The sequence below is a fragment of the Ambystoma mexicanum genome, chromosome 1p, assembly GCF_040938575.1.
Source record: "Ambystoma mexicanum isolate Mex_15411 chromosome 1p, UKY_AmexF1_1, whole genome shotgun sequence".
NCBI lineage: Eukaryota > Metazoa > Chordata > Amphibia > Caudata > Ambystomatidae > Ambystoma > Ambystoma mexicanum.
The window spans coordinates 370,330,957-370,475,135 of record NC_090921.1 but is presented as its reverse complement, the minus strand read 5'-3'; positions in this window follow the sequence as shown (position 1 = coordinate 370,475,135).

Below are 144,179 nucleotides of genomic sequence, written 5' to 3'. Positions count from 1 at the left end.
ACGTGAGTATTAAAGTTCCCCAATGTCTTTAAACGCACCTTGTTTTGTCTTTCAGATGCGGGATGCAGCGCCGAAGGCCTCTGGAGCGTGCGAAGAGTTGGTAAGCTTTTGTCTTTCAGATGCCGGAATGCAGTGTGAAGACTTCCGGAGCGCACGAAGAGTAGGTAAGCCTTTGTCTTTCAGATGCCGGAATGCAGCGCGAGGCGTTGGTGACAGCCGATGGACCAGGTAAGTGAAGAGCTGTCACTGAAGACCGTAATGCTAACCTGTTCTTTCTTGTCTTTATAGGTGTTGCTGAAGACTGGATTCAGAATGGTAAGCCTTTTTCCTTAGGCCCAGGATCAGATGCAGAAGACACGATGAGCATTCTGCTGCTGAGGATGCAGAATAACGCAAAGCAAGATTCATCCATCGGGTGTGGTTTAAATAGCCTCCTGTAGTGCTTAGGTGTCTCCTTCCACAGCCACGCCTAGGTAAGAAAAGAGTTCCTGCTTTCCAGAAGAGTTCCAGTGTTCTGAATCTAGGGAGTGGCTCCTGCCCCACCCAACAGGAAAAGTAGTTCCAAACAGAAGAGGATCAGAGACTCAACTGGCAGGCAAGTAAGCAGCATGGTCTGCTGCAGGTAAGTCCACCCAAGCATTATGAGCCCGGCGCTTCCAGCGCTGGGACTGGGCATATTTATGAGCCTGGTGCCACTGGCGCCAGGACTGGGTCCAAAAGGTCCCAATTGGGACTGGTTGGCACTCGGAACCTGGGTTATGGATCTGCTTCCAAGGGCATTGGGAAAACCCTGACCTTTTGGAAGCAGAGATCATGACAGTACCCCCCGTCAAGGCCCCTCCGAAACCGGGCTTCTCCGGGGGTTTTGGCTTGTCAGGAAATGTTCGGTGAAATCTTTTGATTAGGCGAGGAGCATGGACATATTCAGCAGGTTCCCAGGATCTCTCTTGGGGGCCGTAGCCTTTCCAGTCAATTAGGTAGAATAGTTTAGATTTGGAGATCTTGGAGTCCAGAATGCTTTTGACTTCAAACTCGAGTTCTCCATCAACTAGGATAGGTTTTGGAGATTTGGTTAGTCGGGTTTGAGGTTGCACGGGTTTTAATAGAGAGACGTGGAAGACCGGATGTATCTTCATGTGCGGGGGCAAGTCCAACTTGACCGCTACTGGGTTTACTATGGTAGTGATGGAATAGGGACCAAGGTATCTTGGGTTGAATGTGCGTGGCCCTTTTAGAGGTAGATATTTGGTGGATAACCAGACTTGATCCCCTACTTGATATTGAGGGGCTTCCTTCCGATGTTGATCTGCTCCTTTCTTGTATTGTTCTTTAGCCCTTTGAAGGTGAGAAACAGCTTCCTTAAAGGCTTGGGTGATTGTAGAATGCAGGTAGTCTACTGCTGGTGTTTCAAGATCTTGGAGGGGATCCAACTCCGAGGTTCGAGGGTGAATGCCGTACAAAAGAAAAAACAGGGTTTTCCCAGTTCCCGAATGGACAGAGTTATTTCCAAGTTTTTTCAGTTTGTTGCAGCATGCAGCGTAAATATTGTTCCAGAGTTTGATTGGTCCTCTCGGTTTGTCCGTCGGTCTGAGGGTGGTGACTGGTCGATAGTCTCACATCAATTTGAGCCGACCGACAGCAACTTCGCCAAAAATGAGAAATAAATTGACTACCTCGATCCGAAATTAGAACCGAAGGAAAACCGTGCAGTCGGACGATGTTTTCGAGAAATTCTCGGGCCAGAGTTGCTGCTGTTGGCAAGCCTTTGAGCGGAATGAAATGCGCCATCTTGGAGAATAAGTCCACGATTACTAGAATCGTATTGTATCCGGAGCATGGAGGTAGATCGGTGATTAAGTCCATAGAAAGCGTATGCCAAGGGCGAGGTGGGATGTCAATAGGGCGTAAGAGGCCTGCTGGTCTTTCCTTTTGACTCTTGTTTTGGGCGCATACTCCACAGGACATTATAAAGTCTCTGATATCTTTTTTTCCAAGACGGCCACCAGAAGGAGCGCTTGATCTTTTCTGAGGTCTTGGCCATACCAGGATGTCCTTCCATTAAAGAATCGTGATAACAAGAGATTACTTTTTTCTGTAAATCTGTGCTGGGCAGGTATAATCGTTCTTGGAAATAAAATAAGTTGTCCTTTACTGCAAAGTCCTTTCCCTGCAGATGCCAATTCTGTATGTCTGCTGGAGTTACAAGTTGCCTGGCTTTATCCTTAACTTCCTCTATGGATTCTGTGGCGATTACACCCAGAATTCTTTGTTCGGGAATGATTGGTACAGGTTTAGGGTTGATCAAGTGTTCTTCCACTCCCATCCGAGAAAGGGCATCAGCTTTACCGTTTTTTGTACCAGGTCGATAGGTAATTATGAAGTCAAACTCGGCAAAGAATAATGCCCAACGGAGTTGTCTAGAGGATTGGGCTTTTGCGGTTTTCAAATATTGCAGGCTTCGGTGATCCGTAATCACAGTAACGGTGTGTTGGGCCCCCAGCAGATAATGCCGCCAAGCCTTAATGGCAGACTTGATAGCCAGAAGTTCCTTGTCAGTAATCGTGTAATTGATTTCAGGAGGCGAGAATTTGCGGGACCAAAATGCCACGGGATGCAACTGATTGGTTACCGGGTCCTTTTGTGATAGAACTGCCCCCATGGCAAGGCTTGAAGCATCAGTTTCCACGATGTAGGGGAGTTCGGGGCGAGGGTGTTTTAAGATTGGTGCAGAGATAAATTTAGTCTTCAAATCCTGGAAAGCTTGTTCCGCCTCGGTAGACCATTCAAAACGTTTGTTTTTCTTTAACAAGGCAGTGATGGGCTGGACTATTCGAGAGAATTCGGGGATAAACCTGCAGTAAAAGTTAGCGAAGCCTAACATGCTTTGCACACCTTTTACGGAGGATGGTGATGGCCATTTGAGAACTGCATCGACCTTCTTTGAATCCATACGCACTCCGCCAGGTGATAATATGAATCCCAAGAATTCAGCTTCAGTCACGTTGAAAACACATTTTTCCAACTTAGCGAAAAGTTTGTGTTGACGCAATCTTTCGAGGACCATTTTCACGTGTTTCCGATGTTCAGATTCCGATGAAGAATAAACGAGGATGTCGTCAATGTAAACAACAACACACACATCTATGAGCTCTCTGAGGACATCGTTCATAAAATATTGAAAGGCGGCCGGGGCATTACAAAGTCCGAAGGGCATGACCTGATATTCAAATAGCCCATACTTGGTGCGGAAGGCCGTCTTCCATTCATCGCCCTCTTTTACTCGTACCAAGTGGTAAGCTCCTCTAAGATCCAGCTTTGTATATATGCATGCTTTTCTGACTTGGTCCAGGAGTTCAGGGATCAAAGGTAACGGATATCTATTCTTAACGGTGATCTGGTTCAGGGAGCGATAATCTATACAAGTTCTAAGGTCTCCTTCCTTTTTTGGAATGAAGAACAAAGCTGAAGAAGCAGGGGACTTGGAAGGACGAATAAACCCATTTGCCAGGTATTGATCCAGGTATTGTCGAAGGTGAAGGTTCTCAGGCTCGGTGAGGGCATAAATTCTACTACAAGGAGGAGTAGATCCAGGTATCAGGTCGATCTGGCAGTCATAAGACCTATGAGGAGGTAGAGAGTTAGCCTGATCCTTCCGGAAAACATCTTGGTATTCTAGGTATTCGGGAGGTAACTGGGGAGTCTCTGAAGAAATTGCTGCCAGTGCAACACCAGGTGGAGGGTGACAAGTAGAGACACATTCTGGAAACTGGACCGTTCTTGCTCGCCAATCGATCAGAGGATTGTGTTTCTCTAACCAAGGTATTCCTAGAATAATCTGAAACTGAGGGGCCTTGATCACATCGAACACGATCTTCTCATGGTGTCCATCTTGACTTACTAGCGTCACTTCTTGAGTGGTATGCGTTACTGGCCCGGAGGCTATCTCCGCACCATCCACCGTAGTAATGACGTCCTTTACAGCCTTGGGACAAAGAGTTAGATTCATCCTCAAAACCATTTCATGATCCACATAATTGCCGATGGCACCGCTGTCGACGTAAGCTTCAATTGCATGTAATCGATCCGGATTATCAGGGCTAATGAGAACCATAGGTATCACGAAATGCGAGGTCACAGAACTGGTTTTCACGCTCGGCATGAGGACCTCTATTCTTGTTGGGCGAGGTCGTTTCCCTGCTCAGAGTTTGTAACTTTGGTAACTGCAGCTCCTACTGCCTTCTTGGCAGGTTTCACCGGACAGTCTCGAAGAAAGTGCCCTGAGTTTCCGCAATAGAGGCATAATTGCAACTGTTTTCTCCTTTCCCGCTCCTTTTGTGTTAGAGGACCTTTCAGACCCCCTATTTGCATGGGTTCCCCGGAGTCTACTCCTTTGGAAGGAGTTGGCGGTTTGGAAAATACTCGAGCATCAAACTTGGAACGATCGGCCTTCCTGTTCTGCAGTCTGTGATCTATTTGAACGACTAAGTCTATATAGTCCGAACAATCTTGTGGGGGATTCACTACTTGGGCTAACACATCTTTGAGCTCTCCGCGTAGACCTCTATAAAACAGCGTAATCCTTTTGTCCTCAGGCCAGTGAGTTTCCACTATCAGTCTGTTGAAAGACGCAATATAAGCCAAAAGGTCTTGATTACCTTGTCGCAACGAAAGAAGCTCATTGTCCAAGGCCTGCCCCTGTGAATGTCTTGCGAACAGTTTTTCCATACTGAGCTGAAAAGCTTGAAAATCATGGAGGACCGGATCATCTTGATTTACTAGAGGGATCGACCAGTCTGCCGCATTGCCACTAAGGTGCGAAAGCACGAAAGCTACTTTAGCTTGATCAGTTGGAAAGGCTGCTGGCCGGCATAAGAAATGCAACCGGCACTGATTGATAAATACTGCAAACCTCTTTGGGTCACCAGAAAATCGTTCGGGCGGAGCCAGAGGTACATTCCCAGGTAGGTTGATCTGCACTGGATTCATAGAGGATGTAGAAGGAAGATTTCCCCCAAATGCGGGTAACGGGGTCTGTCCGGCTTGTGACTGTAGCAATTGTCTAGCGAGATCATCTGTTCGCTCCTTGGAAATAATCAGTTCCCTTCTTAGAGCGTTCGTTTCCTGACGGGCTGCATGCACTTCTGCCCTTAGTTCCCCAAGTAACCGGGCTAGCTGGTCGGTATCCGAGGTTTCCATAGCGCCTGGACGGGAGTTTTGTGGTAGGCTTTGCGTTCTGTAACGCTCACCTGATTCCCATAGAGGCGCCGGTCTTGACTGGGCGTATACCGTATCTTCAAAGGTGATGTGTAACACACGGCTGGCTCTTTGGGCTGGACCTCTGATCACTGTATGTCTGGCTCGAAGGGTAAGATGTCTGCAGATAGAAAATGTGGGATTAATGAACTGGGTTATTGAATGTCTCTCTCTTCTTCCCTTTCTCTTCTCCTGTAGAACCCCAAAGGTTAACGCTCTCACCTTAGGTAAGTGAACGCCGTGCTCTCCATCTGCCTCGAGGCAGGGTGCTGTAACCAGTTTCTTCACTGGATAAGGGGAGCAGGCCTCTTGACTTCAGAGGACTGCTGTCCGTCGTTTACTGCACGAGCGGTAAGTTTCGAGTAATTCTAATGACTTTAAAGTCTTTAGTAATGATGTCTCTTGTTTTGCAGGGTTCCGGCGATGGCGGATGGCGGGCTGAAGTGAGTTGAAGATGGAGCCGTGTGATGAATAGAAGCGCCTGGAAGCACGTAAGTAAGCGCTTGTTGCCTGCTTCACGATGCGCTCTAACTGTCTTTTTATTTTGCAGGTACAAGTTCGGGGCGGCTGCAGGGTGCCGGAATACCCACTGGGTTAGATGTGGAAAGGAGTAATGGCACGTGAGTATTAAAGTTCCCCAATGTCTTTAAACGCACCTTGTTTTGTCTTTCAGATGCGGGATGCAGCGCCGAAGGCCTCCGGAGCGTGCGAAGAGTTGGTAAGCTTTTGTCTTTCAGATGCCGGAATGCAGTGTGAAGACTTCCGGAGCGCACGAAGAGTAGGTAAGCCTTTGTCTTTCAGATGCCGGAATGCAGCGCGAGGCGTTGGTGACAGCCGATGGACCAGGTAAGTGAAGAGCTGTCACTGAAGACCGTAATGCTAACCTGTTCTTTCTTGTCTTTATAGTTGTTGCTGAAGACTGGATTCAGAATGGTAAGCCTTTTTCCTTAGGCCCAGGATCAGATGCAGAAGACACGATGAGCGTTCTGCTGCTGAGGATGCAGAATAACGCAAAGCAAGATTCATCCATCGGGTGTGGTTTAAATAGCCTCCTGTAGTGCTTAGGTGTCTCCTTCCACAGCCACGCCTAGGTCAGAAAAGAGTTCCTGCTTTCCAGAAGAGTTCCAGTGTTCTGAATCTAGGGAGTGGCTCCTGCCCCACCCAACAGGAAAAGTAGTTCCAAACAGAAGAGGATCAGAGACTCAACTGGCAGGCAAGTAAGCAGCATGGTCTGCTGCAGGTAAGTCCACCCAAGCATTATGAGCCCGGCGCTTCCAGCGCTGGGCCTGGGCATATTTATGAGCCTGGTGCCACTGGCGCCAGGACTGGGTCCAAAAGGTCCCAATTGGGACTGGTTGGCACTCGGAACCTGGGTTATGGATCTGCTTCCAAGGGCGTTGGGAAAACCCTGACCTTTTGGAAGCACAGATCATGACAGTATGTGCTTGACATGATCACAGCAATGGATGGAGGTGTCTGTGCAAAAATCGGAGAATCATGTTGCACATTTGTACCATTGCACGATGAAGAAAACGGAACCTTAACAGAAGCCATAAGTATGTTGACAAACTTGAAAAACCAGATGATCGATGAAAGTGATGAAGTGGATGATGATAGCTGGTTTGGAGACCTATTCTCGTGGGTCCCACAATGGATAGCAGATATATTCAAGTTTCTGGGAGCTTTACTAGCAATGGTACTGCTAGGCTTCTATGTCATCAAGATAATCATTACACAGTGCCAGAAAACTGCAAAGAAAGCCATAGGGATGAAAATAATGGTTGATGTCAAACCAGGATGGAAGCCCACATACCTGACTGATGAAGAAATAAGACAGCAAATTTGTGCCAGAAGGAACGAAGTTCACATATCCTACGAAACGAAGAAGGTATGAAGGAAAATGGATCTACTGCAGCCCAAATGGACAATGTCGGCTAATGACCTGGAACAAAGATAAGCATGTGAAAACAGCAGGGAGTTTGAAAGCGGTCATCAAAATATGGGCTCCAAAGACTCACACATTCACACCATCATGTACACACCCTGAAGATGATGAACATAACATCGAAGAATCAAAGGAAATAAATGCAAAGGAGATTGCAGAAGTGGTCGATGAACCGACCAGAGGGGGGAGTGTAGAGGAGGTCCCAGACATGGCCTACACCCCTGCCCCCCATTTCGAGGTACCAGAAGAGTACTCACCAAGGTATGAGGAACAAATGAACCAACAAAGAGCTGCACTGGGGCTCTGCCCAGTGTACATCAGAAGATCCATACCTGTTGAAGCGCCCCTATCAGACAGCCGTACCAGCCGCTAATACGAATTGAAGAGTACATGCAGATGGTCCACGAAGAGACCCAAAGAGCCTTAATGGAAGGCCAGTGGAAATGACACAAGGGCCTGGATAGACTCGCAAATTAACGAAAACAGCCATCGAAGACAGCACGCCAGTGCGAGTAGCTACGAAAATAAATGTAATGGACACAGAGAAGAGACGATGTTAAAATGTAAGGAAATGTTGCTACGAGACAAGATGGAAGCAACCGACCAGTTAAACGTGTGTAAATAGTCTTGGAACGCAAGAAGCTAAAGAAAACGATACAGCTGGCAATGCGCAGATTAGAGCGGCAAGCGCCAACCATATATCTACCTCAATAAGACACATTATACAAATGAGACTCCATGTTGCAAAAGCAGAAATGTACCCAGGCTGCCAGAGGCCTGACAGGCCAAGTTTTGTAACCCAGCCAGAGGCAAGAGAAGGAGCGGAATCAAAACTCAACAGAGAGCGGCTTATGTCTAGGAAATCGAGGTCATCCAGAGAAGGGGAGGAGAGCGTCAGCTAACGAGAATCAGACTTCATAGCGTACCAGCCTGCCCCATGAAGGTCAAGATAAGGGCGGCCCATGCAGGTGGCGAGGCGAAAGCTAATTAAATACACTAAAAGCTGACAACTGAAGCAGATTCATGGTGAACTAGCACGTGATCAGCCAGGCGCGAGCAGGTACCACCGCCTGATGTCACCCAGAACCCGAGGATGCCATAACTATTCCTGATAAGAGGCTGCAGTTTTGAGGCCATACCCAGCCAACTAATTGACACATAGCCCAAGATACTGATTGATGGAAGGGAGGCAGGATGAAACTTGGGACACCAGGCACCTGGGTGTCCATTCTGCATGCTGCTAATTAAAAGTTGAAATTTATGTCTAGGGGTGTAACCTGCCCAATCACAATGGACCAAATTATCTGGGGTCCTATATATCGTAGAACCAATGAGACGTCGTACTTGCAGTGACGTCTATCACGTGTGATGTAGAGGGGAGGGGCGTAGACGCCCACCCGATAAGAATTATCCAATCTGCATGCTCTATTATCATATACAGATATAGCACCTATACTTAAGTTATCTTTCCTAACCAATTATATTGGATGACGAGTTTTGTAGAATTAGACATCAATGATGACGAATATTGCCTATAAGAATTGCTGTTCCACTGAAGTTCGTGGAAGTTGGAGCGAGACAGGTGATCGCAACGATGCTGATTACCATTTGTTTCCCTGTTTGATGTACTTGTCATTAAACAGACTACCCTTTGCCAAACTACTAAGTCCTCATTATTGAGTCATGTTGGAGTAAGTGAGTCCTGCACCCCATCCCTCACATGGTGCAGCTATCCTGTCTTACAAGTACTAGAGGGTGAGCACTAACCTATGGGCCTGTCGGTGAATTTCCCACTCTCCTGTACACTTGATAGCGCGAGGATGGTTACGGCCATTGATTATCGATTATGGATTATTGATTAATATAGTTATAAGACATCTATAGACTAACGGCACAAAGTAACGCTAGGCCTTCGGCAATATCACGAGTCCTTTCGCCATTCCGGCTCAGTAGGCTGAGAAGCTTCCCGTGGGCAATGATAGAGTAAGTCCATAAAAATCTGCAGTGGGTCTGAAGGAACCCGCCTTTCCAAGCATAACCATTCTCATTCCCACAGGCAGCCAATCGGACGGATAAAAAAAAACGTAAGAGGCTAAAGAGGACAGGGCGGTGATTCCGAAGCTCCAGAGAGAAAGAGATGCGATCGGAGAGTGAAACAATTAACTTGTTACTTTGGCAAAGGTCTTGTAGGCATTAGAACAAGTAAGGGAAAGGTAACGGAGGGTGGCAGAGAAAAAATTAAAATAGTCAGAAGTAGAGAAGACTGTAGGTATGTATATATATATATATATATATATATATATATATATATATATATATGGTAATGACTCGAGCATAAGAGATAAAGAGTGGATACTGGGGATACACCCCAGATAAAAACAAGGGATACCAGGGGGACACCTGAGATAAAAAATGAAGGATTACCAGGGGGGCCCTGAGATAAAAATGTAAGGATTTGCGTTGTTCCTGCGCTTTAATACAGCGGTCAGAAGAAACGTGAACTCATAGCCCATATAATAAGGGACAGTTAGACTACGGTGATGTTTAAAGAGGCATCAAAGGAGTTTGTTTAAACTCCATGACAAGGTATTGATTAGAAGGCAGGTATGACCAGCTGGTGTCTGTCTAGTCTTTCCAGTGTCTGTCATATGTGTTCTGTTGTACGTCAAATGTAATAGAACTGTATCGTTGATTGTCCAAAATGAAATTTGGTTTTACGCGATTCTGTAACTGAGAGGGAATCGCCAATGAATTGATGGTTTTGAGTTAATTGATTGTATAAAAAAAAAAATAATATTTTTTTGTGGGAAAAGATTGGATTGTAGCTTGCGTATCTGGTGCTCGCTCATACTAGTAGAAAGATAACAAACTGTATAAATATTGTTGGTATCGGAATTGGAAATGGAGGAGGTCACCCCACTTGCGCATCTGTGCATGCAACTACCTAAGCATGCTCCTAAACTAAAAAAGTATAGCACAAAGTGGGTTAAGGGTACTGCCTACAGGTTTAAGCCGTGGCCACAGAATGGGTCCCTATCTAAAGCCGTCTTACAACATATGACGACTTTTCTACATGCCACATATACAGGCAAGAAGCTAGAGAAACGTCTTGCTATTCTAGAATTGTGGAAGATGTTTGAAGAGACGAAGGTGGAAGAACCACCCACAGACTGGATACTAAATGTATGTACGGAGGGGGGTGAGACACCTACCGCGCCACCAGCCCCGCCTGAGCCAGTCATTGAAGGGAGTAAGACAGAAGGGCTTTACCCGCTAAGAGAACTTAAGGCAGCCACGGGGTATAGCAACCCCACATATGAGTCACCTATGTACAGTAGTGACGACAATATTGAGTCGTGTTGGAGTAAGTGAGTCCTGCACCCCCATCCCTCACATGGTGGAGCTATCCTGTCTTACAAGTACTAGAGGGTGAGCAGTGACCTATGGGCCCATCAGTGAATTTCCCGCTCTCCTGTACACTGCCTCAACCCGAGGTCGAGCAACCAGCGGAGTGGGTCCTCGCAGAATTCCTCACGCAGCGCCCCTCTGCTAAAACAGGAATTCCACTGCAGACTGATGTAGTCACCCTGGCCAAGAAGGGTTGGCTCAAGCCCCACTCTTTCCAGCCGGTCAATCGACGCATGGATGCCAAGTACAAGCAGATGGAGGGGGATACACTCTTGCTATCGGCCCACCCTCAGCCCACTCCTCGGTGATCGCTGAGGCATCACTATACTCCTAGCCTCAGTCGTCCTCAGCCGCCTCCTCTCTGGTGCTGTTAAGCAAGGAGGAGATGATCTTGGAGGCGTACGGGAAGAAGCTGTATTCCAACGCGTCCTTGCATCTTCGTCAGGCCAATGCTGATGCCAGGCCGGCAGCCACTAACCAGAGGTTGTGGCCGGAAATTGCTGATTTCCTCCCAGAACTTCCTACACAGAGACAATCACGTTTCAAGGCAGGACTGGCTGAGGCCAAGCTGGTGGTGCAGAACATCATAGAGTCCACTGTGGCCCACATTGACACTTCTGTCCGAGTGTGATGCTGGAAATGCACCGGAGGGACAGGCCCTCCGAATCCTTGTCCTTTATTGCTTTTTATCATGTGTTCTGCCTTGTTTTCCGCACAGGAGTTCATGTGGGACTCCTGACGGTGCGACTCTTCCTGTATTTGGTTCGGTGAACAGACTCTTGGGATACCCTTATGGCGCCCACGGGTGGGAGTACGACCCTCTACTCCTAGTGTATGTTTTTGGGCACCTCCGTGTGGCCCACAGAGCAGGGTATGGGCTGGTGGCAGCTCCGTGCTGAATTGACAGGTGTCCTGAGCGTCCTCCATTTTGTGATGCCCAGGCCTTGTCATTGGAATCGGTTGATTCCTGATGCAGACAAGATGGCCCCCGTGGCGTCTTGCTTTCTATCGCCTGTTACCTTACTTTTCCCGATGTCTGAGAAGCCCTGACTCTGTCCCTTCCCCCTGACTGGCTGTTGAGTGGAAATACCATATATGGTATTGTGGGGAAGTTCCAGGCCAGACTGGCTGGAGCCTTCCCAATGGCTGTATGTTGTGGATACAACCATGGGGTGGGACCTGGGTGAATGGACTGTGTGACGAATACGCATTCTATGTTATGGGTGTCTAGTATCTAGTGTTTGACACAATGACTGAGACAGCCCTGCCCGAAACTGGTATGAATGCAGTGTGTAGTGCTGAATGGCAGAGTGCTTGTCCGAATCCACATTCTGTGTTGAGTGTCTGGATGGAGAAGAATGGCCTGAATGCACTGTGCGCCTGATTGGCTGCCTGACTGCCTTTTTGTGACCCAGCAGAGTGAATGGGAGATCAACAGTATATCTGGGGGCCTTTCACTGCTAGAAATCATTCAGAAGCTGAAGTAGAAACTGACATCGAAACTGACGCTGTTCAGAAGTTGAAGTTGAAACTGATGCTTAACTTTGAAGCCCACTGGAAGAAGAACTGCTGCTGCTGTCCTTTGCTAATCTGAAATCTGCTGTGCCATCAAGGAACTGATCCAAGAGAGGACCTGGCTAGAAGACCTTTTCCCGAGCTACGAGGGACCATCGTGCACCAGCTGATCTTTGCCAAATCTCCCTGTTAGACAGACCTACGAAAGGCTGCCCACCGGAGAAGGGGACCGCCGAGGAGAACGAAGAGAAGCACCAGATAGCCGTCCACCGTCGCCGACCGGAGCCGCAGTGTTCCCTTTGCCTAAGAACATTTGATCCAAAGACTCCCTTGTTCACTCTCGTCGACTGCTTTCGTCCTGCCGGAGAAACTCAAGGCTGCTGACGACCGTTAAGAATCCTTTGGTGGGTTTCCCGCCACCTGAAGACCTCATAGACGAAGCTATTGAGGCCAGCCGTGGTCAGATCCCGTTCTCTGACGCCAGACACCGACGACCCCCCGCCATCAATAGAATTGAGTATAGTAAACGTAAGGGTAACCCTATCTATTGGGAAGGCCTAAAAGGGCATCATAAACTGGTAAACAAGAGGGGCTGGCCTTCCCATAACGTTTTAGAGGCACACTTCTAATTCTGGTGCGTTTTCATGAAGACAAGGAAGAGGCATTCCTCAGATTAGCCTCAAAGGAAGAATAACTTGGAACCCTATGGGCTCCCCTGGGTGTATAAATTAATGAACCGTGGTGAGCTATATTAGCGTAACGAGCACCAACAAAAGGATACATTTATATCCGGCTACTGTTTGACTTGGTAGCCGTTATTTATTAAAGAGATTTAGTGTTTCTTTTCAAGAAAGGCAAATTTCATACAAAAATACAAACAACAAAGTTCATACAATCATGAAAAGAGCATAAAACATACAAATTGAATGCATAAGTCACAAGTGTAAAATACATTTGTGAACAAAATCTGACACAACAGTACAGAAAAATCGAATGTAAAGCAACGGTTGTGTTCAAAAGCATGGTTCAATACAAATAGAGTTGTATGTTTTACTGGATTCTGTCTCCTCCCCTATAACTATTAACACATCACAAGCAGAATCTATTTTATTTGAACAAATTATGCCTACAACTTTAGTCCTTAACACTACTTACATGTCCCTAGAAAGAGAGTCTCTCTATCCCTGGAATTAGCTGTCCCTAGTTGGGAGCTGGTGCGTCGCCTGTCAAGGTGAGGGGACAGTAGAGAAGTCACCCTATCCTGGCTCACTACTTTCCTAATAATCTAAAATGGTGCACATCATGTGGGAGTCAACAGTCCTCTTTAATTGTGTTGCTGCCACTTGGTGTGACTTATCATAAAATAGCTCATATACTTATTACTGTGAGACAGGTGGATCAGGTCATCACCCTGAGCCAATCTATGTCAACCGGTTTCAGCGGGGAAAAACAGTTTGCCGCTTTCTTCAGGACTACAGATAGGGTCTACTGGGGCACTCTATATATACATAAAAAAGACAGCTGCATCATTCCGCTGTCTTTCAATTGCTTTGACTAGAGCGGGCATCTTTCATATTGATGAGATATCTCATCAGTACATCAGCTCCCTACAACGGAAAATACATATATCAGGACCTCAAAGACATATGACCACTATTATCTGTATGCTCTTTTTCTTAGTCAGTCTTACCGAATTCCATTGCTGTAGATCATCGGTTCGGTCTCTGTACCTTTCTGCAGGGGGTCTTGGGTATCTGTTAAGCAAGTGATTTACGCTCAGGTTTTGTTCTGCATCCTATATTTTTATATCATTATATTCAGGGTGCCTAGTATGTAGTATAGCACTTAACCTTTTATCCACTTGATTGTATCAATACTGGATATTCATGTATCCTATTTTCTCGTCATATTCCCCTGTTCATAAGCATGTTGCCCAAAGTTGTTCCGTGAAGACTGTCGTGCCTAGAGAATGTAAAGGGCAAGTGTGTCAACAATGGCTTCCAATATTCGTAATGCGCCTCATTATTACCAGTATTGGCAGTAGCGTTTTTCAAAATTCTTTAATCCTTTTAATTCGTCCTGGGGATCTCGTTTATAACATTCTTGAGCGTGTGTGTGACTTCACTGGGCTCTTTGAGCTCTGCGCGAGACGTTTACCATTTTATTTAAATGGTACTGCGGGTTTGTTAAGCGCGCATGTAATTTAACCGGGCTCGGCATTTCCAATGTTGTTTACATGGTACAACAAATTTCTTAAGTGCGCGTGTAACTTAACTAAGCACTTTGGGCATTGTGCGGGGCATTTCCACTGTTATCTACATGGTCCAGTGGGTTTCGCAAACTCGGCGTTCGCCGTCCAACTATTCAGCTTATTCGATTTGGACTCATTAATCTAGTCCACATATATTAAGTAAATAAACCTTGATTACATCTTGGCAGTGCCGTTGCACATCATATTTCGCTTACCTGCACTGTTACGAGCACACCGCGCGGATCGGTCTCCTTACTTCTATTTGTTTTGGTATCGTCCGCCATCTTGGGAGGACCTTCTTTTTATATTCACCTGTTACTCGTAGTGCGTGTTTAGTCCTCTTTCCATGTTTAATAGTGCCTATTAGCTATGTTTCCTCTATATCTCATTGGCACCTTGCGTTCTATGTCTACTGATGGGACCTATGATCATTTGTTCCTACATAAATTATTTTTTCAAATACTTCCATCCTGCCGGGTGTTTTCTTATAACGCTGTGCTCGATGTTCAGAATATTCTGCCTTTGTCTATTACAGGTCATGTTCACATCTTTTTCGTGTATTCACTCCATCGTTTCAGTTCTGTTTGATTTGTAGTCACTCACTGCTAGTGTATAATTCAATATATTTCCCATAGCTAAATGATCCCGCAATATTTCGCGTCCTGATAGATGTTTATAATAGCTTTGCCCTGGATGTTAGGGACATTCACCCTTTCTTTTGTGTTCTTATCTGGGTGATAACGGTCATGCTTACATGTTTTTATGTTCTTCAACTAAGTTTTTCACATCCATTATTCATTTATGTTTGATCTATAGTCGCTCACTTCTGGACTGCCAGTGTTTGCCAGCATATGCCTTCATTCAGGCCAATAATGTGGCTCCTTAATCTAAATATCCACAATTGTTCTCGTTTCAACAGCATTGCGGCTAGGTTCCCACCTCTTTTTGGTACTTTCACCTTCTCTAGGATAGTCCAACTCATCTCGTTTTCAGAGTGTTTTTGCTGTAGATGGTGTTCTACTAGTGGAGCAGTGGTTATCTTCATTCTGATATTGGATCTATGTTCCACAATTCTTGTTTTTATTTTTCTGGTTGGCATCCCAATATAGATCATGTCACAGAGGCACTTTATCAGGTATACCACATTTGTGGTGTTGCAGTTTGTCAGCGTCCTTTGTTCCCATGGTGTGTTCCAGCCAATTTCTATTGTTGTTGACCATTTGGTAAATGGGCACGCTGCACAGGCGCCACACAGTGTATGCCCCGTGGCATTTGCTACATTCCACATTGTGGGTTGGTTTTCATTCTCTTCTTTGTAAGTGTGTATCAGAATATGCCTTATATTCTGCCTTCTCTTGATAGCAAATGTGGGGGTATTCAAAGTTCCCTCACCCACGTTAAGGATAGGCCATCATTTTGTGCCCTACTTTTTGATGCGGTTCACTATAGGAGAATGACTAAAGACCGCCGTAATCTGGTTATCATCTCTTTTTCTCTTTGAGTGTTGTTCCAGTTTTACTTCGCTTGGGGTGTTGCATGTCCTTTTCTTGGTGTGCCTTATAATTCTTGGGGGATAATTTCTTTCTCGTAGTTTCCTCGCCACGTTGTCTGCTTGGATGTCATATTCAGTTCTCGTGGAACAGTTTCGCCTGAATTGGAGAAACTGTCTAAAAGGTAAATTTTCTCTGTGGGATCTTTGTTGGAAACAGTTAAATTCTAGTAATGGATTGCGATCTTTTGTTTTTTGTAGACTGTTGTTTCAATTTTAGCTCCCTTTCTTAGGAGTTTCAAGTCTAGAAAAGTCGCTGTTTCTTTACTGAATTCAAAAGAACATTTTAGGAAGGGATTCCGTGTGTTCAACAATTCTCTAAATTCTTGTTGCATGTTCTCATTCCCCCCGAATAGCATCAGGACATCATCAATATAACACAGCCAACTCAGGATGTTATTTAGAAATGGATTGGTTTGATGGTATATGGTGCGTTCCTCAAAATCTGCTACATATAAGTTTGCTATGGACATGGCAAAGGTTGCCCCCCATGGCCGTCCTGAGATTTGTTCAAAGAATCTGTCTATCATAAAATAGTTCTTAGTTAGGGCAATTTCTGCCAGCGGCATAATAAAGCAGATTGGTATTTCTATTTCGGGTCTCTTAGCGCGTAATGTTTTTTCCTATGATTTTGAGGGTTTCCCCTTGTGGTATTCTAGAATATAGTGACTCTATGTCCATTGTCACAATGTATATGTTGTCATTAGGTAATACCAGATCTTCCAGGTATGTCAGTACAGCAGTGGTATCTTTCGTGTATGATTTCATATAGGTTACTTTGGCCTTCAGAAAGAAATCTGTGAATTTAGACAGAGGTTCTACTATAGAGCCTATACCCAACACAATCGGGCATCCTGGAGTTGGAATGACGCTCTTATGTATTTTTGGTAGTGCGTAGAACGCTGGACACTTGGTATATTTAGGGCAGGGAAACTCTGCCTCTTTCTGACTGATATATCCCTCCAAGAGGCCTTCAATAATAGGATTGATCAATCTTCTTAATGTTTCCGTTGGGTCACTTCCCAATCCTCTATAGGTTGTCCTGTCATTCACCAGAGTATTTACCATAACCTGATAGTCTTTTTTGTCCATAAGCACAATGGCTCTCCCTTTATCTGCTGGCTTAATTACGATGAGGTCATTATTCAGTAATTCTCTGAGTGCTTAGCTCTCTGTTTTTCTGAGGTTGAAGAATGGTTGACTCTCTTCTGCCTCAATGGTTTCAATTCTTTTCAGTAAAGCTTTCTCAAAAGTTATTGACTCTGGGGTGATCGAGTGAGGAGGAGGATAGAATTGTGACTTGTTGTGGAGGTTGGTGGCAACTAGACTCGTAGGGGATATATTGTTCGCATAAAATTGTTTAAGGCGAATCTTCCTCATCAATTGTGTCATTTCTATCCGCAGTTCGAAGAGGTCATGTTTGCTTGTTGGAACAAAGGACAGTCCCTTTTGTAATACCCCCAATTGTTCTTGACTCAGTGTTATGTTGGATAAATTCACCACTAAAGATTGGGTCATGGGTACACTGTGATTTGTTCTGCATTGGTTCCAATTCATGGTCTTGGGGGGGGGGTTTTGTTCGTACCACCCTCTCCCTCTGTTGCGGGTGACACGAGGTGACTGGTCTTGCCGCCATCCTCTTGATCTCCCAATGCCTCTCGCCTGTTGAAAACCCTGAGCATTTCCATGCTGGTTCTCTTGTTGATCTTCAAATCTGAGGGTTCTTGCCGGTCTTGTGGTTTCTTATCCGAGCTCCCACTGGAAAAATTATAGTTATTTGGTCGTGGTCTGTTATTCCGTTGGTATGGTCGTCCCCTCGGTTGTCCACTGGTATGGTTCTGGTTGCTGTTCTTTTCCATTTCCTCATAATATTCATCTGCGATGTAGGGGTATTTTTTCTCATGGGTGAATACTGCAATGTTTGTTTGTTTATTGTTTTTCAAGAGCGCGCTGCACCCAAAGGTATCCAAGCGCTATACAAGACAGCTTAAGCATATACATCCAATGGTACAGTGTCAGCAGCCATTATCACAGAATCGACAGATATAAATACTGAGCAGATCAAGTGAAAAAAAACATATCAATACAATGCATATCTCGCTAGGTGTGTGCCGGTCCAGAGGGGTAGGGGTAGGGTGGGACAGGACAGCCTAGTAAGTTACTTGTAGGCAATCGGATGGTGCATTTAATTTAATCCTTCTTTAATTTGATCATTTTCTTATTCAGGTTGAATTCTTGAATTCTAAAAGCATGATCATCAAGAGAAACTCCTTTGTACCCAATGTCATGCAGAGTTCATGTTGAGAAATGAATCAACAACACACGAAGCTAGAGCCTAATGTTATCAGGTAAGGGGAGTGTGTCATCCTGACACCTAGGAGTTGTCTTTTAGGGCTCTGGACCAGTTTGAGAGGAATTATGTCCTGGCTGTAGGACCAGTATATGGTTGCTGTGGGTTTTTAGAGACCAATCCCAGGTCAACGTCGGACAATGGTTTCCTGATGCTTTAGAGCAGACTGCTAGAAGAATGCTGGTCCACGGATGTTTCGGCGGGCAGTGAAGGCTACCTTTATCTGGACCTACGGATGTCGTTCTACAAAAGAAAGATAGTGTAGCATTAAAAACATGGGGTTGTCTTTGAGAAGAAGCACACTTGCCAACCCTACCGATTTTTTGAAACTTTAAGATTCCTACAGATTTTTGGTCACAGAATGTTGGCATGTATGGAAGAAGACAAAACCCGGGGCTGGCAGGGAATCAGGAAGGGTTCATGAACACAGTGGTAAATAAAATGTGAAGGCCAATTGAAGCCTAGGCGAACACCACCCACCTGAAAAGAGGCACTTCTGGAAACTATGGAGCTATTTAGTCAATTGCTAGCAACTGGGCCATGTAGATTGCTGTGGCGCAGGACCCAATATTGAGTGCAGTGTGCCCCAGCAGGGGGCTCGAATCAAGTGGGCACGTCCCAGCCAAGTGATCACCGGGGACATCTGCAGAAAAAAGAGAGATGCAGAATGCCCAGGTTATTGCATAGTATTTGATGTATGCCGTCTAGCCTGGATAGGATAGTGGTCAATCAAATAGGAGGTGCAGGGTAGAGGATGCAAAAGGCCTGGGTGGGTCCAGAGGGGAACACAGTAACAGGGACTTACTTGTATCATGGAGTAGCTGTCGATAGAAAAAGCTGGGTCGGGCTCATGTGCCCTTGAATATTCGAAGCGGCTCGTGAGGTGCTAGTCTTAGATCAACCTGTAGGTAAGCCGTATAAGCGAAATGTTAATGAGAGGAACATGGCGCATATCGCAGAAGCTCGCATAGAGGAAAGCATGTGAATGCGGACAGGAGCTCATCCATGGGAGAGCCCAGTAGAAGCGTTGGTCAGCCCCCTGCCTGAAAAATAAGTAAGGCATGGTGGGGAGGAACGTCAACTAGACAGTGGCCAGAGAGAGTGCTCAAAGCACTGATCACTTACCAGCGCGTGTACTGGTGCTCTGGAACCAGAATACAGCGAGCTGTGGCGTTCAGGATGCTCAAAGGAGGCAAACTGTATATGTAACCAAGACGACCAAGAGGTAATTTCATTGGTGTGCAGCTGCAGGGGCAGGAACGTTCTATCATGGTCATGCAGTCAGGGGCACAGGCATGCAGGGGTCACATGCACAGGAGACCGGGGTGGACACAGCTCATGAACAAAAGTAAACAAGAACATCCATTTAACACCAAAAGACTTTTATTATGGACATAGCACTTCAGATGCATTAACCTTGAACATTCCATCCATTAAGCAGGATGCATCAACCTTGAACATTCCATCCATTAAGCAGCCCGAAGTGTATTCTTGGGTGTGGCTGCTAATGGATTTCCTTCACACATGCTCACTCTCTAGGAGTGGCAGGGTGTGACTGGTAAGCCGTCCCTAGTGGGCGTGCCCACGATCTCAGCTATATAAACTGCCCCGATCCTCAAGACAGACGCTTCACGTTATTCTGCACTTGCAGGCAGCGTAACGCTCACCGTCACCTGAGGTCAGACTTACCTTTGAAGATCCTGCTTCCTGGACATCCTGCTTCCTGCAGCATACTTACCAACTGGGGGAAGCTGTTCTTACCTGTACATCTCTTCGATGAACCAAGTATTCATCTTTACACTTTCCGGAACGCCAAAATCGTCATCTTGGCACCGCAGCACGACACGCTCCATCATTGACAGAAGCGCATGCAAGGAAAAACAGAAGACAAGGTTAGACATTGAAAAAACAGTTTAAGGTTGCGCTTCACCATACTTCACGCTTTCCCTTAAACCATCAATTACCTGTCGTCGAGCATTGCAGTTGCATCCATCTCCCATCGGCCGCTTCTCGCGTCTCACAGCTGCATTGAGGCCGCATTTCCATCTAAGGGAAGAAAACAGAAGAGAGACATTATTGCGGGCATAAATAGGAGCAACATATACAGACATTAAAGAGAACAAACAGCATCACAAGAGCTCAAGAAAGACTTTCTAACCATAAGGAGAACCATAGTCGCAGCTGGACTGGACTAATCCTTATCAGGGATCAGTGAAGGAACTAGAACCCATTCGACGCGCCCCTGCCAGAAGTAGCAGGACGGAGAACTTATCTTCCATAATTCACAGGTGAGCTTTATGAGCCGGCATATGCTCACAGAAACCGTACTTTGGGGTGAAGGGTTCAAGAGGTACAACAATCACAGATTGGCGCACTCACACACTCTTATCTCCACGCAGGAGCAGTATCACCATGTACCACCGCTCACAGCTTTTCTACTGGGGGAGAGGCCTGACGGGGGGGATTCAAGTTCAGGGAGGCCTGCAACCGTGCCACAACACCTCCGCAGAGACAAGGTGAGCTAACATTACACAAAGCCTCTAATACCCTCTGCCTGGGCGTTATGAAAACTTCAGAAACAGATCATTTAGCCCTCTTACTAGGGGAATTATGGGCTGAAGTACATGCTTCGACAGGAAACCAATGCATTACGGAGGGATCTTATTGTAACTCGAGAAAGAACTGACGAATTGGCAAGACAAATACTACAAGCACAAGCAGGACAGGTTCCACTGCCTGGAGTGACCCATTCTTCTCATTCTTCCACACCACAACAATGAACACTGGTTCAGGTGGTTCTTCCAGGAGCAGTGCCTGTAGCCCCTCCCGAACGCTTCACCGGCGACCCAAACAAGTTTGCTGTATTTATGAACCAATGTCGCCTTCATTTCTTGTGCAGACCAGGAGCCTTTCCTAATGACCAGGCCAAAGTGGCGTTTGTACTCTTGTATTTAGGAGGTAGTGCGGCAGACTGTTCTATACCTTTGGTACATCAAGATGACCCTTTACTCTGGAACTTTGGGAATTTCCAACATGAGATGGAGAAATTGTTTGCCCGTCATACTCATGGACAAGCTCTGGACAACAAGTTGTTGTCACACAGACAAGGGAGTCACGATCTATTAACGTATGTTTCAAACTTCAATCGTATCATAGCCCAGACCAACTGGCCAGAAGAGAAGCGGACTACACTCTTTTACCAAGGGTTACGTGGAGAACTTAAGGATGTGTTGGCGCAAGTGGTGAATCCCCCTGAGAGGTGTGCGGACTGCATAGACCTGACGGTGCAACTCGATCATAGGTTGCAGAATCGGAAAAGGATCGAGCTAGATTAGAGGGACGGTCAGTTTACGTACGACCTCGTGAGAATCAGACTAAACCACATGAACAGTCTGAGCCAATGCAAATTGGTGTATTACGATGTCCCCTTACCAAAGCAGAAAGGAAAAAAGGAGACAACAGCTTTGCTTACATTGTGGACAAGCAGGTACTTTCCTCCGTGACTACCCGGTAAAACCACCCAAGAAAACGGTTGGGGCAACAGACAAAACTGATGAAGAAGAAGAACAGAACTCGGGAAACGCCAATGCCCGGCAAGTGTAGGGGTCCGCTTGTTGAGCATGAAAAAGGGATCCGTACAGACCTCACATCTAGTCCTTCCAGTGCTTTTGGTGAATCACAAGCAACCATCAAAAATACATGCCTTTGAGGCATATATTGATTGTGGAGCTGTGGGTAACTACATTGACCAGGATTTTGCTCTTCGAATAGGCCTTCCTCTCTGACAGAAGCAGAAATCGGAAAACATCACTGCTGTGGATGGTTTTCAGCTATCATCCGGCCCGGTGACACAAATGTCAAGCTTCTGTGTCAGGACGGGCATCAAGAGGACATTACTTTCGATCTCATCAGTGCTCCTCAGTTCCAGATGATATTGGGAATGCCCTGGCTGGAGAACTACAATCTTAGGATCGACTGGCGAAAACAAGTTCTGACATTGCCTCATGATTGTGCCGACACATGTTACAAAAAAGATGACACCATCTGAAACCGAAGAAATGAATCGTGTTGGGTCTCATCAGCTCCTTACCGCTTGAATACCAAGATTACCAGGATGTCTTCAAAAAAGAGCAAGCCAACGTTCTGCCCCCGCACAGACCCTATGATTGTCAAATAGATCTTGTACCCGGAGCCCAGATCCCTTGCAGCCGAATTTACACTCTGACAGAACAGGAAAATCAGCATCTTAGAACTTACCTGGATCAGTACCTGGCGAACGGTTTCATTTGCCTGTCCAAGTCACTTGCCTCCTCGCCCTTATTCGTTGCACCTAAAAAGGAGTGGGACTTAAGACCTTGCATCGACTATAGAGCCAGCAATCAGATCGCAGTAAGAAATCGATATCCTTTAACACTTATACCAGAACTCCTGGACCAAGTGAAACATGCTCAAATCTACACAAAACTGGATTTAAGAGGAGCATACCATCTTGTAAGAGTAAAAGAGGGAGACGAGTGGAAAACGTCCTTCCGCACAAAGTACGGCCTCTTTGAATACCTATTCCAATTCTTTATGAATGATGTACTCCGTGAACTACTGGACCTTTGCGCTCTTGTTTACATTGACGACATTCTTATCTACTCAAATTCCATGGAAGACCATGTAGGCCATGTCCGGGCAGTCTTAGAGAAGCTTCAACAACACCAATTGTATGCCAAGTTGGAAAAATGTTTTTTTACATGTAACCGAGGTTGAGTTTCTCGGTTTCATGCTCCCACCAAAAGGCGTACATATCGATACACGAAAGGTGGATACAATCCTCCAATGGCCCTCACCAACATCCACAAAAGGAGTGCAAAGCATGCTTGGATTCGCCAACTTTTATCATCGGCTTATACCTGGGTTTTCACAAATTGTACATCCAATTACCTCCTTGTTAAAGAAAAATCAAAAGTTCCATTGGTCGACAGAAGCTGGAGAAGCCTTCCAGAAGTTGAAACTAGCATTCACTACAGCACCAGTCCTTCGACACCCACGACCAGACCTACCTTACATAGTTGACAGATGCTTCAAAAATAGCCATGGGAGCAGTATTGTCACAACGAGACCCTGAAACAGGACAACTACACCCAGTCGCATTCTGGTTCTGCAAATTTTCAGACCCCGAGTTCAACTACGCCATCACAGATAAGGAATTACTGCCGATTAAAGCAGCATTCAAGGCCTGGAGATATTACCTTCTTGGGGCGAGACATACGCTCACTGTCATTACCGACCACCGTAACTTGCAATACTTGAAAACCGCCGAAGCACAATCCTTGCATCAACTTCGTTGGGCTCTCTTTTTCGTGCAATATGATTTTATTATCACTTATAGACCTGGAGTACGCAATGGGAAAGAGGATGCTCTGTCACGCATGAGTGAAGAAAATGAGGCTTTTACAGCATCCGACCCCGTGGCCATAATTCCTGAGGAAAGGATTCAAACCAGAATAGCTGCCACCACGTGTGTGGATGACCAAAGAACCAGTTTGCAATCCCTGATGGATCAATCAACACAACAGGAATGGCTGTTAAAAGGTAACCAGTACACCATCGAAGACAATCTACCGTATTTCCAAGGACGATTATATGTCCAAGACCAAGAACTGCAAACGCAAATCATCACAAATGACCATGATTCATTAGTGGAAGGACACCCAGGAATAGCCAAAACTCAGGCTAAGGTAAAACAAAACTACTGGTGGCCAACCTGGCGAAAAGACATTGCCCAATTTATTGAAACCTACGGTGTCTGTGCACAACACAAGTCTCAGAAACAGAACCCCGCTGGCTTACTACATCCCCTAACAGTACCGGCAGCACCTTGGCATACCTTTTCGATGGACTTCATCACAGATCTTCCACCCTGCAATGGCTACAACACCATATTAGTCGTTGTGGATTTATTCACCAAAATGGCCCATTTCATCCCTCTGAAGGGACTCCCAACTGCGTCATCTCTCGCTTCTGTGTTCTAGAGCAAATCGTTTGATTGCATTGATTTCCATCAATATTAGTATCTGATCGCGGAACTCAATTTGTTTCTGCCTTTTCGGGTTGTCCACAAGCCATCACCCTCAAACTGATGGGCAAACTGAACGAACCAACTAAACTTTAGAGCAATATCACAGGTGTATGTTGCAACAGTCCGAGGATTCTTGGAAAAATATACTCTGGATAGCTGAGCATGCATACAATAAATCAGTTCACACAAGCACAGGGCAAACTCCATTCTACACTGTGCACGGAAGACATCCGAGGACATCAGTATTTGATCCACCCAATACCCTGGAAATGCCAGCCATAAAAAAACTTGCATAAAACCATCACTCAGGTTCATAAGGAGGCGACAGAGCATCTGACCAAGGCTAAGGAAAGACAAAAACTGTTTGCTGATTGACATCGGAAGGAAGCTCCCGCCTACCAGATTGGAGAAAAGGTGTGGTTAGCATCCAAATATATTCCCCTGAAGGAGCCAAGAGCTTTCCGCCCAAGATACCTGGGCCCCTATACTATAAAGTCCATAATCAATCCTGTCGCCATGAAATTGGAGTTACCATCTCACATGAAAATTCACCTTGTATTTCATGTCTCTCTCCTCAAACCAATGAAATCCAATACACGGCTTAGTTCTCTGCAAGAGCCTGAAGTAATAGATGGAGAACCAGAATATGAAGTCAAATCCATCCTGGACTCCAAGGTGGTTCGATCAAAATTGTATTACCTAATTGACTGGAAAGGTTACGGACCTCAATACCGAACTTGGTAACACAGTGAACACGTCCATGCTCTGCGTTTAATCAGACAGTTCCATCGCAATAATCCCACCAAACCAAGAACAGGAGGAGAACCACCCTTGAGAGGGGCCTTTAGGGGGAGTGCTGTCATGGTCATGAAGTCAGGGGCACAGGCATGCAGGGGTTGCATGCACAGGAGACCTGGGTGGACACTGTCCTGGCGTCTTTGGCACCAGGCTCATGAACAAAAGCAAACAAGAACATCCATTTAACACCAAAAGACTTTTATTATGGACATAGCACTTGACATGCATTAACCTTGAACATTGATATGATATGGCATTTGTAACGCGCCTATACACAAGTGTTTCAAGGCGCGACGAGGCGGGGGGGTGGAAACAAGGGGAGACAGACAACGATCCTACTAGGCCAGGTGTCATTCAGATCGCGCAAGTGCAAGGGTAGAGGGGAAGGGAAAGTGCAAAAGGGAGGTGGAGAGGGGAGAGTGCAGTACAGGGTTAAGAGCATACAGGATAAATAAGGGCCAGCTAGTGGCAAGTGCGAGATAAGTGCAGAAAAGTGCTGGGAAGGGGGGCTGTAGGGATACAGACGCAGTCCCGCGGTGCAGGGGGATGCCAGGGAGGCAGTGCAGGGGAGAGTGGCTGGGCCAAGGACCGAGAGCGGTGAGTGGCCCAGTTGCAGATTCAGTGCAGTTTCAGTAAGTTTAGCAGGGGAGAGAGGGAGAGAAGGTGGAGGCAAAGAGGAAGGTTTTGAGGTGCTTCCGGAACCGGAGATGGTTCTCCTCGAGTTTCAGGGAGGCAGGAAGGCTGTTCCAGAGGGAGGCCCCTGCAGCGGAGAGAGATCTGCCCCCAACTCGTTGTTTGGAGAAGCGGCTGACCCTGAGGGAGTTGGAGGCGGATGAGCGAAGAGCTCGAGAAGGAAGATATTTAGGAAGAGAGAGTTGAAGGTATTTTGGCCCAAGGCCCCAGAAGGCCTTGTGGACAATGCAGAGGGTTTTGAACTTGATCCTCGCAGTCACTGGGAGCCAGTGTAGTCCTGGAGAGATACAGTCCCTGGGCTTGAGGCCAAAGACAAGTCTCGCAGTCCTGTTCTGGATGAGTTGCAAAGGGCGGAGAGTAGAGGCAGGCAGATTTGGATAGAGGCTGTTACAGTAGTCCAGCTTCGAGAGAACTAGGGCTCTAGAGACAGTGAGCTTCTGGGGGAAGGAGAGGAAAGGAAGGATACCATGGAGGAGCTGGAGCTGGTAGTGTGACTTCTTAGAGACGTCGGATATGTGAGGAGAGAAGGAGAGTGTGGAGTCAAAGATGACCCCGAGATTTTTTGCCTTGCAGGTAGGAACAGTAAGAGGGCCAAGAGAGGCCGGCCAGAGAGCTGCAGGGAAGGAGGGAGTGGGTGTGCCGATGAGTAGAATCTGTCTTACTGGCATTAAGGCAGAGGTCGTTGGCAGCACACCATTCCTGGATAGCAGAAAGATAGTCAGAGATGAGGGAAGGAGAAGAGGAGGCCGAGGGTAGCCTGAAAATGAGCTGGGTGTCATCCGCATAGCACTGAAAGTTGGGGCAGAGAGCGGCGATGCGGTGGGCGAGGAGTGCCAGATACTGGTTAAACAGCCAAGGAGAGAGGTTAGATCCCTGGGGGACACCACAGGTAGAGAAAAAGATGTCAGAGAGGAAAGACCCCAGTTGGACCTGGCAGGGTCAATTGGAGAGGAAAGAGGAAAGCCACGCCAGAGCCTGACCAGTGATACCCAGGTTATCACGGAGACGGTTGAGCAGGATGGTATGGTTGACGGTGTCAAAGGCAGAAGAGAGTTCAAGCAAAATGAGAACACATGGAGTGTTAGAGTCAAGATCTGAGAGCAGGTCCTCATGGTTGTTCAGGAGAGCAGTTTCCGTGCTTCTGGCGGCTCTGAAGCCAGACTGATGGTCATGAAGACTACCAACAGATTCAACATGGAGATTAAGCTGGGAGATGGCCAGTTTCTCCAGGAGCTTGCCCAGGAAGGGAGTGATAGAGATTGGGTGATAGTTAGCAGGGCAGGAGGAGTCAGAAGAGGGTTTCTTAAGAAGCGGGTGCACAAGGGAGTGCTTGAGAGGGGATGGGAAGACTCCAGAGGTGAAGGATTGATTGCAGAAGTCAGCAAGGGCAGGAGCCAAGGAGTCGATGTGGTCCTTGATAGTTTTGGAGGAACAGGGGTGGACTTGATTTGACGAGACTTTCATAGATCGGACTTGTCTCGAAACCTTGTCAGCAGAAAACAGGGGAAAGGCAGAGAAGGAGAGAGGAGGGGTGGCTGCAGAGGGGCCAGAGGTAAAGCAGGGAATAGAGGGGGGGAGGTGATAGGAGGAGAGTGAGGACAGGATGTCGTGAGTTTTTGAAATGAAGTGAGCGGCCAGTGCCGTACAGAGGGCCTGGGAGGGGACAGGAGAGGTAGAGACTGCAGCAGGGTTGGCCAGCTCCTTGCAGATTTTAAAGAGTTCGGCCCATTAAGCAGGATGCATTAACTTTGAACATTCCAGGGGGGCGTGGCTAGAGGGCCATGGAGTAGGACGTGTCTTCCGAACTGCTCCCGACGATCCGATATGATCCTGCATGAAAATAAGTAAAAAAAGGCATATTCGTGCTCAAAATGATACTATTGGATGTGTAAAGGCGAGGGGCAAGTTTGATGGAGAGCTGAGTCATCGATGACTGCAGGAGGATTGCCAAGATCAATGGAAAGTTTGTGGCCGCGGTGCGACACCCCAGACAAAATGGCCTGCGCGCTAGAACAAAGGAGGCCGAGGTAGGCCCAACAGCCCAACGGCAGACGGAGGTTTGCAAGGAGAGCGCAGTGGGTGGAAAGTTAGGCGGGAAGCAACTGTGGCTAAGAGAACTGCACTGGCGCTATAGAATGGGTTCGCTGAAAGCGGTCCGCAACATAGTGCACGAGCCGCTAACGGTGCGCGTGAGCTGCAACGGATTGCCTACGAGAGCTAGAGGTGTAGCCCTCAAAAAGTGGACTGGGATAAGGCACAAGAGACACACATGTCTGGCGGTGCCACAGCGTGCTATAACCACGGAGGAGGAGGACCGGGGAATCAGGGCCCGCACGTTACAGAAAAGCTGGGCCTCGGCACAAAGGCAGGAGGGTGAGAGGAGGCAAGACCAAGAGTAAGCAACCCACTATGGACATCTTTGCCAAACCACAACACGCAACAGACTCCGACCACCCCGGTACAAGGTGCAGCAGCCACGCCTGCAGAGATATCCCCTACAAAAGAGGATCATTTGATTCTAACAGCCATTACGGAGTTGAAGGCCTCGTGGGGTACAGCGATGGCGGACTTAAGAACTGCTTTGGAAACCAAAATAGATGCGGTTGGGCTAGAAGTCAACCTGTTGCAACAAGATGTAAGAGCGCTGGCTGAAAGAACAAGCGGCCTAGAAAGTACGACGAAAATCAATACGGAAACCAGCACAAGTAACGCAAAGGAAGTCCACATTCTGAAGCAACAGGTTGCCAACTTAGAGAACCGCGTGGAGGAGGCGGAAGGGAGAGCGAGACGGAGCAACAGGGAGAGGAAGGTTAGGACCCCACAGACTACGTGGAGAATTTGATCCTCCAAGAAATAGGAGCTGACAAACTTTCCCAAGGATTTGCCGTTGAATGGGCGCACAGGGCCCTAATAAGGAAACCACGGCCTGGAGCCCCCCTTCGTGAGATAATAGCAAAGATCTTGAACTACAAAGATACAGAGAAGATCCTGGACTACTTTCGCAAAGGTGGAATGATCAAAAGGGCATCTACAACCATTACTGCATACCCTAACTACACCATGTTGGTACAGAGACAGCGTTATAACTATGTGGCAATCAAAAGGAGAATGCGTATGGCCGGAATCAAGTACATGCTTTTGTATCCTGCAAAGCTCAAGGACCTGCACACGAGTAAGCCATACTTTTTCGATACCCCGGAAGACGCAGCGGCATGGCTGGATATGCAGGGTTATCTGGAACAAGGCGAGTAGAAAGACCACGAGGATCATGATAAGTGACGGAGTCATATTATGTAGAATGCAAGGATGGAGAAGGAGGGGGGCCCTGGTGAAAAATGAAGGGATTGTCGCATGGGTAACAAGGGCGGGGCGAGAACAGATAACATTGAAAACTGCAATAAGAGACATTTGGACTTGTTGGACTAGAATATTAAATGTGAATGTAAATTGGGCAGCATTAAGCGCTTACATGGAAGCAAATGGGAGTGGCAAGATGGAGACGACCTTCCCCCAACAGTTAGAGTAGTAGGGCCGCCATTAGGGCGACCTCACCCTGCTGAGCCGTGAGTAAAGGCAATTGCCAGAAAAGGGCTAGATGCGGGAGTGCCTGAGATCCAGGGATGGAGCTGGGTGACAGTTGGGTAGGGTGTTGGGGCGGGAGGAAATGGAGGGGAGTGAGTTGGGGCAGGGAAGGGAGGCGGGAGGGAGGGAGGTGGGGAAGTTTGGGGTGTTTGTTGTTTGGGGAAGTTCATGTTGGGAGACAAGCCTGCATAGAATGGGAATGTATTTGGTCATGGACTGCACTTGTGGGGGGAGAAGAGGGACCCTGATATGCCATGGGGGATCTTAAAATAATTACCTGGAACGTCAGAGGGCTCAATAGTTATCTAAAGAGGAATAAGTTCGGGATATACCTGCGCAGATCGAAAGTAGACATAGCCCTGCTGAAGGAGACCCATCTTACACAAGACAAGATGGAGATGATCCGGAAAAAATGGAAGGGGACTGTGGCGGGAGCATCATATTCGGCCTATGCCAGGGGGGGTGATCATTTGGGTGGTGCCACATGTCCCGTTCCAACTGTTACAGTCCGCGGTGGAGGCAGACGGGAAGATGGTCATGATGAGAGGGCTGGTGGAAAACAGGGAGATAAGCATTATAAACATGTACGCCCCGAATCAAAACACGGCGGCATATTTCAGAAACTTATGCAACAAACTTAGTATGTGTTTGGGAGGGGCGGTGATCTGGGGAGGAGACTTCAACTGTGTGTTAAACCCTATGGTAGATAGGTCAGAAAAATTGACAGACCCACCCCAGCCGCCAGTGCGCTGCATAGGCTGTTAGATGATTTCGGGTTTGTGGATGTATGGAGGGCACATCACCCCCAGGAGGGGCAGTATTCGCACTACTCGGCTCCACAAAATTTGCACACAAGATTGGTGTAACGCTCACCTGATTCTCGCAGAGGCGCCGGTCTTGACTGGGCGACTATCGTATCTTCAAAGGTGATGTGTAGCACCCGGTTGGCTCTTTGGGCTGGACCTCTGTGCACTGTATGCCTGACTTCAAGAGTAAGATGTCTGCAGACAGAAAATATGGGATTAATGAAATGGGGTTATTGGGGTGTCCCTATCTCTTCCCTTTTTTGCTCTCCTGTAGACCCCCAAAGGTTAACGCTCTCACCTTAGGTAAGTGAATGCCGAGCTCTCCATCTGCCTCGGGGCAGGGTGCTGTAACCAGTTTCTTCACTGGATCGGTAGCGCAGGCCTCTTGACTTCAGAGGACTGCTGTCCGTCGTTTACTGCACGAACGGTAAGTTTCGAGTAATTCTATTGTCTTTAAAGTCTTTAGCAATGATGTATCTTGTTTTGCAGGTTCCGGCGATGGCGGATGACGGGCTGAAGTGAGTTGAAGATGGAGTCCGTATGATGAATAGAAGCGCCTGGAAGCACGTAAGTAAGCGCTTGTTGCCTGCTTCACGATGCGCTCTAACTGTCTTTTATTTTGCAGGTACGAGTTCGGAGCGGCTGCAGGGTGCCGGAATACCCACTGGGGTTGATGTGGAAAGGAGTAATGGCACGTGAGTATTAAAGTTCCCCAATGTCTTTAAACGCACCTTGTTTTGTCTTTCAGATGCAGGATGCAGCGCCGAAGACCTCCGGAGCGCACGAAGAGTAGGTAAGCCTTTGTCTTTCAGATGCCGGAATGCTAACCTGTTCTTTCTTGTCTTTATAGGTGTTGCTGAAGACTGGATTCAGGATGGTAAGCCTTTGTCTTTCAGATGCCGGAATGCTAACCTGTTCTTTCTTGTCTTTATAGGTGTTGCTGAAGACTGGATTCAGGATGGTAAGCCTTTTTCCTTAGGCCCAGGATCCGATGCAGAAGACACGATGAGCGTTCTGCTGCAGAGGATGCAGAATAACGCAAAGCAAGATTCATCCACCGGGTGTGGTTTAAATAGCCTCCTGTAGTGCTTAGGTGTCTCCTTCCACAGCCACGCCTAGGTAAGAAAAGAGTTCCTGCTTTCCAGAAGAGTTCCAGTGTTCTGAATCTAGGGAGTGGCTCCTGCCCCACCCAACAGGAAAAGTAGTTCCAAACAGAAGAGGATCAGAGGCTCAGCTGGCAGGCAAGTAAGCAGCATGGTCTGCTGCAGGTAAGTCCACCCAAGCATTATGAGCCCGGCGCTTCCAGCGCTGGGACTGGGCACATTTATGAGCCTGGTGCCACTGGCGCCAGGACTGGGTCCAAAAGGTCCCAATTGGGACTGGTTGGCCCTCGGAACCTGGGTTATGGATCTGCTTCCAAGGGAGTTGGGAAAACCCTGACCTTTTGGAAGCAGAGATCATGACAGTACCCCCCCTCAAGGCCCCTCCCAAACCGGGCTTCTCCGGGGGTTTTGGCTTGTCAGGAAATGTTCGGTGAAATCTTTTGATTAGGCGCGGAGCGTGGACATATTCAGCAGGTTCCCAGGATCTCTCTTGGGGGCCGTAGCCTTTCCAGTCAATTAGGTAAAATAGTTTAGATTTGGAGATCTTGGAGTCCAGAATGCTTTTGACTTCAAACTCGAGTTCTCCATCAACTAGGATGGGTTTTGGAGATTTAGTTAGTCGGGTTTGAGGTTGCACGGGTTTTAATAGAGAGACGTGGAAGACCGGATGTATCTTCATGTGAGGGGGCAAGTCCAACTTGACCGCTACTGGGTTTACTATGGTAGTGATGGAATAGGGACCAAGGTATCTTGGGTTGAATGAGCGTGGCCCTTTTAGAGGTAGATATTTGGTGGATAACCAGACTTGGTCCCCTACTTGATATTGAGGGGCTTCCTTCCGATGTTGATCTGCTCCTTTCTTGTATTGTTCTTTAGCCCTTTGAAGGTGAGAAACAGCTTCCTTAAAGGCTTGGGCGATTGTAGAATGCAGGTAGTCTACTGCTGGTGTTTCAAGATCTTGGAGGGGATCCAACTCCGAGGTTCGAGGGTGACTGCCGTACAAAAGAAAAAACTGTGTTTTCCCAGTTCCCGAATGGACAGAGTTATTGTAGGCATATTCGGCTATCCAAAGGATGTCTTTCCAAGTTTTTTCAGTTTGTTGCAGCATGCAGCGTAAATACTGTTCCAGAGTTTGATTGGTCCTCTCGGTTTGTCCGTCGGTCTGAGGGTGGTGACTGGTCGATAGTCTCACATCAATTTGAGCCGACCGACAGCAACTTCGCCAAAAATGAGAAATAAATTGACTACCTCGATCCGAAATTAGAACCGAAGGAAAACCGTGTAGTCGGACGATGTTTTCGAGGAATTCTCGGGCCAGAGTTGCTGCTGTTGGCAAGCCTTTGAGCGGAATGAAATGCACCATCTTGGAGAATAAGTCCACGATTACTAGAATCGTATTGTATCCGGAGCATGGAGGTAGATCGGTGATGAAGTCCATAGAAAGCGTATGCCAAGGACGAGGTGGGATGTCAATAGGGCGTAAGAGGCCTGCTGGTCTTTCCTTTTGACTCTTGTTTTGGGCGCATACTCCACAAGACATTATAAAGTCTCTGATATCTTTTTTCCAAGACGGCCACCAGAAGTAGCGCTTGATCTTTTCTGAGGTCTTGGCCATACCGGGATGACCTTCCATTAAAGAATCGTGATAACAGGAGATTACTTTTTCTGTAAATCTGTGCTGGGTAGGTATAATCGTTCTTGGAAATACAATAAGTTGTCCTTTACTGCAAAGTCCTTTCCCTGCAGATGCCAATTCTGTATGTCTGCTGGAGTTACAAGTTGCCTGGCTTTATCCTTAACTTCCTCTATGGATTCTGTGGCGATTACACCCAGAATTCTTTGTTCGGGAATGATTGGTACAGGTTTAGGGTTGATCAAGTGTTCTTCCACTCCCATCCGAGAAAGGGCATCAGCTTTACCGTTCTTTGTACCAGGTCGATAGGTAATTATGAAGTCAAACTCGGCAAAGAATAATGCCCAACGGAGTTGTCTAGAGGATTGGGCTTTTGCGGTTTTCAAATATTGCAGGTTTCGGTGATCCGTAATCACAGTAACGGTGTGTCGGGCCCCCAGCAGATAATGCCGCCAAGCCTTAAAGGCAGACTTGATAGCCAGAAGTTCCTTGTCAGTAATCGTGTAATTGATTTCAGGAGGCGAGAATTTGCGGGACCAAAATGCCACGGGATGCAACTGATTGGTTACCGGGTCCTTTTGTGATAGAACTGCCCCCATAGCAAGGCTTGAAGCATCAGTTTCCACGATGTAGGGGAGTTCGGGGCGAGGGTGTTTTAAGATTGGTGCAGAGATAAATTTAGTCTTCAACTCCTGGAAAGCTTGTTCCGCCTCGGTAGACCATTCAAAACGTTTGTTTTTCTTTAACAAGGCAGTGATGGGCTGGACTATTCGAGAGAATTCGGGGATAAACCTGCGGTAAAAGTTAGCGAAGCCTAACATGCTTTGCACACCTTTTACGGAGGATGGTGATGGCCATTTGAGAACTGCATCGACCTTCTTTGAATCCATACGTACTCCGCCAGGTGATAATATGAATCCCAAGAATTCAACTTCAGTCACGTTGAAAACACATTTTTCCAACTTAGCGAAAAGTTTGTGTTGACGCAATCTTTCGAGGACCATTTTCACGTGTTTCCGATGTTCAGATTCCGATGAAGAATAAACGAGGATGTCGTCAATGTAAACAACAACACACACATCTATGAGTTCTCTGAGGACATCGTTCATAAAATATTGAAAGGCGGCCGGGGCATTGCAAAGTCCGAAGGGCATGACCTGATATTCAAATAGCCCATACTTGGTGCGGAAGGCAGTCTTCCATTCATTGCCCTCTTTTACTCGTACCAAGTGGTAAGCTCCTCTAAGATCCAGCTTTGTATATATGCATGCTTTTCTGACTTGGTCCAGGAGTTCAGGGATCAAAGGTAACGGATATCTATTCTTAACGGTGATCTGGTTCAGGGAGCGATAATCGATACAAGTTCTAAGGTCTCCTTCCTTTTTTGGAACGAAGAACAAAGCTGAAGAAGCAGGGGACTTGGAAGGACGAATAAACCCATTCGCCAGGTATTGATCCAGGTATTGTCGAAGGTGAAGGTTCTCAGGCTCGGTGAGAGCATAAATTCTACTACAAGGAGGAGTAGATCCAGGTATCAGGTCTATCTGGCAGTCATAAGACCTATGAGGAGGTAGAGTGTTAGCCTGATCCTTCCGGAAAACATCTTGGTATTCAAGGTATTCGGGAGGTAACTGGGGAGTCTCTGAAGAAATTGCTGCCAGTGCAACACTAGGTGGAAGGTGACAAGTAGAGACACATTCTGGAAACTGGACCGTTCTTGCTCGCCAATCGATCAGAGGATTGTGTTTCTCTAACCAAGGTATTCCTAGAATAATCTGAAACTGAGGGGCCTTGATCACATCGAACACGATCTTCTCATGGTGTCCATCTTGACTTACTAGCGTCACCTCTTGAGTGGTATGCGTTACTGGCCCGGAGGCTATCTCCGTACCATCCACTGTAGTAATGACGTCCTTTACAGCCTTGGGACAAAGAGTTAGATTCATCCTCAAAACCATTTCATGATCCACATAATTGCCGATGGCACCGCTGTCGACGTAAGCTTCAATTGCATGTAATCGATCCGGATTATCAGGGCTAATGAGGACCATAGGTATCACGAAATGCGAGGTCACGGAACTTGTTTTCACGCTCGGCAAGAGGACCTCTATTCTTGTCGGGCGAGGTCGTTTCCCTGCTCAGAGTTTGTAACTTTGGTAACTGCAGCTCCTACTGCCTTCTTGGCAGGTTTCACTGGACAGTCTCGAAGAAAGTGCCCTGAGTTTCCGCAATATAGGCATAATTGCAACTGTTTTCTCCTTTCCCGCTCCTTTTGTGTTAGAGGACCTTTCAGACCCCCAATTTGCATGGGTTCCCCGGAGTCTACTCCTTTGGAAGGAGTTGGCGGTTTGGAAAATACTCGAGCATCAAACTTGGAACGGTCGGCCTTCCTGTTCTGCAGTCTATGATCTATTTGAATGACCAAGTCTATATAATCCGAACAGTCTTGTGGGGGATTCACTACTTGGGCTAAAACGTCTTTGAGCTCTCCACGTAGACCTCTGTAAAACAGCGTAATCCTTTTGTCCTCAGGCCATTGAGTTTCCACTATTAGTCTATTGAAAGATGCAATATAAGCCAAAAGGTCTTGATTACCCTGTCGCAACGAAAGAAGCTCATTGTCCAAGGCCTGCCCCTGTGAATGTCTTGCAAACAGTTTTTCCATACTAAGCTGAAAGGCTTGAAAATCATGGAGAACCGGATCATCTTGATTAACTAGAGGGATCGACCAGTCTGCCGCATTGCCACTAAGGTACGAAAGTACAAAAGCTACTTTAGCTTGATCAGTTGGAAAGGCTGCTGGCCGGCATAAGAAGTGCAACCGGCACTGATTGATAAATACTGCAAACCTCTTTGGGTCACCAGAAAATCGTTCGGGCGGAGCCAGAGGTACATTCCCAGGTAGGTTGATCTGCACTGGATTCATAGAGGATGTTGAAGGAAGATTTTCCCCGGATGCGGGTAACGGGGTTTGTCCGGCTTGTGACTGTAGCAATTGTCTAGCAAGACCGTCTGTTCTCTCCTTGGAAATAATTAGTTCCCTTCTTAGAGCATTCGTTTCCTGACGAGCTGCATGCACTTCTGCCCTTAGTTCCCCAAGTAACCGGGCTAGGTGGTCAGTATCCGAGGTTTCCATAGCGCCTGGGCGAGAGTTTTGCGGTAGGCTTTGCGTTCTGTAACGCTCACCTGATTCTCGCAGAGGCGCTGGTCTTGACTGGGCGACTATCGTATCTTCAAAGGTGATGTGTAGCACCCGGTTGGCTCTTTGGGCTGGACCTCTGTGCACTGTATGCCTGACTTCAAGAGTAAGATGTCTGCAGACAGAAAATATGGGATTAATGAAATGGGGTTATTGGGGTGTCCCTATCTCTTCCCTTTTTTGCTCTCCTGTAGACCCCCAAAGGTTAACGCTCTCACCTTAGGTAAGTGAATGCCGAGCTCTCCATCTGCCTCGGGGCAGGGTGCTGTAACCAGTTTCTTCACTGGATCGGTAGCGCAGGCCTCTTGACTTCAGAGGACTGCTGTCCGTCGTTTACTGCACGAACTGTAAGTTTCGAGTAATTCTATTGTCTTTAAAGTCTTTAGCAATGATGTATCTTGTTTTGCAGGTTCCGGCGATGGCGGATGACGGGCTGAAGTGAGTTGAAGATGGAGTCCGTATGATGAATAGAAGCGCCTGGAAGCACGTAAGTAAGCGCTTGTTGCCTGCTTCACGATGCGCTCTAACTGTCTTTTATTTTGCAGGTACGAGTTCGGAGCGGCTGCAGGGTGCCGGAATACCCACTGGGGTTGATGTGGAAAGGAGTAATGGCACGTGAGTATTAAAGTTCCCCAATGTCTTTAAACGCACCTTGTTTTGTCTTTCAGATGCAGGATGCAGCGCCGAAGACCTCCGGAGCGCACGAAGAGTAGGTAAGCCTTTGTCTTTCAGATGCCGGAATGCTAACCTGTTCTTTCTTGTCTTTATAGGTGTTGCTGAAGACTGGATTCAGGATGGTAAGCCTTTGTCTTTCAGATGCCGGAATGCTAACCTGTTCTTTCTTGTCTTTATAGGTGTTGCTGAAGACTGGATTCAGGATGGTAAGCCTTTTTCCTTAGGCCCAGGATCCGATGCAGAAGACACGATGAGCGTTCTGCTGCAGAGGATGCAGAATAACGCAAAGCAAGATTCATCCACCGGGTGTGGTTTAAATAGCCTCCTGTAGTGCTTAGGTGTCTCCTTCCACAGCCACGCCTAGGTAAGAAAAGAGTTCCTGCTTTCCAGAAGAGTTCCAGTGTTCTGAATCTAGGGAGTGGCTCCTGCCCCACCCAACAGGAAAAGTAGTTCCAAACAGAAGAGGATCAGAGGCTCAGCTGGCAGGCAAGTAAGCAGCATGGTCTGCTGCAGGTAAGTCCACCCAAGCATTATGAGCCCGGCGCTTCCAGCGCTGGGACTGGGCACATTTATGAGCCTGGTGCCACTGGCGCCAGGACTGGGTCCAAAAGGTCCCAATTGGGACTGGTTGGCCCTCGGAACCTGGGTTATGGATCTGCTTCCAAGGGAGTTGGGAAAACCCTGACCTTTTGGAAGCAGAGATCATGACAGTACCCCCCCTCAAGGCCCCTCCCAAACCGGGCTTCTCCGGGGGTTTTGGCTTGTCAGGAAATGTTCGGTGAAATCTTTTGATTAGGCGCGGAGCGTGGACATATTCAGCAGGTTCCCAGGATCTCTCTTGGGGGCCGTAGCCTTTCCAGTCAATTAGGTAAAATAGTTTAGATTTGGAGATCTTGGAGTCCAGAATGCTTTTGACTTCAAACTCGAGTTCTCCATCAACTAGGATGGGTTTTGGAGATTTAGTTAGTCGGGTTTGAGGTTGCACGGGTTTTAATAGAGAGACGTGGAAGACCGGATGTATCTTCATGTGAGGGGGCAAGTCCAACTTGACCGCTACTGGGTTTACTATGGTAGTGATGGAATAGGGACCAAGGTATCTTGGGTTGAATGAGCGTGGCCCTTTTAGAGGTAGATATTTGGTGGATAACCAGACTTGGTCCCCTACTTGATATTGAGGGGCTTCCTTCCGATGTTGATCTGCTCCTTTCTTGTATTGTTCTTTAGCCCTTTGAAGGTGAGAAACAGCTTCCTTAAAGGCTTGGGCGATTGTAGAATGCAGGTAGTCTACTGCTGGTGTTTCAAGATCTTGGAGGGGATCCAACTCCGAGGTTCGAGGGTGACTGCCGTACAAAAGAAAAAACTGTGTTTTCCCAGTTCCCGAATGGACAGAGTTATTGTAGGCATATTCGGCTATCCAAAGGATGTCTTTCCAAGTTTTTTCAGTTTGTTGCAGCATGCAGCGTAAATACTGTTCCAGAGTTTGATTGGTCCTCTCGGTTTGTCCGTCGGTCTGAGGGTGGTGACTGGTCGATAGTCTCACATCAATTTGAGCCGACCGACAGCAACTTCGCCAAAAATGAGAAATAAATTGACTACCTCGATCCGAAATTAGAACCGAAGGAAAACCGTGTAGTCGGACGATGTTTTCGAGGAATTCTCGGGCCAGAGTTGCTGCTGTTGGCAAGCCTTTGAGCGGAATGAAATGCACCATCTTGGAGAATAAGTCCACGATTACTAGAATCGTATTGTATCCGGAGCATGGAGGTAGATCGGTGATGAAGTCCATAGAAAGCGTATGCCAAGGACGAGGTGGGATGTCAATAGGGCGTAAGAGGCCTGCTGGTCTTTCCTTTTGACTCTTGTTTTGGGCGCATACTCCACAAGACATTATAAAGTCTCTGATATCTTTTTTCCAAGACGGCCACCAGAAGTAGCGCTTGATCTTTTCTGAGGTCTTGGCCATACCGGGATGACCTTCCATTAAAGAATCGTGATAACAGGAGATTACTTTTTTCTGTAAATCTGTGCTGGGTAGGTATAATCGTTCTTGGAAATACAATAAGTTGTCCTTTACTGCAAAGTCCTTTCCCTGCAGATGCCAATTCTGTATGTCTGCTGGAGTTACAAGTTGCCTGGCTTTATCCTTAACTTCCTCTATGGATTCTGTGGCGATTACACCCAGAATTCTTTGTTCGGGAATGATTGGTACAGGTTTAGGGTTGATCAAGTGTTCTTCCACTCCCATCCGAGAAAGGGCATCAGCTTTACCGTTCTTTGTACCAGGTCGATAGGTAATTATGAAGTCAAACTCGGCAAAGAATAATGCCCAACGGAGTTGTCTAGAGGATTGGGCTTTTGCGGTTTTCAAATATTGCAGGTTTCGGTGATCCGTAATCACAGTAACGGTGTGTCGGGCCCCCAGCAGATAATGCCGCCAAGCCTTAAAGGCAGACTTGATAGCCAGAAGTTCCTTGTCAGTAATCGTGTAATTGATTTCAGGAGGCGAGAATTTGCGGGACCAAAATGCCACGGGATGCAACTGATTGGTTACCGGGTCCTTTTGTGATAGAACTGCCCCCATAGCAAGGCTTGAAGCATCAGTTTCCACGATGTAGGGGAGTTCGGGGCGAGGGTGTTTTAAGATTGGTGCAGAGATAAATTTAGTCTTCAACTCCTGGAAAGCTTGTTCCGCCTCGGTAGACCATTCAAAACGTTTGTTTTTCTTTAACAAGGCAGTGATGGGCTGGACTATTCGAGAGAATTCGGGGATAAACCTGCGGTAAAAGTTAGCGAAGCCTAACATGCTTTGCACACCTTTTACGGAGGATGGTGATGGCCATTTGAGAACTGCATCGACCTTCTTTGAATCCATACGTACTCCGCCAGGTGATAATATGAATCCCAAGAATTCAACTTCAGTCACGTTGAAAACACATTTTTCCAACTTAGCGAAAAGTTTGTGTTGACGCAATCTTTCGAGGACCATTTTCACGTGTTTCCGATGTTCAGATTCCGATGAAGAATAAACGAGGATGTCGTCAATGTAAACAACAACACACACATCTATGAGTTCTCTGAGGACATCGTTCATAAAATATTGAAAGGCGGCCGGGGCATTGCAAAGTCCGAAGGGCATGACCTGATATTCAAATAGCCCATACTTGGTGCGGAAGGCAGTCTTCCATTCATCGCCCTCTTTTACTCGTACCAAGTGGTAAGCTCCTCTAAGATCCAGCTTTGTATATATGCATGCTTTTCTGACTTGGTCCAGGAGTTCAGGGATCAAAGGTAACGGATATCTATTCTTAACGGTGATCTGGTTCAGGGAGCGATAATCGATACAAGTTCTAAGGTCTCCTTCCTTTTTTGGAACGAAGAACAAAGCTGAAGAAGCAGGGGACTTGGAAGGACGAATAAACCCATTCGCCAGGTATTGATCCAGGTATTGTCGAAGGTGAAGGTTCTCAGGCTCGGTGAGAGCATAAATTCTACTACAAGGAGGAGTAGATCCAGGTATCAGGTCTATCTGGCAGTCATAAGACCTATGAGGAGGTAGAGTGTTAGCCTGATCCTTCCGGAAAACATCTTGGTATTCAAGGTATTCGGGAGGTAACTGGGGAGTCTCTGAAGAAATTGCTGCCAGTGCAACACTAGGTGGAAGGTGACAAGTAGAGACACATTCTGGAAACTGGACCGTTCTTGCTCGCCAATCGATCAGAGGATTGTGTTTCTCTAACCAAGGTATTCCTAGAATAATCTGAAACTGAGGGGCCTTGATCACATCGAACACGATCTTCTCATGGTGTCCATCTTGACTTACTAGCGTCACCTCTTGAGTGGTATGCGTTACTGGCCCGGAGGCTATCTCCGTACCATCCACTGTAGTAATGACGTCCTTTACAGCCTTGGGACAAAGAGTTAGATTCATCCTCAAAACCATTTCATGATCCACATAATTGCCGATGGCACCGCTGTCGACGTAAGCTTCAATTGCATGTAATCGATCCGGATTATCAGGGCTAATGAGGACCATAGGTATCACGAAATGCGAGGTCACGGAACTTGTTTTCACGCTCGGCAAGAGGACCTCTATTCTTGTCGGGCGAGGTCGTTTCCCTGCTCAGAGTTTGTAACTTTGGTAACTGCAGCTCCTACTGCCTTCTTGGCAGGTTTCACTGGACAGTCTCGAAGAAAGTGCCCTGAGTTTCCGCAATATAGGCATAATTGCAACTGTTTTCTCCTTTCCCGCTCCTTTTGTGTTAGAGGACCTTTCAGACCCCCAATTTGCATGGGTTCCCCGGAGTCTACTCCTTTGGAAGGAGTTGGCGGTTTGGAAAATACTCGAGCATCAAACTTGGAACGGTCGGCCTTCCTGTTCTGCAGTCTATGATCTATTTGAATGACCAAGTCTATATAATCCGAACAGTCTTGTGGGGGATTCACTACTTGGGCTAAAACGTCTTTGAGCTCTCCACGTAGACCTCTGTAAAACAGCGTAATCCTTTTGTCCTCAGGCCATTGAGTTTCCACTATTAGTCTATTGAAAGATGCAATATAAGCCAAAAGGTCTTGATTACCCTGTCGCAACGAAAGAAGCTCATTGTCCAAGGCCTGCCCCTGTGAATGTCTTGCAAACAGTTTTTCCATACTAAGCTGAAAGGCTTGAAAATCATGGAGAACCGGATCATCTTGATTAACTAGAGGGATCGACCAGTCTGCCGCATTGCCACTAAGGTACGAAAGTACAAAAGCTACTTTAGCTTGATCAGTTGGAAAGGCTGCTGGCCGGCATAAGAAGTGCAACCGGCACTGATTGATAAATACTGCAAACCTCTTTGGGTCACCAGAAAATCGTTCGGGCGGAGCCAGAGGTACATTCCCAGGTAGGTTGATCTGCACTGGATTCATAGAGGATGTTGAAGGAAGATTTTCCCCGGATGCGGGTAACGGGGTTTGTCCGGCTTGTGACTGTAGCAATTGTCTAGCAAGACCGTCTGTTCTCTCCTTGGAAATAATTAGTTCCCTTCTTAGAGCATTCGTTTCCTGACGAGCTGCATGCACTTCTGCCCTTAGTTCCCCAAGTAACCGGGCTAGGTGGTCAGTATCCGAGGTTTCCATAGCGCCTGGGCGAGAGTTTTGCGGTAGGCTTTGCGTTCTGTAACGCTCACCTGATTCTCGCAGAGGCGCTGGTCTTGACTGGGCGACTATCGTATCTTCAAAGGTGATGTGTAGCACCCGGTTGGCTCTTTGGGCTGGACCTCTGTGCACTGTATGCCTGACTTCAAGAGTAAGATGTCTGCAGACAGAAAATATGGGATTAATGAAATGGGGTTATTGGGGTGTCCCTATCTCTTCCCTTTTTTGCTCTCCTGTAGACCCCCAAAGGTTAACGCTCTCACCTTAGGTAAGTGAATGCCGAGCTCTCCATCTGCCTCGGGGCAGGGTGCTGTAACCAGTTTCTTCACTGGATCGGTAGCGCAGGCCTCTTGACTTCAGAGGACTGCTGTCCGTCGTTTACTGCACGAACTGTAAGTTTCGAGTAATTCTATTGTCTTTAAAGTCTTTAGCAATGATGTATCTTGTTTTGCAGGTTCCGGCGATGGCGGATGACGGGCTGAAGTGAGTTGAAGATGGAGTCCGTATGATGAATAGAAGCGCCTGGAAGCACGTAAGTAAGCGCTTGTTGCCTGCTTCACGATGCGCTCTAACTGTCTTTTATTTTGCAGGTACGAGTTCGGAGCGGCTGCAGGGTGCCGGAATACCCACTGGGGTTGATGTGGAAAGGAGTAATGGCACGTGAGTATTAAAGTTCCCCAATGTCTTTAAACGCACCTTGTTTTGTCTTTCAGATGCAGGATGCAGCGCCGAAGACCTCCGGAGCGCACGAAGAGTAGGTAAGCCTTTGTCTTTCAGATGCCGGAATGCTAACCTGTTCTTTCTTGTCTTTATAGGTGTTGCTGAAGACTGGATTCAGGATGGTAAGCCTTTGTCTTTCAGATGCCGGAATGCTAACCTGTTCTTTCTTGTCTTTATAGGTGTTGCTGAAGACTGGATTCAGGATGGTAAGCCTTTTTCCTTAGGCCCAGGATCCGATGCAGAAGACACGATGAGCGTTCTGCTGCAGAGGATGCAGAATAACGCAAAGCAAGATTCATCCACCGGGTGTGGTTTAAATAGCCTCCTGTAGTGCTTAGGTGTCTCCTTCCACAGCCACGCCTAGGTAAGAAAAGAGTTCCTGCTTTCCAGAAGAGTTCCAGTGTTCTGAATCTAGGGAGTGGCTCCTGCCCCACCCAACAGGAAAAGTAGTTCCAAACAGAAGAGGATCAGAGGCTCAGCTGGCAGGCAAGTAAGCAGCATGGTCTGCTGCAGGTAAGTCCACCCAAGCATTATGAGCCCGGCGCTTCCAGCGCTGGGACTGGGCACATTTATGAGCCTGGTGCCACTGGCGCCAGGACTGGGTCCAAAAGGTCCCAATTGGGACTGGTTGGCCCTCGGAACCTGGGTTATGGATCTGCTTCCAAGGGAGTTGGGAAAACCCTGACCTTTTGGAAGCAGAGATCATGACAGTACCCCCCCTCAAGGCCCCTCCCAAACCGGGCTTCTCCGGGGGTTTTGGCTTGTCAGGAAATGTTCGGTGAAATCTTTTGATTAGGCGCGGAGCGTGGACATATTCAGCAGGTTCCCAGGATCTCTCTTGGGGGCCGTAGCCTTTCCAGTCAATTAGGTAAAATAGTTTAGATTTGGAGATCTTGGAGTCCAGAATGCTTTTGACTTCAAACTCGAGTTCTCCATCAACTAGGATGGGTTTTGGAGATTTAGTTAGTCGGGTTTGAGGTTGCACGGGTTTTAATAGAGAGACGTGGAAGACCGGATGTATCTTCATGTGAGGGGGCAAGTCCAACTTGACCGCTACTGGGTTTACTATGGTAGTGATGGAATAGGGACCAAGGTATCTTGGGTTGAATGAGCGTGGCCCTTTTAGAGGTAGATATTTGGTGGATAACCAGACTTGGTCCCCTACTTGATATTGAGGGGCTTCCTTCCGATGTTGATCTGCTCCTTTCTTGTATTGTTCTTTAGCCCTTTGAAGGTGAGAAACAGCTTCCTTAAAGGCTTGGGCGATTGTAGAATGCAGGTAGTCTACTGCTGGTGTTTCAAGATCTTGGAGGGGATCCAACTCCGAGGTTCGAGGGTGACTGCCGTACAAAAGAAAAAACTGTGTTTTCCCAGTTCCCGAATGGACAGAGTTATTGTAGGCATATTCGGCTATCCAAAGGATGTCTTTCCAAGTTTTTTCAGTTTGTTGCAGCATGCAGCGTAAATACTGTTCCAGAGTTTGATTGGTCCTCTCGGTTTGTCCGTCGGTCTGAGGGTGGTGACTGGTCGATAGTCTCACATCAATTTGAGCCGACCGACAGCAACTTCGCCAAAAATGAGAAATAAATTGACTACCTCGATCCGAAATTAGAACCGAAGGAAAACCGTGTAGTCGGACGATGTTTTCGAGGAATTCTCGGGCCAGAGTTGCTGCTGTTGGCAAGCCTTTGAGCGGAATGAAATGCACCATCTTGGAGAATAAGTCCACGATTACTAGAATCGTATTGTATCCGGAGCATGGAGGTAGATCGGTGATGAAGTCCATAGAAAGCGTATGCCAAGGACGAGGTGGGATGTCAATAGGGCGTAAGAGGCCTGCTGGTCTTTCCTTTTGACTCTTGTTTTGGGCGCATACTCCACAAGACATTATAAAGTCTCTGATATCTTTTTTCCAAGACGGCCACCAGAAGTAGCGCTTGATCTTTTCTGAGGTCTTGGCCATACCGGGATGACCTTCCATTAAAGAATCGTGATAACAGGAGATTACTTTTTTCTGTAAATCTGTGCTGGGTAGGTATAATCGTTCTTGGAAATACAATAAGTTGTCCTTTACTGCAAAGTCCTTTCCCTGCAGATGCCAATTCTGTATGTCTGCTGGAGTTACAAGTTGCCTGGCTTTATCCTTAACTTCCTCTATGGATTCTGTGGCGATTACACCCAGAATTCTTTGTTCGGGAATGATTGGTACAGGTTCAGGGTTGATCAAGTGTTCTTCCACTCCCATCCGAGAAAGGGCATCAGCTTTACCGTTCTTTGTACCAGGTCGATAGGTAATTATGAAGTCAAACTCGGCAAAGAATAATGCCCAACGGAGTTGTCTAGAGGATTGGGCTTTTGCGGTTTTCAAATATTGCAGGTTTCGGTGATCCGTAATCACAGTAACGGTGTGTCGGGCCCCCAGCAGATAATGCCGCCAAGCCTTAAAGGCAGACTTGATAGCCAGAAGTTCCTTGTCAGTAATCGTGTAATTGATTTCAGGAGGCGAGAATTTGCGGGACCAAAATGCCACGGGATGCAACTGATTGGTTACCGGGTCCTTTTGTGATAGAACTGCCCCCATAGCAAGGCTTGAAGCATCAGTTTCCACGATGTAGGGGAGTTCGGGGCGAGGGTGTTTTAAGATTGGTGCAGAGATAAATTTAGTCTTCAACTCCTGGAAAGCTTGTTCCGCCTCGGTAGACCATTCAAAACGTTTGTTTTTCTTTAACAAGGCAGTGATGGGCTGGACTATTCGAGAGAATTCGGGGATAAACCTGCGGTAAAAGTTAGCGAAGCCTAACATGCTTTGCACACCTTTTACGGAGGATGGTGATGGCCATTTGAGAACTGCATCGACCTTCTTTGAATCCATACGTACTCCGCCAGGTGATAATATGAATCCCAAGAATTCAACTTCAGTCACGTTGAAAACACATTTTTCCAACTTAGCGAAAAGTTTGTGTTGACGCAATCTTTCGAGGACCATTTTCACGTGTTTCCGATGTTCAGATTCCGATGAAGAATAAACGAGGATGTCGTCAATGTAAACAACAACACACACATCTATGAGTTCTCTGAGGACATCGTTCATAAAATATTGAAAGGCGGCCGGGGCATTGCAAAGTCCGAAGGGCATGACCTGATATTCAAATAGCCCATACTTGGTGCGGAAGGCAGTCTTCCATTCATCGCCCTCTTTTACTCGTACCAAGTGGTAAGCTCCTCTAAGATCCAGCTTTGTATATATGCATGCTTTTCTGACTTGGTCCAGGAGTTCAGGGATCAAAGGTAACGGATATCTATTCTTAACGGTGATCTGGTTCAGGGAGCGATAATCGATACAAGTTCTAAGGTCTCCTTCCTTTTTTGGAACGAAGAACAAAGCTGAAGAAGCAGGGGACTTGGAAGGACGAATAAACCCATTCGCCAGGTATTGATCCAGGTATTGTCGAAGGTGAAGGTTCTCAGGCTCGGTGAGAGCATAAATTCTACTACAAGGAGGAGTAGATCCAGGTATCAGGTCTATCTGGCAGTCATAAGACCTATGAGGAGGTAGAGTGTTAGCCTGATCCTTCCGGAAAACATCTTGGTATTCAAGGTATTCGGGAGGTAACTGGGGAGTCTCTGAAGAAATTGCTGCCAGTGCAACACTAGGTGGAAGGTGACAAGTAGAGACACATTCTGGAAACTGGACCGTTCTTGCTCGCCAATCGATCAGAGGATTGTGTTTCTCTAACCAAGGTATTCCTAGAATAATCTGAAACTGAGGGGCCTTGATCACATCGAACACGATCTTCTCATGGTGTCCATCTTGACTTACTAGCGTCACCTCTTGAGTGGTATGCGTTACTGGCCCGGAGGCTATCTCCGTACCATCCACTGTAGTAATGACGTCCTTTACAGCCTTGGGACAAAGAGTTAGATTCATCCTCAAAACCATTTCATGATCCACATAATTGCCGATGGCACCGCTGTCGACGTAAGCTTCAATTGCATGTATTCGATCCGGATTATCAGGGCTAATGAGGACCATAGGTATCACGAAATGCGAGGTCACGGAACTTGTTTTCACGCTCGGCAAGAGGACCTCTATTCTTGTCGGGCGAGGTCGTTTCCCTGCTCAGAGTTTGTAACTTTGGTAACTGCAGCTCCTACTGCCTTCTTGGCAGGTTTCACCGGACAGTCTCAAAGAAAGTGCCCTGAGTTTCCGCAATATAGGCATAATTGCAACTGTTTTCTCCTTTCCCGCTCCTTTTGTGTTAGAGGACCTTTCAGACCCCCAATTTGCATGGGTTCCCCGGAGTCTACTCCTTTGGAAGGAGTTGGCGGTTTGGAAAATACTCGAGCATCAAACTTGGAACGGTCGGCCTTCCTGTTCTGCAGTCTATGATCTATTTGAATGACCAAGTCTATATAATCCGAACAGTCTTGTGGGGGATTCACTACTTGTGCTAAAACGTCTTTGAGCTCTCCACTTAGACCTCTGTAAAACAGCGTAATCCTTTTGTCCTCAGGCCATTGAGTTTCCACTATTAGTCTATTGAAAGATGCAATATAAGCCAAAAGGTCTTGATTACCCTGTCGCAACGAAAGAAGCTCATTGTCCAAGGCCTGCCCCTGTGAATGTCTTGCAAACAGTTTTTCCATACTAAGCTGAAAGGCTTGAAAATCATGGAGAACCGGATCATCTTGATTAACTAGAGGGATCGACCAGTCTGCCGCATTGCCACTAAGGTACGAAAGTACAAAAGCTACTTTAGCTTGATCAGTTGGAAAGGCTGCTGGCCGGCATAAGAAGTGCAACCGGCACTGATTGATAAATACTGCAAACCTCTTTGGGTCACCAGAAAATCGTTCGGGCGGAGCCAGAGGTACATTCCCAGGTAGGTTGATCTGCACTGGATTCATAGAGGATGTTGAAGGAAGATTTTCCCCGGATGCGGGTAACGGGGTTTGTCCGGCTTGTGACTGTAGCAATTGTCTAGCAAGACCGTCTGTTCTCTCCTTGGAAATAATTAGTTCCCTTCTTAGAGCATTCGTTTCCTGACGAGCTGCATGCACTTCTGCCCTTAGTTCCCCAAGTAACCGGGCTAGGTGGTCAGTATCCGAGGTTTCCATAGCGCCTGGGCGAGAGTTTTGCGGTAGGCTTTGCGTTCTGTAACGCTCACCTGATTCTCGCAGAGGCGCTGGTCTTGACTGGGCGACTATCGTATCTTCAAAGGTGATGTGTAGCACCCGGTTGGCTCTTTGGGCTGGACCTCTGTGCACTGTATGCCTGACTTCAAGAGTAAGATGTCTGCAGACAGAAAATATGGGATTAATGAAATGGGGTTATTGGGGTGTCCCTATCTCTTCCCTTTTTTGCTCTCCTGTAGACCCCCAAAGGTTAACGCTCTCACCTTAGGTAAGTGAATGCCGAGCTCTCCATCTGCCTCGGGGCAGGGTGCTGTAACCAGTTTCTTCACTGGATCGGTAGCGCAGGCCTCTTGACTTCAGAGGACTGCTGTCCGTCGTTTACTGCACGAACGGTAAGTTTCGAGTAATTCTATTGTCTTTAAAGTCTTTAGCAATGATGTATCTTGTTTTGCAGGTTCCGGCGATGGCGGATGACGGGCTGAAGTGAGTTGAAGATGGAGTCCGTATGATGAATAGAAGCGCCTGGAAGCACGTAAGTAAGCGCTTGTTGCCTGCTTCACGATGCGCTCTAACTGTCTTTTATTTTGCAGGTACGAGTTCGGAGCGGCTGCAGGGTGCCGGAATACCCACTGGGGTTGATGTGGAAAGGAGTAATGGCACGTGAGTATTAAAGTTCCCCAATGTCTTTAAACGCACCTTGTTTTGTCTTTCAGATGCAGGATGCAGCGCCGAAGACCTCCGGAGCGCACGAAGAGTAGGTAAGCCTTTGTCTTTCAGATGCCGGAATGCTAACCTGTTCTTTCTTGTCTTTATAGGTGTTGCTGAAGACTGGATTCAGGATGGTAAGCCTTTGTCTTTCAGATGCCGGAATGCTAACCTGTTCTTTCTTGTCTTTATGGGTGTTGCTGAAGACTGGATTCAGGATGGTAAGCCTTTTTCCTTAGGCCCAGGATCCGATGCAGAAGACACGATGAGCGTTCTGCTGCAGAGGATGCAGAATAACGCAAAGCAAGATTCATCCACCGGGTGTGGTTTAAATAGCCTCCTGTAGTGCTTAGGTGTCTCCTTCCACAGCCACGCCTAGGTAAGAAAAGAGTTCCTGCTTTCCAGAAGAGTTCCAGTGTTCTGAATCTAGGGAGTGGCTCCTGCCCCACCCAACAGGAAAAGTAGTTCCAAACAGAAGAGGATCAGAGGCTCAGCTGGCAGGCAAGTAAGCAGCATGGTCTGCTGCAGGTAAGTCCACCCAAGCATTATGAGCCCGGCGCTTCCAGCGCTGGGACTGGGCACATTTATGAGCCTGGTGCCACTGGCGCCAGGACTGGGTCCAAAAGGTCCCAATTGGGACTGGTTGGCCCTCGGAACCTGGGTTATGGATCTGCTTCCAAGGGAGTTGGGAAAACCCTGACCTTTTGGAAGCAGAGATCATGACAATTGGATTATATGTTTGCCACGCAAGATTTAATGACTGAGATTACGGAAACAGAATATAAAGCGAGGGTCCTCTCAGACCACCCACCACTAATCCTGAGATGGCAATACCGAACCCCGAGGGCAAAGATCCTGACATGGCGCCTCAGAGCAGAGGTGCTGAAAGACACCATCTTCCGGGAGGATATGAGGGAGGAAATAATAAACTATTTTGAGATAAACACTGGCAGTGTAGAGACAGCAGGTATGCTTTGGGAGGCCTTTAAAGTGGTGATGAGGGGGTGGCTATAGCTAAATCCAAAGGGCTACAAGGAGGGATCCAGCCTGAACTGCAAGATACGGAGAGGTAACTAGAAAGGGCACTAAAGGAAGGAGGTAACACCAAGGAAGACAATGAAAGAATACTTAAGCTGCAGCAGAAATGTGCGGGGCACTGGGAGAGATTGTGCAATCTTAACTATAAGAAGTATACAGAGAGACAGCATGCGGGGGGGGATAAACCAGGGAGGGTCCTGGCATGGCTATATAAAAGTGAGACCCCCAGACCCACAATCAGGACAATAACGATGGAGGATGGGAGCTTAGTGAACACCCAAGAGGGAGTTAACCTGTTATTTGTGGAGTATTATCCACTCCTCTATGGAGATGATGACAGTGACTGCACAGAAGTAGCAGAAACACTGGAAGATATAGGACTGCCACAGATTAGTGCCGAAGAGCGGGAGGAGCTGGATGCCCCGATTACCTTAGAGGAGTTGGAAGAAGTAGTGAGACAGTTGCCTACTAGTAAGACCCCAGGAACTGACGGACTCTCAAGCAAATTTTATAAAACATATAAGGATGAAGTGCTTCCTCCGCTTTTAGAAATGTTCAATAAAGCGTATGAAGTGTGTAGGCTGCCAGAGTCCCTCAGAGAAGCGACAATTATACCACTGCCCAAACCTAATAAGCCCTGTCATAACTGTGGATCATACAGACCCCTGTCAATGCTTAACCAAGACAGTAAAATATTGACGGCTGTTTTGGAAAACAGAATGAAGAGGGTTATTGCTAAACTAATACATCCCGACCAGACTGGCTATGTTCCGAAAGGAACATATCCAACAATCTCAGGCGACTCCACCGAGTTGTTGAGTATGCAAATGAAGACGAAGGCAAACTGGCAATTGTATCGCTAGACGCAATAAAGGCCTTTGATTTGGTCAAATGGCCGTGGCTGATGGCGGCCCTGGCTGGCTATGGGATAGGGTCTGGGTACTTACAGTGGGCTAAAATGCTATATAGCGCTCCGTTGGCTAGAGTTAAAACAGGGTCGGTGGTATCAGAGAGGTGGCAGCTTTGGAGAGGTACTAGGCAAGGATGCCCATGGTCTCCTATGTTGTATATTCTTGCCCTGGAACCCTTGGCCATATACCTGAGGCAACAGTATGACCCGATAGGCATTGCTGTAGGAGGTGAACTGCATCTAACCTCTTTGTATGTGGATGACATGTTGTTATACTTAAGGAATCCAGAAGAAAACCTCCAGTACATTCTGGAAGTGATGGAGAGATATGCAAAGCTGTCTGGCATAGCCATGAACCCCCCACAATCTAGCATATTTCCACTTGGCAGGTACAAAGGGACCCCGCTAGAACAGCTACCGGTACTACAGATACCATGGGCGGTGTGCACGTTCAAATATCCTGGAATAGATGTATACCATACGGTGGAAAAGGAACACCAGTATAATACAGAGGAGGCGATCAGGAAAATTGGAAATAGTATGAAGTTCTGGGTGAAACCACCTCTAGCGATGATGGGGTGAGGGGCAATGTTGAAAATGGTGGTCCTACCGAGACTCTTGCATTATTTTGTAAATATCCCATATCTCATAACAAGGCTGACCTTTGACAAGATAGAGAGTATGTGCAGGGACTTCCTCTGGCATGGGACAAGGAATAGGGTAGCCCTTTGGAAGCTGCAAAACTCATACGAAAAAGGGGGAATAAAATTGCTGAACTAAGAACTTTACTACTATATAGCACGCCAGCTGCAATATGTAGCTAAATGTCTCTCTGAAGAGTCAACCTCGGAGTCCAGGCTGTTCCGACATGACTGTGCCCCATACTTCCTAAAGGAAATGATGTGGTTGCCTAAGGCAGATATGGAAGGGCACCCAAAGATGATGTTACTAGGGTGGGAGATATGGCGCAGGGCCTGCCAGCTGATGGTGAATTAATTCCCGAGCTCCCCGCATGCAACCACTAGGGGCGGTTGACCAGCAAAGACAAGCAATTAAGGATGATGATTAGGAAACACTTGGAACCGGTGGGGATAGCAACCATGGGTGATATATGGCTTGAGGGAGACATAAGGGACTTTGCTATATTAGAGGAATAAACTGGGTTACATACGGGCCAGTATATTACATACCACAGGGTGGTGCGGAAAATCAAGGAGACATGGTCCGAATTAGCACTAGCAGAAGAACCGGACACTACTATAGACACAATATACGACGTCGCAGAGGGGGGACACGAGATATCTAGAATATATGAGTTGATGATGCCCAAGGTGGGGAAGGAAGTGGCGCAACTGAGACGGGACTGAGAAGAGGAAGTAGGAGCCCCAATGAGTGATGGGATGTGGGAACGAGCCCAAAGGTACCACAAAAAAGTGTCTAGAAATGCAAGACTGCAACAGATACAACTGTACGTAACCCATAGGGCGTATATGACACCTCAGAGAATAGCTAAATTCAAAAATGTGGGACGACAAGCATGCCCCAAATGCGATGAGGAAAATGCCGGAATAGTGCGTATGTTTTGGTCATGCCCAGTCATTGAGCGTTTTGGGGCGAGGTGGCGCACAAGTTGGCTGCAAAAAAGGAATCAAAATTGTGGTGGATACGGTGTGGGCCTGTTTGATGGGAGGGTTTCCGAGACCGAATAAACTCAAGCATGTGAGTAAATTAAAGGACTTGGTGTATGTGCTTGCAAAGAGGAGAACTGCTATGGGGTGGAAGGCATGCCACAGACCAAGACTAGAAGCATGGTGGAAAGATCTACAGAAATGGGCCGGAGCGGGAACTGTGGTATGCAGGATGCAAGTAATGTTGGGGGGGAGGAAGAGGCTGGGACCCTGATAGCCTGGAAACAATTGATAGCAGAGTTATTTGGGTTACCACGAGACCCAACGGAAAATATGGAGGATGAATCCTTATCACAAGATGCAGAAACAGAACACAGAAAGGAATAGGCTCGTAAGGGGGGGGGAGGGGAGGGAACAAGCAGTGGTCATGTTGCAGAGATGTATGTTTATAATGTTACTGTATGCACTGCAAGTTTGGTTTGTATGGTTTGTTAAAATAAAATTAATAAAATGATTTAAAAAAAATATATTGAACATTCCATCCATTAAGCAGCCCCAAGTGTATTCTTGGGTGTGGCTGCTAATAGATTGCCTTTCCACGTGCTCACTCTCTAGGAGTGGCAGGGTGTGGCTGGTAAACCGGCCCTAATGGGCGTGCCCACGATCTCAGCTATATAAGCTAAGACAGCCGCTTCGCGTTATTCTGCACTTGCAAGCAGCGTAACACTCACCGTCGCCTGAGGTCAGACTAACCTTGAAGATCCTGCTTCCTGGACATCCTGCTTCCTGACAGCATATTTACCAACTGGGGGAAGCTGTTCTTACCTGTACATCTCTTCGGTGAACCAAGTATTCATCTTCACACTTTACGGAATGCCGAAATCTTCATCTTGGCACCGCAGCACAACACGATCCATCGTCGACAGCAGCGCCTGCAGAGAAAAACAGAAGACAAGGTTCGAGATCGAAAAAAACAGTCCGTTTAAGGTTGCGCTTCACCTTACTTTGCGCTTTCCCTTAAACCATCACTTACCTGCTGTCGAGCATTGCGGTTGCATCCATCTCCCATCCGGCCGCATCTCGCCTCTCACAGCTGCATTGAGGCCGCATTTCCATCTAAGGGAAGAAAATAGAAGAGAGACATTATTGCGGGCATAAATGGGAGCAACATATACAGACATTAAAGAGAACGAACAGCATCAAAAGAGCTCAAGAAAGACTTACCAATCATAAGGAGAAGCATAGTCGCAGTTTGACTGGACTAATCCTTATCAGGGATCAGTGAAGGAACTAGATCGCTTTCGACGCGCCCCTGTCAGAAGTAGTAGGACGGAGAGCTTATCTTCCATAATGCACAGGTGAGCTTTATGGGGTGGCGTATGCTCACAGAAACTGTACTTTTGGGTGAAGGGTTCACAGATTGGTACACTCACACACTCTTATGTCCACGCAGGAGCAGTATTACCACGTACCACCGCTCACAGCTTTTCTACTGGGGGAGTGGCCTGAAGGGGGTGATTCAAGGTCAGTGAGGGCTGCAACCGTGCCCCCAATGCCTCCACAGAGACCAGGTGAGCGTAACACGTTCCCATGCAAAGCCTGCGCATGCGTTATTGACGAGGCTATGCGTATGTTGCCGTGATGGCCGCAGAGACAGGACCCGACAGCGCACCTGCAGAGGTAGGACGGCCTTCATGTGCGGTGTCCGCATGTGTAGTTGGTGCAAGAGAGTGCGATTACTAGCAAAGAAGGGGAGTGCCTGGCAACCCGGCCACGTCCCACAGGTGGGCCAAAAAGGGGCGGGCCAGGCCAGTTGGAAGGAAGGCTGGGAGGATGGACCAATTCAGCCCAAAGTCGGGGGGGAAACCCGAGATATGATATATGATAGTTTATTTATATAGCGCCTATACACAATGTCTTTCAAAGCGCTTCAAGGCAAGGGAGGGAGCAAGAGAAAATACAATGACAATCTTACAGGCCATGAACAGTAAGGATGTGAAATTAACTATCGTACTCGGCCTGACGACATTTCAGATAGTGCAAGAGCTAAGACATAGATAAGGGAGGAAGGGGGAGAGTGGGAAAGAAATGGAAACAGACAGGCGACTACCATACTAGGCCTGACGACATTTCTGGTATAGCCGGAGAAAACAAAAGGTGAGGGAGAGGGGTGCAGAAAGGGAGGGGAGGAACAAAACAAACGACTATCGTTCTAGGCCTGATGACATTTCAGATAGTGCTGGAGGGTGGGGGGGGGGAATAAGGGCAGGGGGAGGAGACAGATTAGGTTGCTATCATACTAGGTCCAGGGACAATTCTAATAGAGTAAGTGCATAAAAGAAAGTAAGGGAGGAGATAGGGAAAGGGAGAGGAGTAGAGAACAGAGTAAGCAGTCAAAAAGAGTAGAGAAGCATGAGGGGAGAGCGAATACAATTGCAGAAGTCAGTAGTAACAAATAATGTTGCAAGCCTGGATACAAGATGAAGATGGGAACAGCCTGAATCGGGGCCACCATGAGTACAAGATGCAAAGGACGTCCAGCATGAGAGTTGAGAAAGGGTGACGCACTGTGAATCAATGAAGTCCATACAAGTCAAATCCAGCATTGGCCACAAGATAGTGATGATGAAACCAGAATGTATCAGGACAGACTCCTGCAGAAGTAGGCTAGAGGGGGAAGGGGGAGCAGGGTAGAAGACTCAAGAAAACCAGGCAACACCTGGGTGCAAGAGGGGTTGGGGGCACAAGGGAACATCACAGGGGGACCAGATGGGGTGGGGAGGGAGGCATGTGGGGACAGATGGAGAAAACACATGTTGGTGCATGCTTACCTGCTGTCTGAGCAGGGGGTCGGGCACTGGGTCCTCCTGGTCCGAACAGGTCCAAACAGGAATTGCCCTTTTCTTCGTCTGCCCTTCACTTCAGACACCCGGGTGAGAGACGCCCTTGTTCTAAGAGTTAAGAGCAGGAAGGAAGAGGCAGGGCTAAGAAGGTGGGTGGTGCTTATGCTACGTGACCTAGATCCACTTGCACCTGCTCCCCAACTGCAAAGGAAAAGAGGCTGGAGGGCTCCTTAAGTAGGGAAAAAGAGTGGCAACCAGGAAGGCACCAGGTGGGCGGGGCTTGCTAAGTGGGGAAAAAGAGCAGCAACCTGGAAGGCACCAGGTTGGCGGGGCTTAGGCCAGGTGACCTAGATCCACTCACTTGCACCAGCTCCCCATCTGCAAAGGAAAAGAGGCTGGAGGGCTCCGTAAGTATGGAAAAAGAGCAGAAACCAGGAAGGCACCAGGTGAGCGGGGCTCGCTAAGTGGGGAAAAAGAGCAGCCACCTGGAAGGTGCCAGGTGGGTGGGGATCGCTCAGTGGGGAAAAAGAGCGGCAACCTGGAAGGTGCCAGGTGGGCAGGGCTTAGGCCAGGTGACCTAGATCCACGTGCACCTGCTCCCCATCTGCAAAGGAAAAGAGGCTTGAGGGCTCCTTAAGTAGGGAAAAAGAGCATCAGCCAGGAAGACACCAGGTGGGCAGGGCTTGCTAAGTGGGGAAAAAGAGAAGCCGACTGGAAGGTGCCAGGTGGGTGGGGCTCGCTCAGTGGGGACAAAGAGAGGCAACCTGGAAGGTGCCAGGTGGGCAGGGCTTAGGCCAGGTGACCTAGATCCTTTGCAGATGGGGAGCAGGTGCAAGTGGAAGAGAGGCTAGAGGGCTCCTTAAGAAAGGAAAAAGAGCTTCAACCAGGAAGACACCAGGTGGGCGCGGCTTGCTAAGTGGGGGAAAAAAGCAGCAACCTGGAAGGTGCCAGGTGGGCGGAGCTTAGGCCAGGTGACCTAGATCCACTTGCAACTGCTCCCCATCTGCAAAGGAAAAGAGGCTGGAAGGCTCCTTAAGTAGGGAAAAAGAGCAGCTAGCAGGAAGTTACCAGGTGGGTGGGGCTTGCTAAGTGGGGAAAAAGAGCAGCAACCTGGAAGGTGCCAAGTGGGCAGGGCTTAGGTCAGGTGACCTAGATCCACTCACTTGCACCTGCTCCCCATCTGCAAAGGAAAAGAGGCTGGAGCGGTGCTTAAGTAGGGAAAAAGAGCGGCAACCTGGAAGGCACCAGGTGGGCGGGGCTTAGGCCAGGTGACCTAGATCCACTTGCACCTGCTCCCCATCTGCCCCATCATCTCTCGAAGGTGTCTCAAAAGGGCAAATATCATATCCCAATGTATCAAAGTTCTCAGTTTCTTTCAACATAGACCAATCTCAAAGGGAAAACCAATCGGATATAGTCATACCTCCCCTGTGTATAAAGTCTACTCATTTAATGTCCTTTGTTGTGATCAATCTTAGAGGGCAAGAACTGTGCCCCTGCTCAAGTAATCCGGTCCACCTTTATCGAACATATAGTTAAGAGTAAAAGGTATTTCATTTGGAAAAACTGGGTACCTAAAACAAAGTTCCCTATATATTCTCCCTGAATTCATAGAATTGAACCCACCCAATGGGTAAAGCTTCTTCTCCCAGGACTTATCCTCCTGACAAAAAGTTCTCTTTGTCGACATCACTCGTCCCTTTTGGACTGTATTCGAATAAGCTCATAAGAGATAGCAGGTTTTGAGGACTCACTCATACCTTCTGTCCCATTGTTCATAACCAGGAACGTCTCATAGCAAAATAGAGGCTCTAAAAATGGAGCCAAATGGAGTGAAAGGTGTTAAGTGTCAGGTGGGAGGTCAGTGCTCAAAGTCTACTCAAATCAACATTATGAGTCAATATAATAACATGCATGATGTATATTGTGCTTCAGCAAGAGGGATGCAGACCCAGAGTCCATCAGGCAATGGCATGACAATGTAGCAGTAATAATGGTGCAGTAATAGGACACTGGAACTGGTCGCACATACGAAGTCAAGAAAAACATCTCAAAACATCCCATTGTAAATCACATACTGCCCTCATGTAGGTATGTCAACTCAGTGCAATCAGTACAAATAAAGAATGCATGTTAGAAAGAGGGGTTTACAACATTGGTCTCATTTAACCCATTGGACACTGTGTTCAACTTAAAGACCCACCATGCTTCTTTATGGTTAAGTGAGTTCACAATGTTGGTGTTACCTTGTACCTTGTCTGCCACCCACCATTTAATGTCATCCTGATTGTGAAGGTACTCTAGATAGTGTGTGACAAGAGGGGCCATGTGGTTCCTACACCTGATGCGTGACCGGTGCTCCACTATCCGTTTGTGGACGGGCATGCTAGTCTGCCCTATGTATCTTAACTTCCATGGGCATTCAATAATGTATATGACATTCAAGCTTTTGCAATTGGAAAAATGTTGAAGAGTCCATTCCTTCCCCAGAACATCAAAATGTTTCATTTTGATATTAAACCTGCAAATGGAGCAAGTCCCACATGGGTGGTGTCCCGTCAGGTTACATAAGTTCCATAGGGTGTTCTGAGGTGTGGTTTTGGTGAGTCTAGCATGGGTTAGATGGTTTTTGAGGTTTTTTGAACATTTAAGTGCCATGCGTAGGTATGGTTCATCAGTGATCTTGAGTTGCACAAGAGGCCAAAATGTCCTGATGATCTGTTTGTTCTGAGTTGTAGCTTGACAGAATGTGGTAGCGCAGGTGATTTTGTCTTGTTCCTCCGTTCTTGGTTTGGGGTGTAGTAAAACCTCACGGGGGGTGTTAAGTGCCCTCTTGTAGTTGTTACAAATTAGTTTCCTGGGATATCCTCGGTTAGATAGCCTTTCTAGTAGTTCTGATCCGTGATGGCGGAAGTCCAATTTCTCTGTACAGTTGCGTTTTATGCGCAGAAATTGCCCATAGGGCAAATTGTCCCTGAGACTGCACGGGTGGCAGCTCTTGTAATGAAGTAAAGAGTTTCTGTCAGTGCTTTTCTTGAAAAGAGAGCAGACCAGATGCTTGTCTTCAGCTTTTATTCTGAGATCAAGAAAGTTGATGCTGATGGGATCCGATTCCAATGAGAAAGAAATGGATGGATGGCGTAGGTTGATCCAGTTTTGAAAGTTTAACAAAGTATCCAGGTCCCCCTTCCAGATGAAAATCACATCATCAATATACCTTTTCCAATTGATGATATTGATGAGAAAAGGTTTTGCTTGATCCAATACGAATGTCCTTTCAAATTCAGCCATAAAAATGATGGCTAAACTGGAGGCAAAAGCTGCCCCCATTGCAGTACCACAGCTCTGCAAATAAAAGCAATCATTAAATGAAAAGAAGTTTTTGGTCAGGGCTAGTTCTAATAGTTCGATGATGAAATTGGTGGGGACCCTTCTCTGTGTCATATGGTGGGTAAGATAGCTCTGTATGCACTCAGTAGCCTCAGTCTGCGGGATACTAGTATATAGTGATTTTATGTCCATGGTAGTGAGATGACCGGAAGCTGGATTGTACTGCAGATTTTCCAAGCGCTGGATGGTGGTCATGGTGTCCCTCAGATATGTTGGGGTCTGTTGACTCAGAGGTTTTAGGAAATGGTCAATAAATGTACACAGTGGTTCAAGAATCGAGCCGCACCCAGAGACTATGGGTCTTCCGGGGGGATTGTGGGCATCCTTATGGATTTTAGGTAATGCGTAGAACGCTGGTGTTCGTCCTTCCGATGTGTTGTGGAATTCCTCTTCTTTAATACTTTTAATCCATGTGTTAACCTGATGTTGTGTCTCGACATACAGGCTCTATACACCAATATACCCCAATCAGCAACTTTGGAGGTAGTGGAAGAAACCCTATTGAAAAGAGAAGATGATCTCCCTGTTCCTAACTCGTTCATTAAATGGTGTGCTGAGATGGCCCTGACTAATAACTTTTTCCAGTTCATGGGCCAATTTTACAAACAAGTGAAAGGAACAGCAATGGGAGCCGCTATGGCCCCCAATTTAGCGAACTTGTATGTAAATATGTTTTTTTTTCTTTCATAACAACATTTTATTAGATTTTACAGATGATGACAGCAACAACAGTACAGCAGTCGATCTTAGCAATAGCGTGATATTGTCATTCGAGCAGACCAGCAAGGGGAGGTAGATCGTGATGGTATGCTCGTTGTTGATCGTGGCCTTGGCTATTCGCGGTGTTCGAGCAAGTAACCGCGGTCTGGGTGGGATTGGTTTGAGTCTGTGACTTAATATAGCGGGCTGCCTTAGAGCCATCTGCTTAGTGGGGGTCTTCTGGTGAGAGCTGGGAACTTGGCTGCGTAGACCATAAATGGGTCCCAGATGTTCAAGGCCCTGTTTAGGGAGCCTGATCGGATTGCAGTGACTTTTTCAGCCACTGCTATGTCCCAATATTTGGTCCACCATAGTGCAACTGAGGTTCCGTCTTTGTTTTTCCACAGCCGGGCCATTGTAATTTTTGCCGCTAGGAGTAAGTGCATCCATAGACTAGGATATGCCCTGAGATTGGGAATGCGCCTCTTCCGGTTTCGCCCAGGAGGATAACTCCTGGGTCCCAGGGGATGGAGAGCCTGGTGATTTCCTTGATGTGAGATCATATTTCTCTCCAGTATGTCTCTGCCTTCGGGCAATGCCAGACCATGTGAAATAGTGAGCCGGGGTGGGGCAACCACGCCAGCAGGTTCCGGGGATGGTTGGATTGGCTTTGTTGAGTTAAGTTGGGGTGACATAGTATCTGTAGCAGAGTTTATAACCACCTTCCCTGTTTGTGAACCAATGAGAGCTTTTATGCAGTCTGGACCATATTTTCTCCCATTCCTCGACCTCTGTTTCTCGACCCAAGTCCTTCTCCCACTCCAGCATGTACATTTCATTTTTGGCGGGATCTGCTCTGTCTAGGAGGCGATAGAGAGCAGAGGTTCTACCTCTTTTCGTTGGGGTTAATAGTGAGAGTTCCAGCGCTGATAACTCCCTGGAGCATTTTTCCCGTACCACCCTATGGGACAGCCAATGCCGTATTTCGGCATAGTGGAATCTTTCCCGCTCGTCCTCCCCAAATTTAGTCTTGCACCTTTCGAATGAGATGGGCATACCTTCTTCTAGAAAATCACCAGTTTTCAGTAAGCCGCCCTCCCTTCAGGCCTGGAAGCTGAGTGGAATCATGCCCGGTGAGAAATCGGGGTTGTTCCATATGGGGTCCGGGGACCCAGAGCTCCTCGGATGCCCCATTTTCGAGATGCTGCTTTCCAGCAGCGGACAGTTGTGGCTGTCGCCGAGAGGGGGCCGATGTTTGCTTGTGGCTTTATGTTTGGTAGGTGTGGGAGATCTGAAGGTGTGACCGGAAACCAGGCCTCTTCGAGCTGTAACCATTTCGGGGTATCTGATTCTTGTGCCCAGGAAAATGTGTGCGACAGTTGCGCCGCTAGAGTATATCTGGCCAAATTGGGGACTCCCAGCCCACCTTGCGCTTTACCCTGCATCATTATTCTTTTACAAATTCGGGGTGTCCCCCCCGACAAATTCCTGCATTTTCTTTTGCAGAGCTGACATTGCAGGCCCCGGGTTATGGATCGGCAATGCTGTACAGTGGTACAGCCATCTGGGGATTAGGTTCATTTTTATGGCGGTGATCCGCCCGAACCAACAGATTTCGTGGGCCCTCCACCTCTTCAGGTCGTTTTGGAAATCCTTAATTAATTGAGGGAAGTTTCTTGAGTACAAGTGGGATGGGTCTCTAGTGATCTTTACCCCAAGGAATTTGATGGGGCCTTTCACCAAAGGGATAGGCATTAAGGGGCTGAGGGAGGCTATTTCCTGCTTGGAGAGATTAATTGCTAGGGCTGAGGATTTGTCCAGGTTTATTCTGAACCCTGAAAGGGCCCCAAACTCTTTGATCTCATCCCATAGGGCCCCCAGTGATGAAGACAGGTTGGACGCTATTATCAACACATCGTCCGCATAGAGTACGACTTTATATTCGTGGCCACCCACGGATATCCCTTTTATCCTAGTATTTTGTCTTATTCTTGCTGCAAAGGACTCCATGGATAGGGCGAAAATCAAGGGTGAGAGTGGACATCCCTGCCTGGTGCCCCTGGAGATGTGTATTGCTCCGGACCTAGTGCCGTTTACCCGCCGTTGTGTGGTGGGAGTTTGATAGTTGGCCATTACTCATGTTATGAAGTTTGGGCCAAAGCCAAAGTGCTTAAGGACAGCCCGAATGTATCCCCAGTCCACCAAATCGAAGGCTTTATGGGCATCCAAGGATATTACCCTCCTTCTCACCTCTAGCTTGTGGGTGCTTTCGATAACATTTATCATTCTCCTAATGTTGTCGTGGGCCCCTCTCCCGCGAATGAATCCCGTTTGATCGCGGTCAATTACGTTCTGCAGAATTGCCCCCAGCCTACCGGACAGAACCTTAGCAAAAATCTTGTCGTCATTGTTCAGGAGTGCTATGGGGCAGTAGGAGGTGGCCTATTCGGGGTCCTTCCCGGGTTTATGTAGCAGGACTGTAAGCGACTCCGCCATTGTGCCGCTGACCGATTTTGAGGAAAGGAAGGAGTTAAATAGGGCAGCCATCTGGGGTGCTAAAATTCTGGCATATTTTTTATAGAAGTTTGCAGATAGGCCTTCTGGGCCCGGAGCGGTGGATTTGAGGGATTTAATGGCTTTGGGGATTTCTTCAGTAGTGATGGGCGATTCCAGGGACTCCAGCTGGGATGTGCTCTGGGGGGCATAGATTGTAGGTATTCTGGCAGGGTATCTAGTACTGTGGGTTCCCCTGAGATTATGGTCTTGTGGTGCCTCAACAGTTTGTTTATTTTGTCCATCTCAGAGTAACATATTTTCCCGTCCTCTCCCACTAGTTTGAGGATATTGTTTCGGCTGCGGATCTTTTTCAGCTTTTGCGCTAGCATTTTGTTTGCTTTATTCCCCTTACTATAGTATAACTGTCTTGTGAAGGCCAGGGATTTGGCAGTTCGGTTGGCGCAGTGCATTTCAAGCACTATTTTGGCCTTCCTCAAGGCTCTCTCTGCTTTCCTAGAGCTGCGTGACTTCAGCTCAGTCTCTAGTTGGATAACCTTATTTTCCAGTTTGGCTGCCGCGATATTCGAGACTCTTTGCTGTTCCGCCCCGGCGCTAATTAGGGACCCTCTGGCTACTGCTTTCATCGCATCCCAAATGATGTTGCTGGGGGCGTGCTCCGTGGTGTTCTCCTCGAAGTAGTTGGATATCGTTTCCTCCACTTCCGATCTGATGCATTCGTCTAGTAGTGAGTCATCATTCAGTTTCTAGTGTGTCTACACAGGGTGCTTTTGGCCCAATATTACTCGTTTTGCGGACACTGGGGTGTGATCCGATATCATGCGTATGTGAATTTCAGCCTTATTTAGGCAATTTAGCTTGACCCATAGCCTGACCACTTTGATTCTCTTTCTCATAAATCACATTCACATTTCATAAGTTCTGTTAGCGGGATACATTCATGGAGAGAACTTTCAATTGGGCACCGACGCAGTGCCAGACCACTCTGCTACTTAATTCACTTGCTTTAAAAGTTCAAGCACTCGCCCAGTACTCTTTTCTCCTGGCTTCCCTCATTCGGGGCTATGGCTTGTTTTTATGATTCAGATCCCTCTCCTCCGGGCTCAGATCTGCAGCTGTTCACTTTCTAGGCTTCCCTTGTTTGGGTACAAGCCTTTTAAACAGCTCCAAGCATTCTTATTGCTACTTAGTGTCACTTCTCAAAGTAAAAAAATAATCGGCTTTCCTTTTCCATTTGCGTCTTTCATCAAACGGCTTTTACTTTAACTTCATAGGACACTTTGTTGCCACCTTCGTTCATACGCAGCCCAGTTCACACAGTTGCCTTTAACTCACCGGCTGTATACAAGGTTTGGCTCGTAGCTTTGATCATGGCGCCAAGGGCGTTACCACAGCGCTTGCACTGCTCCCCCGACTTGACTAGTCAGGCAGGACGGGCCCTGGCATCTCTGACGTGCATTACAGGATTCTCTGGCCTCACTTCTCCGCCTCACACAGGCCTCTCCCTCCTTGGTTTCATTCTGCGACTTTCGGTCTGGCCTCCTCGATGCAGCTGTGGTCTGGAATAGGCTGCTCCTTCATGTGCTCTCTCGTTCTTTGGCTTGCTCAATGTGTGCTTCTGAGCTCTGCCTTTTATCGAGATGGGGAGAGTTAACTGGTTGAAGGTGTATATGATTGGGGTGGAGTGCCTGATCCGGCATGGCCTTGTTAATGTGACAAATTGGGGGTGTTCCATATGGATTAATGGCCCATGGGCTTGCATGGATAATCCGCATTGCTATAGGTTTATTTTTCCTCATCTCAGTTGTATCAGTAGGATAGGAAAGGTGGGATTATGGGAGATGTAGTGTTTTGCAAAATGTGGTAAAAAAGTTTGAAAGGGTTTCAAATAGAATGGACCTTTCAGATAATGTTTCTTAATACTATATGTACGGATGGTTCTGCATTTTCAAGAAGGACATGGTGGGGAAGAGGTTGATGTAGAATGACAACATCCTACAAAAGCTTAGGGGATATCGGGTAAGGGTGTATCGGAGTGGGAGGAATATCATGTCTAGCCCGAGGGCGCATATCCCATAGTTCCCAAGGGCCCCCTGATCAGGTGATCCTCCCTCACTCGTCTGCCCCCATGGTCGGGATCCAAGAGCGATGACCCTTCCCTGGCCACCTGTACAAAGGATCCCCGGAATAGCCTGGGAGAAACACCTGCGGTTTCTCACAGCACAGAGAGCAGCTGGACAGAGCACCAGCGATGGAGTGCATCGCCTGAGTACAGAGGGCGTCGGGCTGCTTGCTGTTTGTTGAAGCTCGCAGAGTCGTTTTAATAAAGAACCTTGTCATAATCTGTGCTGGGCTTGATTATGGCTGAGTGTTGTGATGGTGGTGATGTCACTGACATTCTAGGTGGAGTGTTGGTGTGGTCATGTCACTGGGACTCTAGGTGGAGTGTTGATGGATGTTTGGAGTGCAGGGTTCTACTGGTGTCAGTTGGACCTAATGTGCTGGGGTAGATGGATGTCCCAGTGCTTTCTCTACTTTATACCTAAGAGAATAAACCTACATGTAAACTACTGACCTTCAGGTGTTCTTGATTGGTGAAGGAAGCTTAGTTTACCTCACTGGCGATGAGGATGGTTCTTGTGTTGGTGGGGAGGGGCAGCAGGTGAGAAGCGCTGCCTACCTGAGAGGCATCCATCAAGCAGGAAGCGGCTGCGTGCTGGGCGGTGCAGTGGAGGTTCAGGTCGGGGTCCAGCTGAAGCAGAGGTGTACGGCAGGCTGGGCGGTGCTGTGGCCCAGGTTTCAAGGTCCAGTGCTGGGGCTTTGAAGAGTGCGGGTGGCCCATTATAGATGTGCCAGGAGAGGAGGAACAGCTGGTGGCGCTGTTGTATGTACCGGCGGAGGAGGTCGTCTGGGCGCTGAGGTTGCCCAGTTCCAGGAAGGTCCAGGGTCCAGGTGGCGCTGAGGCTGAGGTGGCCCATTGCCTGGAGCTGCGCACGCACTGTGCACTCTGGTGGGTCGGTCCAGAGTTTGACGGGGGTTCCGGAGGGGGCTGCCGTGACGCCTAAACAGCCTCAGGTATGGCTGTTATTGCCGTGTGGAAGGAACATCCCGTTTGTTTGGGACTAACAGCGGCAGGTGGGTGGTGCCTGGTCAGGTGGGCCATGAGGTGCGTGGGGAGCCGCTCCTGGGCCGTGCGAGCCTGCTTTCTTATGTGCGTTTGCAGGCTGATGGGCGATCCGTGCAGGTCGGAGCGGCCGAGGCAGGCACAGCTGGGGGCGGCGCTGCTACATGAGGACAGCATCGTGGGATGCATTTTGGAGCCCGTTGGAGATCTTTCCCTCAGGATGCTAGATGCTGATATGGTGACGTCGGCAGGAGGTGGGCTGGCATCAGTGGGCGGAGGACAGGCGTTCCAGCTGGCTCAGCTGGAACGCAACGTTCATATGGAATGCAATGTTTTGCAAGAGTGTCATGCGGCGCCAGTGTTGGGTGCTGCGCTACACCGGGAAGATCCAGAATTGAACATGACAGTCATGGAGAAATCCACTTTTCCGCAAAGATTGAGCGCAAAGATGATTTTTGGTATTACCCAAAGAGTGCTCTTTAATATGAACAAAGTGTTTTCAGGGTCTGGGGAAAAACATGCGGACTCGGTATGGGTGGAGGACATTAGTTGCAAGCGGTCCAGGAGCGTGTCCCAGCGACATCTAGCCTGAGGTTGGTGTTTGGGGAGGCCGGTGTTATTATAATGTAGTTGTGTTTATGTAGTGGCCTCCGGGGTTAGAAAATATTGTGGTTTGGTCCTGGGTTAATGTTAGCAGTTTAGGGCCTGTTTTTGATGTTCTGCTGCTGTGCTTATGTGGTGGCCTAATGTTTAGGACTTTCCCTGGGTTCACAGTATGGACTTGTGGGTTGGTGTTCATGGGAAAAAGAGGTTGTAATGTTTGTTTTACAATATGTTTTCTTTGCAGGTTGTTTAAGTGAACATGTGGGTGGGGGTATGGCGCAGGGACTTTGACATAGAAGTGACAAGGCGCCACTTTCATTCACTTTGCATTTACAATTACTTCCCTTGCACTTTGTTGCTTGGCATTACTGGGACATGTTGGGGTTTGGCGCAGGGACTCTGACGCCATGGATTTTAACTGTTTTGGTTTTCTAGGGTTTACATGTTGTCCTGTGGTGTTTTGTTTGTCGTGTTCATAGGGGAGTGTCCCCTTGGAATAAGTGGATGATGTCTGTGTGGAGGACGTCAGTGATTCTGAAGGGCAGTGTGGTGCTGTCTGGGTCATTTTAGGGGGCAGTGAGGTTCTGTCCGGTGTGTCTAGGTTGTTTTAAGGGCAGTGAGGTGCTGTCTGGGCCGTTTTTAAGGGTAGTGAGGTGCTGTTTGAGTAAGTTATAGGGACAGTGAGTGTTGTGAGTTTAGTGGTAGGATCAAAGTTGGTTGGAGTTTTTTGTTGTTGTTGGACATAGACAAGGTGGCCATATGTCTGTGTGGGGATTAGATGGTGAGTGGGTTAGTTTTGGTTGCGATGCAAGGGGTCTTCACGGTGAAGGAATGATTGTTGGTTCTTCCATTGTTGTGGTTCATTCAGTGGGTTTGTAGCTTAGTGGGTTCAGGTTCTGGGTAGAGCCTATGGTTTGAGTTAGTTTTTGTGTTTTCCATTTAAGATCTTAGTTAGATGTTGGGGTGTAGCGGTTTGGCTCAGGGGAAGTAGAAAATGGTTTCTGAGCTGTAACCTTTCTGGTAATATTGCACTTGTGATGGGTCTCTACCATGGGTCTAGTGTTGTGTTGTTGAAGAGAGGGAGATATGTCATAATCTGTGCTGGGCCTGATTATGGCTATGAGTGTTGTGTTGGTTGAAGAGGGGGACATATGTCATAATCTGTGCTGTGCTTGATTATGGCTGAGTGTTGTGATGGTGGTGATGTCACTGACATTCTAGGTGGAGTGTTGGTGTGGTGAGATCACTGGGACTCTAGGTGGAGTGTTGATGGATGTTTGGAGTGCAGGGTTCTACTGGTGTCAGTTGGACCTAATGTGGTGTCCCAGTGCTTTCTCTACTTTATATCTAAGAGAATAAACCTACATGTAAACTACTTACCTTCAGGTGTTCTTGATTGGTGAAGGAAGCTTAGTTTACCTCAAACCTCAATTTCTGTCACCTCACCTCGACTGAGGTGATTACCTTTTTTCCCCTGATTACGGTGAGTGCCATGTGACTGGGAAATGCCCCTGCCCAAGACAGAACATTTTGTAGTGCCAATTTATTTTGACTTGCTTCCGCCTCCTGTTATCTTCTAATACTTGCGAACCTGCTCCTGTGGACATTGTTTGGCCCCCTCTTTGATTGCATATTGAATTGACTTAGGATCTTGGAGCTAGTCGTGAATTTACATATTTGTGCCATACGTCATTTCGTATTAAATTATCAGGTTGCCTTGTTGAAATTTTAATAAGTGCGTGGAGTGTTTTGGTGCTTTGCTGTCTTGCTGCACTATTCGGAATAGCTTCGCCTGCAATCCACCGGTCTTTCTTCACTTCTCACTGCCTTACCGGGAAGGAAGAGGATGTCCCATGCAGAGTGCGTGAAGTGTTTTGATGTAATGGTGTGTAGTGGGCAAGGTTATCCGTGTCTCGCTGAGTTTCCTTTGTAAGACCGGCTGGTTTGGGAGTGTAGTATCCTTGCCCCTCAACACCCTGCGTGCTTTGGCTTTCATTGCTTGTTCACTCCACAATAAGCGCTGCTTCACTTTTTAACCTGAATTAGCAATAACATATTAGCCTGTATGAAATCTGCAAACACGTGAAGATATGGTTTGGGCAGTGGACCCTCTGGCAGGGAAGCACTGTCTGAGTCCTAAACAGAAATCATTTCCCGGTTACATTCTCTTGCAACCTCCCTTGTATTCTTGACAACTGCACTCATGGTCTTTCGCCTCCTATAGACACCAAGTGCACTTTAATTAACTTATACATACATTTGAAGCACAATTGCTTGGAGCCGAATTCCATCAGTTTCTATAACATCATTGAATCAAACTTAGCCTGCTATAACCTCGTAGGGCTTGTGTCCAGCTCGGACTCTTCCAGTGATGTAAGCGGCTGTACTCCGAGTTTTTAAAGAGCACTTCCTTTGTAAGAGGTGCAATTTCATGTTCTTCCATTAACATTATTCTTTCCAAAATGGATTCATTGTTCATACTCTGCGCCAATATAGCCGCAGAGCAGTGTGAATTTAAATCTATTGTGGCTAAAATTGTTGATATTATCCTACATTGTAATCCAGATATTCGTATGCAACAGGGTGATGATCCTGAGAGCAGGAATGATGCTCTGGCAGAAAATCTCGTTTTGCGCTGTAATTCTCATCAAACCCAACGTTGATTTTGTTGATTCTTCTGATTCTGTACGGGAAATCCACGAGCTTAGCCCTGAGGCTTTGGTACCGCAACAAAGCTCTCTCAACATGATATGGCATTTATAACGCGCCTATACACAAGTGTTTCAAGGCGCGATGAAGCAAGGGAGGGGAACAAAGGGAGGACAGACCACGATCCTACTAGGCCCTGTACCATTCAGATCGTGCAAGTGCGTGGGCAAGGGGCCGGGACAGTGCAGTACATGGGAATAAATAACAAAAGTAAGTAACGGCCAACAGGTTGGCAAGTGCATGGGTAAGTGCAGGCGTCGGGTGTCAAGGGCTGGTGGGGGACTGTAGGGATACAGAAACAGTCCCCAAGTGCGGGGGTTGCCAGGTGGGCAGTGCAGGTGTGTGGTGCTGACGGGGGAGGGACCAGAGTCCGGGATCAGAGGGTGTCCAGGTAGCAGGTGCAGTTCCGGTAACACCTGGGAGGTCAGCAGAGGAGAGGAGGAGAAAAAGCAGAGGCAAAGAGAAAGGTTTTGATGTGTTTCCGGAACCGAAGATGGTTCTCCTCAAGTTGAAGGGAGGCGGGAGGCTATTCCAGAGGGAGGCCCCAACCGAAGAAAGAAATCCACCACCAACTCGTTGCTTGGAGAAGCGACTGACTCTGAGGGAGTTGGAGACAGATGAGAATAGAGCTTGAGAAGGAAGATATTTAGGGAGAGGGAGAGAGAGTTGAAGGTATTGAGGCCCCAGAAGGCCTTGTGGATGATGCAGAGGGTTTTTAACTTAATCCTTGCAGCCACTGGGAGCTAGTGCAGAGATTTCAGTCCTGGAGAGATAGGATCCCTGGGCTTGAGGCCAAGGACAAGTCTTGCAGTCCTGTTCTGGATAAATTGCAAAGGGCAGAGAGTAGAAGCAGGCAGATTAAGAAAGAGGCTGTTCCAATAGTCCAGCCTAGAGAGAACCAGCGCTCTGGAGACAGTGAGCTTCTGGGGAAAGGAAAAGAAAGGAAGAATACCTCTGAGGAGGTGCAGCTGGTAATGGGACTTCTTAGAGACGTCAGAGATGTGAGGGGAGAAGGAGAGTGTGGAGTGGAAGATAACACCAAGGTTTTTTGCCTTGCAGGTGGGGGCAGGAAGAGGGCCAGGGGAGGCCGGCCAGAGAGCTACAGGAAAGGAGGCAGCGGGAGTTCCGATGAGGAGAATCCCAGTCTTACTGGCATTAAGGCAGAGGCCATTGGCAGCACACCATCACTTACACAACTTGCACAATATGATTGCTGACACTAAAGAAGACGCAATGGAAGCTTTGTGTAACAAGATTTATATGACCAGCAGTTCCCCAATTGCATGTAACAAACGACACGGCAAACGCCAGCTAGTTCGAAAAGCCGATCAGCATATTAAGTGAGTGGGTTTGCAAATTTACCAGTCTCACAGCCAATCTCACAGCGTCCTGGGCCTAAATCATCGTCTCTCTCTTCTTGTAACACTACCTTTACTAAAGCACAAGGGTATGGGACGATCAGACAAGTGATGTGGCAGGGACCCATGGACAAATGGATACGCCCTAATGGCACATCTGTATCGAACTTTGTACCCGATTTGGCAACCATTTCTATGGATGCTGGGGATTCTGAAGCCGACCTGCCTATCAGGCCCGCTCCTCAATCCAACCGTATCTCTCCAATTCCGGCAGTATTGGGTATTTTTTACCCTTTCACTTTGAATTCTTGCATGCTTCCTGAACTGCTGTCCAGAGTCTTCAGTGACTTTCGTGAGCCAAAGGCATCTTAATCATTAAGGCAACTATCACCAAAAGCTAATGGCCAATTCTTCAACCGTTCTTTCTTAGTTTTGTGAAAAACCATTCCTTGGCTCTCCTCCATCAGTACTGATGATATATTGCATATTGAACTTCCCAAGTGGGACAGTCCTACTAATTGGGTTTTAATTGAATTTGCTTCCTCAGCAGTTTTCTTTGTTGTCCACTCGTGCTGGAACTTTGTTAAATTCAGGGCTGAAGCTCACGGTAGGTCATAACCAATCCACTAGAGCACTTGACCATTTTGACTCCTATTCATCGGCTCTTAAGAACAAAGTTCCAAACTCCTTTGTGAAGCTTCAAGTTGGCCGGTTTTGCCTGCGGATACCCAGCATGTATTCCTCTGACAATTCCATGGGTACCAGCACAAGTATTTGCTGGGTTCCAGACCCTTCAGCCTTGGCTAAATGCCATCAAGTGGGTCTGTTGGAATACCAGTGTTTTTCGATCTTTCTTGAGACATCCACCGGTCATTAGATTCATTAAGTCAAGCGATTTCCTCATACTTCAGGAAACTTGGTCTACTGAGACTTTTATAATTGATGGCTATTACATATTAAACTGTCCCACTTCCTGTGGAATTAGGGGTCGCCCGGTTGGCGGTCTCGCAATAGGAGCACAGTCTTCATTATGTTTAAAACATTTTTGTGATATTATTTCACCCTATGTTATTTCTGCAACTCTGAATGACCATTCTTTGTCAACTCAAATTTCCATCATTAATGTTTATAGCCCCCTGGTGGGTCAGCCGTTGGGGTGATCCGAAACATTATTTAGAAGATTCCTTTAAAATGGTCTGAAGTTTGTCCTGGCAGCAGTGTTATCGTCGCTGGGGATCTGAATGCTCCCAAATTGTGGACAGCTATTCCAACATCACCCCGTCGATTCTTGTTATTACACGTGCCTAAATATCTACCTGAAAGGTTAACTCGATCAATCATTATGTTACCTCAAACGTCCAGGGCAACCGCGTTATATGGAGTGGTAGGAACGTCTCTAATATCAGTGATTTTATTAATTCCAATCAAGTATTCGTGTTCGTTTGGCTTGCGAGGAGTCATTGGGATCTCTTACCTGATGCCATTCCTGAGAAAGCTGTTGTATTTGGACCTCAAGGCCTTTACTGATTATATCACTAAAATCAGAATCTTTGATATTGCCATATTCCATACCAAAAAGATTCATCAGAAGAAATGCACTGGCATTAGGAATGATCCCACTTACACTTGGTAAGAAACAAAAGAAAATGATTGCTCATGCTGCTACTTTGTACAAGAACTGGCTTAGACAACACACATTTCCATTTTAAATGCTGATTTGATTGTTCTCTTTGGGCCCCTAAGTAGCAACGACGAAAAGGGCCAATGGTCAGTCTAAAATAGAATTTAATCCGATTGGCGGATCTGATTGGTCGTCTGCTATTGCAGATCTTTATTATGATCCTGCTTGTCCCCCTATAAATGATAATCCTTACTATCCAACAGCGCCTTTCTAAGGTGGTTTTGGAAGGGATGATATTGTTATCATTAACTCCCTCAAAAATTCACGTGCGCCTGGCCCGGACTCTTTTGTTAGCGTTGTACTGAAGGAAAATATTGCATTCTGGGCCTTTGTTCTAGAGTAACTTTTCCAAACAAATCTTAAATAGTGGCTCCATTCCGGTGCCTTGGCCTAAGTCAATATTGATTCCCATCTTTAAAAAAGGCTGTGTAGCAAACCACCAAGAGTGCAGTCTTCTGGCAAGGCTGGACATTAGTTAAAGAATTTCTTCTGCAATTCTGTTACAAATAAACTCTCATTATGGGCCCCTACTTGTTATCTCCCTTTCAGACATGCTTTCGCAAATGGCACAGCACTTTGCATAATATCAGTGCCCTTAGTTGTATTATCTCTGCTTGCACGGGCTTAAGCCAATGGGAAACTTTACCTCTGCTTCATTGACTTTAACAAGGCAATCTCTCGTCCGCTATTATGGGCTAAGCTTGGAAGTTGGGAATTGAGGCATCCTTATTGTATTTCCTGATTTCACTAAACTCTGATGCCACTGTGGTTTTACGTATTAATCAGGCGGGAGAGATCACACGGGAAAATATCTACCAACCTTGGATTAAAACAGGGCTGCTTTTTAGCACCTCTCATTTATAATCTATATGTCAGCGATATGGGCCCTGTTATTGCAACGGCTCGCAATTTTCTTCCACATATTGGAAATATATCAGTAGCTTGCAATGGGTGAGATTACTCTCCGAGCCTGATGCCCTTTCCTCTTATGCAGGAAATAACTTCTTCACAGTTAACGTCTCTGAAACAAAAATCATGTTATGTAGTGGAAAAGGAAAAACCAAAACAGCAAGCTTTCTTTGGTTGTTCAATCATTCTCCGTTAGAAGTAGTTGATAATTACATTTATTTGGGAGTTCCTTTTTGTTATGTTTGTTTGTGCATTTATATAGCGCTATGAACCCTCAGGCATCTGAGCGCTGCTTATTTCCCACGTGTGTGGTGCTCATTTATCGACCTCGCAAGGAAAAGTTTGACCCTGCCGAGATTCGAACCTGCACCAGCAGGCTCTGCAGGTAAGCGCTCTACTCGCTGTGCTATGCTCTCGTCGGCATTTCTGTGTCAATTTTATCAGAGTAAATAAATTAAGGAAGTAGTTGTTGCTCAAACGATTTGTATGCAAAAAAGCTGGCCATAATATTGAGGGCCTCCTATCTATTTATAGCAAAAGTATTGTACCGGGCATACTTTACGGACTTGCTGTCTTGCCAGAAACCATGATGACCTGGGTGAAAAAACCAGAGGGCAAGTTCCTGCAGTCCATTTTGGGAGTACCTAGCTCAGTGCCTGTTGCGCTGTTAGCCGGGATTCCCATCTAGCCGCTCTTTCTGGCTTGTTCAGCGTTGCAATCTTTATCTAACCATCCATGCATCTTCTCCATCTTTGAACACATTAATTAGTTATATGGCACGACAATACTCTCAGGAATGTGCTAACAACTTTTTATTAAAATTGCCTTCGATTTTATTAAGCCATTTAGAGCACATTGGTATTGTGCTTGAAGACCTGGTACTGGCCCCTAATGCATCAATCATTAAAAAAAAAAAAAACTACAGACTCTGACATCATTAGTAACATTGACTCTTGCAAAAAAGGAAATATATGCAGTTTCCATTCTCAGGGTTTCTGCCTCAATCTTCCTCGATCTTATCTAAGTTGTTCTCTCGACAAATGAGACTATTTATAGTTTACTTACATTTTAATATTTTACCCACAAGAGAGCACACAGGTCATTGGATAAAATGACCACGCAGTGCGAGGCTATGCCGACTCTGCCGCCTGGCTGTGGAAACAGCCCATCATCTTCTCACTCAGTACCCCAAATTGAAGCCCTGTGTCAAACCCAAGCTTACCCTCTGTACATCGGTGTCCGAGAATTGGATCTTCTCTGGGAACCATGGAAGATAATTCCAGTAAAAATAACTCACCTAGAAACAATAGTAGACCAGTAGTAATCACACACATGGCCAACTCTGTCTCCTGGGGTGGAAGCGGCTATGTAGACTCCTCTCTATGGGTTTGTGATAACCTGGACCAGGAGCTGCATATGGGTGAGAATGGGAAAATAATCACACTTCTTCTTATTTCCCTTAAAGGTAGATACCCCCATTTATATATAGTAGTACCTGAATGCTCAACGTCTAGACCGTAACCATCAAGTCCCCACTAGATATCTGGTGTTTGAGCCACACTGGATAATACAGGGAATACTATCTGTGGGAGTGGGGGCAGTGTTGGGCTGGGGTCTGGGCTCATGTAGGTTAGACGTGTCTTGCTGGGCTCCTGCAAAGATCCTGAAGACTGATCCTGAAACTGTGGATTGAGAAGGTTGCTCGTAGTTCCGAGCATAAAAGTAGCTGTCTAACACTTGAGGCTACAAGCAGGTGAAATCCGGAGGCAAAATGGGGAAAACACAGAGACACAGGCCAATAACCAAGTGCAATTTGAGCAGTATTACAGCACTCCCACTGGACAGACGCTGTGGAGATACACCGCCTGACTTGCCCTGCAGCCCGGTACCATTGAGGACAACACCTAATGTGAATGATTGCTTGTTTTGAGAGTGAGGCCACAGCTACCCCTCCAGACAGTGTGCATGGAATACTACCCCCTCAGGTGTTGACCCTGCACCAAAAAGTCAAGTGCATACTACCCTTACAGGTTAACTGCCAAACATAAAAGTTGCAACTGTGGTGTGTTCTCCAAAATAGCACTAAAGGGATTTACGTTGGGTGGATGAAGTGTGTGGGCTGCCTAAGACTGAGTGAGTAGAGGTGGATCACAAGGTAGCAAGCTTCTACAAACTTAGGGAGAAAAACAGTGATGCCAACCCAAAAGAACAAGCAGAAGGGGATGATTATGGATTCCTTCGCTGGGCAGTTGAAGGCCAAAGAAATGATGCCTGATACGTGAAGAGGCTGGAAAGCTGCTTGAAGAACAGCAAAAATCTAAGATGTTAACGGCGATCCTGGATCTGAAAACGTCATTGGAGGGTAAAATTGAAGCAGTGGACATAGATGTACAGCTTCTCCGCAAGGATGTCCGCTCATTGGCGGAGAGGAACAAGACTACTGAGATGACCATGTCAGAAATGGTCCCCACCGTGACAGACCACACGGAAAAACTGCGGAAGTTGAAGGCCAGAAATGCCTCACTGGAAGATAGAATTGAGGAGGCGGAAGGGAAATCCTGTAGTAACAATGTTAGCCTGCTCGGACTACTGGAGCAAGTTGAGGGCCAAGACCCGACAGACTATGTCGAAACAGTTTTGCTACAAGCAATCGGACCAGAGAAGCTCTCTCACGGCTTTGCCCCCAACGTAAGCCCCCACCGGGTTACCATCCTAGACCAGTAATAGCGGGAATATTGAATTTCAGAGATTGTGTGGTGGTGCTACGCTTTTCAAGAGAAGGTGGAAAAATTAAAAGGGGGACACAATAGTGGCCATATACCCAGATTATACCCCTTTGGTTCAGCAAAGACGGAATTCCTTTATCCCTATTAAACTGCAACTTTGCAAGATGGGGATTAAATATATGCTGATGTTTCTGGCACAACTAATATGGGGGGAGACATATTTTCTGGAAACACCAACAGCGGCAAATATGTGGTTAGGCATGAAATTAACATTGTCTCATAGCAATTTGCTATGCAATTCTCTAGGTATGCTAATCAAATTGAAACTTGTGTAGCAAACATAGCTATTTAATTTACCCTGTTCAATGAAAACGCAGCTCACCCTGCATTCCTCTCTTACCCGCAGGGCTCCCTCCCCCATCTTCGCTCTGTTCACTGCAAGTTCAAGAGTGCTATTGAAGAGAGAGTGCAGCAGTAATCATCTCCTCCACTCTTAAGATTCAAACACATGTGCAGGAGTTTTTCAAAAAAGGTAGCAGGCAACCCTCTCCAGAAAGAACATGGCATGATAACCTGTTATGTGGTTTTTTCCAACTTTGAGAGTTCGCAGCCATCGCTTTTTGCTCACTGTACCTTTCACAGATGGGAATATGCATTTGCATATCAGTCTTTGTCCCGCCTACATGGGCAATCCAGTACCGAAATGCTATGGCAATTCCCTTCTGAACAAGAGTACCAACAGCAACCCCATTCACATGTATCATGTGAAGGAGTGCTAACGATACTTTTTTTTTTTCCTTTTTTCAAATAATTGCAAACCAGAAGAAAATTGAGAATACTTTTATGAAACTAACTGTATCCTGCCTGACCAGTATGTCTTAACTTATCCATTTTTTTAAGACAGTCATACAATTCCATTCTTAAAAATGCAAGTTGTTACATAACACATAATCACAGTATTGCTACTGTAAAACACATTGTCTTCATGTTTTACAGTAACATTTAGGTTAGTGTATCTAAATGTCATAGTGTCAGATATATTTCATTTTGGTGGGAAAGATACATCCTATTGTTGAGGGAACACCTTTAAAATCTACGTGATCACACAGCCAAATTTCATGGCAAACCTAGTTTTGTGACCTGCTGGTTCATACATCTGTGAAACTGGTGATCAACCCATTCTATCATCACCCTGTTGCTTTATATCCGCTACCCTGAAAGCGAGATGGACACAAACGACAATATTCCACCTAGTTTGCTCAGTTCACTTCCTGCTATGCCATCCACTCTGCCTAGTCTCTTACTTTCTTTCCTCTTACTGCAATACTATCCACTGTATTTAGCCTCCAGATCAAAGTTTACTCGCCCACATTCAGTCAAGTAAAAATTATGTAGGGCAAGTACCATTTGCAGGGGATGTTTTAACTTTTAACATTTACTTTGTTTTCAGTAAATGTCAAATAAAAGTTTCACTGTGCATGGTTGGCCTTTTGGTGGCAGCCATGTGCCAAACAAAGTGGGTTTAAGTGACATGCACCATTTTACTGGTAACCTTTGCATTTTTTTTATCCGTTGCCATGGGTCAATTGCATTTCTCTTAGGTTGAGTAGGTAAACTAAGTTACTCAACCTGCATGTCTAGCAGAATTTTCAATAATGTGTAAAGCCTGACTTATCTCCCAATGTCTGTCTTCATGGGTGCACAAAAATTATGTATTGCTCATGTTATGTCTTTAGTACAAATAATTCTGACGACATTCAAAATATAATTACAACATGGCTAGTCAAATTTGTTTACTTGCTAATGTTATGTTAAAGGTACTTATATAGCGCACCGTCACCAACGGAATTGGTCCCCAGTAGGGATGTAACGGTAGAACGGTATACCGTTAAAGATACCGTGAACCACTCAATTGAACAATAATAACCGTCACATTGTTTATATTATCTTCCAAGTAGTTTCAGTTGGAGCAGTTTTTAATGCCATTCCGTAAACCACACGTGCCTGACACAAAATCAATATGTTAGCAATAGGAAGAATAAATACAGTGCCAAGAAAGGGAAACGGTTTACTTTGGGTTGGCGGCTTTGGGGTTTATATATTTATAATGGATGTTTGCTAAAAATATGACAATGGGGGATTTCCCTGGTTCTATCATTGAATTTACATATAATAAGTCACGCTGCGAAATTCACTCATCTCTGTGGGTATTCCCTGCTGCCATACCAAAGGGTAACATGTCCGTGATTACATGAACACCTTTTGGCCCGCAAGGAAACTAATGGCTCTAACATAAAAAGAGTGTGCGGTGTGTGTGTGTGTATATGCGCACAAGCTTATACTACCATCAGCCTCCGTTGATCTGTGGCATGCAGGTTATAAAGATGGCAACATGTTCATCTCCACAAGTAGCCAGTGGGGGAGCTAAAAGCCAAAATGACCACTTAAGAAAAGCTATTCAGTTTGCTTTGCCAGTCGCAGCAGCCCCACCCCCCCCCTCCTCTCCACACGTGTGTTTGTGTTTGGTGGAAGCAAGGGGTGGCATTTCAGTGGAATGTATGTTGAAAAGCCCAATTCTGGCCCTGGGTGCCTGGTTTTGTTTGTGATGATAAATCTGACAATTTATGACCTTTTAGAAAATATTTGTTAAGATTGGTTAACTCCATCTGCTATACCGTGATAACCATGATATACCGTCATTTGGCAAGAAGGTTATAATACCGTCATAAAACTAATACCGTGACATCCCTAGTCCCCAGGCTCTCTGGTGGATCTGTAAACGAAAAGGTGGGAAGGGTTAGTAAGGTGAAAAGGGAGTAGGATAGTGAGAGGAGTGGTGTACTGTGGCAGCTTCAACTCGGTGGACACTGGGTGCTGAGCTTTGGTGCAAGTATGGGATTGGTGTAAGTCTGCGTGTGCTGTTGGTGCAGTTTATGTGTTGCGGTGTGGTGAAGTGTGTGCAACTTGTTGTGCGAGAGATGGTTGTGTGAGTTTTTCAGTGATGTAAGTATGCAGAGAGTTTCAGCTTATGTTATTAGTGGGTTACATGAGATTTAACATGCTGGCCTACATAGTTCCGTCTAAATGTGGCACATGCTAATATTCAAGTTCCATCTAAGTGTGGCAGATGCTAACCTTCACAGTCCTATCTAGATACGGCATAGGTTAATGTTCTCAATTCTAAGTGTGGCACATGCTGACATTCACAATCCTATCTAGATACGGCGCAGGCTAATGTTGCAATTCCAAGTGTGGCACATGCTGACATTCACAATCCTATGTAGATACGGCGTAGGCTAATGTTCTCAATTCTAAGTGTGGCACATGCTGACATTCACAATCCTATCTAGATACGGCGCAGGCTAACATTTTCATTAGCAAACTATGCTAATCAATTTCTGAAAACAAATGTATACCTTGGGTTAGACCATAACAACCTGGGCGACAAAGAACATGAGGGTGCGAGCGGAGTGGGCCAACCCAAGTGACCATAGTAGATATCGCTGATGGATCCATAGCAGAGCAAGGAACTGGACTGAGAAGCAGGTTACAGAATTAGCCTGGCCAGCAGCGGATGCAACATAGATGAGAATAGTGCAACTATGGATTCATACTAAGTAATGGCTGCTATGAGGCAGGTCCAATGGGTATTGGTGAAGCAGGACAAGCAATTACACCATTATATGGTGTTAGGACATCCCCCTACTAAGTGTTTATTTGGACCAGCTGGTTGCTGGCACGAGACCCGATACCCAATGGCTAGGAGTAGCCCAAGGGGTACATGCCAGCCCGAATGGGATTACACTGTTGGGCGTTATCCACCCTTGAAGGTTGAGAGGTTGCATTGGTTTGTTATGTTTCTTTGTTGTGAGCTCAGAAGATTGATATACCAAGATATGAATGGTGGAGCAGAACTTGTGGGAAATGGAGAACAAAACCAGTGTTGGGTGCCTGGCCAGGACGGGGTGGGTGGAACACAAAAGGTAGGGGTGGGGTAGTGTGAAACACTGCCTATGCCACGGACTGGAGATGAAGTCTGAGATGATAGGCGGGAGGGGACAGGTACACATCAGCATGCCTCATTTTAACATTTTGTCATGGAATGTCCGAGGGCTTGGGTCGTATATGAAAAGGAATCGAGTGAGGTCTTAGCTAAAGAGTAAACTGACATCTGTGGCTCTGTTGCAGGAAACTCATTTACTCCCGGATAATCATGTGCTATTGGTAGCTAGGTGGGGTGGAATGGGGCGTGGCTCCACATATTCCCAATATGCAAGAAGGGTCCTCATATGGGTAGATACAGAGGTCCCGCTACGTGTGTTGGAGGTTGTGACTGATGATGTAAGGTATGTTATCCTCCATGGCATATTGGCCAAAGGGAAATCTGCACAGTAAATTTGTATTTCCCCAACGTTGGGATCCTGATGTATGTGAAGAACCTGAGTGGTACACTTGCTAAAACAAGGGACTTGATGGCCTTAAATGCTGTGCTAGAAGAGCAGGAGCTAGTAGGTGTTTGGAGGGAAATGCACTCTGGAGTGGGGGGGTTTACTCTTTCTATTCAGCCCTGCATGGGGTGCACACAAGGATTGATTATATATTTGTAGGCCAGGAAGGTGTGGGTGACTACATTAGTGTGGAGTATGCAGGCCATACGGTGTCGGACCACTCTCCCTTGGTGGTAGTGTGGGAGACTGATGGTTTGATGCCCCTGGTCCTAACTTTGTGTTTCTCTGTAATGGTGTTGGAAGATAACATTTTTGCAGATTCACTGCGTGCAATCATTGCCCAGTACTTAAAAGTAAATGTCAGGAGTCTAAGCAGTTGGGGTGTGGTATAGGAGGCTCTGAAGGTGGTGGTGAGAGGCGAGACGATGGCTAAGGCGAGAGGGATCCATAGACAACAGAGGAGAGATCTGGAGGCAATGGAAGGTGAGGTTTGCCAGTTTAGAGTCTTAAGTCTCCTGAGACTGGCAATTTAGAGAGACAAATTGCAGAGGTGCGAGTGAAATATGAACAGGCCTGAGGTAGGTTGTCGAAGTTTGATTATGAAGCAAAGCTTGAAAAGATACATAAAGAGGGACACCAATCTGGGAGAATGTTGGCTTTGCTGTGCAAGCGATAGCAGCCTAGAGTAATCACAACATTGTTCTGAGATAAGCGTGGGGCTCTGTGGAGGTCCCAGACAGCTATCCATTATATTTTTAAGGGATTGTACGCACAGCTATATAGCCATGAGAGACCTGCGCCCCTGGGAGAGATGGATACAGTACTTGGCAGTTAGAGCTCCCGCGCTTGGCGGAACAGCAGGTAAGGCAATTAGATCAGCCTATTTCTGTGGAGGAGGTACAGGGGGCCATTGCAGCACCAGCTTTAGGGAAGGCCCCATGTGGGGATGGATTACCTTTGGAATTTTACAAGGCCTATAGTCCATGGTTGTCCAAACTGCTGTTGCAGGTGTATGAAGAGGCTTGTAATAAGGGAATGCTCCCGCTGGGAATGAAGGAGACACTGGTGACACTGACACTAAAGCCAAGGAAACCTCCTGAAAGTTGCGATTCGTACCGACCATTGGCCTTACTGAACTATGATGCCAAAATCCTCATGACCATACTGGCCTGTCGTCTGGGAGGGGTGATTTCTACTGTAATACACCCAGATCAGACAGGATTAATCCCAGGCAGTTGTACATCACTGAATCTACGCAGACTACAGCATGTGATAGATCGTACAAATGGTGGCTTTGCTGGATGCCATAAAAGCCTTTGACTCAGTGTTCTGGGAGTGGATGTACGCTGTGCTACAGAGATTTTGGTTGGGGGGAGTCATTTATACGCTGGGTCAAGCTGCTCTATAATAGTCCAGTGGCGAGATTGAAATCTGGGAAGTGTATTTCGGAGCTGTGGGATATACAGAGGGGTACTCGGCAAGGGTGCTCACTATCGCCAATGATATACATATTGGTGTTAGAACCGATTGTGTATATTTGAGACAAGAATATCTGGCTGCGGGCATACTGATAGATAGCAGGAGACACCTTATCCCGCTGTATATGGATGATGGTTTTCTGTATGTATGTGAAACTATGCATAATCTCCCCATCATAATATTCTTTGTATATTAAATGTGTATGTTCTATCTTTTTTTACTGTAATGTTTCTTTTATAATATCAAGATTGTATTTACCCATTGTCTGTAACTACGCTGTGATACCTCCGGGCCAGGGCGTGTAACAAATGTAATATATAAATAAATAAAATAATGGAAGTGCTAGATGATTTTGCAAGACTGACTGGGATCAAGTTCAGTAAAGAAAAATCTTGTCTGTTTCCTCTGGCGGGACTCAGAAGGGAGGATGTGTTTGATCTTCCAGAGCTGAGTCTGAAATGGGAAGTAAATGGGTTTAAATATCTAGGGATCTAGATAGCGCGCAGCCCGAAGGATACTCATAAATATAATACGGCCAGAGAATTAGATGGGATATGGCGGCCCATCGTGTTCTGGGCACGCTTGCCGCTATCACTCATGGGGAGGGTGTCCATAACGAAGATGGTTATACTTCCTAGAGTGCTATTTGCATTCTCAAATGTTTGTTACTACATAGAACCGTGTTTCTTTCGACAGCTAGAGGGGATCATTAGGGGCTTTTTATGGGGAGGCAATTGGTGTGGGATTGCTCGGAGTATGCTATACTGGTCATACAGGGAGGGGAGAGTACAACCTCCACAATTTGAATGGTACTACCTAGCAGCGCAGTTAAAATGTGTGGTGATGTGGTTGGCAGATGAGGAAACTGTGGAAACTGGATTACTACGGTAGGTGGTGCAGCCGAGTATGCACAAGCAATGTTTGTGGGCCCCAGAGGCATGTGTAAGAGCTGTTTGTTGCTACAGCTGGGAAAGCGGATACGGGCTAGGGTACTGAAGGTGACGCATCGGCTGTGGCCGTATGATAAGAACGCTTCGATGGTGGCGTATTCATGCACCAATCAAACAGATCTTGGAGTAGCCAGAGTTTGGGAAAGACATGGGATATATACATGGGGACACATGTTCAAAGATGAGCCGTTCAAAGAGATGGATTACCTTGCGAGGGAGGATGGCTTACCGGGAGGGCAATTGTTATGCTATATGGGTATAAGGGTAAATGCGAAGGGGATGTTGGGGTACAGTTTACTGAGGAGATGTGGGAGCAGGCGCTGTCTTGTGAAACGTGTCGCAAAATGTGAGGTTTCATTTAATACAAATTAATATACTGCATAGGAATTATATGGACCCTTGCAGAGTAGCCATGTTTGGGCGAGGAGCAGATACCAACTGCCCGTGGTGTAATTCGGGTGGGGCGGACCTGATACATACCCTCTGGCAATGGGCTAAAGTGCATATTTTTTGGAGCCAAATAGAACAGACTTGGAAGGAGGTGGGTGTTATCAGGTTTGAGTGGACCCCATTGGAATGCCTACTGGGCATGTACCCAAGGACAACTAAATACAAGCATGTGTTGAACTTTATAGATTTAGCTTGCATATTAGCAAAGAGATGGGTGGCCATGTCCTGGAAGTGTAAACAAGGTCCTATATATAAGCAATGGTGGGGGGAATTTGAGCGCTGGAGCAGGGCAGAGACAAGAGCATGGCCAGGGGCAATACGTGGGGAGGATGACGACCAGTCAGACCAACTTGATGCATGGAAAGGCCTGTTAGCAATGTTCCCACCTTCAGATGAAAGACCATCCTGAATTATGGTCAGGACGATAAGATAGACATTTATGGAGTATTGTACGAGCCTGCAATATAGTTGGGTGTGCCTCACCCTTCACACCTTACAATAAAACATGCACAAACTGACTTGTACATAAGCTCTATCCACAATATCGGGGGAGTGCGTTAGCCATTCAGGTGTGTGAGCTCTAGTGTGCAGTAGTTTTAGTTAATGTTGGGAATTAGGTAAAGTTTTGAAGGTACACATAGTAACTGCTGTTCAGTATGACAATGAGTGTAACTGTTTAGATTGTAAATGCAGACTGTATGCTATTTTGTGTTATGTTGACAATATTTGTGTACCACAAACATTGAAAAAAGCAATAAACAAAGGTTAAAAAAAGAAAGGAATACAGGACATACAATCCAAAACAAGAATAAAATTCTAATTGCGTAATGTAAAGGTCAGCATGGCATCTCTGGATTCAAATGTTTGCAAAACACAGAGTTGTTCCCGGACTGCTCTTTTATATCCAGAGGGAACCATGAGATAATAATTTGAAGTCATTGTGAACTTTCCCGGGGCCATTTTGGGATAGGAATGTTCATCCAATCATGGTGGCCATCTTAGATGTTTCAAGTGGCAGATAGATGTTTCAAGTAGATGTTTCGTAGATGGCAAAGATGTTTAAAGTGATTCGTTTGGTCTCAAACTGGAAGCCAGCTCTTCCAGAGACAAGTGCACGCTGATATTCTGAGAGATCTCAGACAAGGCGCTGCTACACCGACGTCTGCACTATGGACACAATGGGCCTCATTTTGAGTCAGGCGGTCCAGAAATGAACGGTGGCGGTAAACCCGCCGCCACCGTTGTTTCCGGATCGCCTGATCTCGATTCCAGCAGGCGGAGGTGTCATTCCCGCCAGGTCTGACATGGCAGGTTTAACACCGCCCGCCTGTAGGTGCCGGTGTTTCCATGGCCCCCATTGGGGACTCAATGGGAATGGGGATTTACCGAATTCCGCCTCCGGAATTCCCTGGTCACCGGGGTTGTAATGGCCCGGTAATTCCGGGAATCACAGAGGCGGAATGGTAATACGAGTCCGGCAGTAACCGAGCCGGAAAAACCAGCAAGACTCGTAATGAAGCCCAATGTATCGGCACGTCCAACGCTGCTACCAGCGTCTACCTGGTAAGAGTGGCACGAGGCGCGATAGGTTCCTAACACCCTGCTATTTAAAGAGCTATTCTTCTTTTATCACTAGTGCAGACTCAGTTAAGTCTGATCAGTTCTGGAGTTTTATCTTTGGGGCTGAGTCCATTGCTTCCACTGCGGCTGCATATCATGTGTGGAGTGAAGTCTCTTGACAAATTGATTCACCTGAAGGAACACTTTGTTTATTCCCCCCGCACTTTATGTATATACTGAAGAACTCTTTATTAATATATCTTAATTGGTTTAGTGAAATATGTAATTCTAATGGTTTTATTTGATTTTAGTTGATCTTATCAGGGCTTGACTCGTTTATTCATAAGCTTGCTAAGTATCGATCTGTATTAATTCTTATTGTTTTGTATTATTAATATTGTGATAAATTGTGCAAACGGTTTGTCGTATTTATAACCAACACACAAACAAAAGAAAATTGGTATTGCAAGACGGACTGTATGTTGCATTCAAGAGTGATGTACAAGTGACTTCCAAACAGCCCCCATTAACCTCCTCTCTGACAACCTGAAACAAACCACCAAAGCCATTCTACTAGGTGACCTCAATCTAGGGCTCAATGACGCTAATGACCAGCCAGGGCACTAAACACAGCACTCGAAACCCTTGGGTTCTCCAACACCATTACCGGACCCACCCACATACAAGGCTGTTCCCTGGACTGGATAGCCCAGCACAACTGCCCTATCACCATCATGGCAAATTCACCCAGCCCATGCTCAGACCACCATATTATTCACTTCAATATCCCCACTGCCAGAAGCAAGCAAGCATCGGAGCCACCACTGCCCTAAGCCCTCGCAAGAAGCTCTAGGCAATTCACCAAAGACAAACTACTTCCATTCCTATCCGGACCAGCGTTCAGCCGACTCAGAGATCCTAGCGCGCTCCTACGACATAGCCATCAAAGCAGCAGTCGAAGCTATTGCACCTCTCAAACAACAAAAGGCCAAACCTACCAGCCACACCAATGCATGGTTTAGCTCAGACCTCCACACACTCCGAGCTGAGAAACGTGCAATGCTTACCCTATGGCAAATCACACGCACAGATGAATCCAAACTTGACTTCAAATCAAAGGGTAAAGAGTATTAAAAAAGCTATAATTCATGCTAAGGCCATCTCTTTTGAAGCCAGAATCCAGGAAGCCCAATCAAATACTAAAGAGATTTTCTCTATCTTCAGAGATCTAGAGACCCCTACACCAACACCACAGAACTTCACCAAGGATAAGACCTTGTGTGATGGAATCCAATCAGCTTTGATCGGCAAGCTCAACACCCTCCAAACCAAAATACTAGACAGGCACTTAATATCCCCCCGCCCTCCTCCACACCACCACCCCCTCTAGTCGCGCCTAACTACTTCTCATTCAAGGAAATCAAAGAATGTGACAAGATCAACATCATGAAATCCATCAAACCATCAAACTGCAAAGGGGACATCTGCCCAGACACACTCAGTAAGGATTGCTCCAGCCATCTCGCCCCATTCCTTACAGCATTTGTGAATGCCTCCTTTGCCACTAGTAAAGTCCCCTCTTGCCTTAAGGAAGCCTGGGTCTGCCCTCTCATTAAAAAACCCTCCCTTGACCCCTGCTCACCAAATAACTACCGGCCCATCACCACAGTTCCCTTCCTCCTCAAGATATTGGACAAAGCAGCCTATCTACAGGTACAACAATTTATTGAGGAGAACCAACTTCCTGGGCTACGTCAATCAGGTTTCCGTCCAGGGCACGGGACTGAGACGGCCCTACTTGACTTAAAAAACCAAATGGATGATGCAAGAGACTCAGGGAAACCTGATCTCTTCCTTCTCTTAGATTTATTGGTGGCATTTGACCTTGTCGACCACCAGGTCCTATGCCACCACCTATCCACTACAGCCAATTTCTCACCTAAACCACCACATGGATCTCCTCCTTCTTGCAAGGAAGGACCATGCAAGTATTCTCGGACTTGACCTCAGCCTCACCCACCATTATCCTTTGTGGCGTCCCACAATGATCATGCATCTCACCCACCCTTTATAACATCGTCACATGGGCCCTCCTCCTCATCCTTGACTCCCCTGGGTATCTCGTACACAAACTATGCAGACGATACCCAGATCCTCCTCACACTAACAGGAGACTATGACACCGACTCTAAGACACTGAACTACATTTACAAAACGATTCAAGCCTGGATGGCAGCCAATGGGCTCTGCCTCAACTCAGACAAGACTGAGCTACTCATGGTTGGCTCCAAGGAAACACTTAAGAACCTCGACTCCCACTTCAGTCACTTTATGATCGACAGCATCAAAATACCAGCAGCCAACTAGGTAAAAACACTGGTTATCTATCTTGACTCGAATTTAACGATGACCAGGCAAGTCAATGCCATTGCCTCATCAGCGGCCTAGCAGGCCAAACTCATGACAGCAGCCAGACCCTTCCTCTCCAAAGACAACTGCATCACTATTGCCAGAGCTATCACAAGTTCAAGACTAGACTACTGCAATGCACTGTTTTTGGGCACGTCCACTAAAAACATGGACAAACTGCAAACAATACAAAACAACGCTCTGAGAGCAGCCACTGGAATCCCTAAAAAAAGAGCACATCACAGCAGCCAGAAAACAGGCGCACTGGCTCCCAGGAAGAGAGAAAGTCCTCTTTAAAGCCCATGCCCTTACTCATAAGTGTATCCAGCAACTGCTCCACCCTACCTCCAAGAGAATTCACCCACAACTTCCACCAGACCGACTAGAACACCCTATGCAAAAATGCTCGTAATTCCCAGAGTCAAGAGAGCCCGAGGTGCTAGCTTCCCATACTTATCAGCCCCGCAATGGAACGCTCTAGCACCACCCCTGCGAGGAGAAGTCTCCCACCTAGCATTCGGCAAAGCTATGTAAACTATGCTCTTCAATTAAAACCCATCCAATGACTGACCAATATCTGGTACCTGCCACATGCCTAGGATTATCATATTGGATGTATCGCCATAATGTATGTATTTGATTGATTGTATTCGTTTGCCCTGACACCTATCCTATTTGCATGTAGGTCACTCCTTTGAAACCAAGTCTGCCACAAGTAACAGCGCCGCAATGCCCTTGGGCTGTGTCTGCGCTATACAAATGTAAAAACGTAAATAAATGAGTGCCTGACACTGGAACCTTGACTCACAGAACTAACCCTACTCAAAGGACAGGGACAGTCTGGTGTTCATAGCCAACATACCTCTAGATACGATCTGCAAGGAAGCGACGTGGGCATCTACTCAAGGTTAAAAAACACTACTGTATTGGTACTTGCACAGGAGTAGGCAAGTTGGGCAGGCTGTACTGGAAAATGTGTATCACATTCAAGAGTCTCAGAAGTCCAATCTGGCATACCCATTTACTGTCTCTCTGGCGTTTATAATCACATTTACCCACCTCACTGATGTTGGGTACACAAAGCAATACATGTAACCTGCACATACCTCCTATGCTTACAGAATACTGTTACTTTTCCAACTAAGCACTTTGCTTTCGTGGAAAACTATTTAAGGGCACAAACACAGAAGGCCACAATGGGTACCTGCATGGGTAGGGATAGTATGACTGGAACACCCCTGTCGATGCCTACTTTTACTTTGGTAGTAATCGACTTGAGCGCAAAATATTCAAAATGTGATTCTAAACGGATAAAATTTTCAGAAAGAATATGAATGGGTAAGTAGCATTGGTCATGTAGCTTTAAAGTTAGCTTCAATGTTTATCTGGGAGCCCCTGCTACCCCTGCTACCAGTCTAGTCAGCCAGTATAACCACCAGTCTTGTGTGTTCTACAGTGTCTCGGCTTGTCACAAAACCATGCTGCTCTTGGAAGATGACTGATCAACTCATCCAATGGAAAAGCCAGAATCTTCGCAAACAGCTTGTTATCTGTTCAACAAAATGATTAGTTGGTGTTAGGGAGAAACTTCTACAGGCCCCTTGTGAGTGATGTAAACCATTGTACTCTTATGTTCCGTCTCCTTTCCTCCATACTGTATGGGCGACCCTTGCTAGGGATGGGAGACGCAACCATTTTTACCGGAAAAACCTTTTTCCCCTTTAAATCTAGAGGGGCGTGGCCCTGAGAGCATGCGCTCTCCTGACTCCGCCCTCCAGCGCCACTCCTTAATCCTCTTTTCAGCGTCGACGGGAACGGGCTGATTTCACCAGCGCTCCTGTGTTTGGCTTCGGCCATGTAATACCACGCGCTCTTCCCCACATACTTTATTAGATCTTTGTGTCTTCTTTTTGTCAATCAGGTGCTTGGTCCTCCAGCACCACGCTCCTCCATGGCGCATGTCGACTTCAGTGTGCTTCAGCAGGTGTCCAGCCTGCGAGAGGCTCTTCCCAATGTCCGATCCCCATGCTCTTTGCCTCCACTGCCTTGGCCCCAACCACGGCTGGGAAGGTTGTACTGCGTGCAAAGCACTTACTCCGTGCGCATTGAAGAACATGCCAGCTCGGTGGAAGGGAGCTCTTCGAAAGGTCGCCTCCAGAGAATCTGAAGGACTTCGTCAGACAAAGATCGTGGCCAAAGGGAGGGCCCCTGTTTTCCATAGCACCCTGTAAGGGTGACACCTTCCCAAGGAAACGCCTGAGCGGGAGGAAACTTTCTGGTTCTCGCACCGGCACACGTACCGAGGCTAGTCCAGCTACCGGCTGAGGGGTCATCAGATCCTTCCGGGCACAGTGCTGAGGGACTGTAAGGTGCTTTTACCGGTCTACACCCTTCGAGCAACACCCTAGTACCGGCCTAATGTCTGAGGGGTGCCTGCACGCAGCACTACCGGCGACACTGCCGAGGGCAATACACGTTCCAGGCCCCAGCCTGAGGTGCAGGTTAGGTCTCATGCTCCACCGCCAAGAGTCTTGTAGGAGGCCGAGCCCAGTGAGCCAAGCACCACGACTTCGGCACGTGGCACAAGGCTCGATGAAATGGCTGCCGCGCCTGATAAAATGGCTGCTCGACCGGTGCCACTCCTTGGAACAGAGCAGGTGGGAGAACAAGTTACAAGGTGGGACTGGTATCAACCAGGTATGTGGCCTACATTTTATCCATCAGTAGCACAGGGCAAGTATCCCCTGCACCCTATGCAGAGTGCGCTCCGGCCCCAGCAGCCGCCAGCCACTCCGTCAATATCACCTGCCACCTCTTCAGCCTCTGAAGGCAGGGTCTTCGAAAGGTTACTAGCGCTGATGCGAACTCCTCAGATGGGGGCCATCCTTCGGGATGCTATCAGGGATATGCAGCGACCCTTAAGGATCTCACTCTTAAGACTGCTTTCTTGATAGCTATCACCTCCATTAGGAGAGTGAGTGAACTACAAGCGCTCTCTATCTTAGATCCCTTTGTAACAGTTCACAAAGATAAGGTGGTTCTACGCGCACATCCTAGGTTTGCACCGAAATTCATTTCTAAGTTTCATGTCAACCAGTCTATAGAACTACAAACGTTCTTTCAAAATCCTTCAAACTTGGCGGAGAAGAGCCTACACACACTAAATGTGCACAGGGAAGTCATGTTTTATATGGAAAGAACTCATCCACTAAGAAAGACAAATCCGTTCTTTTTCTCAGTGGCGGCATGAAGAGAAGGGGATGCAGTCTCCAAATCCACTATCACTAGATGGATTGTCCAGTGCATCACTCTCTGTTACACTCTTGCTAAGAGAGAACTGCCCTTCAAGCCTAGAGCACACTCTACTCGAGGCACTGGGGCATCCATAGCGTTCATTGCAAATGTTGCTCTAGAGTCCATTTGCAAAGCAGTAACCTGAAGTTCTGTACACACCTTTACAAAACACTATTGTCTAGATGCTCACTCTAGATCTGATTCCCAGGTGGGACAAGCAGTACTAAGACACCTTTTCTCTACTGTTCCTTCTCACAACCCATGTCCAACTCCGGGTACTGCTCGCTAGTCTATGCACAGCATGTGATTCTAAGCAGATTAACAAACATCAGAAGACATGCATTACTTACTGTAAAAGCATTTCTGATGGTTGTATCTGCTTAGATTCTTATGCACCCACCCTACCTCCCTGCTCAGATGGAAGGAACATAGACGTCTTATTACTTTCTCTTTCTGTACTCACTCACGTTAGTCATAGGCTCCCTCATGGCAGAAGAAATACAAACAGAGGGACCGCGACGTGTGAGGGGTTTTGGGGACACTACACGTCACTATAGGGATAGTGTTACAGACACGCCTATGTCGACATCCCCTTTTCGACTTTTGAAAAACAAGATGCAATACTCTGCAGTGACCACTGGATGTCGGACTATGCACAGCATGTGAATCTAAGCAGATACAACCATCAGAAATGCTTTTACGGTAAGTAATGCATGTCACGTATAGAGACGCAAGCACGCACAGACACACACACCCTAACCCCCCCACCACCACCTCTAAGGTAACAGACACTGCATTCATTCACCAAAGCTACTTGTTCTGCTCTCCTTGCCCTCTTTTAGCAAAAATCTAAGTACAATTCACAGCATAACTTTTGATAGATTGTAAAACATATGGCATATTGGCAGGACTGTTGGCACAAGTGGGTCCAGAAAACCGTGAGCAATCAGTTGCACAGTATCAGGTGGTGATGGGTGATTCACAGAGTGAGCCAACTGTTGTCCATTACAGCCTCGTATTATGTGATTGGCCATTTGCCTGTCTTTGAGTCGTAAACCCTTGTTCCCCAAGACTGTGCATTCATACACATTTACTATTTGACATTTGTATTTACAGGTGCATCTTTAAGAACACTCATTGAAAGTGGTAAACGGCAAGAAGTACTTAGAAATTAGTTTGTGGCCATGACATGAAGCTTTACATAAATTAAAATGTGTAGTTATACTGATGACAACTACGCAGTCTGTGTTTATAGATTCCTTGACCTTTGCTTGCATCGTTCTCTGGCTCTTTCCAAACCCCTTCTGCATCCAATTGCCATCAGCAGACCTGTGCGGGGGGTCTATCCGTGTGAGATGTAAAGGCCTGATTGTACTTGCATGGAGAACCATAGCTCATCTAAGTGTGGGTAGCCTGTAAGTGCGTATGTGTAGGGTAACAAATGGAGGTCTGAGGAGAGGCGACACAAAAGGAACGCCTGGAATAGAGAGAAGGGCAAAGGAATTAAACGCCAGTGATTTGTAAAAAGACCACAAGAAAAGACAGTTCTGACAACATGAGGTTAATCACAGGAGACAGAATATGCATTATTTGTTTCACAAACACGCATCCGAATGTAGAATTGCTCATATTTAAATGTTTTACACAGAACATGTCTGATTTCACATAAAAACATGTGCACTGTTTAAATCATTGTGCAAACTTCTTCAGACCATTAGTGGAATTTATTTAACTGAAAAAACTCGAACAAATGAATGCATGTGGAAACACTTTGAAATAATTATAATCACTGGCAACTTCTCTGGGGAGCCTTCTATTCTGTTGTTTTTCAGTATGTTGCCCCATTGCATCAGGTGAAACCACATGGAAATCGGGCTTGATCCCACCTCTATGCTAGCACATATCCCTTCTTCATGCAACCCAATGCCACAACTCCATCTTTGAGCATTATCAGTGATCTGTAGCTTGAGAGTCTATAGACAGCAAGCTCGCAAACCACATTTGGACATTCGTGTACCACTTAGGAAGACTTTACGACACTGGCAATTATCACTCTGTCCTTTGCAGGGCACAACGTTCAACACCGATGTGGTGCTTTGACCCTGAGCCACATCTTAAGGCCTGATTGCGACAGACAGACGAATGATCAATTTCTTCAGGCTTCTGCAAAAGGAAAGGCGTTTTTGGAGGGATCGGATTCTTGGAGGTAGTCTGTTTCATAGTTGAGAGGTGATAGTGGAAAAGCTGTGCCCTCCAGAGAAGGATTGGTTGATGCAAAGATTGAAGAGAAGGTGTGGCCAGGTCTTGGAAGGCTCAGTCTGGCATTCGTAAGGATTTTATTTTGATTCGTTTGACCATGGGAGCCAGTGAAGGGGGGAAGAGGGCAGCAGTGATATATCCAGTTTTTCCCCAAGGGAGAGAACAAAGCATCCTGGTTACACTGCATTCTGCGAATATGAAAGCAGGGGAGATTGTGTTCTGTTTCTATAGTCCAGTCTGGAAGAGATAAGGGTGTTGTCGTAGTGGATGCGCATTAATTTGAGGAACAGGAGAGAGGTCAGCATCAAGGAGTGTATGTCCAAGCTTTTGGCATTGGGCACAGTGGAAGGGGTAGGATGAAGAGAAATGGGCAGGATCGAAAAGGTCCAGAGTTGTTGCTGATAGTGACTTGTACATGTCTCAAATCCAGTGGTGAATCTCAGATTTGCATTTGTGGAGGAGCTTTGCTGTGAATCAGGGTATGTATTCCATCTAAGAAGGATGTGGGTATCGACAGCATAGGAGTAGTAGATGAGAGATGTCTGAGGAAAGATATAAATGGAGAGGGAAAAGGAAGCGACTGAAGATACTTTGCCTGTAATAGGTTGAGGTTTGGACTAAAAAGGTGGGCAAGTGACGATCTGGCCAAAAGGAAGGAGTTGATTCAGGAGAGAACTGACCTGGTCTGTTTGACGAAGGAGAGTGCCAATGCATGAATCAGGGGAGAAATGGTAAAAAAATAAAGATTTGATTGTTGCCTATAGCATGATGTCACAGTTTCAAAAATGGAGTGGGACAAGAGTCTAAATGGAAGTCAATGTTGTGGCAGGGTGCAGAAGAATGAGAAGTTCAGCCTTAGTGGTAAGAGAGAAGGATGACAGGTAGGGGTGTGGCGTATGGGGAAGATGTGGAGGGGCTTCAGATAAGAGACTGGGGGCAGCTGCCTTAGAAGTGGAGATGCCAAGGCATATCAATGAGAATTTGTTGAAGGAATACAAATATATCTTATGTTTTATTTATTCGTGTTTTTGCTATACATTATACTATTCACAAAAATCAACATGTATTCATCACGTCATTTTCAAAACAAACGAATTCATAAGTATCACTTGACATGGCATAAAGTTATTTTTAAAAACCTCAACAATTAAATGCTACCCAAAAATAATCATTATCGTTCGTATTTTACAATATTTCATCCAAGAAAGGAAAAGAGAGTATTTTCTTATTCCACCTCTAGATTTATTAATTTAAAACTTTCTATTAAGCATCTTACTAAAGCTGATATTAAAGAGACTTGTGTTCTGTTCATACGTTTTCCCATAGAGCTTGAGATATAACACTAGAGGTAGAAGCGACAAACGGGCTTAAAGATTTTAACCTGAGTAGCAGCAATGCAGAACATTCTATGACTACATGTTTAGTTTTAGTTTTAGTTTATTACTTGTATTGCGCACCAAACCCGCAGGTAGTCGGGCGCATCATATAAGATTACTCACAGCTTAGTTGTACATGATATGAAATACGATACAATATGCATTATGTACAAGATGCACTTTTACAATTTTTACAGTTTACATATATACAGAGGATATTTATACATTATATACAAAGTGAGTATGTGCAAAATCTTTGCAAGCACCATACTGAGGGTCCGGAATAGAAGGGGGTAGGTTCTAGATAAGGAGGGCGAGCGCCAAAATCACGCTTAGCCATCAGAGTCTTTGAGCATTTTTATAAGGGTGTGGCGAAATTTTGTGAAGGATGGTTCTAGTCTGAGTAGGGTAGGGAATGAATTCCATAGTTGGGTAGCCTTGACCTGGAAGCTGTTACCTCCCACTTTGGAAAGTTTGAATCTAGGGGTCAGGAGGCAATTAGTATTTGACTGTCTGGTTGGTCTTGTCTCAGATTTAGTGATGATTCTGTCCATTAGATATCGAGGGGCCGCTTTGTTTACACATTTATGTGTAAGGGAGGCGACTTTAAGTTTTATTTTGTCTATTGTCGACAGCCAGTTGTAGGCTCTTCTGGTGTCCGAGATATGGTCTCTCCTGGAAGTTCCGAGCGCGGCTCTAAGGGCGTTGTTTTGCAGGAGTTGGATTTTATTAGTTATTTGCTTACTAGCCCCAATTTACATGGTATTGCAGTAATCAAGTCTTGATAATATAAGAGCTCTAGCAAGGGTGATACAGCTGTCATTAGAGAGGAAGGCTCTGCCCGCTCTGATTAATTTACAGGTATAGGCAGTGGCCGAGGACAGCGTATTTACCTGTTTGTTAAACGTTAAGGCAGAGTCCAAATAAAAGCCCAATGTTTTTACTTCCCTAGCAGTTGAAATGATGTTATTGTCGACGCTAAAGGAAGAATAAATTGGGCTAAGTTTCTTTAACGATATTTGTGTGCCCAGGATGATGATCTCTGTCTTGTCATCATTCAGGCATAGTCCATGAGAGGCCATCCATGCCTGGATGATGAGGTAAACCTTGTTTACCAAGGCCAAATCCTTTTCATAATCACCAGTAATAGGTAGGAGGATCTGCGTATCATCTGCATAGTTAGTGTAGGTGATACCCAGATGATCCAAATCATCGAAAAGGGGCTTAGTAAAAATATTGTATAGGGACACATGAACCCTGGGGAACACCACACGTGATAGGGATAGGGTCAGCTGAGGCAATGGGAGAGAATACTCTCATGGTGCGATCACTAAGGAAGGATTGTATCCAGGCTGTAGCTTCTGGGGAGAAGTGTGCTGCCAAGTCCAAGTGGCTGCACAAGACCTGGTGATCGACCAAGTCAAACGCGGCTGATAAGTCCAGAAGCAACAGGAGAGCTAGGTCGCCTCTGTCCCTGAGGTCATCGATCTGTGCCTTCAAGTCAATTAACGCAGTTTCAGTCCCGTGTTGGGGCCGGAAGCCTGATTGTCTAGATCCCAGCAGGTGATTAGATTCTAAATGTTTTTGGATTTGTAGATAGGCTATTTTATCTATGATTTTCAGGAGGAATGGTACCGTGGTAATGGGTCGGTAATTTGTGGGAATTAGAGGGTCCAATGTAAGTTTCTTTAGTAGAGGGAGCACCCAGGATTCCTTGAGGTTAGTGGGGATACTGTTGGTCCTAAATGATGCGTTGATTAATTTGGTGATAAAGGGTGATAGTTCTCTGGCTGCATCTTTTATGAGTTGGGCAGGGCACTGGTCACCTTGACAGTTAGAGGGTTTGAGTGAGAGTATTGTCTTTTCTGTTTCGAGAATAGTAACTTTTGAGAATTTGAATCGTGTTAGTGTATCGGAAATAGTGGGCAAGGTTGAAATGGTAGTGTTGGTCGAGTTTATTGTTAGTGAAGCTTTTTTATTCTTAATTTTTGTTTGAAGAGTAGCAACTTTGCCTGTCAATGCTTGTTGGATATTCGAACACCAAGGTTTGTCCTTAATGCAGTTGTCAGGTACTGGGATGGGTGCTTCAAGTTCTTTGAGGATGGTAAAGAGTTCCTTAGTACTGGAATTAGCTTGGGCTATTCTTGAATTGTAGGATTCACGTTTGGCTAAGAGAATTTCTTTCTTGTAGAGGGCAGAGATAGCGCGCAGATTATTTTTATTTTCTTCAGAAGGGTGAGCTTTCCATAGTAATTGGCATGATCTTTTTTTGGTACGTAATATTTTTAGGTGGGTTGTGTACCAGGAGTTAAGGTGCGCTTTAGGTTTGCTTTTTCTGAGTTTAAGTGGCGCGATTGTGTCCAGGGAGGTGGTCATGGTGTTGTTGAAGATTTTGATCAGGGCATCTGGTCCCAGGTTTTCTGGGAGGGCATTAAGGGTGGGTAAAATGAGGGGGAGTAGTTTATCGCAGGTGATGTTTTTTTTGTTGCGAGTAGGGACTGATGGAGCTAGTAGTGAAGGCGGTGCAGTAGTTTTCTCAGTGTTAATAGTAAAGGTTATCAGATGGTGGTCTGACCATATCACAGGAGAGTTGGAAGAGATGGTCACATTACAGTTATGGTCCGCTATCCAATCCAGAGTTCTTCCTTTAGAATGTGTAGGGTCCAGTACTTTTTGGGTGAGACCTTGTTCTGTAAGGATATTTGCCACAGTAGAGGCATGTGTGTCTTTTAGGTCGTTATATCCTAAGTTAAAGTCTCCTAATAAAATTACTTGGGAAGAGTTTTGGTACAAAGTTTGTGTTCACTGATTCTAACACAATCTACAAATTCTATTCACAAAAAGAAGTTATGGGGAAGGGATGGGCAAATGAGATGGTTGATGTGAATTTGGAAAGGGCTTTGAAGAGTTCTCAGAAAATGTTGAGGAAAATGCAGATCGTGGAGATTAAATATGCGTCATTGGCATTCTGGAACTGCTGTTTGTAATCTCTAAGGTGAGTATGGCGGGTTAGATAAGCCAAGAAGTTCTAGGAGTGATGCCAAGAAAATTCTATGGTGCGTATCTGGAACTTCGATTGAAGGGTGTTATTTGTGAACCTCTTAGCCTCCTGCTCCTTGGAGGGCCACTTGGTTTCCTTCATAGCAGCCATGCCAAAAGTGGCAGAAAGGGGGATGTTGAGCAAAGCACAGTTGAACCTCGGGTACCCATCCCTGGGGAGCCAGAGTCACAGACTGATAGGGTAGAGATGTCATCTAAGTTCTGGAAGATGGAAAGGGTGGAGGGAGAGAGGAGGCTGAGGAGGTTTAAAAAGACACTAAAGTGAATGGACCAGGCAATGGGTCTGGCCTTAGAGCATTACATTTGTTTACTATTGAGAGAGAGAAGTGGGAGAGGGCGTGCTTTAGAATGAATAACTGTGAACAGAGATGTGCTGCTTGAGATCAAGTGTTTCCATACTTTGGATAATGATGTGAGCCAAAGTAGGTTTGGTGGGGACCACCGAGATGCTAAAATCTTCCAGGATGAACAGGTTAGACTATAAGTTGGGTGATGATGCTCGCAGATGCTTTTGCATTTGAAGATCGCTGTGGCAATTGCTCTGATGATGTAGAAAGAAGGTGAAACGTGTCTGGTTGCCTTGAGTCCCAAATTACACCTCATTGGTGATTCCCAACATGTCTTGGTTTCTTGATGTCTCGTGCATAAGGGACGTGAACTTTCACTTCAGGCTGGATTGCCCCTTTTTACAGTGGGTCCAGGAAAGATTTGCATATGGTTTCCCCCTTGTGGAATGTTTCAGCACGTTGAAAAACAATGGGATGTAAGGCTGCCAAGCGAAATTGACAATGGTTATAATAAATTCAAAGCTTTGCCATCCATCCCTCTACAGTGTTGCAAAGCGAGGTACTGCACAGGTATGACCAGATGTGGTTCTTGAGCTTGCTACCCCTCACTGATCATGCCCAATGAGTTTGAACTGTGTAGGGGTTGCTTCTGGTCTTATGCTGCAGCGGTGTGACCTAGCAGTTTTCGCTGGGCTGACATTTTGGGGTGGGGCCATGCCTGATTTGCATTTGTCACCCCCCCTTTAAACTGATACAGTAGGCTAAAATAACCATTGCCTAGGGTCTGCCTGCAGCAGAGATTGTTAGATGGTATGTTTAATTCAAAGATTCTCCACCGGACCCTCTTCAGATTAACAACACTGAACATAACCGTTACAACAACCGTTGGTGGCTTCTGGTCGGTCAGCTTAGTCCTTTAGTTTAATTTTCAGTGAAAATTAGGAAAATGTCAGTTCTTTAGTAATATTTACTTTAGCTGAATTACAATTTGAGTTCAAAGAGATTAACAAAAGTTCACTTGTAAGAGTTTACATTTACAACCTGGTTAATAGTACAGACAGAAATCTGAAATACTAAAAGCTGACTTTCAACAAGATGTCCTTAATGTTCTGCTGATCTCTTCATACTCTCGGTCCCCCCACCCCGTTTGGCCTGCTCCCGTTTCCGTTCTTTTCAGCTCCTCGCCCCCTTACACTGGAACTCCCTACATTTTACTATCCGCTCCTCCCTCACCTATTCCTCCTTCCGCTCCTCTTTGAAATCACTCCTTCTTCATTCCCCTCCCTGACATCCTTCCCCCTCTCACCCTTCTCTCCCTCCCTCTTGTACCCTTCTTTTTGTTCTCTTTATCTTTCCCCCTTCTCTTCTAAATTCTCCTTCCTCCTACTATTCACTTTACTCACTACTTTCTCTCCCTCTTCCCTCATTCCACACCCCCTTCCTCTCCTTTCCCCTTTTCTCATGCAAATTGTTCTACCTGCCGTTTTTCTGGTTTGATTCACGTTTACTGTTATTGCTTCTACTGTTCCATGTTTTTGTGTTCTTGTTGTTAACTGTAAAGCGCCTTGGATTAAGGCGCTATATAAAACAATAAATACAATACAAATACAAATAACTGGGTACTCCCATTTAATTCCTTTTGTTTCTTGTACTAACTAGAGGTCTGTGATTCCCTCTGTAAAAATTACAATGATTTAGGTTCGAAATGAAATTGCTGGCAACTATTTAGCTCCTGCTTCTACCCTAGGAGAACCTGATTAGCTTGAAACCAACATCTACCAGGGGCTACGTTTAGCTCCCCCGGCAAACCAGTGCCTTACCAACATTCATATGTGACATTAACTTTTAGTGTTTGGGAATGTTAATAAAAAAGAATTCTGCTTCATTTAAATGTAATGGATCATATATAATTTATTTTATTTTATTTATTTGTTCATGGTTTATCATAAACCTTTACAAAATATTCAATCAGACGTTTAAAACAGAACAGTATTACAATTTCCAAATATAAAACATTTCTGTTCTAATGAAAACAAAACATTATGTTTTTAAAAAGACATTAAGAACAGAAGATAAAAAAAAGAAACAAAAGAAAAGTTCAAGTGTATAAATATCAGGATGCAGAAACAACAATTTCAGAATATACAATTTATAAACAAATCATTGAACTAGAAAAAAAATATCGGTATAATCGGAAATACAAGCATAAACAAACGAAGAAAAAATAAGAAAACCATCGAAAAATACAACTATGAAAATATCAGAGCAACACACCAAAATTCTGAATTCATCAATGAACAAGAGCCTAACTAACTGAGTTCACACACTGTTTTTAAAAAAGTCATTAGGCGAATAATCAAGATAGATGAATATCCGTTTCTCATTCTATACCAGACATAATTATTGTCCACACATAGTCTTGAATCGAATAAATCAACAAAATATTCTGATCTCTGATTGATCAGCATGGGACAACTTAACAATAAATGATGTAAGGTTTCATCAATTTCAAACTGGTTACAGAATCTACACCATTTCTTTTCGTCTGATGGATTTCTTATGTTTAGTATATAATGAGTAGGTATGACGTTCAATCTAAATCTCATAAAAGAATTTCTAAAAATCCTCGATGGATATTTTAATAGATACTTTTCCATGCCTGGTAAAAATTTCCAAAAGGAGTGGACTTGGTTATGAAGCTTCGAATCAAAGACTTTACTCTTTGTTAAAGACCAATCCATTCCACTTATAATCAATTTGCATTTTTTTGGCTTGTTCAGTAGAGTGCATTTAGCTATACCAGTTTCTGCCAATATCATTTCGACTTCCTTATTTATGGAGATCATAAACGGACATGCTGAATCCATTCCTGCTTCCGCATAAACATTTTTAGTCCCCGACATCTTACATTTTCTCCACAGTAAAAGCCTCCTAATTGCAACCCCCGAATGGAGAGACTGCAGACCCAACTCATAACTGAGTACCTCCATTGGAATACTTTTAGGTAGGAAGAATAGTAGCCCCTTCCATATAATTCCTTCTATGGTTTTCAGAAAATCTGCGATATTTGTGCGGAAGAGTTCCAAGCCATAGGTGATCCTAGGTACCACTTTTCTTAAGTAGAACTCCTGAATGGGTTGCATCGTAAAACCACCAAATTTTCGTTCCAACAATCGCATCTGCCTTAGCGCCACTTCGGCTTTGGCCCTGGGTTGATTTTTAAACAGGGCGACAGATTCAGCACCAGTAAAGCAGTATCCCAAATATTTGAAAGCTTTCTGGGCCTTAATGTGTTTACTCTCACAAAACCATGTGAAGGAATCATATTTCTCTTTGTTTTCCCCATGCAGATTATGATTGTTTTAGACAGGTTAATTTTCAAATGCAGATTACTTAGAAACAATTCAAAGGTCTTTATTAAGCGTTGAAGGCCCTCTTTGGTATTATCTAATAGCAAAAAATAATCTGCGTAGGCCAGCCACGGAATGGCCCTCCCATTAAGTTTAGGTGATACCAAACGCCCATTGAGAAAGGCAGCACGAGCGCCACTGACATAAAGATTAAAGATAGTTGGGGCCAACATACAGCCTTGACGTAGACCATTATTGGTATCCAACTGAGAAGAAAGGTCCCAAACGGAATTCATTCGTACCACTAACTTAGTGTCTGTATAGAGCGCTATCATGATGTCCAACAGAGGTATTTCTAATGATTTTAGTTTGTTCCACAAATTTGGCCTGTCCACAAGATCAAACGCCTTACTAAGGTCCATAGATGCTACAAAGGTTGGTCTCATCCCCTTGCCCCAAGCTTTACTTTGCAAGCATCTCAGGAGCAGGCCCCTGCAATCTGTGCCACAGTTTTATTTTAAATCCCATTTGGTTCATACTAAGAATTTGGTTATTATCAATCCATCTCTGAACATCTACCATTACCAGGGAGGCAAAAGTTTTAGAGTCGGAATCTGCGATCGCTATTGGGTGATAGCTACCGGGCAGAAGTCTAGAACCATTTTTGTACACCGGGATAACTAAAGAAACCCTCCACGATTGGGGAATCGTTTTGGTCAAACATACATCTCTAAAAAGTATACACAAAATCTTTGCCCACAAAACAGGATTAGATTTTAGTACCGTATTAGTAAGATTGTTTAGACCAGGGGCCCCAGTATTTTTGGATTTAATTATCAGGCTTTTTTTTATTTCTGCCTCACATCCCAAGGTCCATAAGGGAGAGGTATCACCCTTATGTAGATAGCACTGGTCACTTGCCCTATATTGCTTGGTGAAATGACCTGCCCAAATAGATAGATCTTGAGATGAATCAACATTATTAATCAGTTGCCAAATGTTAGAGGATGAAACCCCCCTCATTGCTCCCAGCATTCGTTCCCCATCAAGCTGTGCAGTAATACATCGATGGCTGAACAACCAGTTCTTATATGATTGCTTTAGATGTTTTATTGTACCCATAATTACAGGATCAAAGATGGCCAGCTTCCACATTTTGTGGATCTCCCTATTGAGCAACCTTTTTTCTCAAGAACCTCATGATCCATAGAATGTTTATGGTATGTAGTATGACACAGCCTACGTGGCCTCTGATCGAAAAAACCCTGGATTTTAGATCTTATGGTACTGTCAAAATCTTTCACAGAAAACATAAGCAATCGCTGTTCCAGCTTAGTTGTTTCATATTCAGGGATCAATGTAGTAGTGAATTTATTTGTAAAGTTAGCAGACCATTTGATCCTATTCTTAGAGGTATTAAGTGATAAACCCTTATTATAGACTTTTTGGGCCATCAGTAGAACTTCAGAATCAGATTCAGCCAACAGCATGGAGTGATCACTCACACATACATCCTTCACTTCAAATTTAGCCATATAATGGCTTAATTGTGCAGTTATGAAAATGTAGTCTATAATAGACGAGCAGCCCCTCGCATTCCATGTATAGTGGTCATTTGGGATCATTTCAAGCCCCCACAATTTGGCAAAACGTAACCACAGGAAACCTCTGGGTTTCTGACTGCCGTTAGTACATGACACCCTATTAAGGTACAGATCTTCTCCTGACAGCCTATCCACTCTACTGTCTGCATTTAAATCACCAGCTATGATTAATTGACCCTCTTTGTTCTCAGTGGACCACATATCAATGTGATTGCCTAAGGCAATAAGCTCTGTTTCCAACAGTTTATCAGAAAATCCATTTGCGTTCCAATATACATTGATCACAAATAGGGGGAAGGCGTTAACCATTTTAGCAACCAGAAAACCCGTTGAAAGGAACGATTGTCCGTGCTTCCAAGTTCCTTTTTTTATCAAACCTGACGATTCTTTAAAGGCCGTGAGCATACCACCCTTAGGTCTGTCCCTCAGACCCTTTATTGCACATACATCTTCCACCACAAAACCTTCCCAACCCACATGCGAAGTCAACCATGTTTCCTGTAGGAGTATTAAATCAAATGACTGTAAGCCTTTCATAAGAGTCTCATTGTTAAAAAAAAATGTATTACTGCAAGGTCAATTTCAAGCTATGGCTTCTTGCTATGCCGGTTTACCTAGCTCCTTTAAGTTACTAATTGCGTCATGCAAGGATAGAGCCAACCATCTCCATTCCTGTTTTTCAGACTTATCATCTGCTCTCGAGTTGGTCGGATGATCAGATTTTTCATAGATACCTTTGGCTCTCAACCCACCTCTATCTTAAACATGGCTAGAGGTCGTCTGATCTTTAAAGGGGAAGAAATCAAACCCCATACGTTGGAGTGCTTCTGCCTCCTTCAGTAACATAGAACGGACCAAAGGAGATGGAATAACAAGCCTTACAAAATCCAACCGTTCCTTATGTATAAAATCCACTAAGTGAATATCAGCTGATGTGATAAGGTTCAATTCAGGTATCACCGCAAATAAAGATAAGATATATGATCTATTTAGCGGTTGATTTCTCTCATCCTTAAATAAAGAACACAATATCAGGCCCGGCAAACTGCCGAAAGCCGGCGGTCTGAGGTCTTGTTCATATTTAGTATCATGCATTTCTTTTTCATTACACAACATCTCCTCCCCCCTTATATAGGAGTGATAGTCACGTTCATTCCTTTCTTCATCACATAGTACATCTCTATTATTCAGTCTATCGCCGGGTAGCTCTTTGTTCTTCAGAGTTTTATTTTCTTGCAAGATATCTTGCACTTTTCTCAGCAATTCATCAATTTCACCTTGTTCTTTCTCCCTTAGGTTTTTACTCAGATCAGTAGATTCAGTATGTATAATCTCTTCCCCAGTCAACCGAACCTTAGGGATCTCAGTGTATACATCGGTTCCCACTCCATTGGGGCACCCACTGTTATTATTTTGGATGATCCCTCTACTCTTCTCTTTCAGCAGTTTATTTTCGTTCATAAGATCCTGCACATTTCTAAAGATATCATCCACTCTCTTGTGTGTTCTTGTGTGTATTAGTTACACTGCTATTAATATTATCCACTACATCCTTATCAGCCTGTGGCGGACCCATCGCATCCACTTTTCTACATGGGTCTTTCACCATTGTAACATTGGTAAAAGGCAAAATATTACAAGCAATAGGATCCTTATGGTATAAGCCCTTATTTACAGATTGTATAATCGGTCTTATCCGTGTCTTGTCGGACCCGAAAATTTCGCTGAATGTGTGTTTGATTGTTGCTTGATCCTTGAGAATGCTATCAGTCGCTGGTTTATTAGGATCATTGGTTTTTGTGGGCCTTGTATCCTTTTCTATTTTGCTCGTTGCACCCTCAAAGATCTTAAATATGTCACTCAATCCATTTTCAAGTTTATTCATATTATCCACAACAGGGTCCTTTTTTTTTCATTATGTCATACATTCCATCCAGACCTTCTTCATATTCACTCTGTGTAGCATGGTCAACAGAATTTATTTCATTTGCAGCTGTCTTTCTGTTTGTAGCGTCATTTTGGGAAGCTACATATACAACAGCATCCACTGCATCCTCATCAATCCATTGTTTCATATCCAAATCTCTCATACATTTTCTTGAGGATTTATTTTTCAAATCAGCTTTTTTAGCTTTATTGTTATTTTTTCTTGGCATGTTTTTTGCAGCTCTGGATTGAGGGATGCACATGGAGGCACCTTCAGTCGTACCATTAACCTCTGATGGATTAGTCGCCTTAATCTCATCCAGTACCTCTTTATCCTTTTGCCCTGTCTTGGTTACAATATCCGAAAACATTTGCACATTCACTTTTTTTTTTGCCTGATATATACTTTGGTAGGGCCGAGACCTCCATCTGTTTCATCCCTATTCCGTACCCCTCTAAGGGGCATACCGACTTCAATTCTGAGGCCACGGTTGCCATACCATCCTTAAATATGGGCACCAGTATATCCGATAAATTTTTAGGCAGATCCTCTGATATTTTAGAAATAGGCACAACCAAATCCGTTATCAATTTCAGAATATTGTCAATAGTTTTTACAATTGTGGCCAAGAAGTCACTTTGTTTTCGAAGTTCCACAAGAATAGCACGATTAAAAATGCCTAACATCGTTGACATTTCGTCACCTGATGGAAACTCATTTATACCCTCCGACTGGATATCATATACTGGATCTACACAAGTGTCATCGGGGATAAAGATCGCTGGAGTACCTGAATCAAAAACATCCAGATCCACTACATTGGTCACTTGCTGCAATTCATCATGGTTGTCATCATTCTCAAAATCATCAAACATAGGCTGAGAGGGGTCGAGAATAACCTCTGAATTCCTCATCTCAACAGAACAATCCTGCGCACACTGAAGCAGCTCCTCCTTGTCCACACAAGGTGCCGGAAGGGGAAGGGCCGCCGCATGTGCCAGGCTCACACTACGAGTGCTGACAGCATTAAAAAAATCAGCTCTATGATCTTTCCGTATGGCAGCAGATTTTACTTTGCCCATGATATGGGAATTTAAATGTACGGGATTGAACACACAACCCCAAGGTTAATTCCCCAAGGCAAAGACAGAAGAATCAAAAAACACTAATATATACTAAACAGAGAGGTTGATTACTCCAAACTACAGTACTTTGAGGAGCAGCTATAGCAGACACGGATTATTTCATCCGTCTCAGTACCCAAAACATGAAAGAATCTTAAGCGAAATATATTGCCCCAGCACAAGCTAAATCCTCAGAAGACAAAAACCATCCACAGCTCACCGCAAACAGCAAATAGTACTTGTCCGGTACTTTGCGGTGCGTGTGCGATGCGCTGGGTGATGGCAATATAAACACCCACGAAGGGGCGTTGCACACTCACGAGGCGGAGCTTCCAATCCGGAAGTACCCTAAACAAAAATGCACAACAGCCTGATTAGTTCAGCGGTCCGCTAATCCACGTAACAATACAAATACAGTCCTCCAACTGTATGAATATCCTCCTCAAACAGCGGATGAAACGGGGAGTTGGGCACACTGATACAGTATGGGCACACAATGATTACTATCCACCACTAACTCAGGGGCGAAAAGGACTTCGGGGCACTCAATGATTGTTTACAGGAAGTTAATTAAACAAAGTCACCTCCTTCGTTTAAGTCTAGGTCAGGCAAAAAAATGGTGTCACGGCATCAGACGTCCTCCAGACGGACAGTCTTCACGCAGCCTTCACGCTGCCTCAGACTTTTCAGAGGTGCTGCTCCATGCTCAATCCCAGCCAAACTCTGCAAACAGTACTTGTCCGGTACTTTGCGGTACATAATTGCTAAAAGGTTAAAGTGTACCTCTCATGTTCAAGTTAAACGTGTAGTGTGGTGTGTATTCACTCCTGGTTCCCCAGCAGAATCGCCTGTATACTGGTTGATGCCTGACACCCAGGAGCTGGTTTCAGCTCCTGCTCTACGTACCTTCATTTCGAACCCTAAATGATATAGAAATTGGGCATCAGCCTAACCAACCATATTGGAATTGTGCATGTGTCTTAAAAAGAGTACTTTATGAATACTAACACTAATGACGGAGCTAAACCAAGTGATTGAATGCACTTAAGCTCTACAATTGAAAATAATAAATACCGCTTATAAACACGAAAAGGGATAATGTGGTATTAGACTGCTGCAGATTCTGGCACCTTTAGGCTATGTCCTTTCAGGTTCCCTCCATCAGGAGACCCAGCCTTGGTCTGGCGTCCGCGTGCTTTCACAAAGGCTGGGTATCCAGATGGAGGGAACCTGAAAGGACATACTTAATCTTGATCATTAGGTTCATAGGAAACACGGAAGACATTATATAGAGGAGTAAGGACTGTTACTTAATTAAGCTCGGTGACAGTGTTGTGGTATTAAGGACATCTCAGTAACTAAAGGGCATTGGTCTATAAGGAAAGGTGTTATTTACTTGGGATTAGGATTGGCGAGGATTTTGAGGAGTTGTTAAACTGAGTTTTGCCTTGAAAAAGACTGTGTTGGTCGAAACACGTGTCAGCAACTCATGTTCTGAATTTGACAATTAAAAATCCAGAATCTTCATACTGATTAATTGAGGTTTTGTTGGTATAATATATCAAACAACGTTATGAATACTGTTGTACAATCCTTCTGCAAGTAACTCCATTGCGGCCCCATTTGCTGCAGTACGCCACTTTCTTCCATCCCTCTATGCATTGCCATGGGAGAGGAGGGCGGTGAGCATTCCCTCCACTACAGGACAACTCAGCCTCTGCCCCACTCTCCTAATTGCAACATGCCTGTTTATTCAATCTATTGTGGGTCATATGACACATCTCCACTCACATTACAGGAGCCATCTGAGGCCAGGTAAGGGTGTGCTGCCCTAGCCCCGCAGACTACTTTCCAAAATCCCACTTTTTGTACTTTAAAAAGTATGTTTGTGGGCAGCGAGTCTTCTCTCCATGGCTGCAAATAATATCGGCCCTCCTAGCCCCCCCGGTACTCGATTGGTGCCCTCGCCTTCCCACAACACGGCCAGAAACCATGCTGCAGGCACTCGACCCGCGCCATTACAGGAGCCATCTGAGGTCAGGTAAGAGTGTGTTGACCCAGCCCCGCAGACTACTTTCCAAAATCCCACTTTTTGTACTTTAAAAAGTACGTTTGTGGGCAGCAAGTCTTCTTTCCATGGCTGCAAATAATATCGGCCCCCCTGCCCCCCCGCAACCCGATTGGTGCCCTCGCCTTCCCCAACATGGCCAGAAACCACGCTGCAGGCACTCGACCCGCGCCATTACAGGAGCCATCTGAGGCCAGTTAAGGGTGTGCTGCCCCAGCCCCGCAGACTACTTTCCAAAATCCCATTTTTTGTACTTTAAAAAGTACGTTTGTGGGCAGCAAGTCTTCTTTCCATGGCTGCAAATAATATCGGCCCTCCTGGCCCCCCCCGCAACCCGATTGGTGCCCTCGCCTTCCCACAACACGGCCTCCATTACCTGAGGAGCACGGTGTGTAGCAAGGCCCTCCTCGGAGTGCCCTAATTTTAAAAACTCTGTAGGTCCCGAGGCCTTTGGCGTTCCCCCAGCAGCCCGCTCCCACCCCACGCCCTCTTCCTGGTTCACCTTCCCTCCCACCTCCCGACCCGCCCAGCACCGCTTCCATTGGTCCTCCCAGCCTTCATCACTGGTCCTCCCAGGGCAGGCCATATGCCCGTGCAGCCCTGAGGCTAAGGGCCCTAAGGCCAAGGGCGGCTCCTACATTGGCGGTTCCAAGATGTGTCTGCAGGTGTCCGCAGGGGAAGCCAGTGAAGCCAGCAGTCAACAGACACCAACAAAAACCGTGAGTGTGGCATGGGTGGGGAGTAGAGCAATTACTCTACTCCAGAAAACCCCTGCCAATCTATCTTACCTCCCAATAACATAGCCTGCCATAGACCCACAGCAGGTACACTCAGAAAGATTTGTGACCACCAGACTGAACTTATTCATGACAGGATTGTAGAAGTTGCCTTGCATTACATGGTAACATAATTGTCAAGACCAACACGTGCCGAATTTAGATAGAATTGTGAATATTAGCATGTCCACACCTAGACAGAATTGTTAATATTGGCCTGCGTTGCATCTAGATACAACGTTGAATATTAGCATGTCCACACCTAGACAGAATGTGAATATTAGCATGTCCACACCTAGACAGAATTGTGAATATTAGCATGTCCACACTTAGACAGAATGTGAATATTAGCATGACCACACCTAGACAGAATTGTGAATATTGGCCCGCGTTGCATCTAGATAGGACTTTGAATATTAGCATGTCCACACTCAGACAGAATTGTGAATATTAGCATGTCCACACTTAGACCGAATGTGAATATTAGCATGTCCACACCTAGACAGAATTGTGAATATTGGCCTGCGTTGCATCTAGATAGGACTTTGAATATTAGCATGTCTACACTCAGACAGAATTGTTAATATTGGCCTGCGTTGCATCTAGATAGGAATTTGAATGTTAACTTGTCCACACTTAGAATTGTGATTATTGGCATGTCCACACTTAGACAGAATTGTGAATATTAGCATGTCCACACTTAGACTGAATTGTGAATATTAGCATGCCCGCACTTAGATAGAATTGTGAATATTAGCATGTCCCCACTTAGACAGAATTGTGAATATTGGCCTGCGTTGCAACTAGATAGGACTTTGAATATTAGCATGTCCACACTTAGACAGAATTGTGAATATCAGCACGTCCACACTTAGACAGCATTGTGAATATTGGCCTGTGTTGCATCTAGATAGGACCTTGAATGTCAGCATGTCCACACTTAGATAGAATTGAGAATATTAGCATATAAGTGTTAGCATATGCCACACTTAGAGCTGTGGATATTGGCCTGCGCCGCATCTGGATGGGACTGTGGGTATTAGCATGCCCACACCTGGATGGAATCCTGGACATTGGCCTGCGCCGCACCTAGATAGATTTGTGGGGGTCAACAGGTGCCCACAAAACTGTGAATGTTAGCATGCTAAAAGTCAGGTAACCCACTAACCAATATAAGCTCAAACTCTGCATACCTATCTCACTTAAAAAACTCACACAACCATCTCTCGCACAACAAGCCGCACGCACTTCACAACACTGCAACAACACATAAGCCAGAGCAACAGCACACGCGGACTGACTCCGATCCAATATCCGCACCAAAGCTCAGCAACTGGTGTATACCGAGTTGAAGCTGCCAACAGAACACCACTCCTCCCACTATCCTACTCCCTCTTCACCTTACTAACCCACCGCACCTCCTCGTTTACAGATCCGCCAGAGCGCCTGCGGACCAATTCCGTTGGTGACGGTGCGCGGTACAAATACCTTTAACATTTAACATATATGTGTAACGTGCATGTACCGGGTTGAATCACAGCTGGGCTGACTCAACCGTCATCTTTTTCCAGTCGATACATTGAGTGCCATTGAAATGAGCAATAATAACTATCATTACAGTGCTTAAAAACGGGAGGTATCTGCCATGAAGCACTATATAATGACATACCATAATTGCATGCAGTCGATATTTTTACCTCAGTGTTTTTAAAGTCAAAATGTTCACTCGGCCCCATTTGAAATGTGCGTTTGCAGACTTGTGTACAATGTTTTGATAACTGCAACATAACTTTATTTCAGATGTGTTCCTTCTTTGTTGTCAAGGTTGCGGCACAACCAGGGGGAAACGGAATCTCTATCAAAGAGAGGAAGGGTGGATAGCTCAGGGGTAACTTGCTCGCCTTGGAAGCAAAACGACACGCAGCGCCACATGTTTGATTCCCCGGGTCCGCGCTTCGAAATCTCGGGGTATTAAGCGCGTTATAAATAACCAATCATAGAAAAGCCTCCCTCACAAGCGGTAAAAGCCCCAGTGGGGTGTGGGTTGGCTTCAGCTCGCACAGAAGATATGCTCCTGCACCCCTTTGTCTTTCTGATGTGTCTACACACCACCTGCCTGATAAAAACAATACGGCTGCTGCTCCAATCGTGTATTTCGTTTCACAGAGAAGAAAAGGGGTGTATGGATATGTGTGTGTTCATGCGGGACAAATTGCAAGCAAAGGCCAAAGAATCTGACATAACAGGACACTCATTTACCTTCATAGCCATGTACCCCCACACCCAGCCGCCACTTTGTACCAGAAATGGCCCTCGCTAACATTTGCTGGCTTATTAAGACATTATTTCCACGTGGGCTGAGATACTCCATGCGTGCCTGTTGCAAGATGATGCCTGCTGTGAATCTTTCACTAATGTTTTATGGTGACGGGCAAGTCATGCTTGTCTGCGCTCTCTCGCTGGCTAGCCGGGGGTGATGCTTGATCTCTTTAACTCACACTCAGGGGAACAGAGTCCGCCTGCGATGCATATTGCGTCCATCCACCTTTACAAGATGTCCCCGTCGTTTTGCGCCGCGCATAACATTCAGGTGTCGTCTGAAGTTGAAATGTTTATTCCTCCATGAACATGCACACGTCATCCTTGTCAGTGTCTGAAGCGAGGCCCCTTTTCACTACTTTGTGCAGTTGTCATGCCTGTAACAGGGGGGAGGGTTGAACTGTACACCATTGGCACAGTGCAGTGACATCTGAGAGGAGCACTTTGGTGTATGAATGTGACTTTTGAATCCTCTGAGGCATCGTATAGGGGTGCAGGCCGCCTGTGTAGTGGTTGCTTTGCGTGCTGAGGGTAGAGGCAGCCTAAGGAGTCACTCTTTGTTCTCTAATTGAAGACTTGCACGTGGCATTTTTGGTGTTAGAAGTTCAAGTCGTTGCGGGTGGCAATGTTACACTGGAATCTTAATCCTGTCCCAAACCTGGCTGTTTGCTTAATGATGGCGACTAGACATAATCTTGATTGTAACCTTGTTCATGATCGAAGTATGTAACCCTTGGACTCTAAATGTATACAAATGTATGAATGTGAAGCGAGGAAGTAGTGTACCGCCTCCATCTTTCCTCACTGTGTGATACTGGCCATGAACAGCACCCTCATGCCTTCGGGTTTAGGCGCTTTACAAATGGACGCTCGAAGCCAGACATAAGCGCAGCTCAAGCCAGGAAGCCCCCTAATTACAGTGTCCTCGTGCAAGCAACATGTTTGAACATTTCGAGCCAGCTAGCATGGCATCTGACATTGAATGTGTGGGACTCTCATCCACCCAGTACTCAACGAACACACTCAGCTCACACTGCACCCCAATACTAATTAGGGGACCCAAAGTGAAAGCCATACCATGCTTGAGAAACTTCTCCTTCGGCTGGGCCATCATTGATCAATTGGTTAAGGTTTCATTTTATAAACAAGAGATAAACCGGATGCCAACGAACCGCCGCGGCCTGTGGAAAGCATCGCATACCACCTGTGCAAGAAAGGTAGTTTCAAAGGCGGGCAGACGACACCTAGGGGGCACTTTTTCAGTGATGCAGCTGGACGCTTTGAGGTACTATAATGGCTGTCTTTTAGAGCCTGCGCGCCTCCTTCCGTGGAAATGTGAAGTGCCACGGATTAACGGCGATATGTACACCCGTCCAAACCTCTCATTATACACTCACTTCAAAACGTGCACGTTCACGCGTGGACTTGTCTCCTCCAGCTCAGTTTGTAGTAACCTAGAACATGGACCACGGTCTTCTCTGCGCAGCTCCAGGGCCGGTAGTTGCCTTGGCAGCGCCACCTAGAACATGGAGCCCCTTCCTCTCTGCGCAGCTCCAGGGCATGGAGTCTCCTTGGCTGCGCCACCTTGAACATGGACCACCTTCTTCTCTGCGCAGCTCCAGGGCCTGGAGTCGCCTTGGTTGCGCCACCAAGAACATGGACCCCCTTCCTCTCTGCGCAGCTCCAGGGCCTGGAGTCTCCTTGGCTGCGCCACCAAGAACATGGACCACCTTCTTCTCTGCGCAGCTCCAGGGCCTGGAGTCGCCTGGGCTGCGCCACCAAGAACATGGACCCCCTTCCTCTCTGCGCAGCTCCAGGGCCTGGAGTCTCCTTGGCTGCGCCACCAAGAACATGGACCACCTTCTTCTCTGCGCAGCTCCAGGGACTGGAGTCTCCTTGGCTGCGCCACCTAGAACATGGACCACCTTCTCTGCGCAGCTCCAGGGCCTGGAGTCTCCTTGGCTGCGCCACCTAGAACATGGACCACCTTCTTCTCTGCGCAGCTCCAGGGCCTGGAGTCTCCTTGGCTGCGCCACCTAGAACATGGACCACCTTCTTCTCTGCGCAGCTCCAGGGCCTGGAGTCGCCTTGGCTGCGCCACCTAGAACATGGACCACCTTCTTCTCTGCGCAGCTCCAAAGCCTGGAGTCGCCTTGGCTGCGCCAGTGGGTGGCTTGTTGTTTTCGCTCTGCGCCACGATGGCGCCCTCTTGCTCCCCTCTGCCTTCCTTCTCCTTGCTGTACTTGAGCAGTTTGCAGAGGTAGAGGGAGGACTCCCGTTGGTGCCTCAGCAGGGCCTGCTGCTTCTCGCTCTCCAGCGACTTGACGTTGCTGGCGTGCTGGACCTTTTCCCGCTGGTTGGCGCAGACAGCACCCCTCTCGCTCAGGCTCAGCCGCCTCCTTGTCTGCGACATGTCTGGCGATCAGAGCGGCAGTCTACCGATGAACCACAGCGTCTGCTACTTTACGTGAGGCCGCCTGCTTTGGGGCTCTGCCTCGGCTTGCCTTTTTTTTTATTGGTTTGTATCTACTCCACTTGAAGGCAGATTAAAGTCATTCATCACGCCCTTTCCATCCCGAATATGCAAACAAAGACTGGAAGATCTCCAAACCTTGAACATGTTTTCAGTGACGTCTTGTGTCTAAAGAAACCTCAAAGAAGGCTGCAGCTCCGAATCGCAGCATGTTTACAGCAAGCAAATCACAATCTAAATGCTATCCTTCCGTTAATTTATTAACTCTTTAAGTAATATGAAAGTTCTGCTTGTGTGAGGTGCGCTTCAAATAAGTCCATCATTGCTGGTACAAGCAGACCAGAACTCCACATGTACCTTAACTTACGATTAGTCATCACTGTACAAATATTGTATCTGTCAGTTTCTTTAACTACCTTTAAGGTTGTAAATAAAGTGAAGCCAGCACAACTTTCTGGGTTGCTTAGCTTGATTATCCAAAAGAGCGTGCCCCTGGCGCAGGCTACTTTATGAAGGAGCATAGCCATGGCAGCCCACACTGGTCTAGTTCGAAACGCCAACTTCCCTGGTGATTTACCCATCACTTAACCACAAGTATGTATAACCAAGTCGGGAGTTATCTTACAGATGGGAGTTATCTTACAGATGAACCGTTAACATCACTATCACAGCCCCGGGATTCTATGCAGGGATCGAAATTAAGATTGGATAAGCACAAGCTAAAAGTAGCTCCTGGGTATAGAGCATCAGCTGGCGAGCCAAAAGTAGCTCCTGGTGTCTGTCTGTTGGTGTCAAGCTAACCAGGCTCTTCTGGACTTCAAGCAGGAGCTAAATAGCTCCCAGCTCCCCTCAACTTCGAACCCTGCTATGCTGAGCTGGGTGCTGAACCCCTGAGTGAGGATTACATTATTGTTCCTCGCAAAGGGTCTCCCTGATCAAAAACTGCCCAAACATCCCTCTCTATACGTCACTTTATAACATCGCTTAAACATCATATTTATATTTCACCTTTCACTTTTTTCACTCGTGCTCTAGCACCTGAAGCGTCTTTTGTGCTGGGTGGAATTACAATAATGATCTCAAAGCAAATAATCAGACAGGCTCAAAGTATCTGGCAAATAACCACTTTATTGTCAATTTAATTAAGTAGTGAGACCTCACAGACATCAGACTGATGCATGCTGCACTCACAGAGCAGCTTGTTTACATAGAGGTCTTATACCCCAATATGCATCATTTATTGCGTCATTCTACATGGCAAACTATAAAACCGATAAAGGGAAGGGATTAGTTAAGGGAGCATCTCTACTTATAGAACATATAAGGATTAGTATATGGCATCATTGGCTACCCCTGATCTGTAGGCCACCCCTTGCACTACCTCTGAATACGTATAGTACGGATTATAGTGGACAAAACAACAGTGGATTGGTCTATGCCACATTGCACATTAAGTTGTCCCTCAACTGCACTGATAGGTTGGCATATTATCCCAACCTTGGACTTTTGGCTCTTTAGCAGATTGTACGCGAAACAAAACTTGGGTGTTTGAATCCCATCAGACTACTCCCAATTTTCCTAATTAGTCCATCACCTCTCATCGGTAGGCCATCAGCCAAAGTCTTCCATTTGTAGTTGACCTTTTTGCCTGTTAACTGTCCTGGCACAATCAAGGTAGTGCGAGCACACAGCTAAATTAATTTGAGGCTCAAATGAGTAGCTTTTGTTTTCGACTTCTGAGTCATGTGTGAAGAGACCACACATTTGTCAATTTCAGCCCTCTATTTACTGCTATTTGATTTAATTATGCAGGGTGCTGTTGCTCCTATTGGCCTCTAGAGACTTGCTCACTCTATCTCACATGAACTTTGTATACTTTTAATTGACCAGCAATTTGGCTCTCACAGACGTTTTCTTCTTCTTCCATCTATGGAGAATGGCCCACATTCAGAGCTTATCCACGCACTCCCTTTGTGCTCTGTGCTTATACCTCGCAATAGCATCCCTAACTCTGGGCCAAGCTTGACCCATCGTCTGCTCTGCACACAGAGCTGTTTTTCTGCATCTCATGAGTCTACAGCCTCAACCCGTCTCTGAGGTATCTTGGTTAAGCTCAATGTGAGCCAGCTTCCATTGTCCTACTATGCCCGTCCTTGCACGGTATATATTCCTCTATAGCAAGCTTCTATACATTTTCTTTCTACCTTGCTTTACTGTGTATTTACAGTTATTTGTCAGTAAGTTACTTCAGCTTCTTTAGATCCATGATTATTTTAGCTTTAGGTACATGTTACTCTTAGTGCTTCAGTTACGTCATTACTTCTAAATATTTTCATATCGTTTCAGCATAGGTTCATACATCTTATTTATAACATCACTTTGTCCTTGTCAGATTTCACTTTAACTCCCGTCCCTGATATTCATTGATGCATTCTGACATCTTGGCAGGTGGCATCCTTCCATTTAGAATTCTTCTGTGCGACATCCTGCCACACTTTCAGTGCATGGGTACATTACGTATGACTGTCTGGGTGCATAGCATCTCTCATGCACTTGACGCAGTATGGGAACAAGGCAGGGAGTCCCATTTATTACTTTTCTCTGACTGTTCCAGTATGGGGGCAGTGATGGGCCGGGAACTGGCAAGATAGCATCTACCTGCTCCTCTACATTCCCCCCTCTGGTCGAATTTTTTGCCAAACTCTTATTCCATGGACTTTATCTGCTATTCATCATTTATAAACATGTTCTCTTCATCCTGCTTCTTCTTTGGGATCCTAATCTCTGTCATCCCTGTCAGTTGACCTACATTTTGTATGTATTCATCCACACTGCGGGTCATGTGGCAGCCCAAAGATGATCCTTATAAGACAGAATCCTAGCAATACCAACACAAGTATTGCTCCGAGTATTTTGAAAGCATTGGCCAGCCACATTGGAATTCATGATAACAGATTAAAACCAGTCATCTGCTGTCTCATCAGCTTCATCTTCATATGCAAAATCGTCCGCATAGTTATTGCTTCTGTCAGGGTTCCATTTTCTCTATCATGGGATGGTGTGAATGTACAGCAAGAAGGCCTGACCTTGGCACACACGCCTCCTTTCATTGCTGTAATTAAGTCCAGGGCATACCTGTTCTGGAGAGTCATCAGCCTGGTGGCTCTCAATTCTTCTCTGATTGCATTGAATCCTTTTATTTGTGCATTAATCATCTGTAACAGCGCCCATCTGGTGATCTACAAGCACTTGGCCTATACTGCAGTCTGGAGTCCTGGCATGGCAGGAATATAAATGTCATAATTGCTGTCTGGCTGAACAGTATTTGTTCATCTGGAATGTGTTCATAGGCCTTTATTGATTTTGACGAAACGTATTAAAAAAGGTAGCAAGTGCTCCTCTCCAGAAAGAACATGACATGATAACCTGTTCTGAGATGAGAGTTTGCAGCACATGCTTTTTGCTCACTGTACCTTTCACAGATGTGAAATTTCCATTTGCATATCAGTCTTTGTCCCGCCCACATGGGCAGTCCAGCACCGAAATGCTATGGCAATTCCTCCCTAAACAAGAGTACCAACAGCAACCCCATACACGTGTTTCAGCCTTGTTGGGCCTCATCATTGAGGTGAAGCTGTGCCTCTAAGAGCACAGTGAGCAGGGACTCCACATCTGGTTGCCACCAGGTAACTCAGGGTGACCAACCCCAAGATCCTTGCAAATAGTTCAAAAAAAGTTTCAGGCGCTCCTCTCCAGAAAGAACATGGCATGATAACCTGTTCTGCGATGAGAGTTTGCAGCACACACTTTTTGCTCACTGTGCCTTCTACAGATGGGAAATTTTCATTTGCATATCAGTCTTTGTCCCGCTCACATGGGCAGTCCAGCACCAAAATGCTATGGCAATTCCGCTCTGAACAAGAGTACCAACAGCAACCCCATACATGTGTTTCAGCCTTGTTGGGCCTCATCAGTGAGGTGAAGCTGTGCCTCTCTGAGCAAAAAGCAGATGGCTGCGAACTCTCAAATTGCTTACAAACCACTGGACAGGTTATCATGCTGTGTTCTTTCGAGAGGGGGGCTCCTGCTAGCTTTTTTGTATTTTTGACGAAAAGTAGTTCTGCCTTTTCAGGTGGGGTCGAATAAGCAACCTCTTCCTCCTCTGGTGTTTATTCATATTTGGAAATTCATTGATATTGAGATCACTTTGAGGAACCACTAATGCTGGAGCATCTATCATTACAATAGAGCATACTCCTTCCCAATTTTTAGGAAACTGCATGTAAGCTCTGAATCCACAGGCCCAATATTGGTCCATCAGTACGGCAGTACCTCCATTCATTGCTGGGACCTCTATTTTCTGTCCACACCCTTTATTATCTCCAACCGGAACAGAGCCTCCATTCTCAAAGCATGTTTGTTGCATTCTCAATGGTATTATGTATACTGGTCCTGCTTCGTTGTTGACCCATGTTATTAACTTGGAATACTTGGCACATGATTCTAGACATCTGTCATTCACTATTTGCACTGTGCCTACTGGTTCCTTCAACAAGTGTGCAGGTCAAGATAACAGTCCTTCTTCCTATCCGTTACTGGTGGCAAAACACCCATATACCAATAGCTGAGGTCTCTTCCAGCATCCTGGGTCTCTTGCTCGTTCAGTCATATCTGAGCAGTCCATCCTCTTAAACTCAACTATTTTAATTTGGTCTCCAATCTGAGCTGGACACATATGTTTTTTGCTTGTCCACCCCATCCCACTTTCCATCCTTTAGGTCTTCGCATATGTATCTTCATATGGGAATGTTCTCCAAGATCACCATCGTAAAGTTGCCCATTTTCCTTTGCGTTGCCCTCTGGTTGTACACGCTGCTAGATGACTGAGACATATTGCATCATGTTCAGGCCTCTCTTTGGCAACAAATGTATCTTGTTACATTCATGGCATACAGTATTAAGGAACAGATATAGCACCTTTCATCTGACTTTCTCTCTCCCACTTCCTTCATATGCTGATACCATGGGTTATTTTTTAAATAAGCCGAATTGTCAAGATATGATTTTATACCTTCATGGTTCTCCTCAACATCCCATTTAAATCGAAATAGACCTTTAGTTATATTATAAAACAGGCTGTCTTTACCTTTAGTAGGGGCAATAATAGATGTTTATTTGGCACCCTCTATCTCTGTGCCACCTTTTGCCACATGTCTGGTCAATTTTGAAAGAACCATCAATAAAAACAATGTTCCCCTTCCCAAGGGCGTTTTCTCTAGCTTGGGGAATATCCTTATAACAGTGAGTATACCTTGTGCAATCATGTATATAATCATCCTCTCCTACTGGTTCCTCTATAAATGTTGCCGGATTTACTGTCTTACAGCTAACAATTTTAATCACAGGGTTGGAAATAATCACCTCGTTCCCCGATACTCTTTGTGTGGTAAATGTACTTTTGGGCTTCTGTAAGATTTCAAATAATGAATGCTCTTCAAATAATGTTATTGGGCACCCCATCATTATACTTGAAGCTTTTTCAATTGTGAATGCAGCAGCAGCTAAAGATTGCTCACAGGGATAATGTCCCTTCATTACTGGATCTACAATTCCACTGTAGTAAGTCAATGGCTTATGTCCACATCCTAATGTCGTCTGCTCTGTAAGAACTGCTGTCATGACTTCTCCATTTGAATCAGAGAATAAATGCAATTCTTCATTGTAATCTGGGATCCCCAACACAAGGGTTGTTCTGATTACCTTTTTTAATTCTTCAAACCCTCAGTCATCTCGTCTCTCGTCTGTCCATGTTATTGTGCTTTTATCTTCCTGTGCTTCATTTAGTCCTTTTAAAAGTGATCGAATGTATGTACTATACGCCTAGAAACATTTCCCTTACTGTTTTAGGTGCTACGGTTTTCATTATTGCTTTTTGCTCTTTCAGGTGTCGCTTTTCTCCCTTTGTGAGAGATCCACTGTCCTACGTACAATGCTTATTCTTGACAATATTGTAATTTCTTTTTATCGACCATGTATCCTTTCTCTGAAAGTATAGTCATGAGTTTAACTGAATCTTCTCTGCATCTTTCTTCTGTCCCACTACACACCAAAATGTCATCCATGTACTGAATTATTGCACTTTCGAGTTGGACACTACCCAAGTACATCTGGAGGACCCTGTTAAAGATGGAACTGTCAAGGGTTTTGACCCATGTTGAATCCTTGGACTGGATAGATGTGGGGATGAGCTGTGGCCGCCCATTATTCTATCCCAGAACAAACTAAATCAATAGACTGGGTGGATGTGGGGATGAGCTGTCGCCACCCACATTCACGCCAGAATCCAGGAGAACTGCGCAGTTGGCACAAGACCACTCCAAAGATACAACCTTCTTGTGGGGGGTTCCACATCACCACTCTACTGTAACGATGCCATCAAAACAATGTTAAGCAAGGGTCCTATACTATCAAGCAAAAGACCACTCTATTGAAATGCAGTAATTCAAGACAGATCCCAAAAATGGATGCAATACCGGTACTCACCACTATCAGAAAGCCGGCATTTTAAAACCACCAGACTTTTGTGTAAAACTGAACAGAGGAACCCAAACCAGGCCAAGGAAAGACTTGCTAAGAGATGGATACAATGTAAAACTATATTCTGAAATGACTTGAAAGAAATAATTATTTAATGTATATGTAAAAATTGGAAGTTTTGATTTAAACAGGGAACTAAAGTGACATTTAGCTGAATTCTGCCTGACAACAACCCCTGACAGGAGTTGAAACTTGATCAAACTGCATTCCCAGGCCTGGCTGCCTCCTGCTTCCCCACCGAAAGGAGATGACACCTCTCTGATTAGATTAGGGGAGGGGCACCTGCAGGAGGTTGAACAAAGCCTTGTCCTGGACTCAGGCAAATGTTATATTGGGGGGGGCCGTAAAGTGGCTTCCTCTTGGGAGAAGTGGGAGGAGAAGTGCCTCTGCGAGCCACCCGAGCTGGAGGCAGGGACAGACAGAAGCTTCCCCCATGTGCTTTGGAACCTAAACCACACCCGTTTGGGCCAGAGCATAATTTAAAAAAAGATGGATAATTCATAGTACGGACTAGTCAGAATTATATAAGTAATATCATTATTCTGGTGATTTTTCTGTGCACGTTCTAAGAGGTGTTAGGACCCTGTGGTGTATTCTGGGGGGTTGCTAGCGGAAAATAGGGTCTCACTCCAAATGTCTGCATGTTAAAAATCTGACACTTCATCAATTAATGTCCATACTCCTTGCGCACATGTGTGTAATTTTTGGTAAATGTCCGATATTGGTAAACCAGTCAAAAAGCGCAAAATGTTGTCATTTTTGAATGCAAGCCCCCAGGAAGATCAGAGGCGGACAAGCATGGACCATAAGGAATATATAATGTGTACATGTAACTTCAACAAATTGTGTATCTGGGAAATATGTATTTGAATCAAATATAGATTTGTGGGCAAATTGACCAGGGGAGGATCCTCTGACCCATAAACAGACCTCATCATGATGACAATCCATTTCCTTCCCCCAATCATGGGAGAGGGGAGAATTGGGCCAATGACAAGTAGAGAGGGGCAGGCTCAGTTATGCCACGCACACACCCACTTCCAAAACACATAAAAAGAGACTGCTGGGACAGGTAGAGACATTCAATTCCATTTGCTGCGGAGCATGCTGACCGACGACTTCACATACAGAGATCCAACCCTTAGACTTCCAAGATAAACAGAGACTACAGAACTTTGAACCAAGAAGGCCCACTGCAAGCAAAAGTATTTGTCAGCAGGCCTCAAAATCTTTTGCAAACTATTCAACAGCCGGGCGAGCTGTTTGAATTCTTTGCCAAGAACTTTTGCCGGAACCGCAGACCAGACCCAGACCGCTGTGTGCAGAACCAGAGATCCGGATCGCTGTGAGCAGAACCGGTGCCTGATTGACCCGCCGAGCAGAGAGAACCGCCACTGGACGTGTTGACCAGATCCGTGACGAGGCCCATTCATTTAAAAATTAGGAGTAAGTATCCGCCAGAACTGTGCAGAACCCAATCTCTTAGTTAAAATAATCTAATCCAAACTATTTTAACCTGATTAGAACAGCCTCCTAAAAATCGTGTCATCTGTCATTCTAAAGCTGCACAACTGTCACCTGTCATTTTAAAGCTGAAAGCTGTCAACTGTCATTCTGAAACTGTGATTCATTTCTGAAAATCTACCCTTATTAAATCGTCCGTATCTCTTGAACCGTTTGGGCTAGGAACGAAATGTAACTTTCCTCTGAAAGCTTAGAATCTAAGCTTTCCAACAAGCCTAGAACTGACTTCCTCCTTATACTTTTACCGCAATCGCGATTTACGAACTCGCGAAATTTACCGCGATTTGCGATTTGGCTCAATTTCTCCACTTGTCAAAATAGCAGCTCCATTCTTTCCTTTGTTAAAATCCGTTTGCAACCTGGTAATAACTCATAGAGCATTGCTAAAGTGAGCCTGAACTAATACCAACAAGCATCTCTCACTCACCCTGAATCTCTAGAGGGAACTAAAATCAGTTAGAACATTTTCCCATCGATTGCCATCACATTTAAAAGCATTTTGGGCCTGTGTTTCAAACTTCTACCTGTTTCCTCTAAGCTTGCTGGGGGGAACTGAATTCTGTATTGTATTTGATTGTATTCCTGAAGACTGTGTGTGTTACTTCCATCTCCTTGCATTGCATATAGTGGGGGGAGGGGGTGAATTGCCACCAGGGGAAAAGTGAACATATTATCTCTTGTGAAACCATATCAGTTTATTTTCTGTACTGCATTTATTCCACCTTGCATTTCCTTGAAACCATAAAGCATTTCAGCTACCTCATCCTCTATACTACTTCTAAGTAACCAAATCAGTTTACCAGTAGAACATTATCCATTGTTGATCACTGTCATATTTTAAGTGTGATATCCAATATTAATTTATTATAAAAGTGTGATAGATATATATTGTTATATTTCTCAAATAAACCTTTTAAATTTGCAAAACTGACCTACTTCTTGGCTCAGTGGGGTCAGGGGGATTCTTAGAGAGGGGTGTTATATAAGGGTTGTCATCCAGAGTACATGAACTGGACCTAAAAATATAACAATAAGGGTTTCCCTCAGCATCCCAGACTAGGCATTGACTTAGCTGTAGTGTTGAAGTGAAGCCGCTTAACAGAAGGGGACTCGTAGTACCCCTGGGACAAACCAGTATGTTTCATTCCCATATTTCTATACAAAAAGGAAGGCAAATCTTGTGAATCAAAAAGAATGCATTCTTCAAATCGACAGCTGTGAAATATTTGGCAGCGGATAGGATGTTAAACAGCATCGTCACAGGATTTGGAACTAAAGGAAACTCAGCTTCCCCTATATTGTTTAGAGGGCGAAGGCCCTGAATACATTTCCACAACCCCCCCCTTTGATTTTCATAGGGTACACAGCTGTGTTACATAATGAATCTGATGGCACCGATATGCCTTGCTTCATTAGAGCGTAAATGGTCTCAAATATACCTTCTTCTGCCTCCCTGCACATGGGGTATTGCTTTAGTCATGGTAAAAGGGCTCCTGGTTTTAATTTAATTTTAACTGCCCCAATGCCTTTTTTAAAACATATTTTTATTAGTTTTCTGATAATGCAAACTATTACAGCCACCCCAGGGCCACGTGGCTCACTACCCAACCACCCACCCCAAACACAACTTCAGGCGGTGCATACAGGGTATATATATATATATATATATATATATATGTATATATATATATATATATATATATATATATATATGAAAGAAAAGGTAACGGGCAAATTGTGTTTTCAAAGGAATAGATATTGTTACGCTCACCTGGTCTCTGCAGAGGCGTTGGGGCATGGTTGCAGCCCTCCCGGGGGTGCGGTCGCTCGGGTCTGACTTCGCCCTCTGTGCTTATGTGGTGACTGGTGGTAATAGGTGATGCTGCTCGGGACTGCTCCTGCGTGGAGAATAGAGGGCGTGAGTATCCCAGCTTGTGCGCCTGATCCCCTTCCAGACCCCTTCTCTCAAACCGTGGTACCCGTGGGATGCACTGTCCCTGGAAAGCTCAACTGTTGATTAGTTTTGGCAAGCACTCCGTCGTGCTGCTTCTGGCAGGGGTGCTTGTATGATCTGGACTGAGTTCCTTCACTGGTCCCTTGCACGTGGTAGTCCAGTCCTGCTGCGACTAAGCTACTATACTTCAGGTAAGTGTTCCTGTTTGCCTTTGTCTTTCCTCCTCTGTTTTTGTTTTATTGTAAAGTTCATTGTCTTGTATTGCTGTCCGTTCCACTTTTGATGTTTGCTCTTTTGCTTTCTTCCCTTGCAGGTGATGTTGCCGGCCCAACAGAAGCTGCAGAGCTCGAGACAGCCAGAGGGAATGAGGAACGAAGCTGCAGCGGTACAGTAACTGGTAAGTTGTTAACTAGGGGTGCGCAGGGTTCAAATGTGGCGCGGCCCTAGCAAAGATGTTCTTGTCCTTGTCGTTCTTCTTCTTCACAGGGTCAAGTTCGTAGATGCGGAGTGCAGTGCTGCGGAGTGCAGTGCTGCGGCGTGCAGTGCTGCGGCATCAGGATCAAGATCACTGGATGTCAGGAGATGAGTCTGCAGATGAAGCGATGAAGCACCGGTTTCCTGGAGGTGAGTATGCAGGAGAACGCCTGGTTTCAAAGATAAGTAAACTGGTCCAAGCGGCGGTGAGCATTACGTTACACGCGATTGCACAGTACAGGTCCCAAAATGACATAAGTTAGTCAAGTGACCCATTGCCCCCATCACTAGATGGTGTGGGTTTTGTGTTCTGGGCCCTGTGGCCATAACAGCACTCCACTTCAAGGCCCCTCTCATGGGTGGTTTACCCCCTGGTAGTGGGGTTATTGCGGTGGAACTACCTGATTAATCGTGGAGCGTGGACATGCTCACTGGGTTCCCAGGTCCAATCTTGGGGTCCATAACCTTTCCAGTCTATAAGGTAGTATAACTTGGATCGGACCATCTTAGAGGCTAGGATCCTGTTAACTTCGTATTCTGGTTCTCCTTCAACTATTCTGTGATCCGGTGGAGTATCGATCCGCATACCTGGTCTCAACGGTTTTAGGAGGGAGACATGAAACAGTGGGTGGCTCCGCATGTGGGCCGGTAATTCTAATTTCATGGCCGCAGGGTTGATCACAGCCTTGATAGTGTAGGGTCTGAGATATCTGGGATGGAACGCCCGTGGTCCTTTCAGGGGGATGTTTTTGGCTGCTAACCAAACCTTGTCTCTGACTTGGTAGTTGGGAGCTTCCTTTCGGTGTCGCTCCGCAAACTGCTTCAGTTTCTTTTTGGCTCTGGCAAGATGCTCTGCTGCTTCCTTAAAAACCTGGGTGATGGTTTTATGTAAGGTCTTTACAGCGGGCATTTCTAAATTGAGTGGGTTGAAAACAGATGTCAATGGATGTCAACCGTACACTATGTAGAATAGGCGTTGTCCCATACTGGTGTGAATCGAGTTGTTATATTTGTATTCTGCTAACCAAAGTATGTCCTTCCAGGTAGCATCGTTTTTTTTCAGCATACACCTTATCCATTGCTCGAGGGTCTGGTTAGTCCGTTCGGTCTGGCCGTCGGTTTGGGGAGGATGACTTGTAGATAACCGGAGGTCGATTTTGGCAATTTTACAACACCTTTTTCAGAACGCAGAGACAAACTGAGTTCCTCAGTTTGATATCAATATTGATGGGAACCCGTGTAGCCAGACAATCTGTTCCAAAAACGCGGTAGTCAGAGTAGAAGTAGTTGTGAGACCTTTCAGGGGAATAAAGTGGGCCATTTTGGAAAACAGATCTACGATGACTAAGATGGTATTGTATCCGTTACAGGAGGGAAGGTCTGTAATAAAATCCATTGACAGCGTATGCCAAGGTGCTTGGGGTACTTCTAAAGGACGTAGCAGACCTGCGGTACTTTGTTTTTGGGACTTGTGTTGTGCACAGGTGCCACAGGTTGCGATGAACTGGACAATGTCCTTTCGGCAAGTTGGCCACCAGTAATATTTTTAAATTTTAGCTTGGGTTTTGGCTATTCCCGGATGCCCTTCTACTAATGAATCGTGATATTATGCGATGATTTGATTCTGTAATTTCTTATCTGGGATGTAAAATTGTCCTTGGTAGTATGGTAGGTTGTCCACGATCGTATACCGGTCTCCCTTCCCTAGCCATTCCTGTTGCGCTGGTGGACTCAAGTGTTGCAGGTCAGACTGTAAGTTGTCTAGAGTGGTGGTTGCGGCAATCATGCCTTTGATTCGTCCATCAGGGATGATGGCCACGGGGCCTGGTGTAGTGAATGCCTCTTCTGCCTCACTCATGCGAGACAGGGCGTCCGCTTTTCCATTACGTACTCCGGGTCTATAGGTGATGATGAAGTCTTATTCCGCAAAGAAGAGAGCCTAGCAGAGTTGGCGTGATGATTGCGCTTTAGCGGTCTACAGATATTGTAGATTGTGATGATCCGTGACGACGGTGACTGTATGTCTAGCTCTGGATGGTAGTTCTGGTCGAGGCTGCCATAGAATTGGTGCTGTGGTAAATGTTTTGTTTTAGCTCCTGGAAGGCTTTCTTTGCCTGTGCGGACCAATTAAATTGTTTATTTTTCCGTAGTAAAGAGGTGATTGGGTGGCCGATCTGGGAGAACCCAGGAATGAACCAGCGATAAAAGTTGGCGAACCCGAGTACACTCTGTACTCCCTCTATGGATGTCGGTGAGGGCCAGTTAAGGATAGTATCTACCATGCACGTGTCAATGCGTACACCCATTGGTGTGAGAATAAAGCTGAGGAATTCTACCTCTGTCACATGAAAGAAGCATTTCTCCAATTTGGCATATAGCTGGGGTTGCCACACTTTCTCCAAAACTGCCTGAACATGGTTGACGTGGTCCTCCTTGGTGGTTGAATAGATAAGAATGTCATCAATTTAGACAAGAGCGCAGACATCCAACAGTTCGCAGAGCACGTCATTCATGAAAAATTGGAACGCCGCCGGGGCATTGCATAGTCCAAAGGGCATAACCTGATATTCATAAAGGCCATATTTCGTGTGAAAGGCCGTCTTCCACTCGCCTCCTTTTTTTTTTTACTCTTACTAGATGGTAGGCCCCTCGTAACTCTATTTTTGTATATATCTGAGCGTTTTTGACTTGATGCAAGAGCTCTGGGATAATCGGTAATGGTTACCGGTTTTTTACCGTGATCTGGTTAAGTGCTCTGTAGTCAATGCAAGTTCTCAGGTCTCCCTCCTTTTAGGCACAAAAAAGAGGGGCGAGGATGCAGGGGACTTGAACGGACGAATGAAGCCATTGCCAGATACTGATCGAGGTAGGTTTTTAGATGCTGGTTTTCCTGTTCTTTTAGGGCGTAAATCCGGCTGCAGGGAACTTGAGCTCCAGGTACCAGATCAATTTGGCAGTCATACAGTCTGTGCGGAGGTAGGGTGTTCGCTTGCCCTTTTTGAAAGACATATTGGTAATCCAGGTATTCAGGTGGTAGTGAACTGGTGAGCCCCAGTGTAGTTTCTTTCTTTGATGAACCTGGGTTGGTAAGACTGTTTAATGAGAATCCCTTGCTATAACAGGTGTCTGCACAGTCTTGGCGAAAGGTCAGAACTTGTTTTCGCCAGTCAGTCCTGGGATTGTGGGTCTCCAGCCAGGACATTCCCAATATCATCTGGAACCGAGGAGTGCCGATGAGATCGAAGGGGATGTCCTCTTGGTGACCGTCCTGACACAGAAGCATGACCTTCACAGTGTAATGCGTCACTGGGCTGGATGATAGCTGAGATCCATCAACTGCTGTGACGTTTTCTGAAATCTGCTTCTGTCAGAGAGGAAGGCCTATCCGGGTAGCCAGATCTTGGGCCATGTAATTTCCCACAGCCCCACTGTCAATGTATGCTTCCAAGGCATGTATTTTCGAAGGTTGGTTGCGGTTTACCAGGAGCACAGGGATGACTAGATGTGAGGCCTGTATAGGTTCCTTTTTACGACTCAACAAGTGGACCCCTACGCTTGCCGAGTGTTGGAGATTCCCCGAGTCCTGTTCTTCTTCACCCTTGTCAGTTGCTCCAACTGCTTTCCTGGGTGGTTTCACCAGGCATTCTCGGAGATAGTGACCTGCCTTACCACAGTACAAACAAAGCTACTGCCATCTCCTTTTCTCCCTTTCTGCCTTGTTAAGTGGGCTCCGCAAGCCTCAGATTTGCATTGGCTCAGACTGATCGTGTGATTTGGTTTGATTCTCACGGGGTCTCAGGTAGACCGACCGCCCGCCCCTCAGCCTTGGCCCGATCCATCTTCTGATCCTGCAGTCTGTGATCGTGCTGCACTGTCAGGTCGGTGTATTCGGCACATCTTTCCAGTGGATTTACTACTTGGGCTTATACGTCCTTAAGTTCCCCTCGCAAGCCTTGGTAAAAGAGCGTAGTTCTTTTCTCCTCTGGCCAGTTAGTTTGTGCTATCAGACGATTGAAGAAAGCGATATATATTAGTAGGTCTTGATTACCCTGCTGTAGTGATAACAGTTCATTGTCTAAAGCCCACCCTTGAGTATGCCGTATAAATAGTTTCTCCATTTCACGCTGGAAACCTCTGAAGTCTCGAAGCAAAGGATCATCCTGGTTTAACATGGGTATTGACCAGTCCGCTGCACTCCCAAATATGAGAGTACAAATGCCACTCTCGCTTGATCATTGGGGAATGCCCCAAGTCTGCACAAGAAATGTAGGTGACATTGATTCATAAAGATGGCATACTTATTCGGATCGCCTGTGAAGCGTTCTAGTGGGGCCAGGGTAACCCCCCCGGAAGAACCACCTGTACAGGTGTGGACTGTGGAGGCGCAGCAGGAGGGGCATACTCCGGCAGTGGGACCTGGCCTGCCTGTGCCTGGAGCATTTTCCTTGCTAGTTCATCTGTCCACTCCCGGTTCACAATTAGATCTCTCCTTAGGGCATTGGTTTCCTGTCTTGAGGCATGAACTTCAGCCCGTAACTCTCCAAGTAATCGGGCCAACTGGTCCGTTTCAGAAGTTTCCATAACACCCAGGCAGAGATTCGAAGAGACTTCACTTTCTGGTAAGCTCACCTGGTCTCGGCAGAGGCATTGGGGGCACTGTTGTAGCCCTCCCAGGGCTGAGGTCGCTCGGGTCCGACTTCACCCTCTGCGCTTATGTGTTGACTGGTGGTAATAGATGATGCTGCTCGGGACTGCTCCTGCGTGGAGAATAGGGGGCGTGAGTATGCCAGCTTGTGTGCCTGATCCCCTTTCAGACCCTTTCTCCCAAACCGTGGTAACCGTGGGAGGCGCTGTCCCTGGAAAACTCAACTGTTGATTAGTTTTGGCGAGCATTCCATCCTGCTGCTTCTGGCAGGGGCGCTTGTATGATCTAGACCGAGTTCCTTCACTGGTGCCTTGCACGTGGTAGTCCAGTCCTGCTGCGACTAAGCCACTATACTTCAGGTAAGAGTTCCTGGTTGACTTTGTCTTTCCTCGTCTGTTTTTGTTGTATTTTTAAGTTCATCGTCTTGTATTGCTGTCCGTTCCACTTTTGATGTTTGCTCTTTTGCTTTCTTCCCTTGCAGGTGATGTTGCCGGCCCGACAGAAGCTGCGGAGCTTGAGGCGACAGCCGGAGGGAATGAGGAACAAAGCTGCAGCGGTACAGTAACTGGTAAGTTGTTAACTAGGGGTGTGCGGGGTTCAAATGTGGCGCAGCCCTAGGGCGGATGTTCTATCCTTGTCTTTCTTCTTCTTAACAGGGTCCGAGTTTGTGGATGCGGAGTACGGTGCTGCGGCGTCGGGATCAAGATCACTGGATGTCAGGAGATGAGTCTGCAGATGAAACGATGAAGAACCAGTTTCCTGGAGTTGAGTATGCAGGAGAAGGCCTGGTTTCAAAAGTAAGTAAACTAGTCCAAGCGCCGGTGAGCGTCACGTTGCATGCAAATGCACAGTACAGCGAAGCACTGGCTTTAAGGATCGAGCAGCTTATATAGCTGAGCTTCTGAAGCCACGCCCACCAGGTTCAGCCTGCCTACCACACCCGATGAGTCAGCACATGAAGACCAGACCTAGGGAGCCACACCCGATGAGTCAGCACATGAGGATGTTCTCTGGAATAAAGGCTTTCAGCTCCTGGAAAGTTCTTGTTAAAAAGCACTTCTGCACTGAAGTAAAGTAAAGCACTCCTGCATTGAAGTAAAGTGTTCCTGCTCACATCTCTATATGAGCCTGGTGCCAGAACTGAGTGCAGCCAGGGCCTCTGTGTTTATAGGTCTCAAAGGGACATAAGTGTGTCAAGTGACCCATTGCCCCATCACTAGATGGTGTGGTTTTTGTGTCCTGGGGCCTGTGGCCATGACAGATATACATGGAGAACCATCAAGACACTACACCATAGTTCGGCCACAACCACAGCCAGTAACCCCTTGCCCAACCAGTTTTGTCTGTTTAAGAGGTGTCCATGCCTTCTGAATTCCTAGACATGTAGTATCTAAGGGGGCCCCAATAATGTAGGGTTGTGCTACTAGCCGATAGTGAATTTGCATAAGATACCTCCCTCCATTCACATATATTCATGCCGGGAAGCTCATTGCCTTGTGCTTACCCCAAGCTCTAGCAATTAGTGTCCTGGTTACCACTGACGTCCTACTAAGAAGCCTCCTTTCAGACATGGGTCCATCCTCTATCAGGGCCAACAGCCAGAGCTCAGCCCAATACTCTCATGTGGGAAGAGAGCATCTCTGACACCACCCTTTCTATCGCCTCTGAGAACTGCCATATGCAAGGGCAAGCCCACACCACATGAAAAAAGTCTGCCCCTTCCATAGCACATTAGCGCATCTAGTACATAAAGAGGATTAGTCTGGGTAGAAACAGTGTAATCTTGCTGGGAATTAGTGGACCTGGTGTCGTAATTTAAAGTCCGTCAGCCGTAGCCGCTTATTCAAAGAGAACCCCCTTGTCTGTCATACAAATACGTTTCCATTGAGAGTCTTTGAACTCCTTACCCAGCACCTCCTCCCAATGAACTCTATACTGTGTACATGGAGAGATTTCACGGATCTAATGATTTTGTATATAGAGGAGACCAACTTCCCACCTGACTTAGGATGAATAACATACTGAAGCAATGGGGAGGGGTGGGTGCTCGCGGGTAATCGGGCCATTTAGATTGAAGCACCACTCGTAAAATATAATATAACAGCATTGTGATTGTATTCCAGTATTCATTCTCTTTCAGGGCATCCCAGGTGAATTGTCCATCCACTCTCCCAATGTGCAAATCCCCAGCTTCTCAAAGTGCTGGCGGAACACCCTCTCATGTGTGATCAGAACTTCCCGTACTGCATATATAGGGAGGCCAGGAGAGTGGCAGACCGCCACATCCATCACTCGTCCCAGGTGCTTCCACGCTTTGCAAGTGACCTCCACTGGTTGAATCCCTGTCGGTCCCACTATGTTGGATCCTTCCCACACCAAACCCCTCAGATCATCCAGGACCACTATCGCCTTTTCTAATGTCAAATGTGGTAGTGCAGGGGATCGGAATCACCACCATACCGAGTATTGAATCTGGACGGCCCAGAAATAGTGATACATGTCAGGGTATTCTAGACCTCCCTCTGCGTAAGGGAGGGCCAAGATGGAATATGGAATTCTGGTCTGCCTGTCAGACCACACAACCGAATCATCAACGTCCTTAATCGGGACCAGAATCCAGCTGGCGGCCATGTGAGGATATTATTAAAAATATATAATAATTTTGTGAGAAGCACCATTTTTGCCAAAGAGGTCCTAGCTGCCTGAGACAATGGGAGAAAGATCCACCCTTCAACTATGCGGTCCAGATACTTGAGGGCTTTCAGATAATTCTCAGAGTATAGCACAGCCGGGAACAGGGCTACATGTATTCCTAGGTACTGTATCCCTTGTGGGCACCACTTGAAGTCTCCCCTTATCACTTTCGCACACTCCCGGTGTCAGCAGCAACAGTTCCGATTTCAATCAATTTATCCTTAGCCCCAAGAGGTCATGAAAGTGTGTGATGGCTTGTACCAGGGCTGCAATTTGTCACACGGGTGTTTAATATATAACATGTTGTCTGCCTACAGGGAGACGATGGAGACATGCAAGTGTATTTTAACACCTAAGAAAGCAGGTGACCGGTTCTATAGCTAAAGCAGACAGGATAGGAGCGAGAGCAAACCCCTGTTGTGTGCCACATGATCGATAAATGTAGTCTGAATGCAACTGGTTAGCACTGTGGCTCTCTGAGCCGCATACAGCAATCAAACACACTGCAAATACACTAACCCCACCCCGGAACGTCGAAGCACCTAAAAAAAAAGGGCATTTTATAGAATCGAAAGCTTTCTCCGCATCCAGTGCTGCTATATGTCAGAACTCGCATTATGCATAAGCATGAATGGTCATCTGAGATTGTTCTGAATAGATCTACCTGGGATGAAGCCGGCCTGTCAGGGAGGACCAGCGACGGCATATGTGGTAGCAGTCGATAAGCTAGGATTTTTGCTAAAATGTTATCCATATTTATCAGCGACAAGGGGCAGTAAGAAGAACTTTTCATAGGGGTCTTTCCCCGGTTTCAACAACATTGTGAGCAAGGCAGTTACAGTGGATTCGGGTAGGACCCCGGTCACGACTGAGGACTCGTACATACTACGGAGATGTGGAATTATAAAGTCGCTATATTCTTTATATAATTCTGCAGTAATAACGTACCAGGCCTGGATCCTTGCCCCCTAGGAGGGAGAGGATCGCTGACCAAATTTCCTCCTCAGAGGGTGGCACATTCAAACTGCTGCCAATGTCTTCATCCAGCCAGCCCAGAGCCACCTGATCTAAATATTGTGAAATGGCGTCATGTCCCAGTTGAAATTTAGAGGCATATAACGCTCGTAATAGTCCGAAAGACCTCATTTATCACCCTGGGATCTTGAGATGTGGACCCAGACGAGTCTTCGATCTCTGTGATGTCTTCAATTTGGCGTTCTTGCTTGATAGCCCACGCCAATGTGCGGCTTGATAGCCCACGCCAATGTGCGGCTTGGGTGGTCCCCCTCCCTGTATGTAGCTGCTGCAGTAGGGTCTCCGAGAAACCTCTCCTTCCTTTCCATAAATGTGCGCAATTCCGCTCTCTTTTCGCTGAGTTTGTTTAGGAGCACAGAAGAGTCGTTGGAACCCTGCAGTTGCTCTTGGTCCTTAATTTCCTGTTCGAGGTTGCACATTGAGCTACGTAGTGCCTTCAAGACCCTCCCTCTTGTGACATACTGTGAAACCAGAGATTGTATGGAGAAGCCTGGCTTGCTATCATTAGAGAATCATTACCCATTTAGGGATTTAGTTATCCATCATTCATTCTGATTAGTAGTTATGCATTAGTTATCCATTATCCACATATTATGTAGCCATTTGATTTGCTAGAGAATGAGGCCTATTATATTTGAAGTACCTTGCTAGAGACATGTAGACACATGCAGAGATATGTTATGTATTATGTATGCATTTTAGAGCCATGCATGAGTGTGCACTTAGAGTATGCATTGAGCTTTGAGTATAGCGCTTGCCATTGCGCGAAAAAGTAAACGCTAGAATGCATGAGGCCAATGGCATTCTGAAGCCATCCTGAATGAGACAGAAGAGAAGCGCCACTTGGTTCTGTGGAAGATGTTTTGAGTTACTTTGTACGAGTAATGTGTAAACCATTTGGTTGGCAGACAGAGATTAGACGTGACTCTTGTCCGAGTGGAGAGCGGAGAAGGGCTTCATTATCAGGCCGTGGGCTGTATTCGCAGACAGAGAAGGTGGGGGCCATGCAGAGAGCAAGGAGTGCTTTGCACAGAGAGATGGATAGAGGGATTTTAGAAGCTAACAGTGGAGTGAATGGAGGAATATGGGAGATGGATGGTATGGTAACACGTAACACAGATAGCATGTACAAGATATGAGGCTGACATGCCATGATGAGAGAACAAGCAGTGCATCACAGACTTTCAGGCACAGCTCAGATGAAGAAATGCTGACAGAAAGATGAGTGAATGCTTAATGTAACCATAGAGATGTATGTACATCATTTGACACTATAACTGAGCAGTAGGAGTGTATGCTGCTCTCTGACTCTGAGATTTTAGATGTGGATGGAGCTTCTCTCTGACTCTGAGATTGAAGGGAAGTGTTTGGTGTGGCATTGATGGAGGCTTCGTGAAGTGTTTTGGGTGCAGCAGAATCGGATGGCTTCGGGAGTTCGGAAGCTTGGGGATGCATTCTGATGAGAGCTGATGAGATCGATCTGGCAGATAGTTGACAGGAAGACTAGACCACTGAGAGGCCAAGGAGAGTCCCTGACTGACTGGCTGGTTGCAGAGTTAGCTGGAGAGGAGAGAGACGATATCGGTGGGGGCAGCCTGCAGTACATGGCAAGTGGGGAGTATTGCTGATATGAGGTCTAATTGATCTGAATAAGACACGTGCCAATGGGGAATTAGGACAGACACTCACACAGAGCTTTGGCTGACATGATAGATGGGAAAATCAGACAGGGATTGTCTTAGAGAGAGAGTGTGAAATGTGGTGTGGATTGTAGAGGAATGGTGAGGATTGGAGGGGAATGCTGAATGCTGATACTTGCCATATGTATGAATACACTGGATAAGTTGTTATTAGATTGCTTGCATTAGAAGCCTGTAAGGCTTACAGTTATTGCATTGTAGATTTGCACCCAGAGCATAAAAGGTGTAAATTCGAGATTTGCATTATAGTAGTGTTTGCATCATGCATTGCTGTGTATGAATAAAAGTGTTTTTATTGTTGAATTGATTCATGTGTTTTCTTTGTGTCTTATTTGTGTGTGTCCATAGCACAGTAACTTAGGAGTAACACAGAGCACAATCACCCTGAGATACAAGAGCAGGGGGGGCATAGTGATCCACACCCCCAAGGTAGATTTGGAGACTAGCAAGTGGTCGCCCATAGGGGGTTAGGCCGGAGGCAATCATCGTTTAGAACTAACAATACAGCTACCTCTTATATATACCTTAAAGGCCTCCCATATCAACATGTTATGACCGGAACAGACCCTATGTTGGATTGGAAGAATGTATTTATGTCTTGTGCATTTTCCTCTTGAAACAGGGTGTCCTGAAGTGCGCAGGGCCCAAATTGCCAATGCAGTTGTAAAGGGGGCTGGGGCGAACTTGTCGGTGAGATCCAAACGGGGGAGTGATCAGAGAGTCAGAGGAAGGATCCCAGCCTCACCGACCTTGTGTACCAATTCAGATGAAAACATCACATAATCTGTTCTAGATGAACTGCAGTGCACCACAGAATGGAAGGAATACTCCTGCTTAGTTGGATACAACAGTCGCCAGGCATCGTGAAGCCCATCATAGTCTGTTATATCCAGCCCGGTCAGTGCTGCTTTAGGAAGGGATGCTTGAGCTGATGAGGACCTGTCCATATCCATAGAAAGTGCGACATTAAAATCCCCCGCCCATATTGTTTCGTAATGAGGGAACCTTTGCAAATAGGAGGCCCATTCCTGAAAAAACTTGGGGCTTTCCATATTAGGAGCATACACATTAATAAGAAGCACTCTCAATACCAGTGCCTGCCTGGCTAATAGCAGAAAGCAACCCTCGGTATCTCCAACCTGATCATGCAACTTAAACTCCAGCGAGCGATGTATATAGGTAGCCAAGTAAGATCCATGCCTATGCATCCCCCATCCTGGCATCGATGGAGGATTACATATATATAAAACAGGAAAAAGGACCCCTAGTTAGAACAACCTAACTCCACGGTCAGGGGTGTACCAAATTATATAGATACAAAGAGAAGGTAGATATAATGCAACCTGTACATTAATCTCTCATTAGCCCAGTAGTGTGGGTGATTTTCCTGGCACTGTTCATCCTGAAATAATGGACGCAGGACTCGCCTCAATTCAATTACACCAATCGGTTCAATTTATTCATATCCACAAGATTTAATTTCATAAAAAAAATTCATAAAAGTTTTTGACTTATAAAACACATCAAAAACACAGACCCTTATAAACCACAAGGCGGAAGGTTACCATATGTGCTTATCGTTGATAAATCACAAACAACAACATATTACAATTTACAAACACAGATGACCTAAAATACTACATAAAGTACTCAACAAGTATCTCTGAACACCATATCCCAACATGTTTCTGTTCTTTTGTGTCATAAATGGCAGAACATTCTTCGGGAGAAATCTTTAGAATGTAGATTCCTTCAACAAAGAATAGTCAAGGATCGGAAAACATCATAAATGAGATGCAGGTGAAAACCTAAAAAAGATAAAAAATAAACCACCCTTAAATATATCTATGAGATTAAACTAACAAATAAACTACACCCAACCTACACTCTAAATTATCAGTGTGGTGAGCCCAAAAATCGGATTAGAAATATACCGACTTTCAAGAACAGATTGAGACATTACCTCAACATGGTACTTTATCTCTGGCACATTTCTTCTTTGGTTCGTCACCCAATACTCGTACAATCAAGTATCAAAAATTGATAATGCTCACACATAGCATCAGAACACACAGATTTCTGCAAAAACATAGAAAAAAACATCGTCACTCATTGACCACAGTGGCCATATTTGTTTCGAACCGTGCCACAATTAAGGCACTGTTTTAAGTATACCTGGATGTTCAACTGGTCTGATGGCACATCCGTTATATCCCACAAGGTACTGGAAAAATCACTCCAGAGTCCAATGATGCTTCAATTGCTTATGAATGTACAGTCCAAAAGTGCATCAATCACTGAGGTGTCACAGTGCTCTTTGTGGTATCACTGCATAGAGAGAGTATGTCTAAACCAATCAATAGATTGAGTCCTAGAGTAAATTCAAGATCTTCAATTTTATTAATTGCGTCTGTGGTGTCTCTAAGATACTAAGACATTTTGAGGACAAACGGTCTCAGAAAGAAGTCTGCATATTTGGATAAAGGCTCTAGATCGAACTAACACCTGAAACAATTGGTCTGCCAGGGGGATTGACTAGTCCCTTAAGCGCACTTTGCTGGTAACCTACTATTGTTAGGGACCCGTGGTCAAACGAGGTACCTCCATATGATGTTAGTGAAAGGGCTGTTGTGCTTGTAATTTTGACTGATGCTTGGAGCTTTAAAGCCGTGACACACATAGTTTACCTTGGGTATTGAAAGAAAAACGCTGTCTGTCATTTCGTTTTTCTAAATAACATCGAGGGCAAACGGGTCTGCTTTCTGTGATATCTGCTATTAGGGGGAAGTGAAGTGAAATCAAGATACTGATACAGCATGGGTGCAGTTGCATGCATTTCTGGGATTTTTGCCAGTGGGTTGAGTTTAAGAGCACTATATACTCACGCATTTGACACCAGTGGTGCATGTCGCTGCTAGGAACCTTTCTCGACACTTTGTCGAGACACTGCTAGACACAGGTGCAATACAGCGATGTTTTCCCTTTTTACAGTGATAGATGCACTTTTGGACTGTACATTCATAAGCAATTGAAGCATCATTGGACTCTGGAGTGATTTTTCCAGTACCTTGTGGGATATAAAGGATGTGCCATCAGACCGCCTGAAAATCCAGGTATACTTAAAACAATGCCTTAATTGTGGCACGGTTCGAAACAAATATGGCCACTCTGGTGAATTAGGGATGATGTTTTTTTTCTATGTTTTTGCAGATATCTGTGTGTTCTGATGCTATATGTGAGCATTATCCATTTTTGATACTTGAATGTATGAGTTTTGAGCGACAAACCAAAGAGCAAACGCTCCAGAGATAAAGTACCATGTTGAGGTAATGTCTCAATTTGTTCATGACAGTGAGTACATTTCTCATCCGATTTCTGGGCTCACCACACTGATTATTTATAGTGTAGGTTGGGTCTAGTTTATTTGTTAGTTTAATCTCATAGCTATAAGTAAGGGTGGTTATTTTTGATCTTTTTTAGGTTTTTACCTGCATCTCATTCATGATGTTTTCCGACCCTTGACTATTAGTGTTGAAGGAATCTACATTCTAAAGATTTCCGCCATTTATGACAAAAAAGAACAGAAACATGTTGGAATATGGTGTTCAGAGACACTTGTTGAGTACTTTATGTTGTATTTTAGGTCATCTGTGTTTGTGAATTGTGATATGTTGTTGTTTGTGATTTACCAATGATAAGCACATACAGTAACTTTCCGCCTTGTGGTTTATAAGGGTCTGTGTGTTTGATGTGTATTATAAGTCAAAAACGTTTATGATGAAAATGTTTTTTATGAAATGATATCTTGTGGATATTTATTTTATTTTGTAAAGCGCACCAGGCCCAAGGGCATCCGGGCGCATGATTTAGGTTACAGCAGATGACAGTGAGATAAATTGAACCAATTGGTGTAATTGAATTGAGGCGAGTACTGCGTCCATTATTTCAGGACGAACAGTGCCAGGAAAATCAACCACCCTACTGGGCTAATGAGAGATTTATGTACAGGTTGCATTATATCTACCTCCTCTTTGTATCTATATACCAATGGAGGATTGCCATCCCGGGGTAAGTGTGTCTCTTGTAAACACAGAACATTAACACAGTGATTCCTCGCATAATTGGCAATGAGCCTCACTTTCCTGTTGGTAAATATTGTTATATTCCATGTCATAACTGATATTTCATCCTTCTCCCCATGGTAACTAATTGCAAAGCAGTGTGATCATGCCGACACAGCCCGGTAAGGACTGCCCGGGGGGGGTGCGACCACACCTTGGGAACCATATCGCAACTCACCCCAACTGGGTCACATTCCATAAGTGAGTTCATACGAATGCACCACCTATCAAACCCCTTGAACACCCCGTTGTCTCCTCCCACCCATGCCAGAAACCTACACCTCTCAGCAGTATCCACCACCCACAGAAATCAGAGGAACAACTAGAACCTACAACACCCTCAGTGACTGCCGTAACGGGGAGCCGCTGGTGGCCAATGGACTCCAGCGGCCTGGGCTACTTTCTTAACAGTATGTAATCTCACTGTCATCTGCCAACGTAGATCAGCATTATGAATTATACATTTGTTATGCATACTTGGGTGCGCAATGTGTGTTATGGATCGTAAGGTGGAGATCGGCCAGGGTCAGGCAGTTCCAATGCAAACCTCTCCGCTGCCTCGGGTGTTGTGAAAAATGTGCTTTACCCACGTGCATCACCCAGAGCTTGGCTGGCTACATTATCGTGGATTGGATGTCTTTCTGTCGCAGGATGTTGTTTGCTGATCGAAAAGTTCTCCTTTGCTCTTGTACTTGAGGGCTGAAATCTGGATACAGTTGGATCGTTGCGGTTCCCCAAAGCAGTTCTTCCTTTTCTCTGGCTTCCTTAAGTAGTACATCCCTATCTCGATAGTTGAAGATCTGCGCAATAACAGTGTGTTCATGGTCTCCAGGCAGGGGCTGGGCTGCCAAGGAGCGATGCACCCTCTCCGCAAGAAACATCTTGGAGACGGGGGCGATCAGCCAGCACCACCTTTAGCAGTGTCTCGACAAATTATTCCATGCTTCCAATGGCAGTGGACTCCTACACTCTAACAATATGCACATTATTGCGCCAGGATCTCTCCTCTAGGTCATCGTTTTTGGCAGCAATTTTCTTAACAGTTTGTTGTAAGAGGGGAGACTTCCTGCTGCAAAACTGACACCTGTCCTCTCCTGTGATGATTCTATTCTCCGCTTCTGTCATACGCCCACACAGCTTGTCGATCTGGACTGCTGAGGTGTCCACTTTACAAGTTAAAGCATCAATCTTCGTGCCCAGGGCGAGGTGCTAGTTTTGAGGGTCAGAAGAGTATGATTAAGGGCTGCAATATCTAGCTGAGAGGGTCCCGTGCCCAATGGCTGCGATGGCATAGGCCCCTCTTTCTGGTGATTTGGTCGAGTTTAGCCTGTTTATCGGGATTCACCATGGCATTCTGCCCTGTAGGATATCAAAAACCTCAATTGTTAGCAGTAACCTTCTGGTGCCGTTAATTCTGTGATGCATATATCAAATGATGCCCATCATGCGCTCAGTGGCTTGCCTCCAGTGAGAGGGATGTGCCAGGTTACCCAGAAATATACACACTCAAACTGACAACCCAGCACACGACCATAGAACAGTGTCAGCTTGGCGGTAACGCCCACTGTTCTTGACTGTATGGCAAGCGTGTCTTGAATTGCGGGGTCCAGGAGCCCCTACTCTACCTTTCCTTGAGGTGCAGGCCACCCACCCCGACGGTGTCTCAGGTGTCAGAGGCACTCGCAGTCCAACACTGCAAGAATGAACAGTTGAGCTGGGACTGGTAGCCCGTTCCAGGGCTAGGCCGCAATGCAGGAGGGGATCACCACCAGTATTCAAGATCCTGCTTCCTCCGTTACCCTCTGGTCAGTCCTCCAATGTCAAGCCCCATGCACAGTGGGGAAGGCACAGACCTCCTTATATAGCAAATATGTGTCTCATAGGCCCAGGCGCAATGCTGTGAGGTGGAGGTGCCTGATCCTCATGGATCACCAATGGACCCTTATTGGAGTCACCCAGCGTATCCCTTGCTCACCAGCACCAGAGCTGGAGGGATCACGGTCTCGCCGCAGCACCTTCCACCGCTGCTCCTTCCACAGCATTCACCTCCGAACCAGCGCCTCTGACAACCTCTGGTGCCCAATGGTAATCTGCTCAGGGGGCGGTGCTGCATCCGACCAGGTATGGGTTGGCCATCACCACGTAGTCAGGGGCGGGATGCTGTGCGCCCTCTCCTGGCCCCGTAGAGACCACGGCGGAGCAGTTGGGAAATTCTGGCACTTCCAGTATCTGCTCCTTACAGAGGCCGTACACCAGGTCCACGTCTCCAGGCAGCCGCAAATGCTCCTCACAAGCTCTGCTACATGGGTATTCTGCTGCTCCTACTCAGGCGGTTAATGGCTTGTATCATTATCGGGGTTGCTAGTATAGTGAGACAAGGATATATTTAAGGATATGTGAGCTCCGTCTGGAGCTCCCTCGGTTGTGGCCATTTTGTCGCTGCGCAACAGCGCCCCCTTGCATCTATGCCTTTTAATAGTTTACATCATATGGGCTTGTAATCCATAAAATCTCTGGCACTTTCTCTAAGTCTTCCTGAAAGAACGACAATCTTCATTTTACCAACACCATTCTCTGCAGTATTTCTATATTCTTTACTTTAATGCAATACGTGATACTTATAAAAAAAAAAAACACTAGTTCATCGTCAGAGTAGTCATCTCTACACAGTTCTTCATCTGTCAAATCTGTCAACCGGTATCCTTCACTGAGAGCTATCACTGTCCTCCATCCCCTTCCCTCATCTGTCCCATGAAGCATCACCCTTTCTTCTCTGACCACTGCTGCTTCTAATTTTAAGGGAATGATCTGCCCTTCCACCTCATTCATAGAGATTTCTGGTCTGAACAAAAATTCATCAGGTATTCTCAATATTATACCAACCAGCCTGGGTAACCATAATAATAAGATAGTCACTCCATACAAAAACACTTCTGGATCTAAAGGCACTGCTCCTAATGCATTCTGGCTTGTAAACGCTAAAATAAACTCTCCCATATTCACAAAGTGTATCCCTGGAGTGGAGCACACTATTCTTTCATCAGTAAAAGATATCATTATTTTAAGCTTCGTTATTAAGTCACGTCCCAATATATTGACTGGTGTCTGCCTAGAGTATAGTAATGGCCTTGACATATCATGTTCTATAGAGATTGGTATCTCATCTGTAAAAGGAACTAAACTCATCGTCCCTGAGAATCCTTGAGCATTCATAGCAGTACCTGACATTGGGTATGTTCCCTCACGGACACAAGACGAATGGATGCAGTGTCTACTAGAAATGAAAATGCCTTGCCTCCTATTGTCACCATGACCCATGGTTTGGTGTCACTGATAGTATGAACACATCAAGTCGCTCTATGGACTTTCCTATTGTGAATATAAATTCATCCCCATACCTGTGGAAGGATTTCCTCCTATCACAGTCACACTCCCTGATTTGGGTGCGGGTGTCTGTTGGGCTTCTGGTGCCATGTTCCATTGTGGTGCCATAGCCTGCTGTGTCTGTGCTTGCTATGTTTGCACGGGTACCTGCTATGATTGCCCTTGCAGCAATTACATTTGCATCAATGCTGGCTGCATTTGTTGGGATTATGGCACAAATGTCTGAGCATACGTATGATCTTGGGCATAATATTGCTGTTGTTCTGTATTATATTGTGGAGAATAACCCATCCACCCTCTTGGAGGTTGCCAATTCTTTTTCATGCCTCCTCTACCTTTGCACATCCTAGCTGTATGTCCCATTCATCCACAATTCCAACATTGTTGTGGCTGTCCACCATTAAATCCTTCTTTTCCCTGAGAGTTTTGAAATCAACCTTGTCCTACTCCTCTAGGCCCATTCCCTCTGGCTCTTGGCCAAAAATTATACCCACACTGTTCTGCGGGATATCCTGTGTTATTGTTACGCTCACCTGGACCCCACAGGGGTGTCGATCGGACCCGGACAGCTGCCGTCTCCCTCAACGTGATGCGTAGTGCAGAGATGACTGTCTGGACTGGCCCGCCTAGTCTTGTCTGCTGGACCCGAAGAAGTATTTTTCTGCAAGTGGTGACAGGGATTAGCCACCTGTGGGTTTTAGTGATGGCCTCCCAACTGTTCTCGCTCTCCCCCACTAATCACCTCCGATATCCCCTTAGTAACCTCACCGTATGTTTGTAAAAGATGAGCTCTCCATCCTGCGTGTCTTGCAGGGGCGCGTAGATACCAGTTACTTCACTGGTTTGAAGGCCTTGGGAGAGTTCCGGTAAGCATTGACCCTGAAGTCCCAGGCGGGATTGGTAAGTATCAAGTTCAAAGAGTTCAATGTGCCCGATGTTCACTCTTGTCCCCTTCCTTCCTTAAGTTGCAACTGAGTTCGTGAGAAGAAGGTCTCGTAGCTGCTGCTGGCGTTCAGGTAAGAGTCTGTGTTCCCCAACGCTGTCCGGTAACTATTGCATGCGTTAACGTGTTGTTTTTCTCCCTCTTTACAGATGCGGCATATGAAGATATGGAGAATAACACCGCTGGTGGTAAATCAGGTAAGTCTATGGTGGTAAGAGGTATTTGTTGATTCCCTTGGCTCACCTTGTTATTCTTGTGCCCCTAGGTGCCGGTGTACGGCAAAGAAATGATGGAGACAGTGCCAGATCGAAAGATGCTGTGAGAACTGGTGAGTATGGCGCCGTGCTGGAGCTGGCGAAGCGACGCGTGCATGACTGATATACTTTCCAGGTCGGGAGATGAAATGGATCCGGAATCAGGTGAGGAATTTGAAATAAGTTCGTTTTCTAACCTTGTCCTTTTCTTCCTCTTTATTCTAGGAGCTCCGGATTCGAGGCGGGCGTGGCAGAAGACTGGATGCTGGCTGTAGGCACGCCGGCGTGGCAGAAGACTGGATGCTGGCTACAGGCACGGTGAGAGTCACACTGCTGGATGCAGAATAACACGAAGCATGTGCTGCTGTTTGGACATGGTTTAAATAGCCTCCAAAGTAGTCCCAGGAAAGAAGTTCCCCAGGAACACACCCGAGTTAAAAATAGTCCCTGTAGTAAAATAGTCCCATCCAGGCCTCACGTTGGCTTGGATTTATTTGCAGCATGGTCTGCATGAGGTAAGTAATGTCTATGAGCCTGGCGCCTATGGCGCCAGGACTGATTTTTATTATGAGCCTGGTGCCTACGGTGCCAGGACCGAACCCAGACAGCCCCTAGCTGGGGCTGCTGGGGTTTTTGTAAATGTCTGGATGCCTGCTCCCGGGGCTGATGGGCTTGATCCGGATGCCCGGGGGTAGGCATCATGACAGTTATTCTGCTGACCTGACTGTACCTCCTGCGTCACCCCTCCTTCATTACTTTTCAATACCGCTCCCTCGATGGCAATTTTGGATAACTTCTTCTGAACTAACTTTGCTTCCTCCTGCTTTCTGTGCTAAACTTTCTTCTTATTTTTCTCCTGCATTAATCATCAGTGATGCATGATTGTCATTTGTATTTCTGGCCATAGTTTTGCTTCTATTCCCATCTGTTTTTTTCAATTGCCGTTGCACTGGCTCAGACAGCCCCTGATATAAAATGTGGTAAAATAATGCTACAGTTTTATCCCATGGTTCACTAGTGTTCTGCTGCATCTGTCCTTAACATCTTGAATATAACAAAAAAGGTAGCAGGCGCTCCTCTCCAGAAAGAACATGGCATGATAACCTGTTCTAAGATGTGAGTTTGCAGCACACGCTTTTTGCTCACTGTACCTTTCACAGATGGGAAATATCCATTGGCATATCAGTCTTTTCCTCTCTGAACAAGCGTACCAACAGCAACCCCGTACACGTGTTTCAGCCTTGTTGGGCCTCATCAGTGAGGTGAAGCTGTGTCTCTCTGAGGTTATCATGCCATGTTCTTTCTGGAGAGGAGCGCCTGCTACCTTTTTTGAAGTATTTGCAAGGAACTTGGGGGTTGGTCACCCTGAGTTACCTGGGGGCAACCAGACGTGGACTCCCTGCTCACTGGGCCCAGAGAGGCGCAGCTTCACCTCACTGATGAGGCCCAACAAGGCTGAAACACGTGTATTGGGTTGCTTTTGGTACTCTTGTTCAGAGAGGAATTGCCATAGCATTTCGGTGCTGGACTGCCCCTGTGGGCGGGACAAAGACTGATATGCAAATGGTATTTCCCATCTGTGAAAGGTACAGTGAGCAAAAAGTGTATGCTGCAAACTCTCATCTCAGAACAGGTTATCATGCCATGTTCTTTCTGGAGAGGAGCGCCTGCTACCTTTTTTGAAACATCTTGAATATAAGCAACAGGATCTTCATCCTTTACCATTTTCTTAGTCATAATCTCACACATGTCTGAGGTATCGAGGTATTGCACACTAATTGCTCGCCATACGTCTGCTCTACAATTATTAAATGACGCTGCATCATGTGTTGTGTTTTGTGCAGTCACACATGTGTATCCTGCTTGCTTCCAAATGTCGTCGGCTCTCTCCCCTTGCATAGCCGCTAGCAGCCCTTTTACGTCACCTATAGCGAATGTCATTCCTGATGTCATTCTCCCTATCTCATAAATCCATTTTCTCACACCGGAAGTTAGACTTGGCAACTTACACCTTAATTTACACCTTAATTTTCACTGTGTGCCCGTGACCCCTTCTCAACCCCCTCCCCCCAATGATGTCACTGTGTATGCCCTCCAACCCCTCTGGTCCCCTTGTTGTTGCCATGTGCCCCAGCCACCTTGATCCCTTGATCCCCCATGATTTCGCTGTGTGCCCCCATCCCCTCTGGTCCTCCATGATATCGCTGTGTGACCCCATCCCCTCTGGTCCTCTGTGATGTCAGTGTGTGCCCCTAGCCCCTCTGGTCCTCCGTGCTGTTGCTGTGTGCTCTGGGCCCCCAGCTCCCCCATGATATCACTGTTGTGCCCCCAACCGCTCTGGTCCCTGTGATGCCGCTGTGTACCCAGCCCCGCTGGTCCCTCGTGATGTCACTGTATACCCTCAGACCCCCTTGGTGTGCTCTGAGCCCCCTGCTCCCCCGTGATGCCAATGTGTGGGCCCTCCAACCCCTCTGATCCCCCATGTTATCGTTCTGTGCCCTCAGACCCTCTGGTCCTCTGTTATTGCTGTGTACCCCTAACCCCCTTGCTCCCCTGTGATGTTGCTATGTGCCCCCCAACCCCTCCAGTCCTCTGTGCTCTTGCTGTGTGCTCCGAGCCCCCCTGGTTCCCTGTGATATTGCTGTGTGCCCCAGCCACTCGGGTCCTGTGATGTCGCTTGCACCCAGCTGGTCCCCCCTGATGTCACTGCCTACCTGCAGGCCCCCTTAGGTCCCAGTGACATTGCTGTGTACTCCCCAGCCCCTTTGGTCCCCATGATGTTGCTGTGTGACCCCCATCCCCTCTAGTTACCATGTTGTTGCTGTTGCCCCACACCCTCTGGTTCCCCGTGTTGTTGCTGTGTGTGCCAAAACCTCTGGTCCCCTGTGTTGTTGCTGTGTGGACCCACACCCTCTGGTTTCCCGTGATATCGCGGTGTGCCAACCTAGCCCCTCATTGCCTCCTGTGATATCGCTGTGTGCCAAA